At 43.2% G+C, this 144,179-nt stretch overlaps 1 protein-coding gene across 1 annotated transcript; it reads right to left on the minus strand.

The window, feature by feature from the left end:
• Positions 1 to 7,196: 7,196 nt before the first annotated feature.
• disp3 (dispatched RND transporter family member 3) lies at positions 7,197 to 73,321 on the minus strand. The gene is made up of 21 exons (XM_008123360.3): positions 73,169 to 73,321; positions 53,628 to 54,535; positions 51,119 to 51,338; positions 48,564 to 48,700; positions 47,781 to 47,915; positions 38,140 to 38,300; positions 34,420 to 34,559; positions 34,137 to 34,282; positions 25,235 to 25,396; positions 23,888 to 24,049; positions 23,617 to 23,745; positions 22,285 to 22,421; positions 21,872 to 22,053; positions 20,099 to 20,229; positions 18,427 to 18,602; positions 14,521 to 14,647; positions 14,130 to 14,275; positions 13,037 to 13,196; positions 11,141 to 11,254; positions 8,715 to 8,881; positions 7,197 to 7,695 (listed from the first exon to the last, which is right to left on the minus strand). The coding sequence occupies exons 2-21, from the start codon at positions 54,532 to 54,534 to the stop codon at positions 7,333 to 7,335; spliced, it is 4,002 nt and encodes a 1,333-aa protein (XP_008121567.1). The 5' UTR covers position 54,535; positions 73,169 to 73,321; the 3' UTR covers positions 7,197 to 7,332.
• Positions 73,322 to 144,179: the final 70,858 nt, after the last annotated feature.

Genomic DNA, 144,179 nt, shown 5'->3' on the forward strand with positions numbered 1-144,179 from the left:
AATCAAAACTGGGGTTGGGGTGGGGGAGTGGCATTTCATTTCTAAAGTTTTTCTATAATATACTTCGTGAAAAATTCATTACTATAATAAGACTAATGAAATTTTGTTACTATTTAGTTACAGTAATTGAGCATAATTAAATTACAATAATTGGGGAAACTTCAAGGGATCCTTTTTCTCTGATTTTTAAAGCTATTGGGGTGAAACTTGCTACACTGGTAGAAGGCATCCTGATGTTACAGAATCTTAACAAAAATGATTGGCATTTCGATTCTTAAATTTCCACCCCATGCACCACACCTTCCCTGCATGTTTATAATATCAATTCGTATGCACGAATTTAACAAATTTCTTAGGAAATACAAAGAGTTACAATAATTTTGCACACCCCTAATATGTATGAATGTGTATGTATATTTGTATATAGCCACGCAGACACCATTCGACCCTTCCTGACTGATGCCCATCCACTCTGTTGAAAAACCTCCATAGGAGAAGACTTTCAAGGCTCAATGATCAAATTCAGTTCTAGAAAAGCACGACGCTGGAGGACTTCGTATAGAAGAAAGGGTTTTGAGCAGTCCTCCTTCTGGTCCTCTGGTCTCTATTACTGTCTGGTTGCCAGCTGGCCACCTGTTTCTCCAGATGGATGTCTCCAGCCCTTCAATGTCCTTCTTAAAGCTGCCAAAATGAAAGCGACCCGTCTTTTTGACGAAGCCGGAGGAGGACGAGGCAGAAAACAGTATTGAGAGGGCTTCCAACGGCGGCCCCAATTAATGGTAATTAATGCGCCACTTTCCCGGTGGCACACGACGCAAAGCAGAGCCATTCGCTTATGGCTAATGAGAAGACGGCAAGCTGGCAGGATGGCGAGGATCGGGAGATGGTATTTACCCCAGACAGATCCATGGGGAAGTTCTTTCGTTCTTCTGGCCTTCAAGCTTGAGATAGCATTGACAGGGACTTCTGCATCAAATGGGGAGATTGATGGATTATTATAATAATATGGATTATTATTATAATATGGTCTCGACACTTCCAAGGTGGATGAGGAAGTTCTCCTGTTCTTCTGTCCCTCAAGCTTGAGATGACATTGACAGGGACTTCTGGTTCAAGTGGGGAGATCTTTGGATTATTATCGGGGATTATAATATGATAGATCTCAATGATGAGGAAGTTCTCCAGTTCTTCTGTCCCTCAAGCTTGAGACAGTATCGACAGGGACTTCCACATCAAATGGGGAGATTGTTGGATTATTATCGTATTATAATATGATCCATCTCAATGATGACGTTCTCCAGTTCTTCTGTCCCTCAAGCTTGAGACAGTATTGACAGGGACTTCCACATTAAATGTGGAGATTGTTGGATTATTATCGTGGATTATAATATGATCAATCTCAATGATGAGGAAGTTCTCCAGTTCCGCTGTCCCTCAAGCTTGAGACAGTATCGACAGGGACTTCCACATCAAATGGGGAGATTGTTGGATTATTATTGGGGATTATAATATGATCGATCTCAATGATGAGGAAGTTCTCCAGTTCTTCTGTCCCTCAAGCTTGAGACAACATAAACAGGGACTTCCGGTTCAAATGGGGAGTTGTTGGATTATTATCTGGGATTATAATATGATCGATCTCGATGCTTCCAAGGTGGATGGGGAAGTTCTCCAGTTCTTCTGTCCCTCAAGTTTGAGATGACATTGACAGGGACTTCCGGTTCAAGTGGGGAGATCGTTGGATTATTATCAGGGAATGTGATATGATCAATCTTGATCCTTCCAAGGTGGATGAGGAAGTTCTTCAGTTCTTCTGTCCCTCAAGCTTGACACAGCATAGACAGGGACTTCTGGTTAAAATGGGGAGATTGTTATCAGGGATTATAATATGATCAATCTTGACACTTCCAAGGTGGATGAGGAAGTTCTCGAGTTCTTCTGTCCCTCAAGCTTGAGATGGCATCGACAGGGACTTCCGGTTAAAACTGTTGTTAGATTATTATTAGGGATTATAATACGCTTCTCCAGTGGATGGGGGTGTTGTCCAATTCTTCTGTCCTCCAATCTTGAGATTTTGGGAAATTGTTTTATCATCTCTTTCTCACTCCCAAGGCTTCCCCATTGTCCCCAGACTATACAATAGCAATCTTCAAAACAGTGGGAGGTCCATCAAGAGTTGTGAGACGTCCAATGTGAAATATTTCTAGAGAGACAGAATGTTAGATAGGTAATGTACAGTTAAGATAGGAATGCATGGACTGTAACCCTGTTGTGTTAAACTGGTTGAAAATACAGTTCTAATTGACATGTTTTGAGACATCTACTAAAGGGTTTAGTGGGCGATGATGTGGAAGTGAGGGGACAGGCAGAAGAAATCGCTTTGGGTCTTGATATGGAGAGAAAAAGTGGGGTATAAATAAACATAATAATAATAATAATAATAATAATAATAATAATAATAATAATAATAATAAGTGACAGTCACGACACATATGGCATCATTCAATTTTGTTCCTGTCTGATAATGAGTGAGTAATGGGTATAAAAGAGAGCAGCAAGTGTGTGTTCTTTCTATTTTGCCACAATTCTCTTGCTTCTCACCGTACATCTGTTGCTGATATCTGCGTTGTGAGAAATATCTCTGCATATGCCATTGACTGATCAGGGGATCCTTATGTGTGTATAACTGTATATAGAGGAACTAGTCAAGATTAAACGTCTCCACTGTGAGTTTGGATGAAAACTGAGTCAAAGAGTTTCTTAAAGAGTGAGCGGCAGAAGGTCGGGCTATGCAGTAAAACTCTGCTAACAACTGATAAAGACTCTGAGATGTATAGGTTGCCTCTGAGACAATCTGGTTGGAAAAGTCCAGACTTATGGACTTTGTGAGAGAGATGAAGAGAGGTATAACCCTATTGAAGTACTCTCCTGTTTCTGGCATAAATTGAACGCATTGCTTGAAACTTCAAAGCGAGTATTTCAAGGTGAAGGGCTTATATGACAGTATGTGGATGACTTCGTCTTTGATGCGGAATAGAACATATCAAGGGGTCTTGGCCGGAGAGCACCCGAATTAATTGAGAATCTGCCTTTGCGGTGAGATTCTAGAACGATCGGGTGGTGGGAGACGCTGACCCAATTGCATTTATTACATTGCGGCATCGCTAAAACTACGGAGCGGCAAGAACTGTGTCTCCGTTGGAATCCAAGGCGAGCTTGACGGATTGTTACGGGAGATCATAAAGCGGAATAGCTGCCCCTCGGAGATCTCTGTAAACATTAAATATGGCTTCCGGGGTTCCAAGAACGAAATAATCAATTCCCTCGCTGCGCTAAACTGCTCCGAGCGGTATATCTTTTTGATGTGCTTTATATCGAGGATTACACAGGCGTCTTAAATGTCTATGTGGGTACATCTTGGTTAACAAAACAAAGTTACTTTCTAAATAGTTTCTCTATGCTTGCTTAGCGTTCCTTTTGTCCCCTAATTGTCAATGCAATTAGAAAGCTTTTCCAACAACTACAGTATCGAGAGAATAAGTCAAACAGATGTGTGCCTAGCCCCCTTTCTCTTAAAGCAGTGGTTCCCAACCTGTGGTCCATGGACCACCAGTGGTCCACAAGAACTAAGATATTGACCTCACTATTACTACAATGTTGCAACGAGAGCAACTGGTCTTGCAAAACATTCTTCTAATGTCAAGGCAACAGGGATGTCTGGAGGGGAGAGCCTGACTACCCACGATAGGTGCGACAAAAAGCCTCCTGACTTCTGCTTCTCCTCCTCCCTCCCTCCCCCTGAGTGGATCCGTTCCATGTAGCGCCTTGGTGTATTCATTTTTAGGCCTGTTCCTGGGATTATTTGGGGGTTCTGATTCAGAAAATGCAACTGGATAGACCACATCAGCTCTAGATTATTAAATATGGTTCTCTGTGGGTGAGCAGATGGCGACTACTGGATGGCATATGTTCTGGATCAGAAATAAGAGCGGATGTGGTCTATCCAATGCAATTTCCTTAATCAACATCCCAAATAAGGAATGAGCACCCCAAATAACGAATCTAAAGTGAACCAAAAACTGATTTGTAACCCTTTTGGTACTAATGTTGGAAAGTGGTCCCTGATCAAGGTGGTCCCTGGTCAAAGTGATCCCTGGTAAAAGGGGTACCTGATCAAGGTGGTCCCTGGTCAAGATAGACTCAGGACAAGGTGTTTCCTGATCAAGGTGGTCCCTGGTCAAAGTGGACTCTGGACAAGGTGTTTCCTGGTCAAGGTGGTCCCTGGTCAAAGTGTTCACTGGTCAAAGGGGTACCTGATCAAGGTGGTCCCTGTTCAAGGTGGCCCCTGGTCAAGGTGGTCCCTGTTCAAGGTGGCCCCTGGTCAAGGTGGTCCCTGGTCAAAGTGGCCTCTGGACAAGGTGTTTCCTGGTCAAGGTGTTTCCTGGTCAAAGTGTTCCCTGGTCAAAGGGGTACCTGATCAAGATGATCCCTGTTCAAGGTGGCCCCTGGTCAAGGTGGTCCCTGGCCAAAGTGGTTCTTGGTCAAGGTGGTCCCTGGTCAAAGTGGACTCTGGACAAGGTGTTTCCTGGTCAAGGTGGTCCCTGGTCAAAGTGATCCCTGGTCAAAGTGTTCCCTGGTCAAAGTGGTCCCTGGTCAAAGTGTTCCCTGTTAAAAGGGGTACCTGATCAAGGTGGTCCCTGGTCAAGGTGGTCCCTGGTCAAGGTGGTCCTTGGTCAAAGTGACCTCTGGATAAGGTGTTTCCTTGTCAAGGTGGTCCCTGGTTAAGGTGGTCCCTGGTCAAGGTGGTCCTTGGTCAAAGTGGTCCCTGGTCAAAGTGTTCCCTGGTCAAAGTGTTCCCTGGTCAAGGTGGTACCTGATCAAGGTGGTCCTTGGTCAAGGTGGCCCTTGGTCAAGGTGGCCCCTGGTCAAAGTGGACTCTGGACAAGGTGTTTCCTGGTCAAGGTGGTCCCTGGTCAAAGTGGTCCTTGGTCAAGGTGGTTCCTGGTCAAGATGGTCCCTGGTTAAGGTGTTCCTGGCCAAAGTGGTTCCTGGTCAAAAAAAGGTTGGGAACCACGGCCTTATAGCATTTGAGCCTTGGATTCTAACTCTAAAGACCTAGGTTCGTAATCCCCTCTCCACAGCCTCTCACAGCCTCACACTCTCACAGCCTCAGAGAAAGCCAAAGGCAACGATCACTGAACATTAGGGTCCAAAAAAGGGGCCAGTGTCAAAATCGTCTTTATTCTCATCAGCGTTATTTACAATCGTTTCAAAAAAAGGGAACAAAACAACCTCTTAGAAGCAGCAAAGAAGAAGAAGAAGAAGAGAGCCACCCACGCAAGTTAAGAGAAAATTGTGCTATTTTCCTCCGAGAAAGAATAACAAGGGAAAAGGCCAAGGGTGTCGATCTGCATGTAAGGACGGCCCCGATCCAATCCACTTCCAAATATCGTCCCAAATATTGTTTGCATAGTCGTATTATCGTACGTTTGTGTATGGGTTTGAGTGTTGGACCAGAAGACACCCGACGAGAAGAAATATTCATGAGCAAGCACTTGCCCCAGATATCTCGGACTACAAGTCCCATAACCACCCGCCCAGGCCTTCCAGTCAACCCCGATGGAGCAAATACACAAATCGGTTCCGAGGAGACGGAAATGTCGAACCGAATCAAGAAATCGAAAGAGGAACTTCTGAGTATCTTCCCCACCTTTCCCTCCCCTCTGAATGGCCGATTCTCCTAGTAGCCACAGTGTATATTAAGTCCTTACGCTCCGTCCTGGAAAATAAAGATAATAGTTAACACAATTCGTTAATTGAGTTTCCGAGCGGAAAAAGAGGGAGGTAGGAAGTAAAGTGCATCTGGAAATTGAGAGGAGGAAGAAGGGAAGGCGGAGGGAAAAGAAACAAAATATTTTGTGGAACGGGAGATGCAGAAATTATGGGAGCCAAGTGGAGGATAGAAAGAACTCACTGCAACCGATCAAGAAAGGATCCCAAGTCAGCCCAATGTCCAATCCAGTCCGGGTTGAGGATGACACTCTCCAAGGTGCTGAAGTCTATCAAACTCGCCTTCGAACTCATCTCCCATTGCATTAGGAAATCTTCCGTCAGGAACACCTCTCTCTCTTCCTGCATCATCTTCTATGCACATAACAGTCAAAGTATGCATATACGTTGGCCTGTCTGTTTGGATCACAAAGGGCATTGCTAGGTGGAGTGGCCCTCTGTGATGTCACTGCATTGGCTGTTGCTAGATGAAGTGGCCCTCTGTGTGGCTACCGGGAAGGAAAGGTGGTGAGTGAAGGAGAGCCATGTTGCCATTGTGAGGTAGCCTTCTTCTCAGAGCTGGAGAAGGAAGAAAGTAGACCTCAGAGATGGAGGAAGTAGGCCTTCTTTGCAGAGCTGGAGAAGGGAAAAAGTAAACCTTAGAGATGGAGGTAGGCCTTCTTCGCAGAGCTAGAGAAGGGAAAAAGTAAACCTCAGAGATGGAGGAAGTAGGCCTTCTTCGCAGAGCTGGAGAAGGGAAAAAGTAAACCTCAAAGATGGAGAAAGTAGGCCTTCTTCGCAGAGCTGGAGAAAGGAAAAAGTAGACATTCTCAGTGCTGGAGAAGGGAAAAATAGGCCTTCTTCTTAGAGCTAGAGAGGGAAAAAGTAGGCCTTCTCAGAGCTGGAGAAAGGAAAAAGTAGACCTACTCAGAGCTGGAGAAGGGAGAAAATAGGCCTTCTTTTCAGAGCTGGAGAAGGGTGAAAATAGGCCTTTTTCACAGAGATGGAGAAAGGAAAAGGTAGACCTTCTCAGAACTGGAGAAGGGAGAAAATAGGCCTTTTTCTCAGAGCTGGAGAAAGGAAAAAGTAGGCCTTCTTCCTAGAGCTGGAGAAGGGAGAAAGTAGGCCTTCTTTTCAGAGCTGGAGAAAGGAAAAAGTAGGCCTTCTCAGAGCTGGAGAAGATAGGCAAGCAGCAGTTCCAACAGCACCTGGGCAATGCCAGTCTTTGAATAACATCTGATATTTATTCCACACTCTCAGTCATGATCTCCTTATGAAGTACTGGTTGAAACTGGAATCTGCTTTTATTTTCTCATGCCAAAGAAAGGCATGCCACCCAAACTTTCTTGTTGCCATCACCTTTTGTTTCTCAGCATTAGGACCACATTCCTTGAATTGATTCAGCACCTTGGAGTTCACTAGACAAAGACCCAGAGCAGATTGGCTGACACGGGGCTATCCCAGAATGGTCCCCCAAACTCCGACTGCACTCCACTTGGGATGGGAACAGAAAGCAGGAGAGGAAGGAGGGACAGTGGGGATGGGGTGTCGGGCTCAGTGGAACTATAGGATGGTCCCATTGGGGAGCGGGATCCTGAACCCGCTCCTCAGCAACACCAGGCAAATGACCAGGCTGGCCAAGGCGGCCAGCAGGACCCCAGCAAGAGCTTTGAGAAAGGAAGTCCGGCTCCGGGTGAAGAACGGGGGGCCCATGACGCTCAGGAGTGTGGTGCTCACAGTCAAGGTGTACAGGATGGAGATGCCCGTGTTGAGGGCCACGATCTTGCCAAACTTGGCAAAGGGGGCGATGATGCAGAAGAAGAGCGGGACAGTGGCGATGATGGTGGTGACGGCACTGGAGACGATGGCCACCCCCACGTGCCGGGTGGCCTCTATGGTCCTCCATTGCCTGCTGGAAACGGGGTCCTGAACAGAGACAGAAACGTGGGAATTATATGGCATTTCGGCACCAGGAAGTCACAATCCATGAGCCCAGAGTTCTACAACCCTTAAGGACATAGGAAGCAACCTTACACGAAGTCGGACCATTGGTCTATCCAACCCAAGGGCATAAAGTGCCCCACAAAGCCCATTTCCATGTCTCCTAGAAAGTTTTCCAAGTCATTTTCAACTTCGAAACGGGCGATACCATCTCCAAAACATGTTGGAGGACCTCAAAACATCTGAAGTTTAATGACCTCCAAGTCATTTTCAACTTCAAAATGGGCCAAACCATCTCCAAAACACCTTGGAGGACCTCAAAACATCTGAAGTTTAATGGTCTTCAAGTCATTTTCAACTTCAACTTTCAAAACTCCAGAAGTTTTCCAAGTGATTTTCAGCTTCAGAATTGGCCAAATCATTCCAAGACATCTCAAGAGAGGGCCTAGAAAATGCCTGGAGAAGTCCTAGGGAGGACATATTTATGCTGGATGCCAATAAACACTCAGAAAACTTCTGGAGTTTTGAACGTTGAAGTTGAAAATGACTTGGAGACCATTTAACTTCAGATGTTTTGAGGTCCTCCAACATGTTTTGGAGATGCTTTGGCCCATTCTGAAGTTGAAAATGACTTGGAGACCATTAAACTTCAGATGTTTTGAGGTCCTCCAATGGTTTTGGAGATGATTTGGCCCATTTTGAAGTTGAAAATGACTTGAAGACCATTAAACTTCAGATGTTTTGAGGTCCTCCAACATGTTTTGGAGATGGTTTGGCCCATTTTGAAGTTGAAAATGACTTGGAAAACTTTCTAGCAGATCTCGTTTCTATGGATATGGAGACTTTTCTGTATTCGTGTCCATCGTCTGACTGACGATCTCAAGATATGTTTTCCATAAGACAAGATGATCAATTTCAAAAGAATGTCAAAAGCAGAAGACGTTTTTGAAATCGAATAAGATATTCATCCTCTGGAAGTAATATAACATTACGATGGGGCTCACCTCGGCCAAGTGAAGGGGCAAATTCTCTCCGGCTAAAAGGAAACCTTCAACCAGATGGACGCAATAGTCCACAGAGGAGCCAACGAGGATGGAGAGGGAAATGGCTTCCACGGCTCCCATCTCCCATCCAGACCAGTACATGATGGTCACCACCAGGCACACTACGCCTAGGGAACGAGCAGAGAAAGAGAGGATCATGGAAGTAGATAGGCCTCCAAAAGTCATCTAGTCCAACTAAAGCGCCCCTGAAAAAGGAGAGTCCAACCATCCATTCTGTCCTGAACCAGTACAGAAGTTCTTCCAAATACAGGCAGTCCCCAAGTTATAAACAAGATAGGTCTTGTATGGATTGTTCTTAAGTTGAATTTGTATGTAAGTCAGAACAGGTACATTTTCAAAGTGCAACTCCAGCCATACATACATATACACACATATGTATTAGGGGTGTGCATTCCTTTCGTTTGTCCTCATAATTCGGATCAAATTCATTAAATTCGTACTTATGAGACAATATCCGATATTGTTATTGTTTATGTTTTATGTATTTATTATGCTTAATTTTACTGGTTGTATTTTAATCTGTTGCCATCTGGGCTAGTCCCCATGTGAGCCGCCCCGAGTCCCCCTGGGGAGATGGTGGCAGGATACAAAAATAAAATTATTATTATTATTATTATTATTAGTAGTAGTAGTAGTATATGTGCCCCTTACTTTTTTGTTTTAGTTTTGTAAACCTTGGAAGGCTCCCAAAGTTGGTTTCATATTCAGTGCAAGGAAGCAAAGCAAAGCCAAAAAGGCTGCCTTAGTGCCCTGCCTTTCCTCTGTAAATTAATGGAGTCTCTCCATTAGGAGCGGAGAAAAGAGGGAACAGTGTTTGCTGGGAATAACAGAACTCTTGGAAATGTAGTTTGGGAAGAAAGGAAATGTTGCCTGGGAAGGGAGGAAATGCAGTTTGGGGAGGGAGGAAATGTCTGGGAAGGGAGGAAATGTAGTTTGGGAAGGGATGAAATGCAGTTTGGGAAGGGAGGAAATGCAGTTTGGGAGGGAGGAAATGTAGTTTGGGAAGGGAGGAAATGCAGTTTGGGAGGGAGGAAATGTAGTTTGGGAAGGGAGTTAATGTAGTGTGGGGAGGGAGGAAATGCAGTTTGGGGCGGGGTGAAATGTAGTTTGGGAAGAGAGGAAATGCAGTTTGGGAAGGGAGGAAATGCAGTTTGGGGAGGGAGGAAATGTAGTTTGGGAAGGGAGGAAATGCAGCATGGGAAGGAATGAAATTTAGTGTGGGAAGGGTGGTAATGCAGTTTGGGGAGGGCGGGAATGTAGTTTGGGAAGGGAGTGAACATAATGCGGGAAAGGTGGGGGTGTAGTTTGGGAAGGGAGGGAATGTAGTTTGGGAAGGGAGGAAATGTAGTTTGGGAAAGCCCTGGCCTAAACTACATTTCCCAGAGTACACTGCTCAGCATCAGAGCCAGCCAGAGTTCCAATAAATTATTTTTGTTCCTGGGTTAGAAATGCCATTTCCTAATTGGTTTTATCATCGAAAAATGGCAAAAGTTTATTAAATTTCAAAAACATTGTATTTGCATGATGCACATTTTGCTATCTAGATCACCAATTTAACATCGTCATCCACCCATTTAATAACGTCTTTGGCCAAATATGAAGTTCCCAATGTAGAACCACTACTTTCAAAGTAAGGACTATACAATGAAAAGGATATAAAACTTTCAAACTAGGAGCATATTTCCACTATTATAATAAAAATGTTGTTTATAAAAAATTTGAAAATTTCTCAAATTTCTGTGGATATGTGAAACATTCTGAAATTTGGTGGATTAAGAGTGGTAAATGTGTTCTACCATTGCACCAAATTTCACTCCAATAGCTTTAAAAATGAAGGAGAAAGGAGCCCCTGAAGTTTCCCCAATCAGAGTAATTATGTTCAATTACTATAACGAAATAGAAATGACATTTCATTACTATTTTGTTATAGTAACCAATTTTTCACTAACTATACTTTAGAAACACTTTGGAAATGAAATGCCAGCACTCCCTAGTTTTGTATTGACTTTTGAACCATTTTTTAATGAATCGCACATCCATAATAGTTTCCTGGCTTGGGAAATGGCTGGAGGGATTCTGAAAACTGGATCATAGAAAGGTGGTTACATTTTACTAAGTATCCTTTGGAAGCACTTTAGAGACAAATCGCTAGCGCCCCCAGTTTTGTAATGACTTTTGAACCATTTCTTAAATGAATTGCACATCTCTAATAGTTTCCTGGCTTGGGAAATGGCCGGAGGGATTCTGAAAACCGGTGGTTACATTTCACTAAGTATACTTAAGAAGCAAATCGCCAGCGCCCCCCAGTTTTGTAATGACTTTTAAATCATTTTTAATGGATTGCACATCCCTAGTGTCCGTCGTACCAAGGATGGTGAGGAGAACAGGAACGAGGAGTAGGACGTGAGTAGTGAAGAGGGCCACCGCAGCAACACATATGACAAGGGACAGGATGAGGCCGTAGAGAGCACTCTGGACACCTGAGAAAGACAGAAGACAGGTGTAACAAAGTGTGAATTTTTTAGTTTACAGATGTCATGTTTAATTGCGTTTTAAAAGAGTCAATATTTCAGTTACTCTGCACTCATGAGTTGGTTGCCATGGAGAAGGGGGCAGAGCCAACTGCCGTTTTGGTGAAGTGCAGGTTTGAAAAAGAAGCAGTTAGTCTGTGCCCTGATGAGGTACAGTGAAGACTGATCCTCAGTTGAATGGATCAGAGAGACTCAATGCTTATTTTTGAGTCAATTTGAAATAAGTTTGGTGACTTATTTTAAGGTAGTCTGTCTTCTGATGAGGAACAGATAATCTGTGATTGTAATTCACAGGGTGACTGCAGTTTAGAGCAGTAAAGAAGGAAGTGACATTTTAAGAAGTTTGAAACACCTCATTCTAGCCTTGCAACTGTTAACCAAAGTGCCTCTAAAGAGAAAGTTACTGTAACTATTAAGCTTTGTGCCAGAATAAACATGTTATTGTTCTTTTAAACATCTCAGCTTCTTTTTTTATATAAAGAATTTTATTAAATTTTTTATACTACATCGAAAGAGTGAGAACAACCAAGGTATAGAAAAGTAGGGAAAAGAGAGGAAGGTAAAAGTCTACAATCTACAAAAATATACCCACACACAAAAAAAAAGCAAAAAAAAAAAAAGACTTCCATTCCATCTTCTTGGATAATATTTTCTTATTTATTATTCAATAATATTTTTTCTTGCTAAGGAGAAAAAAAAAGCAAAATTGTCTTTCGTAATCTTCATTTTCTCAAATTATCCAGATAACATCTCAGCTTCTGTCATATATATTACCATCAAAAACAAACAAGAAGAAAGAAGAAAAACAAAATTTAAAAGGCCTCCTCTCTAAGTACCTAGTGGCTATATCTTCCCATAATAATAACAATAATAAAATAAAACTTTATTTATACCCCACCACCATCTCCCCGTGGGGACTCGGGGCGGCTTACATGGGGCAGAGGCCCAAACAACATAGAACAAAACATAAGCAACATAATACAAATCACACTATAAAAAGATAAAACAGTAATACAATATATCAATTAAAACAAAAATACAGGATAAAAAATTGCATTTAAAACACATAAATGGTAAAATCGTAATAAAAATGGGATAAAAACCATAGTGGTGGCAAGCCTGGATAATCCCCTTTACATCTGGTGGCCGCATTATAAACATCTTTACACTGGTGGCAGCGGTTATAATATAATAATATAATATAATAAACATCCAACATCTCTTCTCATCTCTTTGACGGTGATGATTGATGTGAGATGTTAAATTGAGACACTTACAGCTCTCTGTCTCAATTCTCCCCTCCATTCAGCAACTCAGCATCTGCTTAGACATGCATAGCTGTCTGTCAATCCCAGCAGTAATTAATGCTTTATTTACAGCTATGTACATAAGTGCAGCCGGAGCTGCTTGCACACATGTCTCTTCAACAGCAGGATTAATGGTGACAAGAAAGAACCCTTATCATTAAAGTTGTCTCCTCCCAACATTCCAAACTGGTTATTTATTTCCTGCACAAACAGAAGCTGCATTCCTGTCACTCTATGCTGTAACTCTACTTCTATGCACTTATCCATTCCCCTTCTGGAATGCTTGCCGGAACTAACACACTTATCCTAACTTCAACAATGAGATAACATTTTACTCTATTAACCATTACTCTGACAAGGTTGATATTCCCTTTATTGGAACTGGACTGCATCTTCCCGTTGCAGAGGAGCCCAGCTTGCTCACCAATGATCTCCATGAAGATCTGCTTCCAGTGTTCGCAGGTCTGGAAGCCCCGGCGTAGCGCAGACCCTTCGGGGAACTGTTGGAGCTGCCCTTGGAGGAAGGTCTCCCACTTGAGATAGTCGGAGTAGGTCTGGAAGGACGACTTGCCTTTGTAGGTTGTCTGGAAAGAGGAGACGGAGGGAGGGTCGGAAAAGAAATGGTCAATCCAGTCTGGGTAGAAGATGCCACCAAAGACATGCTCAAAGATGCTGAAGACCACCAAACTTGTCTACAGACAACCCATTGCATTGGGAAACCTTCCCTCATTAGTCCCTCTCTCGTCTTGCATCATCTTCTATTTCTATCAAAATCAAGGGAACTTCATATTTGGCCAAAATGTTGTTAAATGGGTGGATGGACCTTCTCAGAGCTGAAGAAGGGAGAATGTAGGCCTTCTCAGAGCTGGAGAAGTAAGGAAATGGACCTTCTCAGAGCTGGAGAAGGGAGAAAGCCGGCCTTCTCAGAGCTGGAGAAGTAAGGAAATGGACCTTCTCAGAGCTGGAGAAGGGAGAACGTAGGCCTTCTCAGAGCTGGAGAAGTAAGGAAATGGACCTTCTCAGAGCTGGAGAAGGGAGAACGTAGGCCTTCTCAGAGCTGGAGAAGTAAGGAAATTGACTTTCTCAGAGCTGGAGAAGGGAGAAGGTAGGCCTTCTCAGAGCTGGAAATGGACCTTCGCAGAGCTGGAGAAGGGAGAACGTAGGCCTTCTCAGTGCTGGAGAAGTAAGGAAATGGACCTTCTCAGAGCTGGAGAAGGAAGGAAATGGACCTTCTCAGAGCTGGAGAAGGAAGGAAATGGACCTTCTCAGAGCTGGAGAAGTAAGGAAATGGACCTTCTCAGAGCTGGAGAAGGAAGGACGTAAGCCTTCTTCTCAGAGCTGGAGAAAGTGCTTGAGAAGGTAACAGACCTCTTACCCTTCTCTGGCTTCAAATGAACCCTTGGAGAGACCTCAAATTAAATGAATGACTGAATCCATGCATGCTAACTCAAGACCAAACATGGTCCAGCTTCAGGTCCACAAGGCTGTAGCACCCAATGGGATGAAGGAGCCCTCACCGACTCAAAGGCCATGGAGATCCACTGGACTTTGCCATCCTTCAGCCCCACGGCCCCATGGGAAAGCTGCCCCGGAAGGAGATTCGGCTCGGGGAGATCCTTACACTCTGGATGGAGCATCTGAAGGACGGAAGAGATACTATAACCTGGAAAGAGGGAGAGCATCTTTTTCATATGATCCAGAAGGCCTGAGAAGGTGTTAGTATTGACGGGGACGGGTCTAAGGAAGGACGTTTGTTCCCCAATTTTGGACAGCCAGACTCCGATAGACTTCTCCACAAAATGGTCAACAGAGAAGTACCAGGAGATATGAGGTCATGGTTTGGTAAGGAAACGTGTTTATCTGACCTTAGAGGACATCCAAGGGTTGGAAGAAGATGGCTCAACCAACCTGAAGGCAAGCATTGGGCTCCTCCCGGCTTGACCAGCTTGGCGTTGCGGGCGATGGCCTTGCAGATCCGGCACAAGCTGCCAACCTCTTTGAAGAGGTCGAAGTCGTCGTCGTAAACGGCGCTGCCCTTTCACAAGGAGACACACAGAAGATGCGAGAAACACATGAGACAATTGGAGAAAAGGCTGGTCAAATTAGAATCAAGTAGGACTATCATTTCCCTTGATATGGACACTAGACTCCTATCGATGAAGTCTAGAATCACATTGGCTTTTTGAGCTGCTACGTCACACTGTTGACCTACGTTCAGCTTGCTTACTCCTCAATGTAGTGCCTGATAGCCAGGATGCAGCAATATACATCTTAGGGGCCTTCCATATAGACATTTAACCCAAATAGCACCTGAGTAGTGACTGTGAATGTCATGATGCCATATCTAAGGGGGTGTTGTAATGGCTGAGTCATAACTGTTGATGTAGATCAGTGATTCCCAAAGTGGGCTCTACCGCCCCCTGGTGGCACCTATTAGGACATGGGGGCGGGGCCAGGGGAGGGGCGGGGCCTCTTCCCAAGTGCCGGAGACAGGGCTGAGCACCTGAGGCGCCTGCCAGGACACAGGGGGCGGAGCTAGAGGAGTGGGCATGGCTTCTTCCCAAGACCCCAAGACAGGGCTGAGCATCAATACCTCTCCTGAGGCACTTCTTGGGACACAGAGGGCGGAGCTAAGGAAGGGGCGGGGCCTCCTTCCAAGAGCCTGAGACAGGGCTGAGCCTCTATACCTCTCTGAGAGGCCTTTTAGGACTAATGGGTGGGGCTAGGGGTGGGGGCGGGGCCTCGTTCCAAGAGCCTGAGACAGGGCTGAGCCTCTATACCTCTCTGAGAGGCCTTTTAGGACTAATGGGTGGGGCTAGGGGTGGGGGCGGGGCCTCCTTCCAAGAGCCTGAGACAGGGCTGAGCCTCTATACCTCTCTGAGAGGCCTTTTAGGACTAATGGGTGGGGCTTGGGATGGGGGCGGGGCCTCTTCCCAAGAGCGCGAGACAGGGCTGGGCCTCTATACCTCTCTGAGAGGCCTTTTAGGACTAATGGGTGGGGCTAGGGGTGGGGGCGGGGCCTCTTTCCAAGAGTGCAAGACAGGGCTGAGCCTCTATACCTCTCTGAGAGGCCTTTTAGGACTAATGGGTGGGGCTAGGGGTGGGGGCGGGGCCTCTTCCCAAGAGCGCAAGACAGGGCTGAGCCTCTATACCTCTCCTGAGACGCTTCTTGGGACACAGAGGGCGGAGCTAAGGAAGGGGCGGGGCCTCCTTCCAAGAGCCTGAGACAGGGCTGAGCCTCTATACCTCTCCCGAGAGGCCTTTTAGGACTAATGGGTGGGGCTAGGGACAGGGGCGGGGCCTCTTCCCAAAAGTCTCTATATACCTCCTCCCCTGAGGCTCTTGTTAGAACACGGGGGCACTTGGGAAGAGGCCCCGCCCCCTCCTCTAGCCCCACCCTGTGTCCTGGCGGGCACCACAGAACAGGGATAGAAGCTCAGCCCTACCTCAGAGCTCGTAACTCCGCCCATCTCAGTCCTGGCTGCCCATTTGTGGCCCCACCCACCTCCCCCTCGCAGCCCTGCATCTTGGACTAGGGGAGAGGCTCAGCCCCACCCTCTTGAGCAGGAGCCACACCCACCCCTCTAAGCCACGCCCCCCTTTCCAGGGGGCCCTGAGTCATATTTTTTCTGGAAAGGGGGCAGTAGGCCAAATAAGTTTGGGAACCACTGATGTAGATGATGGATGTGAGGTGGATAAATTGAGACACTTACAGCCATCTGTCTCAATTTCCCCTCCGTCCGACCACTCAGCATCTGCTTAGTAGCACGAACAAATCAAACTGCATAGCTGTCGGCTGATCTTGGCAGTAATGAGTTTATTTTACAAATATTTACAAAGATAAGAGGGTTATTGCAGCCAGAGTCCCTTACTGACAACCTAAATAAGGAGGATGAAAGAATCCATCTTCCTCTCTCCTATGTGACTCAGAGTGAGTATCCAGTGTGTTGTATGTGCTTTGTTGTATTATCTTTGATAGGAAATCCTTTCCAATTTCTAAACATCATGCTCCTCTCAAATTTCTCTTCTCCAGGCTAAAGATCCCCAGCTCTCCAATCCTCATTGGGATTTGTAGTTGGGATTTCGTACATTTCTCCCTCGTGAAGTTAGTTTGGTTAGCTTTGGCTCAGCCCTCTAAACTCACAAGGTCCTTTTGGATCCAGATCCTGCTCTCTGCAGGATTTATAAGGTCTCTTTGCTTAGCCACGGCCTTATGAGACCATCTAGATGGCTTTTGGAGGTCACTTTCCTTACCTATGGTCATATGAGACCATCTAGATGGCCTTTGAGGTCTCTTTCCTTATCTATGGTATTCTGATGGCCTTATGAGACCATCTAGATGGCTTTTGGTGGTCACTTTCCTTACCTATGGTTCTATGAGACTGTCTAGGTGGCCTTTGAGGGTCCCTTTCCTTACCTATGGTCTTATGAAACCATCTAGATCAAGGGTCCCCAAACTTTGTAAACAAGGGGCCAGTTCACAATCCTTTGGACCATTGGAGGGCCGGACTATAATTGGCCTCCAAGCAATAATAATAATAATTATTATAATTATTATTAATAACAACCAGTACAGGTGGTCCCGGTGGTGATCGGCACACTGGGTGCCGTGCCAAAAGATCTCAGCCGGCATTTGGAAACAACAGACATTGACAAAATTACGATCTGCCAACTGCAAAAGGCCACCCTACTGGGATCTGCGCGCATCATCTGAAAATACATCACACAGTCCTAAACACTTGGGAAGTGTTCGACTTGTGATTTTGTGATACAAAATCCAGCATATCTATCTTGTCTGCTGTGTCATACAATGTTGTTGTGTCAATAATAATAATAATAATAATAATAATAATAATAATAATAATAATAATAAAGAGGGTTGGGAGAGACCCTTTGGGCCATTGAATCCAACCCCCTTCTGCCTTTGCTCACCAAAAGCACAAGCAAAGCACCCCTGACAGATGGCCTCCCAGACTCAATGTTAATAATAATAATACAGTAGAGTCTCACTAATCCAAGCTAAACGGGCCGGCAGAAGCTTGGATAAGCGAATATCTTGGATAATAAGGAGGGATTAAGGAAAAGCCCATTAAACATCAAATTAGGTTATGATTTTACAAATTAAGCACCAAAACTTCATGTTATACAACAAATTTGACAGAAAAAGTAGTTCAGTACATAGTAATGTTATGTTGTAATTACTGTATTTACGAATTTAGCACCAAAATATCACAATATATTGAAAACATTGACAACAAAAGTGGCTTGGATTATCCAGAGGCTTGGATAAGCGAGACTCTACTGTAATAATAATAATAGAGGAGAACCCTTGGGGCATTTAGCCCAACTCCCTTCTGCTTTTGTGCCGTGGGGGCCGGATAAATGGCTTCGATGGGCCGCATGTGGCCCCCGGGCCTTAGTTTGGAGACCCCTGATCTAGATGGTCTTTGAGGTCTCTTTCCTTATCTATGGTCTTCTGATGGCCTTATGAGATCATCTAGATGGTTTTGGAGGTCACTTTCCTTACCTATGGTCCTATGAGATTGTCTAGATGGCCTTTGAGGGTCCCTTTCCTTACCTATGGTCTTATGAAACCATCTAGATGGTCTTTGAGGTCCCTTTCCTTATCTATGGCCATCTGATGGCCTTATGAGATCATCTAGACGGCTTTTGAGGGTCAGCCACGGAAATCCAACTCAGTGCCATCAATTTGACTTAGGGTGAGCATAAATCATAAAGGACATAATCAGAAAATGGCATTAGTTTCATCGCTCTGCCAATCCCTCCAAAACCCATATAAGAAAGTGCATGTACCATGTCTCCGATGACATGGTTGTCCATGCTCCGGGTGCGATTCACCCCAAGGATCCCAAACACCACGAAAACCATGGCTCCCGTATCAACCAAAGGTCGCACAGCTGGCTTCCCGCAACTCGCGTTCCCACAAGGGTTGAATCCGGATGTGACAGACAACTTGGTTTTGGGAGCAGCTTGAGAAGAGAAGAAAAGGACAAAGGTGATCATACAGTGAAATATGTATTCCTTGGCTTTGTTAAAACAGAACTGAACACAAGGTTAGTTCAAATGACCAAAGCAGAGAACAGTGTGACTATGACGTACCTCAATCTTGACACTAGACTCCAACTGAGGGTTGAATGAAAAGTAAAGTCAGACACGGAAGCCTTAGCATTGAACAGTTGTGTTGTTAAAGCTTGAAGTATGAAACCCTGCGCAGACGGGGAAGCCTTAGCATTGAACGGTTGTGTTGTTAAAGGGCGAAGTATGGAACCCTGCGCAGACGGGGAAGCCTTAGCATTGGACGGTTGTGTTATTAAAGTGCGAAGTATGGAACCCTGCGCAGATGGAGAAGCCTTAGCATTGGACGGTTGTGTTGTTAAAGTGCGAAGTATGGAACCCTGCGCAGATGGAGAAGCCTTAGCATTGGACGGTTGTGTTGTTAAAGTGGGAAGTACGGAACCCTGCGCAGACGGGGAAGCCTTAGCTTTGAACGGTTGTGTTGTTAAAGTGCGAAGTAAGGAACCCTGCACAGACGGGGAAGCCTTAGCATTGAATGGTTGTGTTGTTAAAGTGCGAAGTACGGAACCCTGCGCAGACGGGGAAGCCTTAGCATTGAACGGTTGTGTTGTTAAAGTGCGAAGTACGGAACCCTGCGCAGACGGGGAAGCCTTAGCATTGAACGGTTGTGTTGTTAAAGTGCGAAGTATGGAATCCTGCGCAGACGGGGAAGCCTTAGCATTGAACGGTTGTGTTGCTAAATTGCGAAGTATGGAACCCTGCGCAGATGGTCGGTCAACACGACTTCAGCAATGTGCAGCCATTGAATTCTTGACCGCAGAAGGTGTCACCCCAAAGGAGATTCATCAGAGGATGCAAGCTGTTTATGGTTATTGTGTTGATGTGAGTCCTGTGTGTCATTGGGCGAGTAAGTTTAAAGATGTTGAGCTGGGAACATCTGAAGAGTTGGACGTCCTGTGACAGCAACCACTGAGTTTCACAAGCAAAAGATTGAAAGATTGATTTCGGACGATCGTCGTATCACTCAGAGAGAAATTTCAAGCATAATCGGCATTTCACCAGAATGTGTGGGTCATATTATTGCTTTGCTTGTCTATCGGAAGATCTGTGCACAATGGGGATTGTGAGACGCCGGTTGCGGAAACTGAGTGTCGAGTTCTTCCGTGACGACTTCAGAAAACTTGAGCATCGTAGGCAAAAATGTATCCAATTGTCTGACGATTATGTGGAAAGGTGAATAGTGGTAGTTAAAAGGCACATTTATGCGTTTGATTTATTAAAATACTCCCATCCAAACCCAAGTAACGAAGGCGGAGGCATTACTTTTCATTCAAACCCCGTAGAAGAGCATTGGCCTTTTTATGTCCCGCATTACACAGCTGATTCACATTCAGCTCTATTCAGTCTATTTAAACTTCTAGATCCTGTTTTCTCACCCGCACCCACTCACCTCTCTCACTCGGCACGTATAGGAAGCCTTTGTTGGGCCCATCTGGACTGGAGCTGAGGAAGCAGCCGGGAGGTGCCAAGCAAACCCTGCCATGATAAGGAGGCTTGTGCGATTGGGCAAAATACAGCTTCCTACAAGTAGAAAGACACGTAAATAATCCTGAGAGACAGAGATGTGCAAATGCCTGGCCCTATATCTACTACTCGCTGGATTTCTACTACTACTCTATTGACTACTTGTATAGTGTTGGGACCAGAAAATGTAAAATGAATTTTGTAAGGAAGAAGTAGCAGCATGCGGAAAGGAATGAGGAAGTACTCCATCAAGGACTCAGTGTCACAAGTAGACGATGAAGCGGCAGCTCCCCCTGTGGCTGGAATTGAGAATACCTACATGAAGCTGGACAATGTTAAATTGCCTCTGTGTCTGTCTATATATGTCGTATGTTTAATGTCATTGAATGTTTGCCATGTATATGTGTGTTGTGATCCGCCCTGAGTCCTCTTCGAGGTGAGAAAGAAGGGCGGAATATAAATACTGTAAATAAATAAAATAAACAAATAAGTTAGAATGAAAATGACGTTAGAAAGAAAAAGTAAGAGGGAGTGAGCAGGAGTGGGAAGAGTAAAGGAATTTGGAATAGATAATTTATTTTATTTTATGGCATTTATATTCTGCCCTTCTCACCCTGAAGGGGATTCAGGGTGGATCACAGAACACACACATGGCAAACATTCAATACAAAGATGAGATGGACAACAAATAGAGGTATATAAACATTTCTCATCTTCAGCATCCTGGAGGTTGTGCTCGATTCTGTCCACGGGAGGTGCTATCGCTTCATCCTCCATGTCGAAGAGCTCTGTTCACAGACTTCCTCCTTTTTTTGTCTGGTATTTCCTTTTTATGGTGCCATTAAAATACCTCCCCACTTAAGCAGTACCTATTTATCTAACCACTGCTGTTTTCGATCTGCTAGGTGGGCAGTGAGCTGGGCTGAATGTCGGGTGCTCACCCCAACCCGGGCTTCGAATTACCAACCTTTCAATTGGTAAGATTTATTTCAGTTGTTGGTTAATCTGTTTTTGATCTGCTAGGTGGGCAGTGAGCTGGGCTGAAGGTTGAGCACTCACCCCAACCCGGGCTTCGAACAGCCAACCTTTCGATTGGTAAGATTTATTTTAGCTATTGGTTAACCTGTTTTCGATCTGCTAGGTGGGCAGTGAGCTGAGCTGAAGGTCAAGCACTCACCCTGACCCGTGCTTCGAACTGCCAACCTTTTGGTTGGCAAGATTTATTGCAGCTGGTGGTTAACCTGTTTTCGATCTGCTAGGTGGGCAGTGAGCTGGCTCAACATCAAGCACTCATCCTGACCCGTGCTTCGAACTACCAACCTTTCAGTTGGCAAGATTTATTGCAGCTGGTGGTTAACCTGTTTTCGATCTGCTAGGTGGGCAGTGAGCTGGGCTGAAGGTCGAGCACTCACACCGACCGGGGCTTTGAACTGCCAACCTTTCGACTGGTAAGATTTATTGAAGCTGGTGCTAAAGCCCAACCCTTTAGATAAGCGTTGCTGGTAAAATGTGTGACTGGTCTCGAGATCGGGATGGGAGAAGGAAAAATGGGAAGGAAAAATATTAGCAATATTGGGATGTTGTGCATCAACACCAGTAGATTGACAACAGAATTGGACTGGAGAGCCTAAAGCCTGACACTATGGCCGAGCTGACCACAGAATGGCACTGTTCTATCGCACCGCATTTGTCTCCTCACCGCGTGCGCTGCTGCTCCTTCGCAGCCACGTAGAAGCTGAAGTCGAATTTCCACCCTCTTTTGGCGTCGCAGGACAAGCTGGTCATCATCCACTTCTTGGGGCCCATCTGCTGGAGATGCCCTACTGTGGACATACAAGCGGTCAGCCTCTTGGTGAAGTTACCGTAAGGAAGTCTATACACCTAAGCAATGGATTAATGAAAACAGGTCACTCGAGATACCCGCGTCCGGAACCAGGGATAAACGGGGCATTAAACAGAGAGGTTAGTGTTGCAACATCTGGAACATAAGAACATCCCAGTGGTGATGGAAGACCCACAAACTACATGTCTCTCCCACCCCATGCCAATCCATAAATGAAGGAACTCTCTCCCATTTTCAGGGCACAATATAAGCTATTTTTGGAAACCCACCTGGAACGAAGGGATGTCTCCATCCCCGGTGGAGACCATTTGCCAAGGCGCCGGGACAGTGGAGTTGAGAGAGAACCGGTAGACCACTGGTCTGCCTTGGCCTTTGGATTTGAAGATGTAGACAGTTCCCTGGAGGTCTGGAGGAGAAGGAAAAAGAATGGGGAAAATGAAGACCCACCAACCAAGAAGAACCCACCACCTTCCACTAACAAAACATTGAGCCTATGAATGTTTCCAGGTCAACTTGGACTTATTCTCCAAAACTGGAGTCTACAAAGATGTCTGACCGACTGAGGTTCTTCCAGGCAGGGGGGAATCTTTTGAAATCCCACCGCTGCCACCAATTTGTAATGAACTCAGGCAGGGGGGAATCCTTTGAAATCCCACCGCTGCCACCAAATTATAGAGGTTTTATAATGCTGCCACCAGATGTAAAGATGGGGATTATCAACTCTTGCCATCACTATTGGATACGTAGCCACTAGCTACTTAGAGAGGAGACTTTAATTTTTCTTTCTTCTTCTTCTTCTTGTTTATTCTTGATGTGTGTGACAGAGACTGAGATGTTTGAAGGAATAATAACACATTTATTTAGGCACAAGCTTGATGGTTACAATAACTTTTCTTCTTGTTTGAGGCACGTTACTGAACAGTTGCAAAGTTATATTGGGGTGTTTCAAATTTTTAAATTCCACTTCAATCACAGAATATCTGTTCCTAGTCAGGAGACAGACTACCTTAAAATAAGTCACCAAACTTATTTTAGACTTGACTCAAAATCCAACCTTTGAGCCACCCTGATTCTCCAACTGAGAATCAGTCTTAACTGCAATTCCTCCAATTACAGACTACCTTAAAATAAGTCACCAAACTTATTTTATACCTGATCTCCTAACTTAGGATCAGCCTTCCCTGAGCTTCACCAGAGCCCAGACTAAAATCAACCTTTCCTGTGGTTCTCTGACCACAGACTGACTGACTGAGTTTCCCCCAAATTCTGCTCTCAATTCACCTAACCCAGTTGGCTCCGCCTCCTTCTCCATGGCAACCAACTCATGGTGCAGAGTAACTGAAATATTAACCCTTTTTAAAACACAGTTAAACATGGCATCTATAAATAAAAAATCACACTTCGTTGCAGGGTCCAACCACAATCTGAAAACTGAATTGTATCAAAACCATGTCCCATTGAAATGGGAATGGCTACTGTGGTCTCATCCAACTCTATGATTCTATGACCACCACAAACTATGTGTCTGCTGTGGGTTGAGGTAGATGAATATATTTGCTTTCGGTGGAGGATGACAGAGGCCTGAGACCTCCTGAACGCACCTTGTAGGGCTCCTCCGTCTCCCATGGGGCTTCCATGGCCGCCCCACGCCATCCCGGATCCCCATTTCTTCTTCTCCAAAGAGGTGCGGATGTTATTCTGCAGATTGCGGGGCTTTTCCTGAAACAAGCCTGTCCCGTAACGTTAGTCAGGGAGGAAAGGGTACCCACGATCAACAGAAGGACAAGGAAGGGGAAACATCTCTATCAATGACAACAATCGGAGACTATTAAGTGGTAACCCTGGCTGTCTCTTGGGTGTGGCCTAACTCACCTGAGCAGGTGATGCAAGAGATTCCCTCAGCACTTAGGTTGTACTTGAGGTCCAGCAAGACTTGGATGTTGGTGTCAGGACGGAAGAGAAGCGGAGCCCGGCTGGCCGGATGGAGGCGACTGGCGAAGAAGATGGAGAGGACGAGGATTGACAGGAACAGTCCTGGAAGAAGAAAAAGTGTGTTGCACCTCAGCACTGGTTCACCTTACTCTCAACACACACTCCATCACAGCAGATTTGGTTTTTAGAGTTTATTGATAAAAGATAGCAAAGTCTTAATAAAAAGCAGTAAAAGCAGTAATCCAATTGCAAAGGCAATCTGTAGAATATAGTTCAAAGTGTAGAAAATAATTCAAAGTCTCTAATATAGCAAATCAGTCCTGAAAAACAAGGTACCATGAACTCCAAAATACAATCCAAACACAGAATCTAAGCAGAAACAGATACAGGAATCTTTTTCCATGAGCAGAGACAAGGCAGGATTTAAACTTCCAAAATCAACGTTGCTCCATCTAAAACCTTTCCCTGTTTCACCCTTTTTAACTATGCTTACAAGCTAGGAAAGCATTCCTCCGACCTTGGGTTCCCACATGTTTATTAGCGATTCTCACAAAATGTCTGGGACAAACTCTTAACCTTAACTTTGTGTCTCTGTCTAAGGAAGACTCCTCTGACTCTCTGCCAGAGCCACCTGGACTTCGTTGATTTTCAAAATCTTGTGAAAGGTCACCCTTATTACTAATTTCAGCTTTTGCTTGTGAAACCCAGTGGTTGCTATCACAGGATGTCCAACTCTTTGTTTGTCATGCAAGTCAGATGTTGCCACCTCAACATCTTTAGACTTACTCGTCCAACAACACACAGGACTGACATCCACACAATCACCATAAACAGCTTGCATTCTCTAATGAATCTCCTTTGGGGTGACACCTTCTGCTGTCAAGAATTCAATGGCTGCATGTTGCTTAAGTCGCATGGACTGACCGTCTGCGCAGGGTTCTATACTTCGCACTTTAACAACACAACCGTTCAATGCTAAGGCTTCCCCGTCTGCGCAGGGTTCCATACTTTGCACTTTAACAACACAACCGTTCAATGCTAAGGCTTCCCCGTCTGCGCAGGATTCCACACTTCGCACCTTAACAACACAACCGTTCAATGCTGAGGCTTGCCGTCTGCACAGGGTTCCATACTTAACACTTTAACAACACAACCGTTCAATGCTAAGGCCAAATGGAACTGTAGAGGAGAGTCTACTGAACAAGTCAGTACTGGCATCTGTTGAGAAGTTATGAAGGTGGAGGCATTACTTTTCATTCAACCCTCGTATTTTAAAAAATGACTCACCGACGATCACCCACTTGTTCTTCACAGCCGACCAATGCACCCAACGCTGCAATAATTCTTGGAGGCGACCAATCAGATGCCCGTGGCTGCTGTCCTTTGGGTTGATTTGGGGGTTTTCCGGCGAAACCGAGACCAATGGGACGTCCCCGGTTTCGAGAGACACTGGAATAAAAAGAAAAGGAATGAAAAGCCTACTGAGATAACAAAAGCTGAGAGAAATCGAAGGCAGAACAAAGCCGGCTCATTCTGGAGACAAATCGTCCCAGCATTTGCATTTATCGATGTCTCTCCAGGCATCTCTTCACTTAGCGGATGAATGGGATCACTTGAAAAGGACGGTTTTCATTTACTTTCTGACCTCACCTCGGAACAAGGGAAAATAAAAGAAGAACGAGGCAATGTTTGCAAGACTGGTGTGGGAATTCAAACCCATCGCCATGCTGGGCAACTCATGCAAGAGATATTAATCAGGTCTTCAAAAAGCCAGAGGGATATTCAAACGGCCTTGAAAGAACCGTGTTTAGCTTCCTTTTATACATCAGTTTTAATACCGACAATGGAAACAATTCAGTTGGAGATATCCAAAGTCCTGAAACTCCAGATCGGAGGCCGTTTGGAACTATTCAAGGCCCTAAAACACTGCAATGGAAACAATTGGAGCCACAACTCACCTCAAGCCACAAGGAGAGGCGGATAAGAAATAATAATAATAATAATAATAATAATAATAATAATAATAATAATAATAATAATAATAATAATAATAATGTCGTGACCCCTTAATACAGTTCCTCATGTTGTGGTGACCCCAACCATAACATTAATTATTATTATTATTAACACAACGACGTTGTATGACACAGCAAACAAGATAGATATGCTGGATTTCGTTTCACAAAACCACAAGTCGAACACTTCCCAAGTGTCTAGGACTGTGTGATGTATTTTCGGATGATGCGTGCAGATCCCAGTAGGGTGGCCTTTTGCAATTGGCAGATCGTAATTTTGTCAATGTCTATTGTTTCCAAATGCCGGCTGAGATCTTTTGCACGGTACCCAGTGTGCCCATCACCACCGGGACCACCTTCCTTGCACAGTCTGCATTTCGGGTCATCAGCTGATTTTTCGATCTTGGCCTTAATTGCATTTGTCCTGATGTCTTGCTCCTGGGCTGCAAGGATCGGGCCTTCTGTCTCCTTCTTCAGGGTCCCATTCGTGAGCCAGAGCCAGGTCTTCTCCTTATCAGCTTTTCCTTCAATTTTGTCAAGGAACTTTCCATGCAGTGTTTTGTTGTGCCAGCTGTCAGCTCTAGTTTGTAGTGCAGTTTTCTTGTACTGGTTTTTTGTCTGTTGTGTTTTGAGGAGTTTCTGATTTTTGACTTCAATCAAAGCAGGTTCATCACTTTGCTTTACATATTCTGCCAGGGCATGTTCTTCTTCTTTGACTGCTTGTTTTACTTGTAAGAGCCCTCTGCCCCCTGATCTTCTAGGCAGATATAGCCGGTCAACATCACTGCGAGGGTGCAGTGAATGATGAATGGTCATGAGTTTTCTTGTTTTTCTGTCCAAATTGTCCAGTTCCGCCTGTGTCCAATTTATAATGCCAGCAGTATATCTTATGACAGGTATGGCCCAGGTTTTTATGGCCTTGATGGTGTTGCCTCCATTGAGCTTGCTTTTGAGAATTTTTCTGACCCTTTGTGTGTATTCTTTGCTGACCACAGTTTTCACATGTTCATGCTTGATGTTGTCCAGCTGTAATATGCCCAGATATTTATAGGCCTCTAGCTGGTGACACTTTATTGTTTGGCCATTGGGCATATTTATGCCATCATTTTCAATTATTTTTCCCTTCTTCAATGCCACTGTCGAACATTTGTCCAAACCAAACTCCATGTTGATATCAGTGCTAAAAATTCGGACAGTGTTGGTCAGAGACTGGATTTCAGTTTGCGTTTTCCCATATAGCTTCAGGTCATCCATGTACATCAAATGTGAAATTTTGTGAGAATTCTTAGATGTTTGGTAGCCGAGATTTGTTTTTTGTAAGATTGTTGACAGAGAGATCATGGCAATAATGAAAAGCAGAGGGGACAATGAATCTCCCTGGAAAATTCCTCTTCTGATGTTGACAAGTCCATAGCTTTCATTTCCAACAAACAGTTCAGTTTTCCAGTGCTCCATCATGTTTTCAATGAAGGTGCCAACTTTTTTACTAATCCCGATGGCGTCCAGGCACTTGATGATCCAGCTGTGTGGGAGTGAGTCAAAGGCCTTTTGGTAGTCAAACCACGCCATGTGAAGATTAGCTTTTCGGCTCTTACAGTTCTCCAGAATCATTTTGTCAATCAATAACTGGTCTTTTGTGCCCCTGCTTTTCCGTTTGTTGCCTTTCTGTTCATCTGGCAAGATGTTTTTTTTCTTCAAGATAGTCTTGAATTCTGTCAGCTATGATGCCAGTCAGTAGTTTAAACATTATTATTATTATTATTATTATTATTATTATTATTATTATCTGAGGGGCAAAACAATGGTTATTAACCTTCCTAATGCCGTGACCCCTTAATACAGTTCCTCATGTTTTGGTGACCCCCAACCATAACATTTATTATTATTATTATTATTATTATTATTATTATTATTATTATTATTATTATTATTATTTGAGGTCCAAAACAATGGTTCTCAACCTTCCTAATGCCGTGACCCCTTCATACAGTTCCTCATGTTTTGGTGACCCCCAACCATAACATTTATTATTATTATTATTATTATTATTATTATTATTATTATTATTAATAATAATAATAATATCTGAGGTCCTAAAAACAGTGGTTCTCAACCTTCTTTATGCCGTGACCCCTTCATACAGTTCCTCATGTTGTGGTGACCCCCAACCATAACATTAATAATAATAGTAATAATAATAATCGTCATCATCATCATCATCATCATCATCATCATTATTATGATCTGAGGTCCTAAAAACAGTGGTTCTCAACCTTGCTAATGCTGTGACCCCTTCATACAGTTCCTCATGTTGCGGTGACCCCCAACCATAACATTAATAATACTCATCATCATCATCATCATCATAATTATTATTATGATCTGAGGTCCAAAAACAGTGGTTCTCAACCTTCCTCATGTCGTGTCCCCTTAATACAGTTCTGCATGTTGTAGTGACCCCCAACCATAACATTATTATTATTATTATTATTATTATTATTATTATTATTATTATTAATCTGAGGTCCAAAAACAGTGGTTCTCAACCTTCCTCATGTCGTGACCCCTTAATACAGTTCTTCATGTTTTGGTGACCCCCAACCATAACATTTACTATTATTATTATTATTATTATTATTATTATTATTATTATTATTATTATTATTATTATCATCATCATCTGAGGTCCTAAAAACAATGGTTATTGACCTTCCTAATGCCATGACTCCTTAATACAGTTCCTCATGTTGTTGTGACCCCCAACCATAACATTAATAATAATAATAATAACCATTATTATTATTGTTATTATTATTATTATTTTATTATGACACAGCAAACAAGATAGATATGCTGGATTTCATATCACAAAATCACAAGTCGAACACTTCCCATTAATAATAATAATAATAATAATAATAATAATAATTTATTTATATACCGCCCTATCTTCTCAGGGGACTCGGGGCGATTTCCAACATAACAAGAAAACCATACAATGGCTTAAAACCATACAACTAAACATAATTACAATAATAAACATAAGTACACAAAACATACAATTAATCAATTAACACCCATGTTAACTCCCATGTACAGCAGAAAATACTGGAAGGGTTTGGTGGGTATTGAGCTTGAGTTGGGAGTTGTAGTTCTCCTACATCCAGAGAGCACTACGGACTCTAAACAATGATGGATCTAGACCACAAATATTCAATATGCCCAAATTTGAACACTGGTCGAGTTTAGGGAAAACAGACCTTGACATTTGGGAGTTGTAGTTGATGGGATTTATAGTTCACCTACAATCAAAGAGCCCTTTGACCCCACTAACAATAGAATTGGGCCAAACCTCCCATATAGAACCTCCATGACCAGGAAAAACACTGGAGGAATTTGGGAGGAATTGACAGTGATTTAAGGGAGATGTAGTTCATCTCTATCCAGAGAGCACTGTGAACCCAAACGGCGATGAATCTGGACCAAATTTGGCAGAAATACCTGATATGCCAAAATTTGAATACTAGTGGAGTTGTGGGGAGGAGGGTTGATTTTGTCATTTGGGAGTTGTAGTTGCTTTTTTTCCCTCTCGTGTCAGGAGCAACTAGAGTTGCTTCTGGAGTGAGAAAATTGGCCATCTGCAAGGACGTTGCCCAGGGGACAACCATCCTTTTTACCATCCTTGTGGGAGGCTTCTCTCATGTCCATGCATGGAGCTGGAGCTGATAGAGGGAGCTCATCCGCGCTCTCCCCGGGTGGGATTCGAACCTGGCAGCCTTCAGGTCAGCAACCCAACCTTCAAGTCACAAGGCTTTTATCCCCTAGGCCACCAGAGGCTCCATTGGATATGCTGGTTAAGACTGCTGGGAGTCATAGGCCAAAATGTCTGCAGCGCTAGCCCTGTTGGCCTTTCCTTAGAGTTAACCTCACCAATCTTCCCACTAAAATGAACCAAGGGGACCAGTTGTAAAACGGGTCGTGCCCATTGTTGAAGAGTTGCTGGGATTTATACAATAAAAGAGCACTCTGAACCCACAATGGATCTGCACCAAACTTGACCAACATTGAATACTGGTGGGATTGACTGTTTTTGAATTCTGAGAGTTGTAGTTCACCAACACTCCATACCAAACTGGTGATGGAACTAGTTTTTTTTTCCGTGTCAGGAGCAACTTGAGTTGTTCCAGAAGCAATGGAACTAGTAAACTTGCCACACACTGGTGACTACGTGAAAACCCCCTCGTGACCCACCCCGAGGTCCCGACCCCCAGGCTGAGAAACGCTGTCCTCAAAGGTCCAAATGCTCTTCGAGTAAATAGGCCACCCCGTGAATGAAAACAGGACCCCCATTATAGTACTGGGAATCCTTTTCGGCTTCACCGGCACGGCGTGCATGAGCTCGCAAGCAAATGGAGCTACCTTCCCTGCCCTGTTGACCCGCGGGCATCCCAGAGGAAATTGTCATCCTATTATTCCGGCAAAGCAGGAGAACGGAGACATTTCCATAAATTACCATGCGAGGCAGGGAAGGCATGTCAATGAGGAGAGGTGCCCACGGCAGGAGCTTCAAGCACCTCGGGGCGTCTGTGGAGAGGCCCTGACTGCGGGAGGGATTTGGATAGAAGACCAGAAAGTTGAAGAGTCATTTTTGGAGACAACTTTCCAACCATTGCCCATCCAACATGGACAACAATCATGCTAATGGAAGGATTCTGGGATTTGCAGTCTGAGAGGGGATCTCAGAGAGATGAGTATCACATTCCGTGCTTACCTGGCCAACCCTAAGTCAATGGTCAAAGTTTACCTGCCCAAAGGTTCTCAGCCAACTGGGAAATACCTCTTTTGGACCAGCTTCAAAGACCAAAGGCAAAGATATTTTGGATGACACCTCTAACAATCCTTTCCCATTGAACATGAATCCCATGCGAGTTGTAGGCCAACCAACACGGATAGACCAAAGGGCCTTCAAAGCCTACACAATCCTTTCCCATTGGCCATGAAGACCATGGGAGTTGTAGGCCAACCAAGACAAGTAGACCAAAGGGCCCTCAAAGCCTACACAATCCTTTCCCATTGACCATGAAGACCATGAGAGTTGTAGGCCAACCAACACGAGTAGACCAAAGAGCCTTCAAAGCCTACACAGTCCTGTTCCATTGGCCATGAAGACCATGGGAACTGTAGGCCAACCAACACGGGTAGACTAAAGGGCCTTCAAAGCCCACACAACCTTTCCCATTGGCCATGAAGACCATAGGAGTTGTAGACCAACCAAGACGGGTAGATCAAAGGGCCTTCAAAGCCTACACAACACTTTCCCCATTGGCCATGAAGACCATGGGAGTTGTAGGCCAAACAACACGGGTAGACCAAAGGGCCTTCAGAGCCTACACAACCCTTTCCCATTGGCCATGAAGACCATGGGAGTTATAAGCCAAACAACACGGGTAGACCAAAGGGCCTTCAGAGCCTACACAATCCTTTCCCATTGGCCATGAAGACCACGGGAGTTGTAAGCCAACCAACATGAGTAGACCAAAGGGCCTTCAAAGACTACACAATCCTGTCCCATTGGCCATGAAGACCATGGGAGTTGTAGGCCAGGCAACACAGGTAGACCAAAGCGCCTTCAAAGCCTACACAACACTTTCCCATTGGCCATGAAGACCATGGGAGTTGTAGGCCAACCAACACGGATAGACCAAAAGGCCTTCAGAGCCTACACACTTCTTTCACATTGGCCATGAAGACCATGGGAGTTGTAGGCCAACCAACACTGGTAGACTAAAGGGCCTTCAAAGCCTAGGAAACCATGGATGGTGACTATAGTTTGTACCAGGTAATAATATAGACAGGTTGGATTGAAACCCATGGGAGTTGTAGTCCAACCAACACTGGTATACCAAAGGAAAGCATGGATGGTGACTATAGTTCATGCCAGGTAATAATATAGACAGGCTGGATTGAAGCCCATGGAGTTGTAGGACAACCAACACTGGTAGACCAAAGGGCCTTCAAAGCCTAGGAAACCATGGATGGTCACTATAGTTCATGCCAAGTAATAATATAGACAGGTTGGATTGAAGCCCAGGGACTTGTAGGACAATCAACAATGGTAGACCAAGGGGCCTTCAAAGCCTAGGAAACCATGGATGGTGACTATAGTTCATGCCAGATAATAATATAGACAGGCTGGATTGAAGCCCATGGGAGTTGTAGGCCAACCAACAATGGTAGACCAAAGGGCATTCAAAGCCTAGGAAACCATGGATGGTGACTATAGTTCATGCCAGGGAATAATATAGGCATGTTGGATTGAAGCTCATGGGAGTTGTAGGCCAACCAAAACTGGTAGACCAAAGGAAACCATGGATGGTGACTATAATTCATACCAGGGAATAATATAGTCAGGTTGGATTAAAGCCCATAGGAGTTGTAGGCCAACCAACAATGGTAGACCAAGGGGCCTTCAAAGCCTAGGAAACTATGGATGGTGATTGTAGTTCATGCCAGGGAATAATATAGACAGGCTGGATTGAAGCCCATGGAGTTGTGGGCCCACTAACATTGGTAGACCGAAGGGCCTTCAAAGCCTAGGAACCATGGATGGTGACTATAGTTCATGCCAGGGAATAATACAGACAGGTTGGAATGAAGCCCATGGGAGTTGTAGCACAACCAACACTGGTAGACCAAAGGGCCATCAAAGCCTAGGAAACCATGGATGGTCACTATAGTTCATGCCAAGTAATAATATAGACAGGTTGGATTGAAGCCCAGGGAGTTGTAGGACAACCAACAATGGTAGACCAAGGGGCCTTCAAAGCCAAGGAAACTACGGATGGTGACTATAGTTCATGCCAGATAATAATATAGACAGGCTGGATTGAAGCCCATGGAGTTGTAGGACAACCAACACTGATAGACCAAAGGGCCTTCAAAGCCTAGGAAACCATGGATGGTCACTATAGTTCATGCCAAGTAATAATATAGACAGGCTGGATTGAAGCCCATGGAGTTGTAGGCCAACCAACAATGGTAGACCAAAGGGCCTTCAAAGCCTAGGAAACTACGGATGGTGACTATAGTTCATGCCAGATAATAATATAGACAGGCTGGATTGAAGCCCATGGAGTTGTAGGCCAACCAACAATGGTAGACCAAAGGGCCTTCAAAGCCTAGGAAACTATGGATGGTGACTGTAGTTCATGCCAGGGAATAGTATAGACAGGTTGGATTGAAGCCCATGGAGTTGTAGGCCAACCAACAATGGTAGAACAAGAGGCCTTCAAAGCCTAGGAAACTATGGATGGTGACTGTAGTCCATGCCAGGGAATAATATAGACAGGTTGGATTGAAGCCCATGGAGTTGCAGGCCAACCAACAATGGTAGAACAAGGGGCCTTCAAAGCCTAGGAAACTATGGATGGTGACTGTAGTCCATGCCAGGGAATAATATAGACAGGTTGTATTGAAGCCCATGGAGTTGTAGGCCAACCAACAATGGTAGACCAAAGGGCCTTCAAAGCCTAGGAAACTATGGATGGTGACTGTAGTTCATGCCAGGGAATAATATAGACAGGTTGGATTGAAGCCCATGGAGTTGTAGGCCAACCAACAATGGTAGACCAAAGGGCCTTCAAAGCCTAGGAAACTATGGATGGTGACCATAGTTCATGCCAGGGAATAATATAGACAGGTTGGATTGAAGCCCTTGGAGTTGTAGGCCAACCAACAATGGTAGACCAAGGGGCCTTCAAAGCCTAGGAAACTATGAATGGTGACTATAGTTCATGCCAAGTAATAATATAGACAGGCTGGATTGAAGCCCATGGAGTTGTAGGCCAACCAACAATGGTAGACCAAGGGGCCTTCAAAACCTAGGAAACCATGGATGGTCACTATAGTTCATGCCAAGTAATAATATAGACAGGCTGGATTGAAGCCCATGGAGTTGTAGGACAACCAACAATGGTAGACCAAGGGGCCTTCAAAGCCTAGGAAACCATGGATGGTGACTATAGTTCATGCCAGGGAATAATATAGACAGGTTGGATTGAAGATGGACGCACACCTTTGGCCTCCCCAGGAGACTTCATTCTGGGTGCTTTCCAAAGCTAAGTCAACAGCAAAGTCCACCAGAGAAATGGTGAAGAAGAGTGCTTCCAACCAACCTGGATCCTCTTCCACATCCAACAAGGGGATGTCGTCGTCCAGATAAGGAAGAGTCCTCTGTCCTGGTCCATCACCTTCTTCTGTGGAGATCAACAGACCATCGGAGATGTGCAAGGTGTCCTCCTTGGTGCATTTCTGGCTGCAGCTGGAACAAGAAGAAGAACAGATGCTGAGGGATCCAAGCCATTTGTTGTGGACATTTGGTCAACACAAATCAAACTTTGGTGGTGTATGGATATAGACCGTATATAGAGCGCTGAGGACACCTCTTGGAGGCCTCACCTTGCCTGGCAGGCGTTCTCCATTGGAGACAGATACAGAGACCAAATCCCGAGGGCTGCTGGCATGGTGAAGAGGACGGCCACCCAACAGCAGGAAACGATCAGCGACATGAAAAGACCGAAGTCGTGGACGGCCGGAATCTGTACAAAACGCAGGGAATAGATAGATATACTTAAAGCACAAAGCAGTTCAGACATTTTTGTGGGCTTTCTCGCCAGCGTTAGCCAACAAACCAAAAACTCAGAGTAATGGTTTATATAGTGTGTGAAATGTTCACTCATTGTTCAAGTAAGTGTGTGGTGCTTCGGTAAACATTCTAGCAGAGGAATGGTTAAGTGCATATGTAGAGATGTGGCAGGGAGGAATCTTTATATCCCACCGCTGCCACCAATTGTGGTGATGTGGGGAGGGAAGGATCTTTTGATTAATCATATTATTATATATTTAACTATATCCGCTGACACAAATATAAATATGTTTTATTTAACCGCGGCCACCAATTGTGGAGAACTCAGGCAGAGGGGAATTTCTTTATCTTTTCTTATTCACTTTAGATGGTATCGTAACTTAGTTTTGAATATATGTGACAGAGACTTGGATATGGAAGAACAAAAAAATAAGTTTATTTCAGGCACAGAGCTTAGTGGTTACAATTTGTTTCTCAGAGTTAAACTTTCTTAATCTGTTGCAAATATAACTTATGATGAATCCTCTTTCAAATACTTTCTCCTTTCCTTTCCCAACCAAAACTATTAACTGATCACTTTGGATCTAACTGGGATTACTTCCCCTTATTACTCAGACTACAAATAAACCTAAACAAGTCACCTAACTTGCTTAATTCAACACCACTAGAGATCTGAGTTTCCCTAACCTGTCTTCCCTGTGACTAAAAAATCACAGACTAAACTGTTTTTTTAAAACATTCCCTCCTTTTTCCGTCAAACGGCGGTTGGCTCCGCCCTCGTTACTATGGTAACCTGCCTCAGAATGCTGAGCTGGTTACCATCCCCCATGCACTGGTAACTAATACTTACCCTTTTAAACATAGTCAAACATGACTTTTTAAAATGAAATTAAACATGACATCTATAAATCAAAATAAAAACACACTTCTTTACAGCATAGAATTAGATTTACTGCCTAGAGTGACATTATTCAGCTTCCGCTTACATAGGGGACATAAGTCACTGGGAATGGAATGCGGGAGGTGACAAGTTTTACTGATAAGCTTCTTCGCAGTTCATCAATTCTGCCTGACATGTGTGTTAGCTGTGCTTATGTACAGAGCTGTAAATAACTTCAATAAAAGCTCTGAACTGCCCGGATCGGCAGACAGCTATGTGTGCAGATGCTAGATTGGCGATGGAGGGGAAAATTGAGACAGAGAGCTGTATGTGTCTCAATTCAACTCTCACTTTGATAAGATCTTCCCAATTTCTCCCTCGATCTTGACCTCTCACAGCAATGTCTTTCTCCCTTCCGTATCCACTCATTACCCAAGCCATGAAGCCTCATCCCTGCTGTTTAGCATATCCCATCATCCAGAGTTACAAAGCATTGTGCGGGCTTTCTTGAAATTCATTCGCCACCCTAAACATCCTGTCTCCCCAAACGTGGCTCTTCTTTCTCTCTCGATCCCAGCATCTCAAGGCTATGTTTTTCCTCTGCGGTGTAACACATCCCATCATCCAGTGTGGCAAAGGATATTGCCGGCATTCTATTGCAGAACTAGCCTCTCCCCTTTCCAAAACGATCCCTCCTTCTCTATCATACAAGTTTTCTTAGAGGAGGGTTGTTGTATGTCTTTCGGGCTGTGTGGCCATGTTCCAGAAGTATTCTCTCCTGATGTTTTGCCCACATCTATGGCAGGCATCCTCAGAAGCTGTGTGGCATGGATAAACTAGAGGAACGTGTTAGATAGAAATGGCACAGCATTTCTAGTCATATAAAAACACTGTTTGATGAACATGTGGAATATTGATAGCATCTGGATAAGGACTGTGAATGTCATAAAGCAATACATAAGGGGTTTGTGGTAATGTCATAACCACATGAGGGCTATTGCAAAGGGGTTGCAATGATCTATATAAGGAGGATGAAAAAATCCACCTTTCTCTCTCCTGTGTGACTCAGTGTGAGTATTTGCCTATTCTGTATGTGACTCTCTGATGATCTGATCGTTTGTAAGGCTGCGTATCCTGATTGTACATTCGTAGATATTGCAACGGTGAAGATTAAAGTCTTTGGATATTTTGGATGAAAACCTGAGTTTACTAATCAGTGTGTATAATTAAGGTGCCTACGCAGCCTAGGGGTGCAATATAACCCAACCTTGCGAGATGTCATAGTCCAATGATGGGCAACGTTTTGCGCTTGGTGTGTCAAAATTCACCAAAAAACCTAGCATGACTTGAGTGGTGTGTCACTTCGAGAGAAAAACCATAATTTCATAATATATATAGTTTAAATAACAAAGATATATAATTGTAATATATAACTGTACTAGCTATGCCTAGCCACATGTTGCTGTGGCGTTGTCTGGTGGTGTTGGTAAAATTGTTGAGGTAGTGATGGTATTGAATGTATGTTGTATGGTTGTCTTTATGTTTAGTATGCATTTGGTTGTTTGTGTACTGTGAAAGTGGTGAAGGTAGAGGGGGTCTATGTCCCTGTGTAGTATTGTATAGTATTTATTAGACATGTCCAAAAAATCGTTTTGAATCGTATATCGGAATTATTTCGGATTGTTCTCACTTTTTGATACGCATTCCGAGACATTGTCTCACAGCGCAACCCGTAATGTAATTCGAACCATTGTTGGACCATTCTCTAATTGTCTCTTAATGTTTCGTTAATTCCCCCCCCCCCCCCAATTTTTTAAAATATATTTTTAAAAATATTTTTTAAAAAATTGTTTGTTCAACCTACCTTGAATGGGAGCTTAGCACAGCCTATCGTGGCTGCCGCTCCCCGGCCAATCAGAAGCCTCCACGATGGACGCAAAGGTGGAAGATTGCCATACAAGCCCAGTGTGTAGCGATTGCGCATGCACGTCCGCCATTTTAGAAACATTTAGAATCATTACGAATTTTTGAAAATATCTGAAATTTTTGGGTGAAAAAATTGGAAATACTTTCTATATCGAAGCGCTAGCACCCCCTACTTTAGAAACGAGAATTAAAACATTTTTTTCATCGATTGGACATGCCACACACACACACACACATATATATATATATATATATGCAATGTGCATAATTCCCATGGAGTAAACAACAAAACCACTGAACCAAATCACACCAAATTTGGCCACAAAAGACATAATCATCCAATCAATCTGCATGCGGCAGCGTGTCAGCAAAAATGGCTAGACGTGTCAATGCTGACACGCGTGTCATAGGTTGGCCATCACTGTCATAGTCATTTATTCAACCAAATGTCAACAATGTCAAGGGACAATGTCAGGGGGAAAACAATTTCAGGGAAAATATTCTTTTAAGGGATCAAAATTTTTCCAACAAAACGCAGCTCCTCACATAACAAGCTAGGGTGGAAGGATCTATGAACCTGACATAGATATGGCTCCTCCATGTTTGGAGGCACATACGAATAACTGTTGGTCAACAATGAAGAGAGCCATCCTTGCTGACCCTTACTTTCCGCTTACTATCGGGATGCAGTTGTCCCTCACTCAGTAAGTAAAGGGGAAGGGCTCACCTGGGAGAAGATGTTGGCCGCGTAGGCTGCCGCGGTGGTCAAGGAGGTGAAGAAGGTGGCCTTCCCTGCGGTCTGGATGGTGTGGATCATGCGGAGGTTCAGGTCTTTCAAGTGCGTGGCCTGCCGATACGTATTGATGAAGACAAAGACGTCGTCCACACCTGAAAAGTGTCAGAGTATTTGCAGCGCAGCAGTAGTTGGATGGAAGGAGTGGAACACAGAACGAAGAGACACTCAGAGACATTGGTAAAACTATTTACAAAGTTTTACTGTATGCAGCAATAACCAACACAAACAGACTTGCAGACGACAGACGAACACAGGACTGCTCTGTTCTCCAACAGAACTTGACTCAAACTCTAGGCAGACAGAACTCAACTGAACTGAATGGATGCAATTGTTTTGCACAAACACTTGTGTCTGGATACTCCCTAGTTCCATCAAGGTCATCATAGCTTCTAGGCAATTAACTCTTTCCATAATTATGGTACATTCTGGATGATGCAATCAGTTGCAATACAAGCATGGCACAAATTGCATTTAAACACTATCAATACACAAATCAATACACATTAACAATACACTATCAATACACATTAACAATTAGACACTGAAAAAGGGGATATAAAATCCTTAAAAAATTCGAAGGGAACTCAAGAGCCATCCAGTCACAATCCAAGCCCTCCCGACAGATGGCCATCTAGCCTTGGCTTTCAAAAGCTCCGGAGAAGGAGGCTCCAAGGCAGACTATTCCACCTTCTTCCTAACATTTAAACGGAATAGCATCTCCTGCCATTTGTTTCCAATGCAAACTTAATTATCTCAAGAGAGTTTCTGCCGCCCTCCCTCCTCAGATATATAACCCAGTTGGATCCGGAAAAAACAACAACAACCGCAATGAAATTACCCGAAAACCATTACAAAGAGTCGTAAACGCAGTGAATTAAAAAGCACGTCCTGAGTTACGGGGCAAGGCTACCGATGTTTATAATGGAGGTGAAAGTAATTATAAAAGCACAAAGCAATTAAAAGGAAAGGGGTTTCGGGTTTGCGGTTTGGAAAGCAGCACCACTATGCCTCACGGGGCCCTGGATCTATACCTGAAAGCACTATGCCTCCCAGAGCCTTGGATCTATATCCTAGAGCACTATGTCTCCCAGGACGTTGAATCTATATGATAGGAAACTTTGTCTCCCACAGCCTTGAATCTGTATCCTAGAGCACTATATCTTCCAAGGATGTGGATATATATTCTAGTGTACTACATCTCCCAGAGTCTTGAATCTATGTCCTAGAGCACTATGTCTCCCAGGGCCTTGAATCTATGTCCTAGAGCACTATGTCTCCCAGGGCCTTGAATCTATGTCCTAGAGCACTATGTCTCCCAGGGCTTGAATCTATGTCCTAGAGCACTATGTCTCCCAGGGCCTTGAATCTATGTCCTCGAGCACTATGTCTCCCAGGGCCTTGAATCTATGTCCTAGAGCACTATGTCTCCCAGGGTCTTGAATCTATGTCCTAGAGCACTATGTCTCCCAGGGTCTTGAATCTATGTCCTAGAGCACTATGTCTCCCAGGGCCTTGAATCAATGTCCTAGAGCACTATGTCTCCAAGGGCCTTGAATCTATGTCCTAGAGCACTATGTCTCCCAGGGCCTTGAATCTATGTCCTAGAGCACTATGTCTCCCAGGGTCTTGAATCTATGTCCTAGAGCACTATGCCTCCCAGGGCCTTGAATCTATGTCCTAGAGCACTATGCCTCCCAGGGCCTTGAATCTATGTCCTCGAGCACTATGTCTCCCAGGGCCTTGAATCTATGTCCTAGAGCACTATGTCTCCCAGGGCCTTGAATCTATGTCCTAGAGCACTATGCCTCCCAGGGCCTTGAATCTATGTCCTCGAGCACTATGCCTCCCAGGGCCTTGAATCTATGTCCTCGAGCACTATGTCTCCCAGGGTCTTGAATCTATGTCCTAGAGCACTATGTCTCCCAGGGCCTTGAATCTATGTCCTAGAGCACTATGTCTCCCAGGGCCTTGAATCTATGTCCTAGAGCACTATGTCTCCCAGGGCCTTGAACCTATGTCCTAGAGCACTATGTCTCCCAGGGCCTTGAATCTATGTCCTAGAGTACTATGTCTCCCAGGGCCTTGAATCTATGTCCTAGAGTACTATGTCTCCCAGGGTCTTGAATCTATGTCCTAGAGCACTATGTCTCCCAGGGCCTTGAATCTATGTCCTAGAGCACTATGCCTCCCAGGGACTTGAATCTATGTCCTCGAGCACTATGTCTCCCAGGGCCTTGAATCTATGTCCTAGAGCACTATGTCTCCCAGGGCCTTGAATCTATGTCCTCGAGCACTATGTCTCCCAGGGTCTTGAATCTATGTCCTAGAGCACTATGTCTCCCAGGGTCTTGAATCTATGTCCTAGAGCACTATGTCTCCCAGGGCTTGAATCTATGTCCTAGAGCACTATGTCTCCCAGGGTCTTGAATCTATGTCCTAGAGCACTATGTCTCCCAGGGCCTTGAATCTATGTCCTAGAGCACTATGTCTCCCAGGGTCTTGAATCTATGTCCTAGAGCACTATGTCTCCCAGGGTCTTGAATCTATGTCCTAGAGCACTATGCCTCCCAGGGCCTTGAATCTATGTCCTAGAGCACTATGTCTCCCAGGGTCTTGAATCTATGTCCTAGAGCACTATGTCTCCCAGGGCCTTGAATCTATGTCCTAGAGCACTATGTCTCCCAGGGCCTTGAATCTATGTCCTAGAGCACTATGCCTCCCAGGGCTTGAATCTATGTCCTAGAGCACTATGTCTCCCAGGGTCTTGAATCTATGTCCTAGAGCACTATGTCTCCCAGGGTCTTGAATCTATGTCCTAGAGCATTATGTCTCCCAGGGTCTTGAATCTATGTCCTAGAGCACTATGTCTCCCAGGGCCTTGAATCTATGTCCTAGAGCACTATGTCTCCCAGGGTCTTGAATCTATGTCCTAGAGCACTATGTCTCCCAGGGTCTTGAATCTATGTCCTAGAGCATTATGTCTCCCAGGGTTTTGAATCTATGTCCTAGAGCACTATGTCTCCCAGGGTCTTGAATCTATGTCCTAGAGCACTATGTCTCCCAGGGTCTTGAATCTATGTCCTAGAGCACTATGTCTCCCAGGGCCTTGAATCTCTGTCCTAGAGCACTATGTCTCCCAGGGCCTTGAATCTATGTCCTAGAGCACTATGTCTCCCAGGGCCTTGAATCTATGTCCTAGAGCACTATGTCTCTCAGGGTCTTGAATCTATGTCCTAGAGCACTATGTCTCCAAGGGCTTGAATCTATGTCCTAGAGCACTATGTCTCCCATGGCCTTGAATCTATGTCCTCGAGCACTATGTCTCCCAGGGCCTTGAATCTATGTCCTAGAGCACTATGTCTCCCAGGGTCTTGAATCTATGTCCTAGAGCACTATGTCTCCCAGGGCCTTGAATCTATGTCCTAGAGCACTATGCCTCCCAGGGCCTTGAATCTATGTCCTAGAGCACTATGCCTCCCAGGGCCTTGAATCTATGTCCTCGAGCACTATGTCTCCCAGGGCCTTGAATCTATGTCCTAGAGCACTATGTCTCCCAGGGCCTTGAATCTATGTCCTAGAGCACTATGTCTCCCAGGGCCTTGAATCTATGTCCTCGAGCACTATGTCTCCCAGGGCCTTGAATCTATGTCCTAGAGCACTATGTCTCCCAGGGCCTTGAATCTATGTCCTAGAGCACTATGTCTCCCAGGGCTTGAATCTATGTCCTAGAGCACTATGTCTCCCAGGGCCTTGAATCTATGTCCTAGAGCACTATGTCTCCCAGGGCCCTGAATCTATGTCCTATAGCACTATGTCTCCCAGGGTCTTGAATCTATGTCCTAGAGCACTATGTCTCCCAGGGTCTTGAATCTATGTCCTAGAGCACTATGTCTCCCAGGGTCTTGAATCTATGTCCTAGAGCACTATGCCTCCCAGGGCCTTGAATCTATGTCCTAGAGCACTATGTCTCCCAGGGCCTTGAATCTATGTCCTAGAGCACTATGTCTCTCAGGGTCTTGAATCTATGTCCTAGAGCACTATGTCTCCCAGGGCTTGAATCTATGTCCTAGAGCACTATGTCTCCCAGGGCCTTGAATCTATGTCCTAGAGCACTATGTCTCCCAGGGCTTGAATCTATGTCCTAGAGCACTATGTCTCCCAGGGTCTTGAATCTATGTCCTAGAGCACTATGTTTCCCAGGGCTTGAATCTATGTCCTAGAGCACTATGTCTCCCAGGGTCTTGAATCTATGTCCTAGAGCACTATGTCTCCAAGGGCTTGAATCTATGTCCTAGAGCACTATGTCTCCCATGGCCTTGAATCTATGTCCTAGAGCACTATGTCTCCCATGGCCTTGAATCTATGTCCTAGAGCACTATGTCTCCCAGGGCTTGAATCTATGTCCTAGAGCACTATGTCTCCCAGGGTCTTGAATCTATGTCCTAGAGCACTATGTTTCCCAGGGTCTTGAATCTATGTCCTAGAGCACTATGTCTCCCAGGGCCTTGAATCTATGTCCTAGAGCACTATGCCTCCCAGGGTCTTGAATCTATGTCCTAGAGCACTATGTCTCCCAGGGCCTTGAATCTATGTCCTAGAGCACTATGTCTCCCAGGGCCTTGAATCTATGTCCTAGAGCACTATGTCTCCCAGGGCCTTGAATCTATGTCCTAGAGCACTATGTCTCCCAGGGCCTTGAATCTATGTCCTAGAGCACTATGTCTCCCAGGGCCTTGAATCTATGTCATAGAGCACTATGTCTCCCAGGGTCTTGAATCTATGTCCTAGAGCACTATGTCTCCCAGGGCCTTGAATCTATGTCCTAGAGCACTATGTCTCCCAGGGCCTTGAATCTATGTCCTAGAGCACTATGTCTCCCAGGGCCTTGAATCTATGTCCTAGAGCACTATGCCTCCCAGGGCCTTGAATCTATGTCCTAGAGCACTATGTCTCCCAGGGCCTTGAATCTATGTCCTAGAGCACCATGCCTCCCAGGGCCTTGAATCTCTGTCCTAGAGCACTATGTCTCCCAGGGCCTTGAATCTATGTCCTAGAGCACTATGTCTCCCAGGGCCTTGAATCTATGTCCTAGAGCACTATGTCTCCCAGGGTCTTGAATCTATGTCCTAGAGCACTATGTCTCCCAGGGCCTTGAATCTATGTCCTAGGGCATTATGTCTCCCAGGGCCCTGAATCTATGTCCTATAGCACTATGTCTCCCAGGGCCTTGAATCTATGTCCTAGAGCACTATGTCTCTCAGGGTCTTGAATCTATGTCCTAGAGCACTATGTCTCCCAGGGTCTTGAATCTATGTCCTAGAGCACTATGTCTCCCAGGGCCTTGAATCTATGTCCTAGAGCACTATGTCTCCCAGGGCCTTGAATCTATGTCCTAGAGCACTATGTCTCCCAGGGCCTTGAATCTATGTCCTAGAGCACTATGCCTCCCAGGGCCTTGAATCTATGTCCTAGAGCACTATGTCTCCCAGGGCCTTGAATCTATGTCCTAGAGCACTATGTCTCCCAGGGTCTTGAATCTATGTCCTAGAGCACTATGTCTCCCAGGGTCTTGAATCTATGTCCTAGAGCACTATGCCTCCCAGGGCCTTGAATCTATGTCCTAGAGCACTATGTCTCCCAGGGTCTTGAATCTATGTCCTAGAGCACTATGTCTCCCAGGGTCTTGAATCTATGTCCTAGAGCACTATGCCTCCCAGGGCCTTGAATCTATGTCCTAGAGCACTATGTCTCCCAGGGCCTTTAATCTATGTCCTAGAGCACTATGTCTCCCAGGGCCTTGAATCTATGTCCTCGAGCACTATGTCTCCCAGGGCCTTGAATCTATGTCCTAGAGCACTATGTCTCCCAGGGCCTTGAATCTATGTCCTAGAGCCCTATGTCTCCCAGGGTCTTGAATCTATGTCCTAGAGCACTATGTCTCCCAGGGCCTTGAATCTATGTCCTAGAGCCCTATGTCTCCCAGGGTCTTGAATCTATGTCCTAGAGCACTATGTCTCCCAGGGCCTTGAATCTATGTCCTCGAGCACTATGTCTCCCAGGGCCTTGAATCTATGTCCTAGAGCACTATGTCTCCCAGGGCCTTGAATCTATGTCCTAGAGCCCTATGTCTCCCAGGGTCTTGAATCTATGTCCTAGAGCACTATGTCTCCCAGGGTCTTGAATCTATGTCCTAGAGCACTATGTCTCCCAGGGTCTTGAATCTATGTCCTAGAGCACTATGTCTCCCAGGGCCTTGAATCTATGTCCTAGAGCACTATGTCTCCCAGGGCTTGAATCTATGTCCTAGAGCACTATGTCTCCCAGGGTCTTGAATCTATGTCCTAGAGCACTATGTCTCCAAGGGCTTGAATCTATGTCCTAGAGCACTATGTCTCCCATGGCCTTGAATCTATGTCCTAGAGCACTATGTCTCCCATGGCCTTGAATCTATGTCCTAGAGCACTATGTCTCCCAGGGCTTGAATCTATGTCCTAGAGCACTATGTCTCCCAGGGTCTTGAATCTATGTCCTAGAGCACTATGTTTCCCAGGGTCTTGAATCTATGTCCTAGAGCACTATGTCTCCCAGGGCCTTGAATCTATGTCCTAGAGCACTATGCCTCCCAGGGTCTTGAATCTATGTCCTAGAGCACTATGTCTCCCAGGGCCTTGAATCTATGTCCTAGAGCACTATGTCTCCCAGGGCCTTGAATCTATGTCCTAGAGCACTATGTCTCCCAGGGTCTTGAATCTATGTCCTAGAGCACTATGTCTCCCAGGGCCTTGAATCTATGTCCTAGAGCACTATGTCTCCCAGGGCCTTGAATCTATGTCATAGAGCACTATGTCTCCCAGGGTCTTGAATCTATGTCCTAGAGCACTATGTCTCCCAGGGCCTTGAATCTATGTCCTAGAGCACTATGTCTCCCAGGGCCTTGAATCTATGTCCTAGAGCACTATGTCTCCCAGGGCCTTGAATCTATGTCCTAGAGCACTATGCCTCCCAGGGCCTTGAATCTATGTCCTAGAGCACTATGTCTCCCAGGGCCTTGAATCTATGTCCTAGAGCACTATGTCTCCCAGGGCCTTGAATCTCTGTCCTAGAGCACTATGTCTCCCAGGGCCTTGAATCTATGTCCTAGAGCACTATGTCTCCCAGGGCCTTGAATCTATGTCCTAGAGCACTATGTCTCCCAGGGCCTTGAATCTCTGTCCTAGAGCACTATGTCTCCCAGGGCCTTGAATCTATGTCCTAGAGCACTATGTCTCCCAGGGCCTTGAATCTATGTCCTAGAGCACTATGTCTCCCAGGGCCTTGAATCTCTGTCCTAGAGCACTATGTCTCCCAGGGCCTTGAATCTATGTCCTAGAGCACTATGTCTCCCAGGGCCTTGAATCTATGTCCTAGAGCACTATGCCTCCCAGGGCCTTGAATCTCTGTCCTAGAGCACTATGTCTCCCAGGGCCTTGAATCTATGTCCTAGAGCACTATGTCTCCCAGGGCCTTGAATCTATGTCCTAGAGCACTATGTCTCCCAGGGTCTTGAATCTATGTCCTAGAGCACTATGTCTCCCAGGGCCTTGAATCTATGTCCTAGGGCATTATGTCTCCCAGGGCCCTGAATCTATGTCCTATAGCACTATGTCTCCCAGGGCCTTGAATCTATGTCCTAGAGCACTATGTCTCTCAGGGTCTTGAATCTATGTCCTAGAGCACTATGTCTCCCAGGGTCTTGAATCTATGTCCTAGAGCACTATGTCTCCCAGGGCCTTGAATCTATGTCCTCGAGCACTATGTCTCCCAGGGCCTTGAATCTATGTCCTAGAGCACTATGTCTCCCAGGGCCTTGAATCTATGTCCTAGAGCACTATGCCTCCCAGGGCCTTGAATCTATGTCCTAGAGCACTATGTCTCCCAGGGCCTTGAATCTATGTCCTAGAGCACTATGTCTCCCAGGGTCTTGAATCTATGTCCTAGAGCACTATGTCTCCCAGGGTCTTGAATCTATGTCCTAGAGCACTATGCCTCCCAGGGCCTTGAATCTATGTCCTAGAGCACTATGTCTCCCAGGGTCTTGAATCTATGTCCTAGAGCACTATGTCTCCCAGGGTCTTGAATCTATGTCCTAGAGCACTATGTCTCCCAGGGTCTTGAATCTATGTCCTAGAGCACTATGTCTCCCAGGGTCTTGAATCTATGTCCTAGAGCACTATGCCTCCCAGGGCCTTGAATCTATGTCCTAGAGCACTATGTCTCCCAGGGCCTTGAATCTATGTCCTAGAGCACTATGTCTCCCAGGGTCTTGAATCTATGTCCTAGAGCACTATGTCTCCCAGGGCCTTGAATCTATGTCCTAGAGCACTATGTCTCCCAGGGTCTTGAATCTATGTCCTAGAGCACTATGCCTCTCAGGGCCTTTAATCTATGTCCTAGAGCACTATGTCTCCCAGGGCCTTGAATCTATGTCCTCGAGCACTATGTCTCCCAGGGCCTTGAATCTATGTCCTAGAGCACTATGTCTCCCAGGGCCTTGAATCTATGTCCTAGAGCCCTATGTCTCCCAGGGTCTTGAATCTATGTCCTAGAGCACTATGTCTCCCAGGGTCTTGAATCTATGTCCTAGAGCACTATGTCTCCCAGGGTCTTGAATCTATGTCCTAGAGCACTATGTCTCCCAGGGCCTTGAATCTATGTCCTAGAGCACTATGTCTCCCAGGGCTTGAATCTATGTCCTAGAGCACTATGTCTCCCAGGGCCTTGAATCTATGTCCTAGAGCACTATGTCTCCCAGGGCCTTGAATCTATGTCCTAGAGCACTATGTCTCCCAGGGCCTTGAATCTATGTCCTAGAGCACTATGTCTCCCAGGGCCTTGAATCTATGTCCTCGAGCACTATGTCTCCCAGGGCCTTGAATCTATGTCCTAGAGCACTATGTCTCCCAGGGCTTGAATCTATGTCCTCGAGCACTATGTCTCCCAGGGCCTTGAATCTATGTCCTAGAGCACTATGTCTCCCAGGGCCTTGAATCTATGTCCTCGAGCACTATGTCTCCCAGGGCCTTGAATCTATGTCCTAGAGCACTATGTCTCCCAGGGCTTGAATCTATGTCCTCGAGCACTATGTCTCCCAGGGCCTTGAATCTATGTCCTAGAGCACTATGTCTCCCAGGGCTTGAATCTATGTCCTCGAGCACTATGTCTCCCAGGGCCTTGAATCTATGTCCTAGAGCACTATGTCTCCCAGGGCCTTGAATCTATGTCCTAGAGCACTATGTCTCCCAGGGCCTTGAATCTATGTCCTAGAGCACTATGTCTCCCAGGGTCTTGAATCTATGTCCTATAGCACTATGTCTCCCAGGACCTGGAATATATATCTTAGGGCAGTATATCTCTCAGGGTTTTGAATCTATATCTTAGCGAACTATGTCTCCCAGGGACTTGGATCTATATCCTAGAGCACTATGTCTCCCAGGACCTTGAATCTATATCTTAGAGCAAAGAAACTGTACTCAGCATCCATAATCCCCAGAAAGATTTGCTGGGTGATTACTAGGAAGGGTAACTCAACTTACCGATCCCGACAATCACAAAAGCCGCCACTCCGTTCAGGATTCCCAAATATTGGATCCCAAAGACCACATGGTAGAGGAAAAGGGCCACCAGGCAGCTGAGTCCGATACTAGCAATCCCAAAGAACGAGAGGAAGACTGGAAGAGAGAGAAAGAGCAAGAACGAATGTGCAAAGAAAGGATGCTTCCTACTTAGAGCAACTGGCAAGTTGAACCTATTGTTGAATGAATGCGATTTTATTTACATTTACTGGAGGAGTTTGGGTGGAAGTTGTAGTTCACCCTGCATCAAGTCAGAGCACTGTGACGACTACTGGGGAATTTAGAGGAGTTGTAATTCACCTACACCTAGAAAGCTATCAACCCAAACAATGATGAGTCTGGGCCAAACTTGCCATGCAGACCCGATATGCCCAGATTTGAATACTGGTGGGTTTTGAGAGGAATTGGCCTGGACATTTGGGAGTAGTAGGTACTGGGATTTATAGTTCACCTGCAATCGAACCCCACCGATGATGGACCAGGACCAAACTTGGCACACAGAGCCCCCATAACCAATAGAAAATCTTGGACAAGTTTGGAGACTGAACATATTGCAGGGGTTAGTGGGAATGTACCTTGATTTTGGGAGTTATAGTTCACCTGCATCCAGAGAAACAGTGACCCCCACCAACAATGGACCGGGACCAAACTTTGCACAGAGAAGCCTCAAGACCAACTGAACATACTGCAGGGGTTTGTGGGAATGGGCCTTGATTTTGGGAGTTGTAGTTCATGTCAACTCACCGGAGCAAGAAGCGAGGATATAGACCAGGACAGCGATGCAACTGCTGCTGATGAAGGCCAGCAACATGTCGTTGTTGAAGGTCTTCCGGACCTCGTAGTCGAACAAATCTGTCCCGCCGTAAAGAACTTGGACTTTGCTATGGGAGACATAGAGCAAAAAGTAAGAGATTTGTAGTATAGATCCTCTCGGGGGTCCCCAAACTTTTTAGACTGGGGGGGCCGTTCACGATCTCTCAGACCATTGGGGGCTGGACTATAGTTGGCCACCAAACAACAATTACAACTACAATAATAATTGGGCCATTTAGTCAATACTCCTACTCCTACTACTACTACTACTACTAATAACAATAATAATAATAACAAAGAGGGTTGGAAGAGACCCCTTGGGCCATTTAGTCAATAATAATAATAATAATAATAATAATAATAATAATAATAATAATAAGGGTTGGAAGGGCCATTTAGTCTAACCCCCTTCTGCCTTTGTGCACCAAAAGCACAAGCAAAGCATCCCTGATAGATGGGCTCCCAGCCTCAATGTTAATAATAATAATAATATGCACTGAGAAAGCTCTCCAAGGTGCTGAATCTGGGCTGGGAGTTGATTTCAGCACTCCGGAGAGCTCTTTTTAAGCACCTCTTGAAGTTCAGAATTTCGGAAAGTTTCTTTACGGCTCTCCAAAACCTGGAGTGGATTTATCAGGACTTGCGAGTGCCGACGGCCAAGAAGGAGCCGAGGAGATTGGCAGGATCTGCCGTGCCTACAACCCGCTCCATTGTCGTCCTCCTTGTAATTATCTTGGATTAGCTTTGCTCGGAGCGTCTCGTTCTCGCCTTTACGTCTCGCTAAAGAGCCAGGGTAGATCTCTCTTCCTTGTTCTTCTAACCCCCACTTTTATATCATTAAAAGGCGATTAGGGTTTCAGGTGGGATTGCCGTCTTTCCGCAGCCGGGAAGCTAAGCTCTTGGGGAACGTTGCGTGGCTCTCGCTCTTTTTTTGTCTTATACCTTTCACGGAATCTAATCCATCCGCTCTCGGTTGGAATTTTCTGGCGCTTAAAGAGATTTCTTTCTGAGAGCGAGACAGAAATGGGAATCTGCTGTTGCGAACAACAAAAACGAGGGACTTCTATTCTAACCTAAGGGCGGGATTTGATTTCAGAGAGGTTTCTGAGGGCTCTAATCCAGTGGTGGAAAACAAATGAATGGAAATAAGAGATGTCACACTCTGGTGAAGTGCTGCAAAAATGGCATTTTCCAAAAGAGCAGTAGAAAAGGAGCTATAAAATAGCAGTAGTCCATATGTAAAAGAACCGTAGTCCAAAAATGGCAAGGTACATGACATCAAGGAAGTCAAGATTACAGGCATAAATCCATAAGCATGGAAGCAGGAGCAAGGCAAAACTCTCTCAGGAACATAAACAAACACAGGAAACTTGAATCATGAACTTGAGAGCTGAAACAGGAACCTTTTGGCAACACCAAGTAAACATCACTTAATTTAAGCCCAAGCCTGACCAAGAAGCCATGAAATCGTGCTTCACACACTTGGATTTCAAGGACTTTTTGGCAACACCAAGTAAACATCACTTAATTTAAGAACAAGCCCGACCAAGAAGCCATGAAATCGTGCTTCACACACTTGGATTCCAAGGACTTTTTGGCAACACCACGTAAACACCACTTAATTTAAGCCCAAGCCCGACCAAGATGCCATGAAATTGTACTTCATACACTTGGATTTCAAGGACTTTTTGGCAACACCAAGTAAACATCACTTAATTTAAGAACAAGCCCGACCAAGAAGCCATGAAATCGTGCTTCACACACTTGGATTCCAAGGACTTTTTGGCAACACCACGTAAACACCACTTAATTTAAGCCCAAGCCCGACCAAGATGCCATGAAATCGTGCTTCATACACTTGGATTTCAAGGACTTTTTGGCAACACCAAGTAAACATCACTTAATTTAAGAACAAGCCCGACCAAGAAGCCATGAAATCGTGCTTCACACACTTGGATTTCAAGGACTTTTTGGCAACACCAAGTAAACATCACTTAATTTAAGAACAAGCCTGACCAAGAAGCCATGAAATCGTGCTTCATACACTTGGGTTTCAAGGACTTCTCACAGTCTCTCTGAATGCCTAATTAATCTATCCTTCACTCCCTCCTTACGGAGACCTAATCTGATATCTCAGGAAAACTCCCCATCATCTGAAGGCCAGATTCCCAAGAGAAATATACCTCACAACCTCTGAGGATGCCTGCCATAAATGTGGGTGAAACGTCAGGAGAGAATACTTCTGGAACATGGCCATGAAAGCCTTCGACAACACATTTTCCCCTGTTGCTAAGGAACCAACACTGGAAACCAAAACATCTTTTGTCTCATCTTCAACTGCCTGCACTTCTCTCTGATCTAAGGCTTGCATTTCACCCTGATCACACACAGACTCCTTAGTTGGAAACCCATAATCCCCCTCGTCCTCTGAGAAATCCCCAGCTTCTCGCTGAGCCTCAACATGAAGTAAGAGAAACACTGCTCACCTGGTCGACTGCTTGGCTAAGAGGGCCACATAGGACACCACAAAGCTTTGGAATTTCCTCCGCTGCTCCTCCCATCGGTCTTCAACAGAGTAGTAGCTGGGTAAAGGCGCTCCGAAAAGGATCTCGCTCCGCAAAAGGGAGCTCTTCATGTTTTCAGCGGAAAGACCTTCATCCACGTACCAGTAGAATTCAGGGTGGGTCATGGCCAACTCCAGGGAACCTGGAAACGGGTGGAAAACCCAGTACTTTGTGAAGTAAAGCTACCAATGTTGGGGAATTCTGCCTGTCAAGTTCATCTGTTGAGACGGACAGCAGATTTGGATTTCAATACTTTACTACAGTAGAGTCTCATTTATCCAACATAAACGGGCCAGCAGAACATTGGATAAGCGAAAATGTTGGATAATAAGGAGGGATTATGGAAACGCCTACTAAACGTCAAATTACATTACTGGTACGATTTTACAAATTAAGCACCAAAACATCAGTCGACAGAAAAAGCCATTCAATACATGGTAACGTTATGTAGTAATTATTGTATTTACGAATTTAGCACCAAAACATTGTAATGTATTGAAAACATTGACTAAAAAAACCCATTGGCTACTAACAAATTGACTACAAATAAAGATAGCATTGCATAAAACAAACTTACAGTAACAACACTGTCAGAAATTAAATCCATAAAAATTCAATCCTTGCTGCCTAGGGAAACGGCTGTGGATCCAGGAGGGAGGCAACTTTGTTGGACAATCCAGAACGTTGGATAAGTGAATGTTGGATAAGTGAGACTACTGTATTTGCAAAATAGTGGTGACGGTATCGGCTCATGCTGAGAATTAGAACTGCCACACTCCCTGCTGGGGTGAACTTCCAATTATAGCATTTTACAAGCATGTGCAGAAGGCTAACAATGGAATTTTACTGAATAATAATAATAATAATAATAATAATAATAATAATAATAATAATAATTTAATAATAATAATAATAATTAAAGTAATGTAATCTTTAGGCATGAGCAGTTGCCTCCAACTTATATAAACCATTAATTACTAAATCAGGTAAACATCCACACCATGTAAATACTAGCCATCTTATATTAATCATTAAATCAAGTAAACAGTCCACATCATGAAAGGACCATATACCTTGATTTGTCCCAATTGAGTGATGTCTCCTTGAAGATGTCTTAGTTCAAATGGCGGTGTGCCATACATGAGCTCAAAGGGTAAGAAACCCAAAATCTTAATGGGGGTGCACCTGATCTGCAATACCAGATCTACAAGAACTACAAGAACACCAATAATATCCAGTATTGACATCTCTTGTCTTCATCCCTTGATCTTCTGCCCTCTTCGTCCCCTTTTCATCCAAATAAAGTTTCGACCAAATTCCTCCAATGGAGAAGAAAGCCAAACAATAAGATTTAAGAACTATCTGAGCCAGTTTACTAATCCATAATGACGACTATCCCAGACTTCAGGATTTCCAGGCTCAAAAGATGAAAGTGAGTCATGGTCCCTGTCAAGTTAAAAAGTCGATCCTTCTGTTAATACAGTACAGTCTCACTTATCCAGCGTAAATGGGTCGGCAGAACGTTGGATAAGCGAATATGTTGGATAATAAGGAGGGATTAAGGAAAAGCCTATTAAACATCAACCTAGGTTATGATTTTACAAATTTAAGCACCAAAACATCATGTTATACAACAAATTTGATAGAAAAAGTAGTTCAATATGCAGTAATGTTATGTTGTAATTACTGTATTTACGAATTTAGCACCAAAATATCACGATATATTGGAAACATTGACTACAAAAATGGCTTGGATTATCCAGAGGCTTGGATAAGTGAGGCTTGGATTAGTGAGACTCTACTGTAGTTCAATACGCAGTAAGGTTATGTTGTAATTATTGTATTTACGAATTTAGTACCAAAATATCATGATATATTGAAAACATTGACTACAAAAATGGCTTGGATAATCCAGAATGTTGGATAAGCGAGTGTTGGATAAGTGAGACTCTACTGTACTAAGGGCCCTTCCACACACAATAATAAGGCTAAAAATCCCATAATATCTGCCTTGAACTGGGTTATGTGAGTCCACACTACCATATATTCCAGTTCTAAAATATGGGATTTTACTCAGCTGTGTGGAAGGAGCCTAAGTTGTCCAAGCTCTGCATTGAACAGGGAGGAGAAAACCCACAGCAAGTGCAAAACAAAACAGAGACAATAAACAGTCAGTAAAGAACAAACAAACAACTAATGCTGAGAAGGAACTGCCCATCCCCTATTGGAGTGGATTTCGAGTTATAGCATTTTACAGACATGCGCAGGAGGCTAACAAACAATGGAACAAACAAAGAGAGTCAGGTTGTGGTGCAGCTGGTTAGTAGCCAGCTGCAATAAATCACTACTGAGTGAGCTCATGATGGTTAGACAGACCTAGAATAAATTTCACCCTATGTGAAATGGGAGAAATGGGGGAGGCCCCACTCACCTCGTATGTCGGCCAGGTCCTGCCCCAACCCGTCGTAGTAGATCTTTCCTCCTCTCTCTGTGGGGAAGAAATACGTCATGAGGGAACTCGGCGGAGAGCAATAGGAATACGAGCCCAGTGGGAGGTCTTTGAGGACTTCGTGGGGCTTCCAGCAAAACTCCCGGAAGTGCGGGTGGTCCATGATGCGGCGCTCGATCTCGTGGATGGTGACCAGGCGCTCGGAGGTGAAGATGTTGTTCTCGGTGTCGCCCCGAGCGAGGAAGATGAGCTCGATGCGCCAATGGGCATGGGTCTGAGTGTTGGCGCTCGCCATGGCATTGGGGTACTCCCAGTGGGACGGAGCACTCCGGGATTGGCGAGAAGTCCGGCTGGACGACTGGAGCAGAGGCTGGCTAGTCCTGTTCTGTTCCGGGACGCTACGTTTCCGCCGAACCGGCTGCGAAGCGTTGTGCCGGAGATGCTGCAAGTGCTCAAAGATCAGTCTCTGCAAGGCCTCCAAGTTGAGGTCCGACAAGTCACGACGGCTGCGGCCCCAGGAGCCGAACTGGGCCTTGAGGGCCAAAGCGAGAGCGTCGAAACGGAGCGAGGACTCGTGGTTGCGGATCTCAAAGGCATTGTAAGAGATATCGATGTCCAGAGCGGGGTAGTACAAGAACATGGTCAAGGCCAGCGCGGTGGGAATGGCGCAACCCAAGAAGAGAATGATTCCGGCTGAGTAAGGGTTGGTGAAGACCCAAGCCACCACGGCCCAAAAGCTGGAGGCAAGGGCATCTGTCGCTGGTGGGGTCCGTGGTGGAGGCGTCCACTGGCATTTGCCACACAACTGGGCCCCCGGGCTCTTCTTGCAGGCCTCCTCGTCCTCGTTGGGCCAAACTTCCTGCAACAAAGGGTCGTCCTCGGTGTCCATCCTGAAGAAAGAGAGAAGAACATCAACCATCATAATGTCGCCATTGTCCCCATCACAGTGTGGCCATATCCACATCTCGGATTTCACATCCCATGGCTGATATAGCAGATGCCAAAGTTTGGAAGAATAATCCTCAAAACTGAAGCCATTCCAAAAACGTGCTCCAAACTCAACCAAAGATTGGATGCAAACTCAGCCAAAGAACCAATTCAAACTCAAAGAGTCAATTGAAACTCTGTCAAAGACTTAATTCAAATTCAACCCAAGACTTAATTCAAACTAAGTCAAAGATATGCTCCAAACTCAACCAAAAATTTGATGTAAATTCAGTCAAAGACTTGATTCAAATTCATCCAAAGACCTGATTCAAACTCAAATACTGAAGTCAAACTCAGTCAAAGACTTATTTCAAACCCAGCCAAAGATCTGATGAAAACTCAAAGACTTGATCCAAACTCATCCAAAGACTTAATTCAAAGTCAGCTAAAGATGTGATTCAAGCTCAGCCTTAGGCTTGATCCAAATAGCCAAAGACATAATCCAAACACAGACACTTGATTCAAATTCATCAAAAGACTTGATTCAAACTCAACCAAATACTTGATCCAAACTCAACCAAAGACTTTATCCAAACTCAGCTGAAAATGTGATATAAACTCAGGCAAAAACTTGAGTAAAACTTATCCAAAGACCTGATTCAAATTCAACCAAAAACTTAATTCAAACTCAGCCAAAGGCATGATTCAAGCTCAGCCTAAGACTTGATCCAAATTCAGCCAAAGACATGATTCAAACTCAACCAAAGACTTTATCCAAACTCAGCTGAAAATGTGATATAAACTCAGGCAAAGACTTGAGTAAAACTCATCCAAAGACATGATTCAAACTCAACCAAAAACTTAATTCAAACTCAGCCAAAGACATGATTCAAGCTCAGCCTAAGACTTGATCCAAATTCAGCCAAAGACATGATTCAAACTCAACCAAAGACTTGATTCAAACTCAGCTGGATGTGATATAAACTCAGCCAAAGATATGACTCAAACTCAGTCAAAGACTTAATTCAAACTCAACCAAAGACTTGATTCAAACTCAACCATAGACTTGATCCAAACTCAACCAAAGGCTCCAAACTCAGCCAAAGATGTGATTCAAACTGTCAAAGACTTAATTCAAACTCAACCAGACTTGATTCAAACTCAGCCAAAGACTTGATTCAAACTCAACCAAAGACTTGATTCAAACTCAACCAAAGACTTCAGCCAAACTCAGCCAAACCCAACCAAAGATTTGATGTAAACTCAGCCAAAGATGTGATTCAAGTTCAGCCAAAGACTTGATCCAAACTCAACCAAATATTTGATATAAACTCAGCCAAAGACTTACTCCAAACCCAACTAGATCCTTGCTCCAACTCAACCAAGCTTAGCCACAAGCTGGGAACCCCTTTTCGCTGTGCTTCTAAGCAGACACATGGAGATCTCTCCCTTTCTCCACAATCTCTCTCCTCTCCCTGGTAATGCGAGCTTATCAGCACATTAACATCTCTCTCTCTCTCTTGTGTGCATATTCTCCTCTAATAGAAAACGCTCCGATATCCCACCGAGGGCGAGCCCTGAACAAGGCCGATTACATCTCTAAGAGCTTCGGGAAGAGTAATTGTCTCCCCTCAGAGCTAATGATCTTTATTAATAAGAGGCCGGATAGAAAGATAGCAGCTGGGGGTCGTGTCAGAAGTGGCATCTGAGGCGTAAATATCCTTACGAATTACGAAGCGTGTTTGAATCACAACTGGCACGACTCCCAGAACCAAAGAAGATCCGTGATTGGTTCTCTTGCTCTTTTCAAATAGCAAGGAAAGACTATGCTCCCCTTTGAGAAACTCCAAACAATGGTTACAGGGTGGATGATGGTTTGGGTGATACATCTGTAAAACACAAGGGTCTGGGTGCATCTAAATTTTGACTCCCATGACTCCATCGCATTGAACCATGGCAGTTAAAACAGGGTCAAATGGCAGATGATGATGATGATGATGATGATGATGATGATGATGATGATGATAATAATATCTCCCCCAGGAGACTCAAAGACTTTGTGAAACTACAACTCCCATGATTCCATCGCATTGAACCAATTCAAGGTGCAATCATCTGCCACCTACATTTTGACCCTGCTTTAAAAGCCATGGTTCAATGCTATGGAATCATGGGAGTTGTAGTTTCACAAAGTCTTTGAGTCTCCTGGGGGAGTTATCATCATCATCATCATCATCATCATCATCATCATCATCATCTGCCATCTAAATTTTGACCCTGCTTTAACTGCCATGGTTCAAATGCGATGGAATCATGGGAGTTATAGTTTCACAAAGTCTTTGAGTCTCCTGGGGGAGCTATTATTATCATCATCATCATCATCATCATCATCATCATCATCTGCCATCTACATTTTGACCCTGCTTTAACTGCCATGGTTCAATGCGATGGAATCATGGGAGTTATAGTTTCACAAAGTCTTTGAATCTTCTGGGGGAGACATTATTATTATTATTATTATTATTATTATTATTATTATTATTATTATTATTATTTTCTGCCATAGAGTGCTGGAACCTCACCAAACAACTATTCCTAGGGTTCCATAGCATCAATATATATATATATATATATATATATATATATATATATATATATATATATGTGTGTGTGTGTGTGTGTGTGTGTGTGTGTGTGTATAATGTTGTAATATAATATTTTATATATATATATATATCTCCCCCTCGATGGATTGTCACCTTGCCGTGGTGAGGGGGCTTGCGTGTTCCGATGAACCTGTGGGCACAGCCGCTGGAGTGATGCACTCCCAGGAGTGGCCGCAGGGGAAGATCCAGACCAAGCACAATCCGAAGACCCAAAGACCTCAACGACGGAGCAGGCGGAGGATAACAGGGTACATGTTACAACGGCTGTGAAGGCGGAAGAAGGCTGCAACAGACTGAGAAGCCACTCTCGTTGTGTTAACCACACCACTGCTGGAACCTCACTCTGTGAAGACTGTGTGTTGACCGGCCGTGCACCGATCTCCACACATTAAAAAAAATCACGCACAGGCGTCTTCCAACAAAAATAAAAACAAACCTACAAAAGTCCCATGGCGATCAGCGAGTGGCGACGGGGGCAGGACTGTGAAATCTGGAAGCCCCTAGTCACAGACTGGCACATGGGCGGTGGATATGGACTCAGTCGTTCTACCTCAAGGACCGAGGCAGTTGAGGAGTCCGGCAGCTGTATCCATGACTGAGCAGCCCTTTTTAGGATCCTCTCTGCTCACCCCACACGGGGAAGGGGCTAGAAAAGGTGCCCTAAACATAGTCTGCCTCTCCTACCCTGATTGGACTGCCGCGTCCAGAGGGGTCACCACTCTGCGGCCAAAAAAGAAAAATGAACTTTGGAACATGGAACGTACGGACATTGTTAGATAACACTGACAGCGAACGCCCTGAACACAGGACTGCTATCATAGCAAGGGAGCTGGGACGCTTTAAGATTGACACAGCAGCCCTTCAGGAGACCCGGAGAGCAGGAGAGGGACAGCTGAAGGAAGAAAAGGGAGGCTACACCTTCTTCTGGAAGGGACTGCCTGAAGAAGAGCAAAGAATACACGGAGTTGGCTTTGCGATCAGAAACGACCTGGTGAAGCACCTGACTGAAGCACCCCCTGGCATCAACGAATGACTTTCAACCCTCCGAATTAACCTTGCCAAAAACCAACAGGCAACCATCATATGCGCCTATGCACCAACTCTAGACGCTGACGAAGACATCAAGGAAAATTTTTACTGTCAGCTGGACACCATCCTATCGGAGATACCTAAGGAGGACAAAATCATCCTCCTGGGGGACTTTAATGCCAGAGTCGGAAGGGACTCCGACCTGTGGCCAGGGATCATAGGAAAAGACGGGGTCGGAAGCAGCAACTCGAATGGCATCTTGCTTCTCACCAAATGCGGAGAGCACAACCTTGTCATCACCAACACGCTCTTCCGCCAGAAAAACAAGCTCAAGACATCATGGAAGCACCCTCGGTCAAAGCATTGGCACCTCCTGGACTATGTTATCACACGTGCCAGAGACTGCCGTGATGTGCTTCTCACAAGAGCCATGACAGGTACTGATGACTGCTGGACAGACCACAGGTTAATCTGATCCATGATGGCTATCAAGATCATCCCCAAACGCAGACTCCAAGGAAGGAAAACAAGGCGCAAAATGAACACCCAAGCCCTCCAGGAGCCCTCCAAACGAGCCCTTCTCCAAACAACACTCAAGGATCATCTACCCACACAACACCCCGAAAATGTTGAGGAACATTGGAACAAACTGAAGACCTCCATCTTCACAGCCTGTGAAGAAACCATTGGATACCAAACTAAGAAACATCAAGACTGGTTTGATGATAACGACAAAGAGATCCAACAGCTGATTGATAACAAAAGGAAAGCCTTCCAAACATGGCAGAGAGACACCAACTGTGCTGCCAAGAAAAAGATCTATGCCAGTGCAAAAGCTGAGGTCCAAAGAAGGACCAGAGAACCCAAGAACATCTGGTGGACAAAGAAGGCTGAAGAAATCCAACACCTTGCAGATACCCATGACGCTCAGGGATTTTTCAAAGCCACAAAGATCATTTATGGACCAAGAAACCATGGCATACAGACCCTACGCTCATCAGATGGAACCAAAATTCTGAAGGACAAAACGTCAATTGCACTACGTTGGAAAGAGCACTACCAGAACCTGCTGAATTGCAGCTCCAATGTGGCCGAAGAGACCCTCTCACAAATCCCGCAACAACAAACCAGGGATGAGCTTGCAGCACTGCCTAGTTTGGAAAGTCAGCAATGCCATCAGCCAACAAAAAAACAACAAAGCCAGCGGACCTGATGGGATTCCTGCTGAAATCTTCAAAGAGGGTGGACCTGAGCTGATACAACAACTCCACCAGCTCATTGAAAAGGTGTGGATGACCGAGAAAATCCCAGCAGACTTCAAGGATGCCACCATCATCACCCTTTTCAAGAAAGGGGACAGAACAGACTGCGGGAACTATCGTGGTATCTCCCTTCTAACCTCCGCCGGGAAAATCCTCGCAAGGATCCTTGCAAACCGCCTTCTCCCTGTCTCAGAAGACACCCTCCCAGAATCCCAGAATGGCTTCCGTCCCTCCAGAGGAACAGTGGACATGATCTTCACTGCACGACAGCTCCAAGAAAAATGCAGGGAGCAAAACCAACCTCTGTCCATGGCATTCATTGACCTTGCAAAGGCATTCGACACAGTGAATCGCAGCGCTCTCTGGACCATCCTCCAAAAAATCGGGTGCCCTGACAAATTTGTGAACAGCCTGCGGCTTCTCCATGATGACATGATGGCAACAGTCTTGGACAGCAACGGCTCCCAAAGTGGCCCATTTAAGGTGGAATCAGGTGTCAAGCAGGGATGTGTTATTGCCCCCACCTTATTTTCCATCTTCATCGCTATGATACTTCACCTTGTTGATGGGAAGCTTCCTACCGGAGTGGAAATCATCTATCGGACAGATGGCAAGCTATTTAACTTCAGCAGACTGAAAGCCAAAACCAAGGTCACCACAACATCTGTTATAGAACTCCAATATGCTGATGACAACGTAGTCTGTGCGCATTCAGAAGAAGACCTACAAGCCACTCTAAACACCTTCGCAGAAGCAGACGAGAAGCTCGGCCTATCACTGAACATCGAGAAAACCAAAGTGCTCTTCCAACAGGCACCAGCTACTCCCTCTGCAAAGCCAGGAATACAGCTTAACGGTGTCACATTAGAAAACGTTGACCATTTCCGCTACATTGGCAGCCATCTCTCCACAAAAGTCAACATCGACACTGAAATACAACACCGCCTGAGCTCTGTGAGTGCAGCATTTTTCCGTATGAAGCAGAGAGTGTTTGATGACTGGGACATCCGTAGAGAGACCAAGGTGCTTGTTTACAAAGCCATTCCCCTCCCAACCCTGCTCTACGTCTGCGAAACGTGGACTGTCTACAGACGTCACACCAAACTCCTGGAGCATTTCCATCAGCGTTGCCTCAGGAAAATCCTGCAAATCTCTTGGGAAGACAGGCGGACAAATGTCAGCGTGCTTGAGGAAGCAAAGACCACCAGCACTGAAGCCATGCTCTACGCCATCAACTCCGCTGGACTGGCCACGTTGTCCGAATACCCGATCACCGTCTCCCAAAGCAGTTACTCTACTCCGAACTCAAGAATGGGAAACGGAACGTTGGTGGGCAGGAAAAGAGATTGAAAGATGGGCTTAAAGCCAACCTTAAAAACTGTGGCATAGACACTGAGAACTGGGAAGCCCTGGCCCTTGAGCGCTCCAATTGGAGGTCAGCTGTGACCAGCAGTGCTGCGGAGTTCGAAGAGGCACGAACGGAGGGCTTAAGGGAGAAACGTGCAAAGAGGAAGGAGCGTCAAGCCAACCCCGACCGGGACCGCCTTCCACCTGGAAACCGATGTCCTCACTGCGGGAGAATATGCGGGTCAAGAATCGGTCTCTTCAGCCACCTAAGAACACACACCCAAGATACCAAGGATGGAAGACTATCGTCCTCGAACGACGAGGGATCGCCTAAGTAAGTAAAAGTATATCCTATAATATAGTACAATATAGTACTCTCTCTCTCTCTCTCTCTCTCTCTCTCTATATATATATATATATATATATATATATATATATATATATATATATATTAGGCATGAATATACGATTCAAAACGATTTTTGGACATGTCATATATACACACACACATACATACAAACACACATATATAGACACACCATACTACCCACCACTCAAGTGACAGGGGAGAATTTCATCTGTTTCTGGCTCTCTCCATTGGTGTGGAATTTGCATGACTCCGCCCACTGCCTCTCCCTTAACCCTTTCCTATTATTTTCTATGGCACATAGGAATTGATCAGCAACTGAACACACTAGAGAGGTTTGGGGAGAATTCACCATGATTTATAGGAGTTGTAGGGACTGGGATGTATAGTTCACCTGCAATCTAAGAGCACTCTGAACTCCACCAACGATGGATCTGGAACTCACTTGGCACACAGAACTTTCATGACCAAGAAAAAAATATTAGAGGTCTTTGGAGGGATTTAGAGGAGTTGTAGTTCACCTACATCCATGAACCCAAACATTGATGGATCTGGACCAATTTTGGCATGCAGACCCGATATGCCCAAAATTGAATACTGGTGGGTTTTGAGGGGATTTGGCCTGGACATTTTGGAATTGTAAGTTCTGGGATGTATAGTTCACCTGCAATCTAAGAGCACTCTGAACTTCACCAAAGATGGAATTGGACCAAACTTGGGACACAGAGCCTTCATGAACAGCAAAAAATACTTGAGGTCTTTCGGGAAAATTCACCTTGATTTGGGGAAGTTGTAGTTCACCTACATCCAGAAAGCATTGTGAAGCCAAACACAGATGGATCTGGACCAAACTTGGCACACATATTTGATGTAATGAACTATATAACACAATAGTGGTTCCACACATAAGTAGTACACAATATGTATATTAGAGCATCATATACATATAACATACACAGAAACAATACTCAGTCCTAAGGTATATAACTCAAAAGTATCTAACTCAGTATTATAAATCAAACAAAATGATATAAGTCTCTGCAGTCCTAAAAGGTTTGGATTGGCTTAAAGGCAAACTGATTCAGAGTCTCTGGAGTTCTGGAGGGATTCCTCAGGACTCCACAGGTTTTGGATCAATAGTGAAGCCAAGTAGACAGAGTCAATGCTGATGTAACTCCTGAGTAGGTGGTAATATATCAGTTCACACCGTTTGCACGCCGTTTACAACTGGTTCCCGGGTTTTATCCCAGTTTCGGTAACCCTTCTTCTGGTAAGCGGCAGAAGCTTTATTATTTCTTTATTGATGGCTCTGCATCAGGTATTCTTAATTCTTAACAGAAATAAAAATAAAAGGAAATTTGTCTAATGTTGTGCTCTTTATAACATATAAATCATCAATTGTATAGACCTTGTGAAAATAGACATGTCAAAGCACCCCAAGATATGCGGTATTCTAAGTTACAAACAAGGAATTATCTTTTTTCCCAGATATAGTAGTAATATTTGGATCATTTCCTTCAACCCTTTGTTTTGAAAACTCAATCATACATTAAAGATACCACTCATTTCATAAACATTATTGAATCATTACACATCCCTAGAAATTCTACTCTAATGAGTCTAGATATTACTTCTCTGTATACCAATATCCCCTTAAATGAGGTAAGAACCATCATTAAAGATCTTTTTGACTCTAGAGAATCCCAAACACCACCTACACACTCATGGATTTACTTGATATAGTCTTAGAAAACAATTATTTTAAATTTGGTACGCAATTTTATTTACAAATATGGGGTGTAGCCATGGGGAGCGCAGTCGCCCCCTGTCTGGCTAATCTTTTTGTTTCCCAACTAGAAACCAACCATATTTATGATCAAGAGCAGAACCCATATTTCAAAGATATGATCTATTATGGGAGATACATAGATGATGTATTTACGATTTTTACATCACACAATATGGCTGAACAATTCAGTAATTGGATTAACACCATCCACCCCAATATTAAATTCACTAAAACCATCAAATTGACAGATATACATTTCCTAGATGTTTCTATACACCAAGATGAAAGGGGCTTATATGTTACTAATTACTCCAAACCTACTGACAAAAACTCCATTCTTAACTTTAATAGCTTCCATCATTACTCACTTAAATTCAATTTGCCATATTCCCAACTACTTAGAATTAAGAAGAATAATAGTAAACCAGATCATTATTTTGCAGCAGCCCATTCCCTTAACAACAAGCTTAAAGCTAGAGGCTATCCAGCTAAGATACTGAAACAGGCTTTTCAGAAGTCACAACAGATAGATAGGAGTACCTTATTGAAATACAAACCCAAACAGCAACTAAACAGGATTATCTGTCCACTAACACTTACCTCACAGACCCCACATATCCGCAGAATTATCAATAAGCATTGGCATCTTGTACAGGAGATCCCAGGGTGCAAAGATGCACCTATTATAGCACACAAAAGATCTAAAAATTTAAAAGATATTCTCATTCATTCTGATTTCAAAATATCCAATTCAGAACCCAGGAATATTATCACAGGGAATTTTAAGTGTGGACTTGTGACGTTTGTGGTCTCACGTCCAATATTAGGCAATTTCAACATCCATCATTGCTCATCAAGATCAATTTGAAAAACTACATGACTTGTTCATCAGAAAACGTAATCTATGTTATTAGATGCCCTTGTGATTTATTATACATAGGTATGACCAGCAGACCCCTGAAAATCAGAATACAAGAGCATCGATCAAAAATTAAAAGAGGAAGTTTAGACTCCACCCTGTACACTCATTTCCAACAAAAATCTCACCCATATAACAGTTTTAAATTTCTTGCTCTAGAGAAGGTTGTGCTGCTGGCTACACAGACATCAAAACTAGTCTCCTCAGAAGGGAAGCCTTCTGGATTTACAAACTGAGGACCATTACCCCTCATGGTCTAAATGACAAATTGGACCTCACCTGCTTCCTGTAATCAGGTATTTAAATCACTAGGGGACCATGAATGGCTGCTCGCACCACAAAATCCACAGCAGCATATTGATACTGCGAACATGTGAGTAGATATGTTTACTACTATATCTGGGGAAAAAGATAATTCCTTGTTTGTAACTTAGAATACCGCATATCTTGGGGTGCTTTGACATGTCTATTTTCACAAGGTCTATACAATTGATGATTTATATGTTATAAAGAGCACAACATTAGACAAATTTCCTTTTATTTTTATTTCTGTTAAAAATTAAGAATACCTGATGCAGAGCCACCAATAAATAAATAATAAAGCTTCTGCTGCTTACCAGAAGAAGGGTTACCGAAACTGGGATAAAACCCGGGAACCAGTTGTAAACGGCATGCAAACGGTGTGAACTGATATATTACCACCTACTCAGGAGTTACATCAGCATTGACTCTGTCTACTTGGCTTCACTATTGATCCAAAACCTGTGGAGTCCTGAGGAATCTTTCCAGAACTGCAGAGACTCTGAATCAGTTTGCCTTTAAGCCAATCCAAACCTTTTAGGACTGCAGAGACTTATATCATTTTGTTTGATTTATAATACTGAGTTAGATACTTTTGAGTTATATACCTTAGGACTGAGTATTGTTTCTGTGTATGTTATATGTATATGATGCTCTAATATACATATTGTGTACTACTTATGTGTGGAACCACTATTGTGTTATATAGTTCATTACATTGTTTATAATAGACATCTGTGTTTACTCAATAACACATATTTGATGTGCCAAAATTTGATAACTGGAGGAGTTTGGGGGAACTGACCTTCCTTTCTGGGAGTTGTAGTTCACCCACAATCAGGGAAACTGTGATCTCCATCAATGATGGACCTGGACCAAACTTGGCACACAGAACCCACATGACTAACTCCACCTACTGTAGGGGTTTGAGGGGACTGACCATAGTGGGAGTTGTAGTTCATAGTGGGAGTTGTAGCATGCTGAAACCCACTGATGATCCATCCTGAGCAAACATACACAACATAACAAACTTTAAGGACAGATGGAGTTTTTCGGGGTTCACCTGGCATGATGGGAGTTGTAGTTCACCCACAACCTTATGCATTTGGTACAATTTAAAATAATGCCAAGCTAGTAAATACCGTATATACTCAAGTATAAGCCGACCCGAATATAAGCTGAGGCACCTAATTTTACCACAAAAAACTGGGAAAACATTGACTCCAGTAAAAGCCGAGAGTGGTAATTTCAGAAATAAAAATAGATACCAATAAAATCGCATTAATTGAGGCATCCGTAGGTTAAATGTTTTTGAATATTTACATAAAGCTCAAATTTAAGATAAGACTGTCCGACTCTGATTAAATCATGATTCTCATCTTCTTCAATGTAAATGTGCTTATGTATCCTTTTAATAATAATAGAGTAAAATAATACATGTAATAATAATAATAATAATAATAATAATACAGGAAAATAATACATGTAATAATAAATCTTCTTCAATGTAAATGTGCTTATGTATCCTTTTAATAATAATAGAGGAAAATAATACATGTAATAATAAATCTTCTTCAATGTAAATGTGCTTATGTATCCTTTTAATAATAATAGAGTAAAATAATACATGTAATAATAATAATAATAATAAATACAGGAAAATAATACATGTAATAACAAATAGAGTAAAATAATAAATGTAATATTAATAATAATAATAATAATAAATACAGGAAAATAATACATGTAATTATAAATATAGTAAATTAATAAATGCAATAATAATAATAAGATCAGAGTGAAATAATAAATGCAATAATAATAATAATAATAATAATAATAATAATAATAATAAATACAGGAAAATTATACATGTAATAACAAATAGAGTAAAATAATAAATGTAATAATAATAACAATAATAAATACAGGAAAATAACACATGTAATAACATAGAGTAAAATAATACATGTAATAATAATAATAATAATAAATACAGGAAAATAATACATATAATTATAAATATAGTAAATTAATAAATGCAATAATAATAATAATAAGATCAGAGTGAAATAATAAATGCAATAATAATAATAATAATAATAATAATAATAATAATAATAATAAATACAGGAAAATTATACATGTAATAACAAATAGAGTAAAATAATAAATGTAATAATAATAACAATAATAAATACAGGAAAATAACACATGTAATAACAAATAGAGTAAAATAATACATGTAATAATAATAATAATAATAATAATAAATACAGGAAAACAATACATGTAATAATAAATAGAGTAAAATAATAAATGCAACAACAACAACAATAATAATAATATCAGAGTGAAATAATAAATGTATTATTAATAATAAAAAATAGAGTAAAATAAATGTATTAGTAGCAACAATAATAGAGAAAAATAATAAATGTAATAATACCAATAATAATAGAGAAAAATAATAAATGTACCATATATTCTTGAGTATAAGCTGACCCAAATATAAGCCAACCAGGACCCTCACTCAAGTATAAGCTGAGGGGAGCTTTTTCAGTCTTAAAAAAAGGGCTGAAAAACTAGGCTTATACTCAAGTATATACAGTAAGTAAAAATCAAGCCATGCCGGTTCAATGAGTGCCAAACTACATTAAGTTGACAGTGCAGATGCACAGCAGGAATCTTGACAACTTATTTAATACTGTTTTAACATTTGTGTTTTGTCGGTTTTCAATGGCATCGTTGTATTATGCCAACCCCAATTCTTTTTCATTTCCAGGCGCTAATGAATGCCTCGGATGAAGCGTCCAAATTTGGAGCGAAGTCTTCTTCCGCCAAGACGGATCCGTCGTGCCAGCCCCGGTTTTTAATTTACTGGCCTGTCTGGCTTGCAGCGCTTCCGAAATGAAATATGCCAGGACTTCGTCCTCCCTCTTCTCATTAAGTCGGCTCTCTCTGTATTTTATAACCTCCTTATTTATTCCTTGCTGGAACAAATACACAAGGAGGGCGGAAAAACGTGCCCTTTCCCTTCCCTGGCGATTCCGAAACCCTCTCGGCTGCAAGTGAGTGAGACTCCATCCAAGCGAACTCTCCAAGGTGCTGAAATCCATTAAAGAGCTGAAATTCAGCACCTTGGAGAGCTACATTGTGGTCCATATACAAACCTGAACAGCATTGGATTGCTGTGAGTTTTTTGGGCAGAACAAACACAGCAGAACTGAGCAGAAACTAAACTTACTGGAGGAGGTTGGGGGATTGATTCCACATGGTGGAAGTTGTAGTTCACCCTGCATCAAGTCAAAGCACTGTGATTCCTACTGGGAAATGTAGAGGAGTTGTAGTTCACCTACTACACTTGCACTGCACACCCGATATGTCCAGATTTGAATACTGGTGGGTTTGGAGGAGAATTGACCTGGACATTTGGGAGTAGTAGGTAAGGTACTGGGATTTATAGTTCACCTGCAATTGAACCCCACCGATGATGGACCCGGACCACATTTGGCACACTGAGTCCCAACCAATAGAACCTATTGGTCTATAACCAATAGAACATATTGGACAAGTTTGGGGAAAAGGGAGTTATAGTTCACCTGCATCCAGAGAAACAGTGACCCCCACCGACAATGGACTAGGACCAAACTTCACACAGAGAAGCCTCATGACCAACTGAACATACTGCAGGGGTTTGTGTTAATGGGCCTTGATTTTGGGAGTTGTAGTTCACCTGCATCCAAAGAGCACTGAACTCAGCTAACGACGGATCTGGACCACACTGGGCACACAGACTAAACACTGCCTGCTGTGGATACTGGGAGATGTTTCAGGACAACTGCCCTGGGATTCTGGGAGTTGTAGTACCCCCACCCAGAGAGCACTGCAGCCAGGCGATGACCAGCCAACGACAGATCTGGACCATGCTTGATACACAGACCCAAAATTGCCAACTTTGAATACAGACAGGGTTTGGGGAGGATTGACCCACGATTTTGGGAATTGTAGTTCACCCACTCCAAACTGAAAATACATAACGTTCAAAGACAACTAATGGCTTTTTCAAATAATCCGGGCATCGCCAGGTCCCCAAGCTAGTGTGTGTGTGCATATATATATATATATATATATATATATATATATATATATATATACTAGCTGTGCCCTGCCACGCGTTGCTGTGGCCCATTGGAATTGCACTGAATAGCTCCGGTTTTTGGGTTTTTTTAGGCCCTGTGGAGGTTTGTGACGTGATATTTTGTGGTTTCAACCTCGAGGCGTGGATGATGGATTGTGAAATTTTGAGGTTGGGGGGTGTTTAGTTTTATTGTTTTGCTCGGTGCCAGGATTCCATCACTCTTTTATCTATATATATAAAAGAGTGGTGGCATCACGGCGACCCACAAAACAACAAAACTACAGGCCCCCCAACCTCAAAATTTGACAACACAACCCATCACCCACAGCTCTAGGTTGATACAACAAAAAGAAAAGAAAAATAAAGTCCTAATTAGAGAGAGAGGAATAATTGCTTTTATCCAATTGCTGCCAGTTAGAAGGCTAAGCTCCTCCAACTTGGTCTCCTAGCAACCCAATAAAAAATAATTTAAAACACTGAAAATTAATACAATAAAATACTATAATAACAGAAAATAACTAAAAATGTTACAAGAAAATAATAAAATATAATAAATAAAAAGATAACTTACAATAAAATTAATTTAAAAAATACAAATAACGTCAAATAAAAATTACACAACATTTTTTAACCAATACCACCACCACTTTGCCACAGCAATGCATGGCCGGGCACAGCTAGTATATATAGATATGTGGAATAATGTCCAGGGTGGGAGAAAGAACTCTTGTCTGTTGGAAGCACACTGAGTGGAGTTCATCCTCCTCCTCAACCACATGGATGGGATTTGTAGTGGCTGCCAGGAAATGGGATTTGTAGTAGCTGGATGGAAATGGAAATTATAGTACCCAGCGTTGCTCTATTTCATTGGCAGTTGGGCCAAAGAATAGTCAAAGAGTTGACAATGCTTCTACACTCTGGATATAAACCTCTCCCTGATTTTCCTTGAGAAAGAATTGACTCAGCCATCATCCCTTTTTGCAGCCTCTTTGACGTTGCCAAGCCTGATTGGAATAATTGCTTCATTAGTTTGTTTCAAGGTTCAGCGAGAAGCCGAGAGATGAAGAAAACACACAAAAACTCAGGGGAGATTGACATTCACAGCCCTGGAACACAGCTGGGATGCAACAACTGGTTCGAATTTGAATTAAGTAATAGTATAAATCTGTGCTAGGTTGAAGTTATGTGGTTGTGCGGCATTCAAGGGGATTGCTGTTGTCGTTTTTGTTTTTGTCTAATTTTTTTTAAAATCCCAAAGATGTCTGAATCTTTCTGAAACTTCTGGGGATTGATGCCCTGCTTATCTTGTGCATTGTACAAAAAATTCAAGTAGATAGCTCTTGTAGATATTTTTTAAATGTTTATAAAAGTTTTGAAAATTCACCAAAAATCCGTGGATAAGGGAAACGTTCTGAAATTTGGTGGAATAACAGTGGACAATTTGTTCTACCTTTGTAGCAAGTTTCTCCCCAACAGCTTTAAAAATGAAGGAGATAGGAGCCCCTGAAGTTTCTCCAATTAGCGTAATTATGCGCAATTACTGTAACAGAATAGTAACAAAACTTCATTACTCTTGTTACAGTAACAAATAGTTCACTAACTATACTTTAGAAACACTTTAGAAACAAAACACCAGTGTCTCCTAGTCTTGTAATGACTTTTGAATCATTTTTAATGGATCTGACATCTGTAATGGTTACCTGGCTTGGGAAATGGCTGGAGGGATTCTGCAAACCGGGTCATAGAGAGGTGGTTCATTTCACTAACTATACTTTAGAAACACTTTAGAAACAAAACACCAGCACTTCCCAGTCCTGTAATAATTTTTGAATCATTTTTAATGGATCTCACATCCCTTTTAGTTTCCTGGCTTGGGAAATGGCTGGAGGGATTCTGTAAACCGGGTCACAGAGAGGTGGTTACATTTCACTAACTATACTTTAGAAACACTTTAGAAACAAAACACCAGTGCCTCCCAGTCTTGTAATGACTTTTGAACCATTTTTAATGGATCACACATCCCTAATGGTTACCTGGCTTGGGAAATGGTTGGAGGGATTCTGCAAACCGGGTCATAGAGAGGTGGTTACATTTCACTAACTATACTTTAGAAACACTTTAGAAACAAAACACCAGTGCCTCCCAATCTTGTAATGACTTTTGAACCATTTTTTTCAATCCCTAATAAGCAACCCGGCCGGCAGCTTTCTCCTTTTCACCCCCAAAGAAGTCTATTTGTTTCCCCTTTTCCTTTGCTTTGCCACTTGAAGGAAACAAAGGCAAATCTAATGGGAAGTCTCCCGGCCTGATAAAAAGGACCGAGAGGGAGGGAGACACAGAGAAAAATCAATCTCGCTCTTCTTTTCTCTTTTCAAGGCAAGTGTTGGCTCAGTTGCTAGGTTTCCAACCCGAGCGGCACAATGGCTCTCTCATCGCTCTCATCTCTGGAATGGGGTATCTACACTGTCGATTTGATGCATTTTGATGCCAGCTTATCCTTCAATCAGCAACTAATTTGACTATAAAGAACTAATTAGGGGTTAAATGAGTATAAAGAACTAACTAGAAGCTAAGTCACATGGAAAGGAGAGTAATTAATATTATTATTGGGTTGCTGTGAGTTTTCCCAGGATGCATGGCCATGTTCCCGAAGCATTCTCTCCTGACGTTTCACCCACATCTATGGCAGGCATCCTCAGAGGTTGTGAGGTCTGTTGGAAACGAGGCAAGTGGGGTTTATACATATCTGTGGAATGATGTCCAGGGTGGGAGAAAGAAATAACTCTTGTCTGTTGGAGGCAAGTGTGGATGTTGCAATTTGGCCAGCTTGATTAGCATTGAATGGCCTTGCAGCTTCAAGGCCTAGCTGCCTCCTGCCCAGGGGAATCCCCCAAGACACATCCCAAGAAAGGATTCCCCCAGGCAGGAAGCAGCCAGGCTTTCAAGCCGCTATTCAGTGCTCATCGAGGGGACCAGTTGTTTGACATAAAAACATATTGTATTAAAAATACAATATCATTAGAGCATGCAAACCATCAACATTGCAATAGGATATTATTATTATTATTATTATTATTATTATTATTATTATTATTATTATTATTAGTCTCCCTTGGGAGAGATAAAGTGGGCTATGAATAATAATAATAATAATAATAATAATAATAATAATAATAATAACTACAGTAGAGTCTCACTTATCCAACATAAATGGCAGAACGTTGGATAAGCGAATATGTTGGATAATAAGCAGGGATTAAGGAAAAGCCTATTAAACATCAAATTAGGTTATGATTTTACAAATTAAGCACCAAAACATCATGTTACACAACAAATTTGACAGAAAAAGTAGTTCAATATGCAGTATTGCTATGTAGTAATTACTGTATTTACGAATTTAGCACCAAAAAATCACGATGTATTGAAAACATTGACTACAAAAATGCATTGGATAATCCAGAACGTTGGATAAGCGAGTGTTGGATAAGTGAGACTCTACTGTACTACTACAACAACAAATACAATATCATTAGAGCATGCAAACCATCAACATTGCAATAAGATATTTATTATTATTATTATTATTATTATTATTACTAAGAGTCTGCTTTGGGAGAGATAAAGTGGGGTATAATAATAATAATAATAATAATAATAATAATAATAATAATAATAATAGAGCATGCAAACCATCAACATTGCGAGAGATTATTATTATTATTATGATTATTAATTATTAATATGAGTCTCCTTCAGGGGGATAAAGTTGGGTATGAATAAATAGAAGAAGAAGAAAAAGGCGGCTGGAAGGGTCACCCAAAGGCCATCTAGTCCAGCCCCATTCTGCCAATGCAAGACGATATAGAACTCAATCAACAATCATCATAATAGTGAATCTAAGCTCTATTTTAAGACCTCTAAGGAGTCCATGGATTTCATGGTAAGACTGGAAGGGGCACCCAAAGGCCATCTAGTCCAACCCCATTCGGCCAACACAAGATTATAGAACTCAATCACAAAAATAATAATTATTATTATAGTGAATCTAAGCTCAATCATCATCATCATCACAGTGATCCCAATAATCATCATGATCATAATAGTGAATCTAAGCTCTGTTTTAAGACCTCTAAGGAAGGAGAGTCCATGGACTTCATAGTAAGGCTGGAAGGGGCACCCAAAGGCCATCTAGTCCAGCCCCATTCAGCCAACACAAGATGATAGAACTCAATCATCATCATCATCATCATCATCACAGTGATCCCAATAATCATTATGATAATAATAGTGAATCTAAGCTCTGTTTTAAGACCTCTAAGGAAGGAGAGTCCATGGACATAATGTTAAGGCTGGAAGGGGCAACCAAAGGCCATCTAGTCCAACCCCATTCAGCCATTGCAAGACAACTCAATCACAATAATCACAATCATAATCATAATAGTGAATCTAAGCCCTGTTTTAAGACCTTTAAGGAAGAATCCATGGACATAATATTAAGGCTGGAAGGGGCAACCAAAGGCCATCTAGTCCAGCCCCATTGCTTGCTGCTTGCCTGGAACCTTCTTTCCCGAAACAACTCCTTGGAGACTTTGAAGAGGCCTTTTCAGAGTCTATTTTTCCTTGCAAAAGACCTAGAAGGTCTTTTAATTCCTTTCCAAAGCTAAAGAAACGTTTGTCTTTCCCGAAAGGTGTACCAAGGAAGCATCCACCTTGGGCCCGATGTTCAAAGCAACCCTCAAATAATAATAATAATAAGGAGATAATAAATTGTCTTACTTTGGACTCCGAAAGGCCAAACCGGTGGGAAGATGGGCTCAAAGGTGGGCTAAGAAAGAAAGAAAGAAGCGGCTTTCAATTCCGTTTGCTAAAGAGATCACAGCGCTTGCACAAGACCCCTCCGCGCTATTAAGCGCCAGCCTTCCCTTGCCGCAGTCTTTTATATTCCTGGGATCCAACCATCCTTTGCAAGGAACAAGGGGGGAATATATAATGTGACCCCATTGCATGCTACGCATCATCTCTCTGCATAAACAGATGAGTCGAAAACCCCAAAAGCATTCAGTTCCAAAGCTCTGTTCGACTCTGAGAGCTTCGGCAAAGCTGGATATGGAGATTTCTCCCTCTCCATACAGGGAGGATTTAGTTGGTACAGTCCACTTTGATATAAAAGGCATAGAGAGGAGAGAAGACTGGAAAGAATATAATGGATCAAGAAAGATCTGGGGATAAGAGAGCAATAGATACGATGTCATGGGATGGTGGCCAAGGGGGTGGTTGAGAGGTTCGAACCAACCCCAAAATTTGTCAGATAAAAACAAAGATCTAGGAGTAAGAGAGCAATGGATATGATATCATGGGATGGCTCCAAGCCCGTAGCCAAGGGGGGGTCAAGCAGTTCAAACCAACCCCGAAATTTGTCCGGCCAAAACAAAGATCTGGGAGTAAGAGAGCAACAGATACAATGTCATGGGATGGTGGCCAAGGGGGTGGTCGAGGGGTTCAAACCAGCCCCGAAATTTGTCAGGACAAAACAGAAAAATCCTGGTTTACTCATGGATTTTAGCTGGTTAACCACAATCAATCAATCAATCAATCAATCAATCAAATCATTTATTTCAGTCATAGACAAGCAGAGGAAATAAAGGTCACAATTACATACAAACTTGGCTGGCTAACCATATCCCCATGCTAATCGTATTTAATATTTATTATTTTTGTGCAGAACCGGCCCTAGGTATTTTTCAAGTGTAGGTGAGCAGAATTTTGGTGCCCCCCCCCCCCCAAACCAATCACTGAAAAATAAAAGCATTGGATAAGCGAAAATGTTGGATAATAAGGAGGGATTAAGGAAAAGCCTATTAAACATCACATTACATTAAGATTTTACAAAAGTCTCAACTGCGCCCCATATGTTCTGCGCCCGAAGTGACCGCTTTTACCTTCTCTCCCAAAGGAGGCTCTAACTAAAGCATATTTGGTTTGAAGGAGGGAAAATTGAGTGAATAGATCACTTTACTGATGCAGAAGACACCACTGTGCACCAAAACCAAACGACTTCACCACACTAGATCCCAATATAATAATAATAATAATAATAATAATAATAATAATAATAATAATAATAATAATAAGAAGAAGAAGAAGAAGAAGAAGAAGTCAAAAATCACAGCAGACAAAAAACAGTACAATAAAACCGCACTACAAACTAGAGCCGACAGCTGGCACAACAAAACATTGCATGGAAAGTTCCTTGACAAAATTGAAGGAAAAGCTGATAAGGAGAAGACCTGGCTCTGGCTCACAAATGGGACCCTGAAGAAGGAGACAGAAGGCTTGATCCTTGCAGCCCAGGAGCAAGCCATCAGAACAAAGGCCATTAAGACCAAGATCGAACAATCAGCTGATGACCCAAAATGCAGACTGTGCAAGGAAACCGACGAAACCATGGATCATATCCTCAGCTGCTGTAAGAAAATTGCACAGACAGACTACAAACAGAGGCACAACTGTGTGGCCCAAATGATCCATTGGAACTTATGCCTCAAGTACCACCTCCCAGCAGCAAAGAACTGGTGGGATCACAAACCAGCAAAGATCGTGGAAAATGAACACGCAAAGATACTGTGGGACTTCCGAATCCAGACTGACAAAGTTCTGGAACACAACACACCAGACATCACAGTTGTGGAAAAGAAAAAGGTTTGGATCATTAATGTTGCCATCCTAGGTGACAGTCGCATTGATGAAAAACAACAGGAAAAACTCAGCCGCTATCAGGACCTCAAGATTGAACTTCAAAGACTCTGGAAGAAACCAGTGCAGGTGGTCCCGGTGGTGATGGGCACACTGGGTGCCGTGCCAAAAGATCTCAGCCAGCATTTGGAAACAATAGACATTGACAAAATTACGATCTGCCAACTGCAAAAGGCCACCCGACTGGGATCTGCACGCATCATCCGAAAATACATCACACAGTCCTAGACACTTGGGAAGTGTTCGACTTGTGATTTTGTGATATGAAATCCAGCATATCTATCTTGTTTGCTGTGTCATAATAAAATAATAACTTTATTTTTGTATGCCACCACCACCTCCCCGAAGGGACTCGAACACAACATTTTGCACAAGTACGGTTGGATTTGTGGGCCTCCCACATTATACTCCTTCGTGCCTTCTTGCTCGAACCCACACATTTCACCGACGGTGACTCAAGATCCGCGTGATTCCAGCCGCGAAGCAAGCGACACCTGAGTCACTGCACAGACAGGAGAGCGTGCGAGATGGTTCCCCGGGAGAGTGGCATTCTCTCCCTCCCTTTCCCACCGTGTGTGTGTGTTTCACACACGCTTCTCCTCCGCAGCTTAGAAACCCATCCTCGGCTCATCTCTCTTCATTAAATTTCTCATTACTCAGCATTTGACACCGCGGCAGCCCCGATACATCAGCCAGTTATAGACTGCGGAGTGTCGCTTCCGCTGACAGAACGTATTCCTCGGATGGAAAGAGAAGGCAAGTTTTTGTTGTGGGGAGTATGGTTGGCCAGGCATCAGCTCCTTGGATTAGTCAGAACTCAACGGCTTGTTGCTCCAATTCCAACAATGTTCGGAGACGAAGAGAACCGAGAAATAGCCGATTTTGTCCGTTCTGTCTTATTGGATTTCGTTTGGCTTTTTTCTTAGTTATTCCTGGAATGGACTAAACCAGCCATGTTTACCCCATCTTGAACTTCCCAAATGTGGACTCTGCCTAGCAATACTCTCTAGGAGTATTGTATTAAATCAAATGCAGAAATAACCTTTAGAATGTGCTCTTTAACTACCATTATTCACTTTTCCACACAATCACCAGACAATTGGATACATTTCTGCCAACAATGAACAAGTTTTCTGAAGACGTCGATACTCGGTTTCCGCAACCAGCGTCTCACAGGACCCATCGTGCACAGATCTTCCAAGAGCCAAGCAAAGCAATAATGTGACCCACACGTTCTTGTGAAATGTCAAATATGCTTGAAATTTCTCTCTGAGTGAAACAACAATCGTCCTGAATCAACCTGTCAACCTTTTGCTTGTGAAACTCGGTGTTTGCTGTCACAAGATGTCCAACTCTTTGTTTGTCATGCAAGGCAGATGTTCCCACCTCAACATCTTTAAACTTATTGCCCAACGACGCACAGGACTCACATCAACACAATCCCCATAAACAGCTTGCATTCTCGGATGGATCTCCTTTGGGAATCTCCAGTTAATCTCCAATGACTGCACGTTGCTTAAGTCACATTGACTGACCGTCTGCGCAGGGTTCCATACTTCACATTTTAACAACACAACCGTTCAATGCTAAGGCTTCCCCGTCTGCGCAGGATTCCATACTTCGCCCTTTAACAACACAACCGTTCAATGCTAAGGCTTCCCCGTCTGCGCAGGGTTCCATACTTCGCCCTTTAACAACACAACCGTTCAATGCTAAGGCTTCCCATCTGTGCAGGATTCCATACTTCGCACGTTAACAACACAACCGTTCAATGCTAAGGCTTCCCCGTCTGCGCAGGATTCCATACTTTGCCCTTTAACAACACAACCGTTCAATGCTAAGGCTTCCCCGTCTGCGCAGGGTTCCATACTTCGTAATTTAACAATACAACCATTCAATGCTAAGGCTTTCCTCCAAATGGAAATGTAGAGGAGAGTCTCCTGAACAAAGCATTTCCTGCCGAAGACCAGGACTCCCACCTGTTGAGGAGTTACGAAGGTGGAGGCAATACTTTTCATTCAACTCTCGTACTATTTCTATAGACTAAAAAGTCTCCTAGCCATGAAAACTCTATTGAAAGCATATTGTCACGTGCAAAGGAATAATAATTATTATTATGATAGAAATTGATAGAAAAGATAGACCGTGTTTTTAAAAGCACGTTTTCCGTCCAGCCTGCTGAGCCCACGCCGATGTGAGAGACGACGATCAATCCATCCATCTATCAATCAATCAATCAAAGAGGGCAGTAAACAATGGGAAATTAACATGCGTCCCTAGGCAGCGTCTTGACAAGGAGTCCAGCACAACTTGGTTCAAATAGAAGATGGAAAGGAGAGGCACCAATCTTCAAACTTAATAATAATAATAATAATAATAATAATAATAATAATAATAATAATAATAATACATCACAAAGTCCTAGACACTTGGGAAGTGTTCGACTTGTGATTTTGTGAAACGAAATCCAGCATATCTATCTTGTTTGCTGTGTCATAATAAAATAATAATAATAATAATAATAATAATAATAATAAAACAACAGGAAAAACTCAGCCGCTATCAGGACCTCAAGATTGAACTTCAAAGACTATGGCAGAAACCAGTGCAGGTGGTCCCAGTGGTGATGGGCACACTGGGTGCTGTGCCAAAAGATCTCAGCCAGCATTTGGAAACAATAGACATTGACAAAATTACAATCTGCCAACTGCAAAAGGCCACCCTACAGGGATCTGCACACATCATCCAAAAATACATCACACAGTCCTAGACACTTGGGAAGTGTTCGACTTGTGATTTTGTGATATGAAATCCAGCATACCTATCTTGTTTGCTGTGTCATAAAATAATAATAATAATAATAATAATAATAATAATAATAATAGCAATGATCTGTCAACTGCAAAAGGCCACCTTACTGCATCCGAAAATACATCACACAGTCCTAGACACTTGGGAAGTGTTCGACTTGTGATTTTGTGATATGAAATCCAGCATATCTATCTTGTTTGCTGTGTCATAATAAAATAATAATAATAATAATAATAATAATAATAATAATAATAATAATAGCAACGATCTGTCAACTGCAAAAGGCCACCTTACTGCATCCGAAAATACATCACACAGTCCTAGACACTTGGGAAGTGTTCGACTTGTGATTTTGTGATATGAAATCCAGTATATCTATCTCGTTTGCTGTGTCATAATAAAATAATAATAATAATAATAATAATAATAATAATAATAATAATAATAATAATAATAATAGCAACGATCTGTCAACTGCAAAAGGCCACCTTACTGCATCCGAAAATACATCACACAGTCCTAGACACTTGGGAAGTGTTCGACTTGTGATTTTGTGATATGAAATCCAGTATATCTATCTCGTTTGCTGTGTCATAATAAAATAATAATAATAATTTTATTTTTATACCCCGCCCCATCTCCCCAAAGGGACTCGGCTTACATGGGGCCAAGCCCAGGTCACAAATAATATAAAAACATAAAATCAATCAACAATAAAACAAGTCATAGATCAAGATACAGTAAATCTATATATATAAAAGAGTGATGGCATCACGGCGACCCACAAAACAACAAAACTACAGGCCCCCCAACCTCGAAATTTGACAACACAACCCATCATCCACGCCTCTAGGTTGATACAACAAAAAGAAAAGAAAAATCCTAATTAGAGAGAGAGGAATAATTGCTTTTATCCAATTGCTGCCAGTTAGAAGGCTAAGCTCCTCCAACTTTGTCTCCTAGCAACCCAGTAAAAAATAATAAAAAACACTAATAAATTAATACAATAAAATACTATAATAACAGAAAATAACTAAAAATAATACAAGAAAATAATAAAATATAATAAATAAAAATATAACTTACAATAAAATTAATAAAAAATGCAAATAAAGTCAAATAAAAATTACACAACAATTTTTAACCAATACCACCACCACTTTGCCACAGCAACGCATGGTTGGGCACAGCTAGTATACTATGATAAAAACTTGCAGGAAACGCTAAGGAGGACCATTTTGGAGAAGACTCATTCAGGAGCCACTCTGCTTCCAAGGAGGTCTCCAAGGTGCTGAAACTCATCCTCAAAACCAAATTCAGGACCATGGAAAGCTGTGAATAGGAGAGTTGTTTGAGCGTTGGACTTTCAGGACTAGGTTTGAGGCAACCTTGGGCAAGGCACATTCTCTCAGCCCCCGAAAACCCCACGATAGGTTCACCTGAGGTTCGCCGTATGTCTTGAAAGCACACGACAAGAACCGGTTATGAATCTGCAACGGCCATACAGGTTGGGTTCGGATGAAGGCCGCTTGGCGGCTCTTATTTACGGCCCCCTCGGAGGATTTGTCCAAGGCCAGCGCCTCCGCCTGAGCGATCTTCTACATTCAGGTGCTCATTACCCGAGCGTTAAATAACGCCAGGCGGATCCTCGCGGGCCCCGTAAATTCCGCTCGGGGGACAGCCAACCTCTATTACCGCCTGATTGCCTGGAAGGCTTTGTGGTGCGCTTCGGCCCTTTCCATCACCAAGCAGCAGAGCGGAACGGGGAAAGCCAGGCGAACGAGCGCATTAAATTATGTCTCCTATCCGAGGCTGAGCGATGCTGTTGTACAACCAGGTGTCCCTTGAGAACATGCCAGGAAAACGGCGAGAAGCATTTTCAAGAAGGAAACGGATTTGACTGGACTGGATCAGGTTCCTGTTGCTTCTAGCCCTGAAACACCTTTTCACCCAGCACCACACCAGTAGAACTATCTACAACTGTTTATTAAAGAAAGCATGTATAAAGGGGGAAAGGGGCATTTCCCAAAAAATACAGAATAGAAGCAATCCAGAAATGTCCAAGTACATAAAGTCAAGAGAGCCAAAATCCACAGCAGTCATTCAAATGTAAATCCTGTCCGATCGATGAAAAAAATGTTTCAATTCTCGTTTCTAAAGTAGGGGGCGCTGGCGCTTCGATATAGAAAGTATTTCCTATTTTTTTAAAATATTTTTTATTGTTATTATTGAGAAAAAGTTACAATTATATAAACATATTCTATACATTTCCCCCTCTTTTATTTACATTCACCCCTGTGATCCCCTTCCCCAGAGCCATCTCTTCTTCTGTAGTCCCACCAAAAATTCAATTCTTCATTTGGAGGTAAATTCCCATCTTCTTTTTCCAATAATTTTTTCTAGAAATTTTCTCCAAATACTTTCAAAATCATTTTTTTCCATAATCCCTTCTTTACTTTTAAATTTGATGTTAGCTTGTCATTCAGTGCCATTCGCCAAACTTCTTTATACCATTCATTAATTTGTATTTTCATTTATCCTTTCCAATAGTTTGCAATTAATAATCTAGCTGCTGTTAATAGCATGTCTATTAAATTTTTTTCCCTCTTATCATTCTCATCCTCTTTTTTAATTAAAAGTAATATTTCCACTGGATTCCTTCTAATTTTTATATTCATAATATTTTCTATTTCCCTTATGACCAATTCCCAAAAACCTTTTACATGTTTACAATCCCACCACATATGCATGTAGGTTCCAATTTCCTGGCACCCTCGCCAGCATTTTTCATTATTATTCTTATTCATAATATTTAACCTTCTTGGTGTTAAATACCACTTCCAAATTAGTTTGTAATAATTTTCTTTTATTCTAATTGACATGTTTTTTAATTGTCTTGTTTTCCATATCTCCTCCCATTCTTTTTCCGTTATCTTTGTTCCTAATTCCTCCTCCCATGATTCTCTTAATGTTGGTCTTTTCTTTTTTTCTATGTCTTTAATTAGTATTTTATATATTTTACTTGTTGTTCCTTTTAATGGCTCACTATTTCCTCTTTTTAATGCTTTTATTATTAATTCCTCAAATTGCGTTATTTGTTTTCCAGTTTTATTTCGGGCCCACCAGTTTTCATTCCATTTTTCTAATTGAATCCAATGAATCCAAGAAATATTTATTCCTCTCAATTCTTCTCTCATTTTTACCTTTTCCATTTTTTGTTCTATCCAATTTCCTACCCTTTTTAGTTCCCTTTTTTCTAATTCTTTATCTAGCGTTCCTTTTAGTTCCTTTGGGAAATCTTTTTCCATTATTATTGGCGTTAAAACTGAATTCTTATTAATTAATTGTCCTTTATATTTATTCCATATTTCCATTATATTTCTTAATGATATATTTCCAATTTGTTTTATCTCTTTCTTTGAGATTTCCTTAAAGAATATGTTATCCTTCCTCCACTCAATTGCCTTATTCCCTGATTCCATCCATTTCAAACCTTCTCCATCCATCATCTTCTCTACTACATATCTTAATTGGTTTGCCTCATAATATTTTTTTATATTTGGAAGGCCCAATCCTCCTTCTTTTTGGGGCTTGTACCAAATTTGTTTGTTTTATCTGTTCTTTTTACCATTATTGCAATATTTGTTTATCATTTGTTGCCAGTTATTTATTTCCTTTTCTGAAATCATTAATGGTATCATTCTGAACAAGAAATTTATTTTGGGTAAGACTTTCATTTTTACTAGGGCTATTCTGCCGAACCATGATAATCGCAGATTATTATAATCCTTTAACTTCACCTCCATATGTTTTCTTAATTCTTCTAGATTTTTCCTTTCTATGGATTTTAGATCTTTGGTTATGATTATTCCAAGGTATTTTGTATTTTCTTTTACGCTTATTCTCATGTCTTTTATATCCATCTGCTTTTTAAACTCCTCTTCCTCCTGCTTGGTATAATTAAATAACATTGCTTCTGATTTATTCCAATTTATCTTCAATCCAGTTGCCCATTCAAATTCTGTTAAATGTTTCTTAATTATTTCCATTTTCTTCATTATCTCCTTAATTGTTATCAATGTGTCGTCCGCAAATAAGCTAATTTTTCCTAACTTTGTTCCTATGCCTTCTAATTCCTTGTCTTTTCTTATTACATTAGCTAGTAATTCCATTACCATTGCAAATAGTATAGGCGACATAGGACATCCTTGCCTTGTACCTTGTGTTACTTTTATCTCTCCTGTGATTCCATCATTTAATATTATCTTTGTATAATTATCTGAATACAATTGGCTCATTATATTTTTGAACCTTTTTCCTAATCCAAATTTGTTCATTATTGTTTGAATAGTTGGCCATTCCACACTATCAAAGGCTTTAAATATATCCAGTGCTAGAATTCCCCTTCTATTGTTTGTATTTTATTTATTACTCTTCCTATCAGGTTGGACATTTGTCTCCCTTTAACAAACCTGCATTGATCTTGTTTTATATATTTATACATAAAGTTGCTCATTCTGTTGGTAATAATCGCTGTTAAATTTTTTGCATCTTGATTAATTAATGATATTGGTCTGTAAGAACCAGGGTCTGTCAAGTCTTTTTTTGGTTTGGGTAATAGTATTGTTAATGATTGTTTCCATGATCCTGGTATTCGTTCTCCATCCATTATTGCATTGAATAATTCTAATAATTTTGGAGTTATCATTGCCTCAAATGTTTTATAATATTCTGGGCCCAGCCCATCAGGTCCAGGCGCTTTCCCAATTTTTAATTTCCTAATTACTTGTTCTATTTCTTCTTTCTTAATGGGTGCTTCTAATAACTCTCTATCTGTTTCTTCTATTTTTACTGTCCAATTTGTTTCCACATATTTGTGAATTTTATCCTTTGAGCATTTCCCAGCCTGATAGAGTTCTTTATAAAATTCTTCAAATATCTTTAATTTGTATTTCCTATTTTTTCACCCAAAAATTTTGGACATTTCCGAAAATTCGTAATGATTCTAAATGTTTCTAAAATGGTGGACGCGCATGCGCAATCACCCCAAAAAAAAGGTACCCGGGGGGGGGGGTTTACAGGGCTCTCCCGCCCTCATTTCTTGAGCTATCCTCATCAACCCTAGCCCCCACCTTTGCGTCCATCGTGGAAGCTTCTGATTGGCCGGGGAGCGGCAGCCATGTTAGGCTGTGCTAAGCTCCCATTCTAGGCAGGTTGCAAAAACATTTTTTTAAAAAAATATTTTAAAAAATATATTTTAAAAATTTTGGGGGGAAAAAATTAACGAAATATTAAGAGACAATTAGAGAATGGGCCAACAATGGTTCGAATTACATTGCTGGTTGCGCTGTGAGACAATGTCTCGGAATGCGTATGAAAAAGTGAGAACAATCCGAAATAATTCTGATATACGATTCAAAACGATTTTTTGGACATGTCTAGTAAATCCATAAGCATGAAAACAAGAACTTTTTCCAAGACAATCCAAGACAGAAAACTTGAATCATGAACTTGAGAGCTGAGAGAGGAAAGCCATCCTTATGGCAGCATCCTCTGAGAGACATAAAATCAAGTAGCCATGACATCACCTGGGCTTCAAGGTCTTCTCACGGAGTCTCTCAAAATGTTTAATTAATCTATTTTTCACTCCCTCCATTCTCAAACTTAACCTGGCTTCTCGGGAAAACTCCCCATTGACTGAAAGCCATTTCCAAGCCCGACCAAGTAGCCATGACATCATGCCGAGAGCACCTGGGCTTCAAGGTCTTCTCACAGAGTCTCTCAGAATGTCTAATTAATCTATTTTTTCACTCCCTTCATTCTCAAACTTAACCTGGCTTCTCGGGAAAACTCCCCATCGGCTGAAGAGAACTGGTTTAACTTTCCCTGGTTGCTTGAGAACAATCACGGGAATGCAAAAATCATCCTTGTTGTGGTTCAGTTTGATGATGAAGGGAGATTTGGATTTATGCAGGCTGACCAAGGAAATGTTGAAGTCTCTGAATTGTCAGAGAGGCCGCAGGCTAGCAGTGAAGCAGAAGTTTGTGATAAACAGACTAGTATTGAAGCAGAAGTCAGTGATAAGGGTGACTTTTCACAGGATTCAGAACATCAACAAGTCCCAGGTGGCTCTGGCAGCGAGTCAGAGGAGTCATCCTTAGATAGGGACACAAGGTTAAAGTTAAGAGTTCATCGTCCCAGACGTTCCCTTAGAATAGCTGGGAAACGTGTGGGAACTCAAGGACCAAATCACACCAAATTTGGCCACAAAAGACATAGTCATCCAATCTATGTATTTCCATCAAAACCCCTATTGGACCTAATTTTATATATTTTATTACAGAAACCCTCCCAAAACCAAAAATTACTAACCATGCATGTGCAGAACCCCCCCGGGAAACTTGGTGATATTAGCCAGGTGGGCAGGGCTTCAATTGCCACTGCGTGCTGACAGCGAGTCATTATTATTATTATTATTATTATTATTATTATTATTATTATTATTATTATTTGGTTCCTGGGAACCATCAAAATGAACAAAATCTGGCAGTCAGCATTAAAAAAACCTCTACAATCTGGACAGTAAATAAAGAACAACACTCTGAAAATAAGGATATTCCAGACAGGAAACAACCAGAGCCAGCTAACACCTCCCAACAAAGGATTCCCCCAGGGAGAAAACAACCACGCTTTGAAGCTGCAAGCCCTTTAAATGCTAATCAAGGTGAATAATTAAAACATTCACACTTGCTTCCACAAACAAGAACACACTTAGGATGATGCCACAGCAATGCGTGGCCGGGCACAGCTAGTCTAGAATAATATATTATGTCAATTTCTGTGCAAAACAATTCATGAAGAAGATGGACAAGACGGAACGTGTCCAAAGGATTCACTGTCCTATTGACATAACATCCAACATGACTACAACTCCCAGGACATTCCCTTGACAGTAGGAATAGTGAGAGTTGCAATGTAGAAAAGGTCTTTCCCCTCACTGCTATTGGGAATGACGCATCTCAATGCTCTTTTCCTTTAAGGCGAAACAAGCGGAATGAGCCGCAGAAACTCCTTCCCGGAGACGTGTGATTATGAACGTCGTTGCGGCCGTATAATTTCTATGCTAATGCAGTCCACCTCTTTCAAAAGAAATCCTTCCAGAAGTCATTGAGGATGATGCGAGAAAAGCACACTAAGCGTCGAGAATCCCAACCGAAGAAGGTTGGCTCAACGGATTTCATAGCCAGCGTTATATAGGAGCTTGGGAGAGAAAAGACACAAGATAGAATCAGAGAATCGTAGAATTGCAAGAGACCTGGTGGGCCATCCAGTCCAACCCCATGATGCCAAGAAGTAAGAAAATCACATTCAAAGCAGCCCTGACAGATGGCCATCCAGTTTAAAAGCTTTCAAAGGAGCATCCACCACACTCTGAGGCAGAGTTCCACTGCTAAACGACTCTCTCTCTCTCTCTCTCTCTCAGTGATGAAGTTCTTCCTCATGTTCAGGTGAAAGTTTGAAGCCATTGCTCCATTGCGACCTAGTCTTCAGGGCAGCAGAAAACAGCAGCTCCCTCCTCCCTCTGACTTCCCCTCCCATCTTGATCCATAGCCCTCATCATGTCTCCTCTCTGCCTTCTTTCTGCAGTCTAAATATACACAGCTCTTTAAGCCACTCCTCATAGGGCTTGTTCTCCAGACCCTTGTTGGTAGAAGGCTCTCATAGCAAAGCAGAGCGGAGCCTTGTGTTGCACTGAAGACATCAGGGTTGTATTTTGCATTGTACTGCATCACAAAGGACGACCACCTCACCCGCTTCATAGGAAATCTGCTACAAAGCAGGAGCATTTTTGTTGAGTTCCAGGGTCAGAGAAGCAGAAGAACAGCCTGCCTCAGGGGAGCACGCTTGTTCCATCAATTAAACATTTACACAAATGATCAGCCACTGCTAGAAGGGATAGAAAGTTTCATCTATGCTAACGATCATGCCATTACCACTCAAGCAGGGAGCTTTGAAATGGTTGAACAGAAGCTCTCTGAAACTTGAGATTCTCTTACTGCCTATTACAGGGGAAACCAGCTAATCCCTAATCCATCTAAAACACAGATGTGTGCTTTTCTTAAGAACAGACAAGCATCTCAAGCTCTGAGGATGACCTGGGAAGGAATCCCAATGGAGCATTGTAGCTGTTGTGGCTCAGCCATCATGGCCCATGTTTCATCAGGGAATGGACTCAGATGAGGCAGAAGAATTCGGAGACATTTCTGCTCCGGACCCAGTATATATATATATATATACTCTGCTTCAATAAACGGCTTGTGTGTTATATTGGCTCCAGTCTGATTTTCAGGTGCTCGTGCTGCCTTGGGGTGCAACAGCAGCACACCAACACACCTGGGAGTCAGTCTGGGCCATGCTCTGACTTACAAGAAGCACTGCTTGACTATCAAACTAAACGTGGGCGCTAGAAATAATATATACTAAAGTTGACTGGCACAACCTGTAGATCGCAACCAGACATAGTGAAGAATCTACCCTTGAGCTTTGCTCCTCTTAATACGCATGCCCAATGTGGAATACATCTCATCACGTTAAAACAGTGGATGTGGCTCTTAATGAGACATTTCGCATTATCACAGGATGTCTATGCCCTACACCAGTGGAGGAACTATAGTGTTTAGCTGGTATTGCACCACCTGGAATCTGTCGGGAAGTGGCAGCCAAAAATGAAATGACCAAGGCATTGACATCTCCGCCCATCCTCTGTTCAGATATCAGCCAGCATGCCAATGCCTTAAATCAGTGGTTCCCAAACTTATTTGGCCTGTCACCCCCTTTCCAGAAAAAATATTACTCAGCACCACCTGGAAAGGGGGCGTGGCTCAGAGGGGTGAGTGTGGCTCCTGCTCAAGAGGGCGGGGCTGATGCAGGGCTGGGAGGGGGAGGGGGGCGGAGCCACAAATGGGCAGCCAGGACTGGGATGGGCAGAGCTCTTAGGCAGGGCTGAGCTTCTATCCCTGTCCTGGACACAGGGGATGGGGCTAGAGGAGGGGGCGGGGCCTCTTCCCAAGTGCCTGACGGGGCTGAACCTCTATACCCCACCCCCGTATTCTAACAAACGCCTCAGGGGAGGTATATAGAGGCTCAGCCCTGTCTTGTGTCTTGGGAAGAGGCCCCGCCCTTTAGTTCTAAAAGGCCTCTCAGGAGAGATATAGAAGCTCAGCCCTGTCTTGCGCTCTTGGGAAGAGGCCCTGCCCCCACCCCTAGCCCCGCCCTTTAGTCCCAGTTTTGTAATTATTTTTTAACCATTTTTAATGGTTCTGACATTTCTAACGTTTACCTGGCTTGGGAAATGGCTGGAGGGATTCTGCAAACCAGGTCATAGAGAGGTGGCTACATTTCACTAACTATACTTTAGAAACACTTTAGAAACAAAACACCAGTGCCTCCCAATCTTGGAATGACTTTTGAACCATTTTTAATGGATTGCACATCCCTAATAGTTACATGGCTTGGGAAATGGCTGGAGGGATTCTGCAAACAAAGAGAGGTGGTTACATTTCACTAACTATACTTTAGAAACACTTTAGAAACAAAACATCAACACTTCCCAGTGTTGGCCTCTCAGGAGAGATATAGAGGCTCAACCCTGTCTCGTGCTCTTGGGAAGAGGCCCCGCCTCTGCGCCTAGCCCCGCCCTTTAAAGGAGAGGTATAGAGGCTCAGCCCTGTCTTGGGCTCTTGGAAGGCGGCCCTGCCCCCTTCCCTAGCTCTGCCCTCTGTGTCCTAACAGGTGCCTCAGGAGAGGTATAGATTCTCAGCCCTGTCTCTGGCACTTGGAAAGAGGCCCCGCCCCTCCCCTGGCCCTGCCCCATCTCCTAATAGGTGCCATCATCGCCCCCCTGGATTGCTGCAGCGCCCACGAGGGGGCAGTAGCACCCACTTTGGGAATCACTGCCTTCAATCAAGAAATAGTTTTCTAAGATCTACAGAGAAACTCACAGGAACACCTCAGCAAGTGAGAGTCCAAAAATGGCAGCCTAAAGCCCGGAACCTCAAACCATGGCTCATACTGGACTCCCTCCTGGGCACACAGGAGACTGGGCGACTTGGAAGGCGCTGAAGAGACTGCACTCTGGCACCACCTTAAGAAATAGGGCCACAAAGTGGTCCTTTGGCATGCATATCCTGGAAGAGCCCCCAAGAAAAAGAGTATGGAGAAGAGCAAACCACAGACCACTTACTACCAATGCAACCTGAGCCCTGCCATATGCACAATTATTTGTAAGAAGATTCTTACAGCAACACCAAGTGGTCAGATTCTGGTCAAAGGACATTTAGTAATGCCAAGTTTTTAACTTTAATAATAATAATAATAATAATAATAATAATAATAATAATAATAAATAAATCTTTGATTGAAGTCAAAAATCAGAAACTTCTCAAAGCACAGCAGACAAAAAATCAGTACAAGAAAACTGCACTACAAACTAGAGCTGACAGCTGACAGAACAAAACATTGCATGGAAAGTTCCTTGACAAATTGAAGGAAAAGCTGATAAGGAGAAGACCTGGCTCTGGCTCACGAATGGGACCCTGAAGAAGGAGACAGAAGGCCTGATCCTTGCAGCCCAGGAGTAAGCCATCAGGACAAAGGCAATTCAGGCCAAGATCGAAAAATCAGCTGATGACCCAAAATGCAGACTGTGCAAGGAAACCGACCAAACCATGGATCATATCCTCAGCTGCTGTAAGAAAATCGCACAGACAGACTACAAACAGAGACACGACTATGTGGCCCAAATGATTCATTGGAACTTATGCCTCAGCAGCAAAGAACTGGTGGGATCACAAACCTGCAAACGTATTGGAAAATGAGCACGCAAAGATACTGTGGGACTTCCGAATCCAGACTGACAAAGTTCTGGAACACAACACACCAGACCTCACAGTTGTGGAAAAGAAAAAGGTTTGGATCATTGATGTTGCCATCCCAGGTGACAGTCGCATTGACGAAAAACAATAGGAAAACTATGGTCCGTGCCACGCGAGACGGAGGCAAGACGTGACAACGGAGCCTCCTTCCCTCTTTCTCTTTCTCTCCTGCAATATTTAAGCCCCAACTCAGGGTTTTCTGTAAGTCAGCAAAACAAATGGAATGTTTGTCAAGAGGCGAGAGATGTTTCTTTCATGTACTTGCATGTATAAATAATGCAGCTGTCATTCATTGTTAATAATAGACCATGCTCTGTGCCAGCTTTCTCTCTCTGCCTCCGTTTTCTCTCCATTCTCTCCTTCCTTCCTTTCCTTATCTCCATCCTTTCCTTCTCTTCTTTCACTCTTTTTTCCCCGTCCTTCCAAATTCAGGGAATATGTGGGTATTTCGTCTTTCATATCCCAGTCCTCTCCAAACTATCCAATTCTCCTGTTTTATTAATTCCCCGTGAAGGTTTATTCATCACCTTGCGCCTAATTGCTCTCAGGGCTACGTTGGATTAAAAACCCACAGAGATCTAATCCGTATCAATCAAAACAAAACAACCCAACAAAACAATCAGTTTGAGGCAACTCGCTGAAAAAAAAAGGCAATCAATTAAAACCAGAAAAAGGAAAACGAGAAGAAATACATAGCTGGAAAAAATATCTAGATATATTATGGAGATAACACCACCTAATAATATAAGGTATTATTAAAATGTGATTAGTTGAAACCCAGTTAACTTGACTACTTACCTAGTTGACATTTTGGAAGGCAATTGGAGGACGTAGATGGTGATGAGTCAAGACTCAAGAAGATGTTGATGGATTGTCCATCTTTGGAGGGTGGTGGATTGTCCATCTTTCAGCAAACTCAGATGGTGATGGGTTGTCCATCCTTGGGTCAACTCAGAGGATGGTGAAATGTCCATCTTTGGGTAGAATCAAAAGGTTGTGGACCATCTATCTTTGGAGGGACTTAGAAGTTGGTGATTCTCCATCTTTAGTGGGATTTAAAGGGTGATGGATTCTCCATCTTTTGGCAAACTCAGATGGTGATGGGTTGTCCATCCTTGGGCGATTCTCCATCTTTGGGTGGACTCAGTGGGTGGTGGACTGTCCATCTTTGTTTAGAATCAAAGGGCTGTGGACCATCTATCTTTCAGGGACTTAGAAGTTGGTGATTCTCCATCTTTGGTGGGATTTAGAGGGTGATGGATTGTCCATCTTGGGTTCGAATCAAAGGGCTGTGGACTGTCCATCTTTGGAGGGACTTAGAAAGTGGTGAACTCTCCATCTTTGGCAGGATTTAGATGGTGATGGATTGTCCATCTTTGTCAGTGGTGGATTGTCCATCTTTCAGCAAATTCAGATGGTGATGGGTTGTCCATCTTTGGAGGATTTAGGGGGTGATGGATTGTCCATCTTTGGAGGATTTAGGGGGTGATGGATTGTCCATCTTTGGAAGGTGGTGGATTGTCCATCTTTTGGCAAACTCATAGGGTGGTGGACTGTCCATCATTGGGTAGAATTAAAGGGCTGTGGACCATCTATCTTTGAGGGACTTAGAAGTTGGTGATTCTCCATCTTTGGTGGGATTTAAAGGGTGATGGATTGTCCATCTTGAGGTCAAATCAAAGGGCTGTGAACCATCAATCTTCAGAGGGACTTAGAAGGTGGGGAACTCTCCATCCTTGGGTGGACTCAGAGGGTGGTGGACTGTCCATCTTTGGGTAGAATCAAAGGGCTGTGGACCATCTATTTTTGGAGGGACTTAGAAGTTGGTGATTCTCCATCTGGTGGGATGTAGAAGGTGACGGATCTTGAGGTCGAATGAAAGGGCTATGGACCGTCAGTCTTTGGGGGGACTTAGAAGGTGGTGAACTGTTTTTAGCAGGATTTAGAGGGTGATGGATTGTCCATCTTTTGGCAAACTCAGATGGTGATGGGTTGTCCATCCCTGGGCAGACTCAGAGGGTGGTAGACTGTCCCTCTTTGGGTAGAATCCAAGGGCTGTGGACCATCCATCTTTGGAGGAACTTAGAAGTTGGTGATTCTCCATCTTTAGTGGGATTTAGAGGATGATTGACTGCCCATTTTGGGGTAGAATCAAAGGGATGTGGACTGTCCATCTTTGGCAGGATTTAGATGGCGATGGATTGTCCATCTTTGGAAGGTAGTGGATTGTCCATCTTTTGGCAAATTCAGGTGGTGATGGGTTATCCATCCTTGGGTGGACTCAGAAGGTGGTGAACTGTCCATCTTTGGGTAGAATCAAAGGGCTGTGTGCTGTCCATCTTTGGAGGGACTTCGTAGGTGGTGAACTCTCCATCTTTGAGTGAACTCAGAGGGTGATGGATTGTCCATCCTTCCTTGGGTAGATCCAGAAAAGGGATGACTCAAAGAATCATAGAATAATAGAGTTGGAAGAGACCTCATGGGCCGTCCAGTCCAACTCCCTGCAAGAAGCAGGAAATCGCATTCAAAGCACCCCCGACAGATGGCCATCCAGCCTCTGCTTAAGATCCATGGAGGGTGGTGGATCTTTCATCAGATGGTGATGGGTTGTCCATTCTGGGATAGATTCAGAGAATGGTGGACAGTTCATCTTTGGAGGGTGGTGGATTGTCCATCTTTCCACAAACTCAGTGACAATGGGTTGTCCATCGTTGGGTAGATTCAGAGAATGATGGACTATCGTTGGAAGGTGGTGGATTGTCCATCTTTCATCAAACTCAGATGGTGGTGGGTTGTCCATCCTTGGGTAGATTCAGAGAATTGTGTACTGTCCATCTTTGGAGGGTAGTGGATTGTCCATCTTTCCACAAACTCAGGTGACAACGGGTTGTTCATCCTTGAGAAGATTCAGAGAATGATGGACTATCTTTGGAGGGTGGTGGATTGTCCATCTTTCAGCAAACTCAGATGGTGATGGGTTATCCATCCTTGGGTAGACTCAGAGGATGGTGGACTGTCCATTTCTGGAGGGTGGAGGGTTGTCCAACATTTGGCAGACAGATGGTGATGGGTTGTTCATTCTTGGGTTGTGGTGGACTGTCCATCTTTGGGTGGTGAACTCAGAGGGCGGTTGATATGTCCATCAAACAGAGATTGCATGAGTATCTTCCGTGAGTGTTTAATGCATGACAGGATGGGGCAGGACCAGATGGCCCTTGTGCTCCAACTCTATCAATCTGTATGTCAGCCCACCATGGCACATCTCTCGCCAAGCCTGAGCACAGAAGTCACATTTCCTAGTGTTTCCATTGCCTGAGATGTTTCCCAGGTCTACAGATCGGTGCTTAGATGTGACCTTTGAGCCCAATCCGCTTCCCAGAAATGAAAGCGGGATGGCGGTTGTGAGTCTCAGAAGCAGACGGAACCTCTCTCTCGGAAGAGCCTTCCTTCCTTGCTTTTCTAATGAGCTGCAGAGTGCAATATGGAATTAAGATGATCCAAGTTATTAATTGTCTACCACAATTAAGCCTCGATGCCGAGGCCCTCAGGCACCTTTGGCTACACGCAGGAGCCAATTAGAACCTCATGCATATTCATGTGGCTGGATCCGCACGCTGTGAGCATCCGGCACGTCTCTCTCCAAGTCTACCCTCTTCCCCGTTCTTCTGTCATGGTTTGCAAGAGGCCTCTCTCTTGTTTCTCTTTAAGCTGACTTGAAAGCAAATATTTGATGTGGTCTTGATTATGGGGTTGATGGCGAGATCAATCATCTAGTGATGTCTAGTTGCTTCCATGTCAGCAGGACTCCGCGCCTGCTGCAGGCTTTCATCCAAACTTGAAGAGGATTGTCCAAGGCTGGATCTACACTGCCCTGTATCCCAGGACCAAATCCCAGATAATCCGCTTATCTAAAATTATTTGGCAGTGTAGACTCATATAATCCAGTTCAAAGCAAATATTGGAAACAGATCTTGAGACATAGGGCAGTGTAGATGCAGCCCAAGATGTTGGAACTACTTGAGAAGCATGGTCATCACTTTCAATCACTCCTTTACTGCTCTAGACAATGAGATTTCGCCATCAACATCTTCATTACCACCATAATCTTCCTCACCGTTATCATAGACTTCATCGCTCACAGCAGTACCACCATCATCTGTATCAACACTACAATTTTCAAGATGATGCTGATGCAGGTGATGGTCATGATTATGATGATGATGGAGATGGTGGTGGCCATGAAGAGGATGCTGATGAAGGTGGTGGTTATGATGATGTTGATGATGGAGATGGTGGTGGCCATGAAGAGGATGCTGATGAAGGTGGTGGTTATGATGATGTTGATGATGGAGATGGTGATGGCCATGAAGAGGATGCTGAAGAGGATGCATGAAGGTGGTGCTCATGATGATGTTGATGATGATCGTGGTTGCCACCGTCATAATCTTCCTCCCCGTTCTCATAGTCTTCATCACTCACAGCAGTACCACCATCATCTGTATCAACACTACAATTTTCAAGATGATGCTGATGAAGGTGATGGTCATGATGATGATCATGATGATGTTGATGATGGAGATGGTGGTGGCCATGAAGAGGATGCTGATGAAGGTGGTGCTCATGATGATATTGATGATGGATATGGTGGTTGCCACCGCCATAATCTTCCTCCCCGTTCTCATAGTCTTCATCACTCACAGCAGTACCACTACCATCTGCATCAACACTACAATTTTCAAGATGATGCTGACGAAGGTGGTGGTCATGATGATGATGATGATGATGATGATGGAGATGGTGGTGGCCATGAAGAGGATGCTGATGAAGGTAGTGGTCATGATGATGGTGGTGGTGATGATAGAGATGGTGGTGGCCACCGCTATAATCTTCCTTCCTGTTCTCATAGTCTTCATTACTCACAGCAGTACCATCCCCATCTGCATTAACACTACAATTTTCATCGCTACCACCACCATCATCACCTCCATTTTACTCACCACAACATCATAACTACACTCCCCTTCATTACTATTACTATTATCTTTACCTTCACTATCACCTTCATCACCACCATCATCACAATATCAGTTCCATCATCTTCATCACTACCACCATCAATACCATCATCATCACCTCCATTTTACTCACCACAACATCATAATTATACTCCCCTTCATTACTATTACTACCATCTTCATTATCACTATCACTTTCATCACAGCCATCTTCATCACAATCTTCAGTTCTGTAATCTTCATCACTCGCTTCCTGACCACAATCACCTTCATGATCAGCACCATCTTCATTATCAGCATGAGCATCATCATCTTCATCACTATCATCTTCATGACTACCACAATTTTCATGACCATCACCATCTCCATCATGATCACCACCATCAGCATAATTTTCATGGCCACCACCATCTCCATCATCATCATCATCATCATGACCACCACCTTCATCAGCATTATCTTCATGGCCACCACCATCTCCATCATCATCATCATCATCATCATCATCATCATCATGACCACCACCTTCATCAGCATTATCTTCATGGCCACCACCATCTCCACCATCATCATAATCATCATGACTACCATCTTCATCAGCATCATTTTCATGGCCACCACCATCTCCATCATCATCATCATCATGACCACCACCTTCATCAGCATCCTCTTCATGGCCACCTCCATCTCCATCATCATCATCATCATCATCATGACCACCACCTTCATCAGCATCATCTTCATGGCCATCACCATCTCCATCATCATCATCATTGCCTCACTCTCTTCATTTTTTAGAAAATGTGAGTTGAGCTGGTTGTTTACTGAAACTTGAATTTGACTTCCTCTGAGATCTGGGGGAAAATGCTATTTTTCCCCCTTCTGTCTTCTCCTCTCCTTCTCCGCCCCTTGTCCTGTGCCAAGATTTTGCAATTAAAACCGTGAGGAAGAAGCAGAAGCAAGGAAGAAAAAAAGAAACTTTAATTGGAGTTAAGTGGGGAGAGCATTGCAGAAACGGAGCCAGCGATTCATATTTCATGATGAACAAAACCTGCCAAATGGCGAGTACTTGACCCTGGAGGTTGTCTTAATTATTCCCCGGGATGGGTTTAAATGTTTGTGGGCTTTTGAAAGGGAAAAGGATACGTTGTGGATTCTGCATCATCTTCTATTTCAAGCATTTGTGTTGGCATTTAATGTGGAGAGAAGAGAACTCTCTGGAGAATAAGAAAAGAAAGACACTTCTCCAGCATTTCTAGGCCTCCAGCCTGACTCGATGGCCAACGTTTGATGGAAATGTTCTGGAGAACCTAGCAAATATATCCAGAGAACATTTCACCACCATTTCTAGGTCCTTCAGCATGACTAGATGGCCAACGTTTGATGGAAATGTTCTGGAGAACATAGCAAATATCTCCAGAGAACACTTCTCCAGCATTTCTAGGTCCTTCAGCATGACTTGATGGCCAACGTTTGATGGAAATGTTCTGGAGAACCTAGCAAATATCTCCAGAGAACATTTCACCAGCATTTCTAGGTCCTTCAGCATGACTCGATGGCCAACGTTTGATGGAAATGTTCTGGAGAACCTAGCAAATATCTCCAGAGAACGCTTCACCAGCATTTCTAGGTCCTTCAGCATGACTAGATGGCCAATGTTTGAAAGAAATGTTCTGGAGAACCTAGCAAATATCTCCAGAGAACACTTCACCACCATTTCTAGGTCCTTCAGCATTGTTCTGTGGTTCTTCGGCATGACTCGATGGTCAACATTGGATGGAAATGTTCTGGAGAACCTAGCAAATATATCCAGAGAACATTTCACCAGCATTTCTAGGTCCTTCAGTGTCATGGGGCCAATTCCCAGAGCTGAGTCTGCAAGCCCTGGAATTGGAGCCATAACATCAACACTCCTGGATGTCTCATGAAAACACCTGGCAGCAGAGCATGGGAACTTGGGGATGAAAATCAAAACAATTATAATGAGTAGTTTGTGTGGGAATAGTAGAAATGTGATACAGGGGGTGGGGTTTGGTGATGATATTTACGTGTGATGTGACGTTGCAACAAAGGTGATAAAATTGATTGTATGTAAACATTATGTCATTCTCGACTTTTTCCAAGTCGTGTGTTCTTCAATAAAGATTGGTTTTGATAGCAGCTGTCTTTGATCAGCGTTCATGCTGATCGTTTGAAGTGAGTGTGACACTTCAGCATGACTAGATGGCCAACGTTTGATGGAAATGTTCTGGAGAACATAGCAAATATCTCCAGAGAACACTTCAGCAGCATTTCTAGGTCCTTCAGCATGACTAGATGGCCAACGTTTGATGGAAATGTTCTGGAGAACATAGCAAATATCTCCAGAGAACACTTCACCAGCATTTCTAGGTCCTTCAGCATTGTTCTGTGGTTCTTCGGCATGACTCGATGGTCAACGTTGGATGGAAATGTTCTGGAGAACCTAGCAAATATCTCCAGAGAATACTTCACCAGCATTTCTAGGTCCTTCAGCATGACTACATGGCCAACGTTGATGGAAATGTTCTGGAGAACCTAGCAAATATCTCCAGAGAACACTTCACCAGCATTTCTAGGTCCTTCAGCATGACTAGATGGCCAACGTTTGATGGAAATGTTCTGGAGAACCTAGCAAATATCTCCAGAGAACATTTCACCAGCATTTCTAGGTCCTTCAGCATTGTTCTGTGGTACTTCAGCATGACTCGATGGCCAACGTTTGATGGAAATGTTCTGGAGAACCTAGAAAATATCTCCAGAGAACATTTCACCAGCATTTCTAGTTCCTTCAGCATTGTTCTGTGGTTCTTCAGCATGACTCGATGGTCAACGTTGGATGGAAATGTTCTAGAGAACCTAGCAAATATCTCCAGAGAACACTTATCCAGCATTTCTAGATCCTTCAGCATGGTTCTATGGTTAATGTTTGAAGGAATATCTAACAAATATCAATAGAGAACACTTCTCCAGCATTTCTAGGTCCTTCAGCATGACTAGATGGCCAACGTTTGATGGAAATGTTCTGGAGAACCTAGCAAATATCTCCAGAGAACATTTCACCAGCATTTCTAGGGCCTTCAGCATTGTTCTGTGGTTCTTCAGCATGACTCGATGGTCAGCGTTGGATGGAAATGTTCTAGAGAACCTAGCAAATATCTCCAGAGAACACTTATCCAGCATTTCTAGATCCTTCAGCATGGTTCTATGGTTAATGTTTGAAGGAATATCTAACAAATATCAATAGAGAACACTTCTCCAGCATTTCTAGGTCCTTCAGCATGACTAGATGGCCAACGTTTGATGGAAATGTTCTGGAGAACCTAGCAAATATCTCCAGAGAACATTTCACCAGCATTTCTAGGTCCTTCAGCATTGTTCTGTGGTTCTTCAGCATGACTCAATGTCAATGTTGGATGAAAATGTTCTGGAGAACCTTGCAAATATCTCCAGAGAAGACTTCACCGGCATTTCTAGGTCCTTAAGCATTGTTCTGTGGTTCTTCAGCATGATTCGATGGTCAACGTTGGATGGAATTGTTCTGGAGAGCCTAGCAAATATCTCCAGAGAACACCACCAGCATTTCTAGGTCCTTCAGCATTGTTCTGTGGTTCTTCAGCATGACTCGATGGTCAACGTTGGATGGAAATGTTCTGGAGAACCTAGCAAATATCTCCAGAGAACATTTCACCAGCATTTCTAGGTCCTTCAGCATGACTCTATGGCCAATGTTTGATTGAAATGTTCTGGAGAATCTAACAAATAGCTATAGAAAACACTTCTCCAGCAGGTCCTCAAGCATGACTCAATGGTCAACCATAAAAACCTAGAAAATACCTAGAAAGAACTACTGCTTTTCTAACATTTGAATTTTTGGACATTTCTTCTTAGCAGAAGAAACACTGTCAAACACAGAGAAAAATCACTTCTCCGTTGTAACTTCTACTTCTGTAGTCCCTGGGACATCAGTTTTGACACGTAGATTGGTAAGCGAAGAGGTATCTATGTCTTCGTTCTTCCTGGGTTTTGTGTCATTTCTTTCTTTCTTTTTAATCAGGAAATTTCAGAATTACGGTTCCCATGGCAACGGTAAATCACTCCTCTTCCCCGCACAATGCCATCAAGCTCCTTAATCTGTTAGTCTAATGGAGAAGAGAAGCAAGGAGAGGGGCCTTTTTCTAGCTGAAAGCACGACATAACCTTGAAATCCCCAGGGGCTGATCGAATGGAAATCCTAGAGCATAATTCTCCATGAGAATGGTTTAATGTGCTAGAGAGAGAGAGAGAGAGAGAGAGAGAGAGAGAGAGAGAGATCCCATGACTGGAAAGATGACGGAGCAAGTCAGAAAGGCGGCCAGAAGTATTTCAGAGCAACCATAGGCATGTGGTAAAGCCACGTGAGAAAAGAACAGAAGTGAAATGTCTCCAAAAAGTGCTTCAGCATCATCATCTTCATCACTACTATCAACTTTATCCCCACCACTGGCTTCATCACTACCAATGTCCCCATCATCACCATCATTTCCACCTTCACCACCATCTCCTTCATCAACACTACCATCTTCAATACTATTGACATCTCCGTCACCATCATCTTCATAAGCATCACCATATTTATCACCACCACCATCTTCAATACTATCGACTTCTCCATCACCATCATCTTCAATACTATTGACATCTCCATATTATGCACCACCATATTCATCACCACCACCATCTTCAATATTATTGACATCTCCATCACCATCATGTTCATAAGCATCACCATATTCATCACCACCACCATCTTCAATACTATTGACATCTTCATCACCATCATCTTCATAACCATCACCATATTCATCACCACCACCATTTTCAATACTATCAACATCTCCATCATCTTCATAAATATCACCATATTCATCACCACCACCATCTTCAATACTATCAAGATATATATTACCATCATCTTCATGAGCATCAACATCTACATCACCACCACCATCACTGTTATCAACATTTCCATCACCATCATCTTCATAAACATCACCATATTCATCACAACCACCATCTTCAATACTATTGACATCTTCATCACCATCATCTTCATAAGCATCACCATATTCATCACCACCACCATCTTCAATACTATTGACATCTCCATCATCTTCATAAGCATCACCATATTCATCACCACCACCATCTTCAATACTATTGACATCTCCATCATCTTCATGAGCATCACCATATTCATCACCACTATCATCTTCAATACTATCAAGATATCCATTACCATCATCTTCATGAGCATCACCATCTATATCACCACCACCATCACTACTATCAACATGTCCATTACCATTGTCATTACCACCACTGTTTTCATCACTACCACCACTTTTGATATATGAAGGTTGAATGAAAAGTAATGCCTCCACCTTCGTAACTCCTCAACAGATGGCAGTCCTGGTCTGCGGCAGGTACTGGCTTGTTCAGTAGACTCTCCTCTACAATTTCATTTGGTGGGAAGCCTTAGCATTGAACGGTTGTGTTGTTAAAGTGCGAAGTATGGAACCCTGAGCAGATGGTCGGTCAGTGCAACTTAAGCAACGTGGAGTCATTGAATTCTTGATAGCAGAAAGTGTCACCCCAAAGGAGATTGATCAGAGAATGCAAGCTGTTTATGGGGATTGTGTTGATGTGAGTCCTGTGCGTCGTTGAGCAAGTAAGTTTAAAGATATTGAGGTGAGAATATCTGACTTGTGTGACAAACAAAGAGTTGGACGTCCTGTGACAGCAACCACTGAGTTTCACAAGCAAAAGGTTGACAGATTGATTCATATCACTCAGAGAGAAATGTCAAGCATCATCAGCATTTCACAAGAACGTATGGGTCACATTATTGCTTTGCTTGGCTATCGGAAGATCTGTGCACGATGAGGACCCAGGACTTCAGAGACTGGATCTCACCACCGTACGGCATTCTCCATAAAGTCCAGATTTAGCACTGTCTGACTTCCATCTGTTCCCAATAATGGAAGAAGATCTGCAGGGACATCATTATGCTTCTGATGAAGACGTTGAGAGAACTGTGAGACGCCGGTTGCGGAAACCGAGTGTCAACTTCTACTGTGACGGCTTCAGAAAACTTGTTCATCGTTGGCAAAAATATACCTAATTGTCTGGCGATTATGTGGAAAAGTGAATAGTGGTAGTTAAAGAGCACGTTCTGAGGATTATTTCTACGTTTGATTTATTAAAATATTGAGAGAACTGTGAGACGCTGGTTGCGGAAACCGAGTGTCGACTTCTTCCATGACGGCTTCAGAAAACTTGTTCATCATTGGCAGAAATGTATCCAATTGTCTGGCGATTATGTGGAAAGGTGAATAGTGGTAGTTAAAGAGCACGTTCTGAGGATTATTTCTACGTTTGATTTATTAAAATATTGAGAGAACTGTGAGACGCTGGTTGTGGAAACCGAGTGTCGACTTCTTCTATGACGGCTTCAGAAAACTTGTTCATCGTTGGCAGAAATGTATCCAATTGTCTGGCGATTATGTGGAAAAGTGAATAGTGGTAGTTAAAGAGCACATTCTAAAGATTATTTCTGCCTTTGATTTATTGAAATATTCCCATCCAAACCCAGGTAACGAAGAGGCATAACTTTTTATTCAACCTTCGTATTTTTCATAACTGATGGCCCACGACAGCTGATAAGACTCTGAGAATGAGTTAGTTACAGAAACAAAGGATATGAAACTTATAGGGATACGATTTTTGCAAAATTCTGAAATGGCCGGTGTTGGAAACGGGTCGAGAAAAGTTGATTTGGAGAGCCAACATTCGGAAAGGGACGGGGAGAGGAAACCCAGGGCCTGGCTAATAGACATGTCCAAAAAATCGTTTTGAATCGTATATTGGAATTATTTCGGATTGTTCTCGCTTTTTGATACGCATTCCGAGACATTGTCTCACAGCACAACCAGCAATGTAATTTGAACCATTGTTGGACCATTCTCTAATTGTCTCTTAATGTTTCGTTAATTTCCCCCCCCCCCCCAATTTTTTAAAATATATTTTTAAAAATATTTTTAATTTTTTTTTTGTTTCTGCAACCTGCCTTGAATGGGAGCTTAGCGCAGCCTAACATGGCTGCCGCTCCCCGGCCAATCAGAAGCTTCTACGATGGACGCAAAGGTGGGGGCTAACGTCCTCTGGAAGATTGCCATACAAGCCCGGTGTGTAGCCCGGGCGAGCCATTCTGGGCTGGGCTTTGCGCGGAGAGGGTGGTGGTCTGGTCTCCGTTGCTGCGGAGAGCAAGCAAGCCTCGTGTCTGGAGGGAGAGAGAGGGTGAAGGGGCCCAGTCTGGCTGTTCCCACAGAGGGGTTTGGAGAAAGGGTCAGGGTTTTGTTGCTGGTTCTTTCTCTTAGCAAGGGAATTTCTAGTTTTCAAAGTATCTTTGCACTCCTTGCCAGGGCATTGCTTGGCGTGGTGGTCACTGGTCCATTTCTAATTGAAGGCATTGGGTTGAGGCTTGTGGGATCACATAGCCAGAGACACCATTGATTTCCAGTGTCCTTCTTGCTTACAAATATAGCAAGGGAATTTCTAGTTTTCAAAGTATCTTTGCACAACTTGCAAGGGCATTGCAAATTTGATGAGGATACCTCAAGAAATGAGGGTGGGAGAGCCCTGTAAAAGTCTCCCCCCTCGGGTTCCCCCCCTTTTTTTGGCGATTGCGTATGTGGGTCAGCCATTTTAGAAACATTTAGAATAATTACGAATTTTCGGAAATATCCGAAATTTTTGGGTGAAAAAATCAGAAATACTTTCTATATCGAAGCGCCAGCGCCCCCTACTTTAGAAACGAGAATTGAAACATTTTTTTCACCGATCAGACAAGCCTACTGGCTAATGAACCAAGCTGCACATTTCAGTTGCAAAGAATTTTCTCGGCAAAGACCTTCTCCTTCCTCATAAAGACCTAATTACATCCCATTTGTGGATATCTCCTCACCGCCATGGGTCTCGTCAGAGCCCACTCCCCTCCAAGAGAATGGCCTTGGGCACAACCCTACATGGTTTCAGCAGATGGCATTTGTCACCAAGGAGACACAAAGAAGCGAGCGAGAACAAAGGTGGGAGGAGGGGAGAAGAGGGGGAAAAAACCAGAAAGGAGAAATTAAATAGAAAAAAGAGGGAGGTGGTATGGGGAGAGCCATTAATTTCCCCGTGTTTGCTCTGGGATTTGAACAACAAGCCACCCTGTCGAGGGTTTATCTGAGCTCCTCAGCTGTGAAACTTGCGCCTTGAGCTTTAGAGATTGCCAAGGAGCCGAGGAGGGAGCAAACAGAGATAGCGGCCGCCGGCATCGTACATCACCCGCCGGGGAAATGCATCCCTTTCAGGATTGCCCATGGGTGAAATTACATTATATTCCGTCTGGATAATTGGATGTCATCGAGCCTCCCCTCCCAATGGGCGAGGAGACGTTGCCGGGGCTTCGGCCCCGTTCTGTGGCAGGATGAAAGCGATAGGATGAAAGGCCATGGCAAACACTAGGCCCAATGCGGGACGGAGCTCAAGCTGCATTGTTGTTCCATATTGCATCATAGATTCATAGAGTTGGAAGAGATTCCAAAGACCATCCAGTCCAGGCAGAAAAACACGATCCAAATCCTCTCAACCTCAGCTGTTGCACCTGAGCGCTGGTTCACCTTGCTCTTAACACACACTGCGGCACAGCAGACTTGGTTTTTCAGCTTATTGATGAAAGGGAGCAAAATCTTAATAAAAAGCAGTAAAGAAGAATAAGAAATTAAAATATACACATTCTACAGAACTCCAGGAGAACTGGATGAAAATGTTCCACCGTTGGTATATTACGCCAAAAAAATCGGAATAATGTACAAAAATGCCCAAAATATATGTTGGAAATGCAAAAAATAAGAACTTTTTACCATGCTTGGTGGACCTGTCTGGAAATGTCAAAATATTGGAGGCAAATACACGAGGAAATGCAAAAAATATTAAACAGGACATTCCCAATGAAACCAAGTATTACCTTTTAGGACTAACGGAAAGTATAAAAGATTTGAATAAGAATGATGACATTTTATTAACTTGTATTACGACAGCTGCAAGAATGACCTATGCAAAATATTGCAAATTGAAAGAATGGTTAGAAAAAAATGATGAAATTTACGACATGGACAGACTGACCTTTCTGCTAAAAGAAGGTAAAGGGAAAATATTTTTTTAAAAAACAACAGATTGGAAGGGCTATGTAGAATATAGGAAAAAAGCAAATGTCTAGAAAATAACTAAGAGTTCCCGCAAACTAGAACATGAATGAGTCCAGAATATATGGAAAAGAATGAATGTAACAGAATAAGAATAACGTGAAGAACAAAGAATGGACGACGAAAATACTCTATACCCTGAGACCTCCCCCCCATATCTTCCTTAGAATTTAGAATTCAGAAATCCAGAATCCATTTACCTTAGTCCCTTCCTATCCTCAGATTTCCCCCCGTTTTTATGTACCACAAATGAAAACTGAATAAAAATGTAAATAAATAAATAAATAAATATATAAGCAGTAAAGAAAGCAGTAATCCAATTGCTAAGGCAATCTGGAGAATAAGTTCAAAGTCTCTGTAGAAAATAGTTCAGTCTCTAATATAGCAAATCAGTCCTGAAAAACATGGTAGCATGAACTCCAAAATACAATCCAAACACAGAATCTAGGCAGGACCAAAAGCAACAATCTTTTTCCATGAGCAGAGACAAGGCAGGAATTAAGCTTCCAAAATCAACTTTGTTTCGCCTGAAATCTTTCCCTGTTTCTCCCTATTTAACCATGCTTACAAGCTAAGAAAGCATTCCTCTGACCTTGGGTTCCCACATGTTTATTAGCTATTCTCACAGAACACCTGGGACGATGATCTCTTAACCTTGTATCTCTATCTAAGGAAGACTCCTCTGACTCGCTGCCCGAGCCACCTGGACTTTGTTGATGTTCTAAATCTTGTGAAAGGTCACCCTTATCACTAACTTCAGCTTCCCTGCTAGCCTGCGGCCTCTCCGACAATTCAGAGCCTTCAACATTTCCTTGGTCAACCTGCATAAACCCAAATCCCCCTTCGTCATCAGACTGAACCACAGCATCAGTTTAGAAAACTTCAGAGAAGACTCCACTGTGCTCTTAATTGCAGGAAGCTCTTCCTAAAGTTTAGGTGGAGTCACCTCTTCATCTTGGAGAAAATATCACGGGGTGTGCTGGTACGTGTCATGATTTATATGAGGGTTGAATAAAAAGTAATGCCTTGGTGTTTCTGTCTCTAAAATGATGGGTGCATTCCCTCTTTGGAAAAGTTTTCAAAGATCCATTTCCCCATCTTCTCTGTCCTCTTAGCATCTGGGAAATTAACCATCTCGTCTGTTAAATTAAAAATTAAATATTAATCCTAGAAGAGGGAGAGCTCCGGCGACTCCATCAATGGAGACACCCAGATTCTTCCCTTCTGTGACGAGCAACGGAGCAGGCCATTCCAAATAGAGAGAAAAAGATACCATTCCTGCAACTCCGCCCCAGGATTCCATAGCATTGAGACATCGCAGTTAAAATGGCCTCAAAGTGAATTAATTCTACCGTGTGGATTCACCCTACGTCTCTCGGTTAATTTCTCCTCTTCGCCTAATTGTCTGTGACTTGAAATCCTGGCTCGATGGAAAACTCCCTTCCATTGAAAAGATAATATTGAGCAAAGCCACTGAGCTAAGACGGCTCAATAACCGACTGGACTGAACAAAGATTATTCCGGCAAAGACAAATACTTCCTCTTAGGCGAAATGAGGGAAAGCGTCCATCCTTTGGGTTACGGATATCGACGGTGTTGTTCAAAGGGCGGTTTTTTGTGGACTTGGGAAGATTTCTTTATTGTGCTCGTCCTCTGAGAGTGTGTGACTCACCGGAGTTGTAAAACCTTAAATACTACACTTTCAAAGTCATGGATTGAGTAACTCGAGAAACTGCAAGTCTGCTGTGGCGAAGTCTGGTGGTATGGGAAATAAAGTATTGAGGAATTGGTGGTAGTTAAGGTAAAGGGTAAAGGTTTTCCCCTGACATTAAGTCCATTATAAAAGGGTAATATAGCTGTGTGGAAGGGCCTTGAGTCTACACTGCCATATAATCCAGTTAAAATCTGATAATCTGTATTTTATAGGCAGTGTGGAAGAGGCCTAAGTGAGGCCTAACTCTGCCTGTCCCCTAGGCTCAGTGGGTTGCTAGGAGACCAAGTGGGCGGAGCTTAGCCTTTTAACTGGCAGCAATTGAATAAAAACAATTATTCCTCTCCCTCTAATTAGGACTTTATTTTTCTTTTCTTTTTGTTGTATGAACGTAGAGGCACGGATGAGGAGTTGTGCTGCCAAGTTTAGTGTTTCTAGGATGTGTAGTTTTGCTGTTTTGTCCTAGGCCGAAATTTCATTACCCTTATATATATATATATATAGATTAACGTCATATGTATCCATTCATAGGACTATTTACTTATCTCTCTCTCTCTCTCTCTTTCTTTTTTTTTCTTTCTCTCTTATGACTATTATTATCATTTTTATTATGATTATTTTTCCTTATAATATTACTTTCCTCTCCCCTCTCTCTTCCCCTTTCCTTTTATTGTTTTTTATTTATTTATTTATTATTTTTATTCTATTTTATATCGTCATACAACATATATCATCTTGTCTGTCTCATTGTCACTACATCTATATTTTCACAATGGTAGAAGAACAGTAATTTAAAAAATTGAGGAAAAAAAGCTCAGCAGTCCTGCTGACACACTGCACCACCAGGGGCTCATGAAAACAATAAAAGTGTTTATCTTCTGTCCACAAAAGGGCAAGTCTTTGTATCCGACGCTCCACAACCTGTATCCATATCCATATCTATATCGGGAGAAATTTGGAGATTGCATTTCCAAGTAATGCTTATTCTCATGGAGAATTACGCTCCAGGATTTCCATTCAATCCACATATAGACAGTTTAAGGCAGGGGTCTCCAAACTAAGGCCTGGGGGCCCGGGCTGTGGCGCAGGCGGGAGAGCAAGCCAGCTGCAACCAGCTGCAATGAATCACTCTGACCAGGAGGTCATGAGTTCGAGGCCCGCTCGGAGCCTATGTTTGTCTTGTCTTTGTTCTATGTTAAAAGGCATTGAATGTTTGCCTATATGTGTAATGTGATCCGCCCTGAGTCCCCTTTGGGGTGAGAAGTGCGGAATATAAATGCTGTAAATAAATAATAAATAAATTTACCTGGCCCCCGTCCTCATTTATAATATAATATTTTTATATCAGTTTTAATAATATATTGTATATAATATAATATATTATAATATATTAGTATATAATACTAATAATAATACCATATAATAATATTAATTATATGTTATATATTACATATAATATTACAGTGTAGTGGTATAGTTCAATATAGTAATATATAATGCTAATATTGTGCTATGCTAATAATATAATATATTGTATGTACATACAGCTGCTGAGTCCCCTTCGGGGTGAGAAGGGTGGGATATAAATGTAATAAATAAATGTAGTAAATGAATAAATAAATAATTTTAGACTTAGAGTCTGAAAAGACTTAAAGGCACACAACAACAACCAACATCATCATCAACAACAACAACAACAACAACAACAACAATAATAATAACTTTATTTTTATACCCCGCTCCATCTCCCCAAAGGGACTTGGGGTGGCTTACATGGGGCCTAGCCCGATAAAACAATCAAATATCAATGATGCAACAATAAAACATCCATAGTAAGACAATTGATAAAATCTACATAAAACATACATCATTAAAACAGGAGACCAGCTCACAAACAACAACAACAGTCTATTTTTACAACCTCTCCATTTTAATCCATGTTTTTATTAGTTCTTGTCATTTGTTTTTATTGGCTAATGTTTAAATTTGTATAATTGTGCATGTTTTTTTGTCTATTGTTGTGTTTTATATTGCTATTGTTTTTATTCGGGCTTGGCCCCATGTGAGCCGCCCTGAGTCCCCTTTGGGGAGATAGAGGCGGGGTATAAAAATAAAGTTATTATTATTATTATTATTATTATTATTATTATTATTATTATTATTATTATTATTATTATTATCCTTATTCACCTGACTATCTCATTGGCCAGAGTCAGGCCCACACTTCCTATTGATAGGTTTATGTTGGTTAAAATTGTTTTCATTTTTTAAATATTGTATTGTTCTTTCATTGTTATTGTTGTTTTGCACTACAAATATGACATGTGCAGTGTGCATAGGAATTTCGTTTTTCCAAATGATAATTCGGCCCCTCAACGGTCTGAAGGATTGTGGACCGGCCCTCTGCTTTAAAAGTTTGAGGACCCTGCTTTAAGGGATCCCCAGCTCTCCAATCCTCACTGGGATTCGTAGTTGGGATTTGTGAAGTTTGTTTGGTTAGCTTTGGCCCAGTTCTATAATCTCATAAGGTTCGTAAGGACTACATATAAGGAGGATGAAAGAATCCATCTTTCTCTCTCCTCTGTGACTCAGTGTGCGTGTGAGCATCTGCCTGTGTTGTACGTAACTATCTGATGACTCTGATGGTTCGCAAATTCAAGGAATGAGGATCTGCAAATCCTGATTGTATATTTGTATATATTGCAACAGTGAAGCCTTTGGATATTTTGGACTCCGTGACTTGACTATACAGTCTGTGTAAATAAGGTCAATGATGGCAGTTGGACACTGCTGGTAGATGGTCTGAAGCATGGTTTTGCTGTGAAAAAAACTTTGCTGTATTTTCCTTGCTTCTGGGACCCTTGTGATCAAGCTTGCAACAGTTCAGGGAGGTTGTGATTTGGAAACTACGAGGATTGAATGAAAAGTAATGCCTCCGCCTTCGTAACTCCTCAACAGGTGGCAGTCCTGGTATGTGGCAGGTACTGGTTTGTACAGTAGACTCTCCTCTACAGTTCCATTTGGCGGGAAGCCTTAGCATTGAACGGTTGTGTTGTTAGTGCAAAGTATGGAACCCTGCACAGACAGGGAAGCCTTAGCATTGAATGGTTGTGTTGTTAAAGCACGAAGTATGGAACCCTGCACAAACGGAGAAGCCTTAGCATTGAACGGTTGTGTTGTTAAAGTGCCAAGTATGGAACCCTGCACAAACGGGGAAGCCTTAGCATTGAATGGTTGTGTTGTTAAAGTACGAAGTATGGAACCCTGCGCAGACGGGGAAGCCTTAGCATTGAACGGTTGTGTTGTTAAAGTGTGAAGTATGGAACCCTACACAGATGGGGAAGCCTTAGCATTGAACAGTTGTGTTGTTAAAGTGCGAAGTATGGAACCCTGCGCAGACAGGGAAGCCTTAGCATTGAACGGTTGTGTTGTTAAAGTGTGAAGTATGGAACCCTGCACAGATGGGGTAGCCTTAGCATTGAACGGTTGTGTTGTTAAAGCGCGAAGTATGGAACCCTGCGCAGACGGGGAAGCCTTAGCATTGAACGGTTGTGTTGTTAAAGTGTGAAGTTTGGAACCCTGCACAGATGGGGAAGCCTTAGAATTGAACGGTTGTGTTGTTAAAGTGCGAAGTATGGAACCCTGCGCAGACGGGGAAGCCTTAGCATTGAACGGTTGTGTTGTTAAAGCGCGAAGTATGGAACCCTGCGCAGACGGGGAAGCCTTAGCATTGAACGTTTGTGTTGTTAAAGTGTGAAGTATGGAACCCTGCACAGATGGGGAAGCCTTAGCATTGAACGGTTGTGTTGTTAAAGCGCGAAGTATGGAACCCTGCACAGATGGGGAAGCCTTAGCATTGAACGGTTGTGTTGTTAAAGTGCGAAGTATGGAACCCTGAGCAGACGGTCAGTCAATACGACTCAAGCAACGTGTAGTCACTGAATTCTTGACAGCAGAAGGTGTCACCCCAAAGGAGATTCATCAGAGAATGCAAGCTGTTTATGGTTATTGTGTTGATGTGAGTCCTGTGCGTCGTTGGGCGAGTAAGTTTAAAGATGTTGAGGTGGGAACATCTGACTTGCGTGACAAACAAAGAGTTGGACATCCTGTGACAGCAGCCACCGAGTTTCACAAGCAAAAGGTTGACAGATTGATTCGGGTGATCGTCGTATCACTCAGAGAGAAATTTCAAGCATAATCGGCATTTCATATTATTGCTTTCTTTGTCTATCCTGTGAGATGGTGGTTGCGGAAACTGAGTGTCGACTCTCACCACCGTACGGCATCCTCCATACAGTCCAGATTTAGCACCGTCTGATTTCCATCTGTTCCCGATAATGGAAGAAGATCTGCAGGGACATCATTATGCTTGAGAGAACTGTGAGATGCCGGTTGCAGAAACCGAGTGTCAACTTCTTCCGTGATGGCTTTAGAAAACTTGTTCATCTTTGACAGAAATGTATACAATTGTCTGGTGATTATGTGGGAAATGAATAGTGGTAGTTAAAGAGCACATTCTGAGGATTATTTCTACGTTTGATTTATTAAAATATTGAGAGAACTGTGAGACGCAGGTTGCGGAAACCGAGTGTCGACTTCTTCTGTGACGGCTTCAGAAAACTTGCTCATCATTGGCAGAAATGTATCCAATTGTCTGGTGATGATGTGGAAAAGTGAATAGTGGTAGTTAAAGAGCACGTTCTAAGGATTATTTCTGCATTTGACTTATTAAAATACTCCTATCCAAACCTAAGTAACGAAGGTGGAGGATTACTGTTCATTCAACCCTCATACACTGCCATATAGACCAGGCTTTAACACCAGCTGCAATAAATCTTACTAACTGAAGCTTGGGTTGTTATGAGCACCTGAGCTACAGCCCAGCTCACTGCCCACCTAGCAGATCGAAAACAGCGGTGAGTAGATAAATAGGTACCGCTTTAGCGAGGAGGTATTTTAATGGCACCATAAAGGAAATACCGGAAAAATGTCGGTGATCAAAAAAAGGGGGAAGTCTGTGAACAAGGTTCTTCGACCAGATTATCAAAGCAGAAAGTCCAGATTACCTGCTTTGTACTGGGTTCTCCCTTCGCAAAATAAGGTGAGAAATAATGGCTGGAATCCCATTCTCATGTTCTGTAAATGTACTTCTTTTCCTTACCATAAGGTTGGATAAACCTGTAGTTACCTTCATGGGACTTTTCTGAAGTGTAATGTGGATCAAAACCAATTAATAAACGGATGGGGGGAAATGGGTCAAGATAACAGCGTATTTCAGTGGTTGGTTACAAAGCCTTGGAGGATCGAGACAAGAAAGGTCAAGATTACAAGAGGTTACACTATATTACTCGCCATTTAGATTTAAATTCTGCCTTATCTGGAGAGCTCAAGAGAGGATTACAATGTTCCCTTATATAGGTCATATTCACAGGCGGCATCCCATGCGTTTTTCTCTCTCTTAACAAATCCAAAAGGTCTTTTAAATCATTGGGGACAGAACGTTAGTGCAGATTTCAGGTCAATGGAGTTGTGCTGGTACAGCTGTACCAGAAGCTCTGAATTTATTTTCTTGCTGCAAATGTTTGCAATCATAGGACAGGCTGCCTGTCAATCATCATTAAGTTTGGTTCCGCCCCTTGTTCAGGGCTCTGGGAGGGAAGGAGCAATTTTTAAGTCAGTCTCACTTAGGAAGCTAAGCTATAGGATGTAGACCAGCTCGTCCCGTAGAAAAGCTTCATATCTCAAGAACATCCGGGGATATAGAACATCCGGGGAATCAGAAACAGAAATTCCAGGAGAAAGGTCTCAAAGGTTCTGGCTAAGAGCTCACAGCCTCTCAGCCTCACAGCTCCTGTGGGAAACAGCCCTAAAGTTTCCAGAGAAACTTCGGAGAGGGAACAGCACCACAGATCCACGGAACCCCAGCTGAAACATCTGCAAGCCTTGGTTGGTAGGTCCACTCGATACCCAGACGCATTTGGAGTCGGCAGTGGGTCCCACATCAGCTAAGCCCATATAATAGACAGCATGGGAGAGGTTATGAGGGTTTTCACAGTTATCCAAAGCCAATTGTCTGTCCCCTGGGGACAAGATTGAAAAGTCATCAGTTTATTAAGGAAACCTTGAAGTGTTATTTGACTCCTTGAAGATTTATTATCATCAATAAAGACTTTGTTATTTCATTAAAGACTCAAAAGGCCATCCTTTTCAGGGAAATCCTCAAGAACCTCTCTTTAGGCGCCCTGGCTTCCCACTGGGCATAAAGTATACGTCCTATACAAAAAGACAATAGTTACAGGCCCAGTGCGTGACAGAACAGGAGTAAAGAATCAATTCCAGGGTTTTTCGGCCCAGATTCTCCCTTAAAGTTAGGAGTAAAACCCAGAAGGGATTGGCAAACTCAGCTGCTGCCACAGATGGACAGATGAGGACTTTTGGGGCTCCAAACTGGGCAGCTTTGTTCCAGATCAGAACAATAAGAATTGCATTATCATAGATCAAAAGGATGCCTACCTACAAATTCCAATTTCCAAGGCCCTCAGTTACAGTAGAGTCTCACTTATCCAAGACTTGCTTATCCAAGGTTCTGGATTATCCAAGGCATTTTTGTAGTCAATGTTTTCAATACATCATGATATTTTGGTGCTAAATTCGTAAATACAGTAATTACAACATAACATTACTGCATATTGAACTACTTTTTCTGTCAAATTTGTTGTATAACATGATGATTTGGTGCTTAATTTGTAAAATCATAATTTAATGTTTAATAGACTTTTCCTTAATCTCTCCTTATTATCCAAGATATTCGCTTATCCAAGGTTCTGCAGGCCCGTTTAGCTTGGATAAGTGAGACTCTACTGTATTCAGTTTCCAAGATATGGGAAGCTCTGGGTTGGAGGATAATGGTTTACAGTGATGATAAGAAGACATTGGCACCAAACTGCAGGTAGAAGTGCTGCAGTACTGTCTGCAAACGTTAAATCCATCAACATGGAGGGCCAACCGAATATCTGTAGAAGCATTGCCCAAGAAACTATGCACCTCTATTCTCCTAAAAGAATCAGAGAGACTTTCAGTTGCGTTCTGATAGGAATTTCCTCCAAAGTGCTCATTCCACAAAGTACGAAATAGTGCCGTCTGCAGCAAAAACGGTAATGTATGCAATCAATTCCGGAGCCCCTGGGCCAGGGAAGGAGAAGACGAGGATATTAAATCCGTCCCATTCGCCCATCTGTCACCATGCTGTCAGAAACCATCGATTGTCCCAGCCCTGCCTTCATTAACGGTCTCCTCCGTGAACAATCTCTGTGTTTGTCCCACTGCTCACCTGCAATTTCCTCGCCAGCATCACAGAAACGTGGAAGAAGAGACAGATTTTGATCCACAATGACTGCTTTCCTTTGGATTGAAACTTTGAAAACTGGAAGGGATGGGTCCATCTTACTTATTATTGTCATGGCAGCAGGGCCGGCCCAAGGTAATTTTCAAGTGTAGGTGAACAGAATTTTGGCACCCCCCCCCCAACCAATCACTGAAAAATAAAAGTGTTGGATAAGCGAAAATGTTGGATCTATTTTTATTTTCAAATTTACCAGTAGCTGCTGCATTTCCCACCCTCGGCTTAAACTCAAGTCAGTAAGATTCTTCAGTTTTTTTGTGGTAAAATTAGATGCCTCGGCTTATATTCGGATTGGCTTATACTCTAGTATATACGGTATATACAAATGCAACTTGAAAACAAACTCACAGCAGAGATGAATCTTCCCCATGCACAAAAATTATGGTGAAAATAGGACCGGAGGCTGTTATCTTCTGCAAATCCCAAAGAGATCCGAAAGCCTAGATTTAGGCAATCAAAGAAATATCTCTCCACTGTTGGCGGCAGGCATTGTAAGAAATTCTTTTCAGAAAGGGGCAAAACAGGGGGGAAGTTGGCCTTGTTTGCTTCTCTTTCAATCTCTCGGTCTTGAAGCCATCACCTTCTCCTCGGTGACACATGAGATGTCAAGGAGGTGATGGATAGCCCAAGCGCTCCGGGGAATGAATTGCAGCCATTCCCTTTAAACCAGAACGAGCGAAGAGGGAGATGGGGAATTGCTCGACGAGATTGCAAAATTAACTCCAAAGCAAGAGCTGGGTTCCACCAATTGGGGTTCTTCGAAGAAAGTTGGCGATAGATAGATGCAACCTCTTTGTGTCTAGAGCAGCAGAGAATAAGGATCAGCCATCATAATAATAATAATATGGAAAATCAGAAACAGAAATCAAATCATTGATTTGATTTTCTTCAGCACTGACATCAGTATGGAGTTCTGCCTAGACAAATGCACCACAGTGGCATTAAAGAAAAGGAAAATGACTCACAGCGAGGGCATAGAGATGCTAAATGGACAAACCATAAAATTCAATCAGCCTGAAGCCTTTAAATATCTGGGCATGCTACAGTTGGACAATATCAAGCATGGGCATGTGAAAAATATAGTTAGCAAAGAATATATCCAAAGAGTCAGAAACGCTTTGAAGAACAAATTAAATGGTGGGAATACTATCAAAGCTCTCAACACCTGGGCCATCCTCGTTATTAGAGACACTGCTGGAATTGTGAACTCGACACAAGCTGAGCTGGATGATCTGGACAGAAAAACAAGAAAACTGATGACAATCCACTACTCATTACACTGATATTTCATATATTATCTCCACATCACATTGGTTGTTAGCCGGAGTAGAAGATACACACATCATAAATAAAAACTGGAGTTCGGTCTCCCTTGTGGGTTTTCTTGTTAGCAGATGCAAGAGCGTGGATCCCCCCCCTTCTTTTAATTCCCATTTCCATGCTGCCGCCAAATTCTCGATTTCCATCTTGCGGGAGAGCCGTTGATTCCCCCGGCGCGTCACCCCTCTTGGCCTACTTTCTGTCGGATTCACATCCCCCCAAGGTCTCTATTAGCCGAGAAGCGGTGACGTGTTTGGCGCCGTTCGCACCGAATTCTGATGAAGGCAGGGAACAGCCAGAGGAACAGATGCGTCTGGTGGGGAGAGCAGCTGGAGGAACGTATACAAGGCTAAGGGAGGAAGCCGGGATCGTCCACGTTCACTTCAACTTATGGAGAATCTATGGGTGGGAGACCTCCAAACCATCAACAGTTGGTCAACTTGACTTAGTGAAAGAAAACATGGTAGCCATGAGATTGCGAGATCTGAGCAGAACTGATTGATTTGGAAGTCTCCCACCCATAGGTTCTCCATAAGTTGAAGTCATCAACAGTTGTACTCAAATCTCACAACCTCATAGCTGCGATGACTTCATTAATTGAGTCAAGTTGACTTCAACTTATGGAGAACCTATAGGAGAGAGACCTCCAAACCATCACCAGTTCTGCTCAGATCTCACAACTTCATGGCTGCCATGACTTCTTTCATTGAGTCAAGTATACTTCAACTTATGGAGAACCTATGGGTGGGAGACCTCCAAACCATCAACAGTTGAAGTCAACTTGACTCAGTGAAAGAAAACATGGTAGCCATGAGGTTGCGAGATCTGAGCAGAACTGATTGATTTGGAAGTCTCCCACCCACAGGTTCTCCATAAGTTGATGTCGACTTGACTCAATGAAAGATGTCATGGTGGCCATGAGGTTGTGAGATCTGAGCAGAACTGATGATGGTTTGGAGGTCTCCCACTCACCCATAGGTTCTCCATAAGTTGAAGTTAACAGTGAAAGAAAGCATGGCTGCCATGAAGCTGCGAGTTCTGAGCAGAACTGTTTATGATTTGGAGGTCTCCCACTCTCCCATAGGTTCTCCATAAGTTGAAGTTAACTTGACTCAGTGAAAGAAAGCATGGCGGCCATGAGGTTGTGAGATCTGAGCAGAACTGTTGATGATTTGGAGGTCTCCCACCTATAGGTTCTCCATAAGTTGAAGTTAACTCAACTCAATGAATGAAGTCATGGCAGCCATGAGGTTGAGAGCAAGACTATTAAGGATACAGGGTACTTCTCTCGTTCATAAGGAATGAGGGAAGGAAGGAAGGGAAAAAAGGGAAGGTTCAAGTGGCGGGAGGGAGAAGAGAAGAAAAAGGAAAGAAGAGAGGAAGGAAGAAAAGAGGGAGGAGGGGAAGGAAGGGAGGAGGAGGAGAAGAAGAAGAAGAAGAAGAGGAGGAGGAGGAGGAGGAGGAGGAGGAGGAGGAGGAGGAGGAGAAACGAAAGAAGAACTAAATATGGAGGGAGAAGAAGGAAAGAAGGAAGGAAAGGCTGAAGGAGTGGAAGGGGGGAATAAGGATGAAGGAAAGATTCATGGTTCTTGAGATTCGGCTCCCCTGATTGCTTATGCATTGCTTCCTGCTTTCTCTGCTTGTTCAGCCATCAATCTCTTCTATCTCTCCTTCTGACGCAGGTCTCTTCCACTCGCAGCATCTCCCGCTTGCATGAAAAATAAAATAAAAATCCAAAATGTGTGTTATGGCTCCAATCTTGGGAATGAAAGTCAACACCGAGCGTCGTCGCCCTTATCTCCAGCTTTAAGAAGCCAAACAGGCAGGCGCTCAAGGGCCTTCCCTGCACTTTCTCTGGCAGAACTTGACTGACGCCGAGATCTGCCCAGATTTCAAAGCAGAGAGTCTCTGGAGCTGACATGATGCCAACCTGAAATCCCCTTCCCTGCAAGGATGTGTCTTTTAATGGCCTATTAAGGGGAGATGGAGCTCTCATCCTTTTAACTGGAGGGAAGACGAAAGAAATTGGAGCTGGGCTGACGCAAATCCGTTGCCTTCCCTTTTGCAACAGTATGGCTCAGGAAAAGGATTCATCTTCTTTTCCACTTTCTGAAACTTGGTCTATTCAGGACCTAATTACAAGCCAAAGTTCATCGTGTGTCATCCCAAAGATGTTTAGAATGTCAAATGTTCCTTGCAACAAAGGCTAGAAATATCTCTATCACAAAAGGGCTCTGTTGTGGTCTCCAAAGTTGAATCACATTCAAATCATACAATCTCCTATAACACAGGGATCTTGAAAGTCCAATTATTCTGACTTGTAGGGCAGCAGCTGCTGTGAGCGACAGGGCTCTGTATGGTCGATGGGGTTTATCAATTGACCGTCATTCCATGTGTCTGCCATATGGGTTGTTGTGAGCAAAAGGGCTCTGTTGTGGTCTACAAAGTTGAATCACACTCAAATCACACTATCTCCTATAACACAGGGATCATGAAAGTCCAATTATTCTGACTTGTAGGGCAGTAGCTGCTGTGAGCAACAGGGATCTGTATGGTCCAACACTTAAATTCTTATATCATCCCAGGGATGTTTAGAATGTCAAATGTTCCCTGCAACAAACAGGCTAGAAATAGCTCTATCTATCACTCCTGGAATGAAGCCCATCCGCCTTGAGTTGAGGAGACCCACTGAATTGATGAAATGTATCAATTGACCTGTCATTCCATGTGTCTCCCATATGGGTTGTTGTGAGCAAAAGGGCTCTGCTGTGGTCTCCAAAGTTGAATCACACTCAAATCACACTATCTCCTATATCATAGAGGTCATGAAAGTCCAATTATTCTGACTTGTAGGGCAGCAGTTGCTGTGAGCGACGGGGCTCTGTATGGTCGATAGGGTTTATCAATTGACCGTCATTCCATGTGTGCCATATGGGTTGTTGTGAGCAAAAGGGCTTTGTTGTGGTCTCAAAAGTTGAAGTCACACCCAAATCACACTATCTCCTATAATATAGGGATCATGAAAATCCCATTAATCTGACTTGTAGGGCAGCAGCTGCTGTGAGCGACTGCGCTCTGTATGGTCAATGGGGTTTATCAATTGACCGTCATTCCATGTGTCTCCCATATGGGTTGTTGTGAGCTAAAGGGTGTTGTCTACAAAGTTGAATCACACTCAAGTCACACTATTTCCTATATGTAACATAGGGATCATGAAAGTCCAATTATTCTGACTTGTAGGGCAGCAGCTGCTGTGAGTGACAGAGCTCTGCATGGTCTCCAGAGTCTTAATCCAATGCTTAAGTTCTTTGTGTGTCATCCCAAGGATGTGTAGAATGTCAAATGTTCCTTGCAACAAAGAGGCTAGAAATATCTCTTATCACTCTTAGAATGAAGCCCATTTGCCCTGAATTGAAGAGACCCACTGAATCAATGGGTTTTATCAATTGACTGTCATTCCATGTGTCTGTCATATGGGTTGCTATGAGAGAAAGGGCCCTGTTGTGGTCTCCAAAGTTGAAGTCACATCCAAATTACACTATCTCCTATAACATAGGGATAATTAAAATCCCATTATTCTGACGTAGGGCAGCAGCTGCTGTGAGCGACAGGGCTCTGTATAGTCTCCAGAATCTTAGTACAACCACTGAGGATGCCTGCCACAGATGTGGGCAAAACGTCAGGAGAGAAACCCTCTGAAACATGCCCATACAGCCCGAAAGACTCATAGCAACCCAGGCTAGAAATAGTCTATAACTCTTGGAATGAAGCCCATTCGCCCTGAGTTGTGGAGACCTACTGAATCAATGAGACTTGTCATTTCATGTGTCTCTCATATGGGTTGTTGTGAGCAAAAGGGCTCTGTTGTGGTCTCCAAAGTTGAATCACACTCAAATCACATTATCTCCTATAACATAGGGATCATGAAAGTTCCATTATTCTGACTTGTGGGGCAGCAGCTGCTGTGAGCAACAGGGCTCTGTATGGTCTTGGTCTCCAGAGTCTTAATCCAATGCCTAAGAAGAGACATGAAAATGATCATCTGGGATCGCAGAAATTCTCATTGTGAATTGGACAAGTGGATGGACGATGGGTGTTTTGGCACTCTGAGGAACCAGCTTCCAGCAAAGTAACAAGGCTGAGTGGGGATTCTGGGAATTGTAGTCCCCCAAATCTTTCTCTCTCAAGCTTCCCCCTGTGGAAACCCCACTTTCCACGCGATTCACTTCTCCCGCTTCGCCTCCTTCTGTGATCGAGACGGGTCCCATCCGCCTCTTCCCATCCAATCATCACGCCACTTCTCCGTTTCACAATATTCCGAGACTGAATTAGCTCCCTGCTGGTAGCATAATTCTAATTGTTTTCAGACACATTTCCCAATGAAGCCCTCATTAGCCCGAGCTGCTAAATCGGAAGCGAACGGAAGGAGGAAGATCGACTGTCTCTCTGACACCAGCAATGAAGAATTACACTCATCTCCCAGGCTTCCTTTGGGATACCTTCCCATTCCTCCGCCTGCTGTTCAAAAATCCTTGCCCTCCTCCTTTCCTTCTTTATTTTCCAATGGCACCAACTGCAGTTTGATTATTTGATGCAAAAAGCGAAGAGGAGCACTGCATGGACATGGGGCAACCATTCTTGCAAAGTCCAATCCACACTGGTGGCCTTACTGTCAACGAATCTGCTCTGTTTTAACTCCAAACTTTAAAGCAACTCTCAAATCTTGGAAGCTCAGCAGGATCAGGCCTGGTTAATACTCTAATAGGAGTCCATTGATGAATACCGGGTAACATGGGCTCTATTTCAGAGGAAGGAACTAGCAGATCCTCTCTCGTCCATTGCCTAAGAAAACCCTATGAACTCATTAGGGCCACCATAAGTCAACTGAAGAAACTCAGACATAGTGGTGACTCAAGTAGGTTCAACACCACGGATAATTCCATTTAGCAAGCCAGATCATGGATTCTTCCAACTTACTTTGGGGTTTCAAGCCCTATCTTTAGCTCTACTTGAAGAGACTGTTAATGTGGGATTTGTGTATTGTTATGTTTAAATGAAATTTGTGTCTTGTCTGTATTGCATACTGATTGCATCATCCAGAGTGTACTATAGTCTGGAAATAGTTAATTGCTAAGAAGCTGTGATGTCCTTGATGTGTGGCTGGAACTGGGGAGTGTCCAGACACAAGTGTGTGTGCATTGCTGATTGCATCAGTTTTGAGTTGAGTCGAATGCTGTCTGCCTAGGACTTGACTCTAAGTCCTGTGTTCGTCTGCAAGTCTGTTTGTCTTGTACAGTAAAACTTTCTATATAGTTTTAGCATCGTCTCTGATGTCTCTTCGTTCAGCGTTCCACTGACTTCATCCAACTACTGCTGTGCTGCAATTACTCTGACATTTTGGTTATGGGCCCAGTTCCTAGACTGGCCAGAGCCTAGACTGGACCAGAGCACAGACTGAACCTGTTCTGGAGCTTGGAGTGAAGAAAAAGTTGGAGCTGCGAGTGTGACCAGAAACAAGACCTGCTGTTCTGGTGAGCCTGCTTTGGTGTCTTTGGTGGAAGATAGATTCCTGGAGAAGCTGAGCTGCAAGCGGGGCATGCTGGAGCCTGACTGATTGATGGCCAGAAGTGAGAAGTGTGGAGCCATAAATCTAGAAACTTGAGGGAGACTGCCAAAAGCTGCTGAAAGTGTATGAAACCATCAGTGGCTCTCCGGAAGGTGAGAGGATGGCTGCCTCAAACTCATTAACGATGATTAAGAAGTTAAACGACCATAACTACAAAGAATGGTCTGTGTATATGCAGCATTTGCTGGTGAGAGAAGGGCTGCAAAAGACAATTTTGGGCACAGAAGCAGACAGAGAGAAAAATGAGAGAGGGCTGGCGAATTTGATCTTAAGTGTAATGCCAGATTAATTCATGTACAAAATCTCCAGATTGCCGTAGAAGTGTGGGAAGCTCTCAAGAGTGTTCACCAGAGAGAAAGCACACTAGGCAAGATGATCTGGATGAAGAGGCTGTAAAGAGCCAAACTGTTTGAAGGTGGAGATGTAAGACGCATGTGAAAAAGATGAAGGAATTGTTTCTGGAATGCCAAGCCAGAGGTGTTCAAATAAACAAAGAGCATCAAGCATACATCATGATGTCTAGCTTGACTAGTGACTGGGACCATCTTCTGTATTCATTGCAAGCCATGCCATCACAAGATCTGAGTTTAGATCTGGTGTGTGCGAGAGTACTTGAGGAATTACAATGACTCTGAGAGAGACTTGGGACCAGACCTTCTGTGCAAGAATATAGGAAAACTGCCAAACATTGACTCAGACCTAAGACATTTCTTGATCAGTCAACTCAATGGCCCATTCTTGACTGGCAGTTGAGTTTCGAGCACAGACAGCTTTCCCAGACTTATTTGGAGATGCCAACGGGAATCAAAGCATGGGATGATAGAAGGCCTCCTTAGATGTATGATCCGCTTACCAGAGATATCTATCTTGCTTGGAGGTACCATTGTGAATTGAAACATGGCATGATAGGAAGCCTCTTTAGATGTATGGTCTACCTATCACAGGTATCTTTCTTAGCCCTGCTTGGGGATATCAATGGGTATCGAAACATGGCATGATAGGAAGCCTCCTTAGATGTATGGTCCACCTAACACATATCTTTCTTAGCTCTGCTTGGGGATATCAATGAGAATAGAAACATGGCATGATAGGAAGCCTCCTTAGATGTATGGTCCACCTATCACAGGTATCTTTCTTAGCCCTGCTTGGGGATATCAATGGGAATAGAAACATGGCATGATAGGAAGCCTCCTTAGATGTGTGGTCCACCTAACACATATATCTTTCTTAGCCCTGCTTGGGGATATCAATGAGAATAGAAACATGGCATGATAGGAAGCCTCCTTAGATGTATGGTCCACCTAACAAAGATATCTTTCTTAGCCCTGCTTGGGGATATCAATGAGAATAGAAACATGGCATGATAGGAAGCCTCCTTAGATGTATGGTCCACCTAAGACAGATATCTTTCTTAGCCCTGCTTGGGGATATCAATGAGAATCGAAACATGGCATGATAGGAAGCCTCCTTAGATGTATGGTCTATTGAGCACAGATATCATTCCTAGCCTTATTTGAAGATGCCGATGGGAATCGAAGCATGGCTTGATAGGAAGCTTTCTTAGGTGTATGGTCAACCTAACAACCTTATTTGGAGATGCCAATGGGAATCAAAAAACGGCATGAGAGGAAGGCTCCTCGGATGTATGGTCTACTTAGCACACATATCCTTCTTAGCCCTGCTTGGAGGTATCAATGGGAATAGAAACATGGCATGATAGGAAGCCTCCTTAGATGTATGGTCCATCTTTCCCAGCCTTATTTAGAGATGCCAATGAGAATCAAAGCATGGGATGAATAGGAAGGTTCCTTAGATCTATTGTCCACTAAGCATATATATATTTCCTGCTTGGAGATGGCAGTGAGAATCGAAACATGGCATGATAGAAATCCTCCTTAGATGTATCATCCACCTAGCAGAGACATCTTTCCCAACCTTATTTGGAGATGCCAATGAGAATCAAAGCATGGGGTGAATCGGAAGTCTCCTTAGATCTATCATCCACCGATCACAGATATCTTTCCTAGCTTGAGATGCCAATGGAAATCACAACAAGGCATGATAAAAAGCCTCCTTAGATGTATGGTCCACCTAGCAGAGACATCCTTCCCAGCCTTATTTGGAGATGTCAATGTGAATAAAAGCATGGGATGAATAGGATGGATGGGCCACCTAACACAGATATCTTTCCTGCTTGGAGATGCCAGTGGGAATCAAAACTTTTACGGTAGGAAGCCTCCTTAGATGTATGGTCCATCTAGCAGAGACATCTTTCCCAACCTTATTTGGAGATGCCAATGAGAATCAAAGTATGGGATTAATAGGAAGTCTCCTTAGATCTATTGTCCACTGAGCACAAGCATCTTTCCTGCTTTGAGATACCATTGTGAATCAAAACATAGATTAATAAAAAGCCTCCTTAGATATATGGTCCACCTAGCGCAGATATCTTTCCCAGTCTTATTTAGAGATGCCAATGAGAATCAAACCATGGGATGAATAGGAAGGTTCCTTAGATCTGTTGTCCACTGAGCACAGGTATCTTTCCTGCTTTGAGATACCATTGTGAATCAAAACATAGGTTAATAAAAAGCCTCCTTAGATATATGGTCCACCTAGCAGAGATATATTACCAACTTTATTTGGAGTTGCCGATGAGAATAAAAGCAAGGGATGAATAGGATGGATGGGCCACCTAGCATAGATATCTTTCCTGCTTGGAGATGCCAGTGGGAATTGAAACATGCTATGATAGGAAGCCTCCTTAGATATGGCCCACCTAGCAGACATATCTTTCTCAGTTTTATTTGGAGATGCCAATGGGAACTGAAGCATAAATTATGGGAACTGTTGTATCCCAGCCACAGGCTGGCCTGATTCTAGATGAAGATGGAGGGGATTCTGGGGATTATGGATTTGGGATTCAAGATCAGCAGTCTGAGGCAGAAGCTAGCTCAGACATGCAGTTGCAGGATGAGTTGCCGATTCCAGGAGAAACAGATAACGGTCAAGCTGACATGAGAAATATTGAGGGAGAGACTTCAGCCTTGGAAAATAATGAGGATGACGGTTAAGTTTCTGACCAGGTGCAAGATAATGCGGAGCTATCTAGAGAGGACCGTTTGTCTTGGATGGGTTCCCAGGTCCGTAGAAGTGAGCGTTTGGCGCGCAAACGTGAATCTAGCTGTGGGAAGAGGAATGCATTCCTAAGTTGTTATTAAAGCATGCTTTCACATACTATTCTTTGTCAGTGCAATTTCATCGCTTCATCTGTGTGGAAGTTCTACCTAGCCAGCGTTCTTGGATTCTTGGGCCTTGTTCTTTGGACTCTTTGCCTTGTGGTTGATCTTGGATTCTTGGACCTTGTTCTTGGACTCTATGGACTAATTCTTCACCTTGTGGATTATCTTGGATTCTTGGATCTTGTGCTTTGGATTCTATGGACTAATTCTACTGTCGCACCTCAGGCTAAGTTCACCTTGCTATAGATACCCCGTCAGACACACAGGTAGTCTTTTGAAGTTTTTATTAAGCAAAGCAGAATATAAATCAAGCAAGCAATCAAAAGGTAGTTCAAAGTTGTAATGAAAGAGTCAATAGGTCCAAGAGAATCACAAAGTACATAAATGTCTATTTAATCCAAAAGGCTAGGTCCATAGGTTCAAAGAGCATAGCAGGAACAATAATCCACGAGGCAAAGAATTATCACATCTTCATCTAGAATCTGGCCAGCCTGTGGCTGGGATACAACAGGAACCTTCCATAAACCTATGGCCTACCTAGCCTAAGGTAATCCTTGGTGTTGCTCCTAGTGCTCTCCCATCCAAGCCAGACCTGACCCAGCGTAGCTTCCAAACTGAGATGATATTTGCAATTCAGTGCGGTCTGTTGAAACTATGCAGCAGCATCCCTTCTGTATCGGCTGCCTTCTGCCTCTCGTTGCTTCATACACGGCTAAGCCGGGCTCCCCAGAGACTCCTGTCTACGAATTGCAATCCGTGCTCAGATTCCCGGGGAAGCCAGGCATTCAATGGGCCCTTATGGGGTTTGCTTCCATTTGCTACAGCTCAATGACTCTCTCCGAGGGATGTAGCTGTTGACGGATAGATTTCTTTCTTTGTCTCGTTCAGAGGGGGCTTGATATGGAAGTCTGAATCAGCCTGGTTTTCACGAACACCAGCTAGGAATTTCAGATTTATATTAATCCTTATATAGTGAAGGAGGGAAAGGGGGCTAGTCCCACACTCAGAGTGTTTCTCGCCAAGGAACCCACTGTGTTTTTCCTCCAAGTTTCTCATCCGTAGGGACACTATAAATCAAAGCGCGTAACAACAAACAGCAGGCTACTGTTTTCAAAATCCCACGCAATGAGAAGGAGGGGGAAAAAAAGAGTTAGCTATAGATCCGCAACCAGCCAGAGGGGAGAAAGGGAGAGAGTTTAATTACTTATAAATCCATTGATTTGCTGCTATTTCGAGAGCATCCAACGAGACCAGATAGGAACAAAAATCGGGGAAACCCATCTCTTTATCTATCGCTAGTTGGGATAAGAGAGACATGCATACAGATGGATCAAAGTGGGAGTGAATCCCTGATCGACGTGGAGGAAATGAGCAGAAATGGATAGAAAGCGGAGATGTCCCCCTTGAGCTTAAAGTACGCCTACACCAGGGGTTTCCAAACTACGGCCCGTGGGCCACATGCGGCCCCTCAAAACCATTTATCCGGCCCCCATGGCGGCAGCTCCCTCCTCCTCCGCCGAGGAACGCGTGTTCAGCGTGAAGAAGAAGGAGGGAAAGGCACACGCCAATGCCACTGGGGAAGGGACAAACGGGGCGAGGGAGGAGAGAAAGGCATGTGTCTTTCCCGCCTCCTCACTCAACCCGCACACGCCTTCCAATGCTTTGCTTGTGCTTTTTATTTATTTTATTTATTGCAGTATTTCTACCCTGCCCTTCTCACCCAATACGACTTACAATATAAAATGTATACAAAAACAGTTACAATAACATTACATAGTGGGGAAAAGGGGGCTTGTCCCACACTCAAAGTGTTTCTCACCAAGGGACTGACTGCATTTTTCCTCCGAGTTTCTCAACCGTAGCGCTTAACAACAAACAGCAGGCCACTGTTTTATCACGTATTTTAATTTTATTACAGTATTTTATTTATTTATTTAGTCAATAATTAATTATTAAGGGGTGCTTTGATTATGTTTTGGTGCACAAAGGCAGAATAGGACTGGACTCAATGGCCCAAGGGATCTCTCCCAGCCCTGTTTATTACAGTATTATTATTATTATTATTATTATTATTATTATTATTATTATTATTATTATTGTTATTATTATTATTATTACTACTACTATTATATTATTAATACTATTATTATTACTATTATCATTATTATTGTTGGGTGGCCATCTGTCAGGGATGCTTTGATTCTGTTTTGGTGCACAAAGGCAGAAGGGGGTTGGACGAGATGGCCCAAGGGGTCTCTTCCAGCCCTGTTTATTACATTATTATTATTATTATTATTATTATTATTATTATTATTATTGTATTTGTTCCCGTTTTATTTTTTTTACTTCAAAATAAGATATGTGCAGTGTGCATAGGAATTTGTTCATAGGGTTTTTAAAATATAGATATATAGATATATAGATATAGATATATATAGTAGGGTTGTCCAAATATTCGTTATGTTTCTCATTTCGTAATTATTTCGGATTGTTCATAGAATCATAGAATCATAGAATCATAGAATAGTAGAGTTGGAAGAGACCACATGGGCCATCTAGTCCAACCCCCTGCTAAGAAGCAGGAAATCGCATTCAAAGCACCCCCGACAGATGGCCATCCAGCCTCTGCTTAAAAGCCTCCAAGGAAGGAGCGTCCACCATGGCCCCGGGGAGAGAGTTCCACTGTCGAACAGCTCTCACAGTGAGGAAGTTCTTCCTGATGTTCAAGTGGAATCTCCTTTCCTGTAGTTTGAAGCCATTGTTCCGTGTCCTAGTCTGCAGGGCAGCAGAAAACAAGCTTGCTCCCTCTTCCCTATGACTTCCCTTCACATATTTGTACATGGCTATCATATCTCCTCTCAGCCTTCTCTTCTGCAGGCTAAACATGCCCAGCTCTTTAAGCCGCTCCTCATAGGGCTTGTTCTCCAGACCCTTAATCATTTTAGTCGCCCTCCTCTGGACGCTTTCCAGCTTGTCAACATCTCCCTTCAACTGTGGTGCCCAAAATTGGACACAGTATTCCAGGTGTGGTCTGACCAAGGCAGAATAGAGGGGGAGCATAACTTCCCTGGATCTAGACGCTATTCCCCTATTGATGCAGGCCAGAATCCCATTGGCTTTTTTAGCAGCCGCATCACATTGTTGGCTCATGTTTAACTTGTTGTCCACAAGGACTCCAAGGTCTTTTTCGCACACACTGCTGTCAAGCCAGGCGTCCCCCATTCTGTATCTTTGATTTCCATTTTTTCTGCCGAAGTGAAGTATCTTGCATTTGTCCCTGTTGAACTTCATTTTGTTAGTTTTGGCCCATCTCGCTAGTCTGTCAAGATCGTTTTGAATTCTGCTCCTGTCTTCTGGAGTGTTAGCTATCCCTCCCAGTTTTGTGTCGTCTGCAAACTTGATGATCGTGCCTTCTAACCCTTCGTCTAAGTCGTTAATAAAGATGTTGAACAGAACCGGGCCCAGGACGGAGCCCTGCGGCACTCCACTTGTCACTTCTTTCCATGATGAAGACGACGCATTGGTGAGCACCCTTTGGGTTCGTTCGCTTAGCCAATTACAGATCCACCTAACCGTAGTTTTGTCTAGCCCACATTTTACTAGTTTGTTTGCCAGAAGGTCGTGGGGGACTTTGTCGAAGGCCTTACTGAAATCCAGGTACGCTACATCCACAGCATTCCCTGTATCGACCCAACTCGTAACTCTATCGAAAAAAGAGATCAGATTAGTCTGGCATGACTTGTTTTTGGTAAATCCGTGTTGACTATTAGCAATGACCGCATTTGTTTCTAAGTGTTCGCAGACCACTTCCTTAATGATCTTTTCCAGAATTTTGCCTGGTATTGATGTGAGGCTGACCGGACGGTAATTGTTTGGGTCGTTCTTTTTTCCCTTCTTGAAGATAGGGACCACATTCGCCCTCCTCCAATCTGCTGGGACTTCTCCCGTTCTCCAAGAACTCTCGAAGATAATTGCCAGTGGTTCTGAAATAACTTCTGCTAGTTCCTTCAGTACTCTTGGGTGTAGCTGATCTGGCCCTGGGGACTTGAATTCGTTTAGAGAGGCCAGGTGTTCCTGGACAACGTGTCTCCCTATTTGGGGTTGGATTTCCCCCAATCCTTCGTCCATTCCGTGTTGCTGAGGTTGAAGATGGCTTTCTTTTTCTGAGAAGACCGAGGCAAAGAAGGCATTGAGCAGTTCTGCCTTTTCCCTGTCCCCTGTCGCCATCACCCCATCTTCTCCTTGCAATGGCCCTATCGCCTCCTTTTTCTTCCTTTTTCTACCAACGTAAGCAAAAAAGCCTTTTTTGTTGTTTTTTATGTCCCTGGCAAGCCTGAGCTCATTTTGCGCTTTAGCCTTGCGAACCTTTTCCCTACAGATGTTGGCTATACGTTTGAATTCTTCTTTGGTGATTTCTCCCCTTTTCCACTTCTTGTGCATGTCACTTTTGAGCTTTAGCTCAGTTAGAAGTTCTTTGGACATCCATTCTGGCTTCTTTGCATTTGTCTTATTTTTCTTATTGTTCTCGTTTTTTGAAACGAATATTGAAACGTTTTCCCTGGGTGCAACTGGCAATGTAATTCGAACCATCATTGGCCCATTCTCTAATTGTTTCTTAAAATTTTCGTTAATTTTTTTCCTTCCAAAAATTTTTTTAAAATATTTTTTAAAAAATATTTTTATTTATTTTTTTGTTTCTGCAACCTAACATGAATGGGAGCCTAGCGCAGCCTAACATGGCCGCTCCCTGGCCAATCAGAGTCTTCCACGATGGCTGCCAAAGGTGGGGGGCTAGCGTCCTCCGTGTCCACGTGGAGGATCTCTATGAAAATCCCCAACCGCAGCCAACCCAAGCCATTCTGGGTTGGGATACCGAGGAGAGAGGGTGTTTGGCGCGCGCTGGGAAGCTGCTGCTTGCTTGTTTGGGGGAGAGAGGGCTAATTGGGGGTAGAGTGTTTCTGTTGTTGCTGGTTCGATATTGTGTTTTTTTGGGGGGAAATTGGCTGGGGGCTTGGGGCAGAGTCCTTGCTGTGGCTGGCTTTAGGGAACTTTTTTCCCCAAAGGACGTCTGCGTTCCTGCAAGTGCATTGCTTCCCTCCCGCTCCGTTTGTAATCCCAACCCCCCGGGCTAAGGGTTATTGCAGCAATCACAAAGACACACATTGTTTTCAAACCTAAAGGGTACATTGGAAGAAATAGTTTCCAAAGGACGTGGGGCACCCGCCAAGGCATTGCTTCCCTCACGCTCCATTTCTATTCCCAAGCCTTGGGCTGAGTTTTATTTCTGCAATCACAAAGTCAGACATTGATTTGATTCAATAGAGGGTCCACAGCAATTTATAGTTTCCAAAGGACGTTGCCAATCCTGTCAAGGCATTGCTTGGCGTGTGCTGCATTTCTAATCCAAAGTCCTCAGCCAGAGTTTCATTTTTGCAATCACAAGGTCAGCCAGTGGCACCATTGATCAAAAGGTTCAAAGGCAATTTATAGTTTCCAAAGGACGTTGCCAATCCTGTCAAGGCATTGCTTGGCGTGTGCTGCATTTCTAATCCAAAGTCTACACAAGCAGAAGAGGGACTTTTACAGTGATAAGAACCCAATTGAACAGGAAATAAGACTTTCAAACCAGGAACAGGTTTCTTCAAATATTGAAAATTAGTGTATTATAAAAAGTTATGAAAATTCGCCAAAAATCATAGGAAACAGGAAACATTCTGCAATTTGTTGAGCAAAGAGTGTGGAATGTGTTCTCCCACTGTACCAAATTTGATGAGAATAGCTCAAGAAATGAGGGCGGGAGACCCCCAGAAAAGTCCCCCCCCCCGGTTTCCTGGTTTTTGGCGATTGCACATGCGCGTCCGCCATTTTAGAAACATTTTAGAAACATTACGAATTTTCGGAAATATCCGAAAATTTTGGGTGAAACATTAAGAAATAATTTCTACATTGAAGAGCCGGCACCCCCTACTTTAGAAACGAGAATTGAAACATTTTTTCCATCGATCGGACAAACCTAATATATAGATATAGATATATAGTCCGACCCTCCAACGGTCTGAGGGACAGCGTAGTGGCCCCCTGGTCTACACTATAGACTTAATGCAGTTTGATGCCACTTGGAACCCCGGGAGGTGTCGTTTGGTGAGAACTCTTTGGAAGAGAAGGCTAAAGGCCTTATAAAACTACAAATCCCAAGAGTTGCCATTCAAACAGATGGCAAGTCCTAATTTTGGGGATAAAACAATTCAATACCGTCCATTAAGGGAGTCTGAAGAAGAGGTAAACTTCCTTCTGTGCGTTTCACGCTTCGTTGCTTTTTCATCTCTTTTTTTTCCCCTTCATCTCGAACACAAGGTACAAGAGGCTTTCCATTCCTCCTCCCATCTCTTTCTATGAAGCTTAATTATCCCCGGCGATTCGATGAATAATTATAAATCTTTTCAAGATGCAATCAAAAGCCCTCGCACGCTTCATTAACGCTGGAAAATCAATTGAAAATCTGTGTAATTTGTCACGTTAGTGTGCTGTTCGTTGGCTGGCGTCAGTAATAGATAGAGTTGGATGTTTTCTGGCTGATAGAGAAGATTAGAACCTATATTTCCATTTTTTTGCCAATGTGTACCTATGCATCTCGGTGGATTTAGGATCCTCGAGAATATGAGCCAACAGTGTGATGCAGCAGCGAAAAAAGCCAATGCAATTCAAGGTTTAAAACTTGGCATTATAGATTTCCTTTGACCAGAGGCTAGCCACTTGGAGTGCCTCTGGTGTCACTGTGAAAAGGTCCTCCATTGTCCATGGAGTAGGACTCGGGTTGCGTTGTAGTAAGTGATTTGTAGTTTGCTCTTCTCCGCACTTGCATGCTGTGGACTCCACTTTGTAGATCCATATCTTAAAGCAATTGCATCTTGTGGTGCCACAGTGCAGTCTGTTCAGTGTCTTCCAAGTAGCCCAGTCTTCTGTGTCTCTCATTCGATACCAGCCATGGATTGAGGTTCCCAGTTTTAGCCTGCCACTTTCGGACTCTCGCTTGCTGAGAGTATCTCTGTGGATCTTAGGAAGCTGTTTCTTGATTTAAGGCAGTGGTTCCCAAACTTATTTGGCCTGCCGCCCCCTTTCCAAAAAAAATATTACTCAGCGCCCCCTACAAAGGGGTATGTGGCTGAGAGGAGTAGACGTGGCTCCTGCTTAAGAGGGCGGGGCTGAGCTTCTCCCTTCGTCCAAGATGCAGGGCTGGGAGGGGAGGTGGGCGGGGCCACAAATGGGCGGCCAGGACTGGGATGGGCGGAGTTACGAGCTCTGAGACAGGGCTGAGCTTCTATCCCTGTCCTGGACACAGAGGGCGGGGCTAGAGGAGGGGGCGGGCTCTTGGGAAGAGGCTCTGCCCCCACCCCTAGCCCCGCCCTTTAGTCCTAAAAGGCCTCTCAGGAGAGATATAGAGGCTCAGCCCTGTCTTGGGCTCTTGTTTTTGCCGCATGCCTTTCCTTAGCACGACCTTTCTAATTGTGGCTTCCTAACCTTTCTCCTTCCATGACTGAAAAACAGGACCCACCCCTTCCTCGATCTTCCCATTTGGAAAGGTTAAAAGGCAAAGGGAGGGAGGGGTGGAAATTGGCGGAGTCAAAAGTTTGCCATTTTTGGCAGTCTCCAGAGAGCTGCGTAATGGAGGTGACATTTCCATACCACTGACATTTCCTCGGTTGAGAACAATCTGCAATTGATAGAGCAAGCAGTGGGGGAAAAATTAAAGTCAGAGGACTGCTTGCAACATCATCATCATCATTACGATGACGATGATTATGCAGTACTGGCAGTCCCCAAGTTACAAACAAGATAGGATCTGTTTAAAATCTTGGAAGGTGATGCTGTCAAGGTGATGCATGCCATATGCCAGTAAATATGGAAAACACAAGATTGGCCATCAGTTTGGAAAAAAAAAATCAATTTATATCCCCATACCCAAAAAGGCAAACGCTAAAGAATGCTCAAACTTCCGTACTGTGGCCCTTATTTCCCATGCCAGGAAGGTAATGCCCAAGATCCTGCAAGGCAGACTCCAGCAAGACATGGAATGAGAGCTGCCAGATGTCCAAGCTGGGTTCAGAAAAGGCAGAGGAACGAGAGACCAAATTGCCAATATCCCGATGCTGGATAATGGAGGATGCCAGGGAGTTCCAGAAAAACATCTACTTCTGCTTTATTGACTATTCTAAAGCCTTCGACTGTGGATCATAACAAACTGTGGCATGTACTTGGTGGTATGGGGAGACCAAGTCACCTTGTCTGTCTCCTGAGAAATCTGTATAAAGAACAAGTGAAATGGCAGACAAAGGTTTGAGGAAATGAGACAAAGAGAGTTCCGGTGGCTGTAGAAAAAAATGACATTTATTCTCAATGGCCAGAGAGAATAAGCAAAGACCTTCTCCTGTGGTCAGGAAAGCGAAGGTACTGGAACAAAGGATCACATGTTCTTATATACCCTTTTTCCTCCATCTACTATGTCATCCAGGCATTATCCATCACCAAATAATGTCAAAAAAGTCTTACTGTACACTTACTAAAAAGCTATCTTTGCATTTTCCTAAAATATAGACTACTTTCAAGACCCCTGACCCTCCGTTAGCCTTATCTCTGGAATTCTCATCTCATCCATTAGGGGTTCTCATTAATTAAGGAGTTCCCCCTTATCTTAGCTGTCAGAGACCCATTAGCACTCCCTTCATGGCGCCAGGTCTTATCTTGACATCCCAAAAAGCCTTAATTTGTCTCTTGTCCATTAGCTTATCTATTCTTGTTGACACTTAACATATATCCCTGGCACTCAGAGTGAACTTTGGTCTTGCTTTTGCTGAGCAGAGTGTATTTTTAAGGCTAGCACACAATCTGCTGGTGATTACATATTTTCCTATTTCTATTTCTTAACATGATTACATTCAATATATATTTTCCAATACAAGTATTATATTTTCCCAATACACCTTCATCACAAGTAGCCACAGTCAGAACAGACCACGGAACAGGAGACTGGTTCAAGATTGGGAAAGGAGTGCGGCAGGGCTGTATATTATCGCCCTCCCTATTCAACTTGTATGCAGAATACATCATGCGGCATGCGGGGCTTGAGGAATCCAAGGCCGGAGTTAAAATTGCTGGAAGAAACATGAACAACCTTAGGTATGCAGATGATACCACTCTGATGGCCGAAAGTGAGGAGGAGCTGAGGAGCCTGATCACGAAGGTGGAAGAAGAAAGTGCAAAAAACTGGGTTGAGGTTAAACATCAAGAAAACCAAGATCATGGCAACGACACCTATTGATAACAGGCAAATAGAAGGAGAAAACGTGGAGGCAGTGACAGACTTTATATCTCTAGGCGCGAAGATTCCTACAGCCAGGAAATCAGAAGACGTTTACTTCTTGGGAGGAGAGCAATGGCCAACCTTGATAAAATAGTGAAGAGCAGAGACATCACACTGGCAATGAAGGTCCGCATAGTCAAAGCAATGGTATTCCCCATAGTGACCTATGGATGCGAGAGCTGGACCATAAGGAAGGCTGAGCGAAGGAAGAGAGACGCTTTTGAACTCTGGTGCTGGAGGAACATCCTGAGAGTGCCTTGGACCTTGGCAAGAAGATCCAACCAGTCCATCCTCCAGGAAATAATGTCCAACTGCTCATTGGAGGGAAGGATATTAGAGGCAGAGCGGAAGTATTTTGGCCACATCATGAGGAGACAGGAAAGCTGGGAAAAGATCACGATGCTGGGGAAAATGGAAAGAAAAAGAAAGAGAGGCCGACCAAGGGCGAGATGGATGGATGGTATCCTTGAAGTGACTGGCTCGACCTTTTTTTTTTTTTTGTGATTTTAACATCTACATAAAAATTTGGGAAAAACAAACAAAAAAATGAAAAAAAAACATATAGAAAGGAAAAGAAAGAAAGAAAAATGTATATACGTTTGTATTTACCTATAAATATATTATAATAGAGCAAGAGAACAAAACAAACAAACAAAAAAAACCCTGTATCCACTTCCAGCTCCTCTGCATTGCTTTATAAAACATCCTTTCAACATTTAATATTTTTGGCAAGTCATCATATATAACCTTGAGTCTAAGAGCTCCTTTAAGCAATAATCACAAAAGTTCTATATTTCTTCTTAACAGATATTGTCTCAAATTATTCCAGTCGGTCCATTGTCTTGACGAGATGCTCTGTGATACTTTTTGTGTTAATAGATCCATGTTTTTAATGTCAATTAGCTTCAGAATCCATGTTTCTAATGTGGGAGTTTCTTGTGTTTTCCATAGTTTGGCAATACATATCTATATATATAAAAGAGTGATGGCATCACGGCGACCCACAAAACAACAAAACTACAGACCCCCCAACCTCAAAATTTGACGACACAACCCATCATCCACGGCTCTAGGTTGATGCAACAAAAAGAAAAGAAAAATAAAGTCCTAATTAGAGAGAGAGGAATAATTGCTTTTATCCAGTTGCTGCCAGTTACAAGGCTAAGCTCCTCCAACTTGATCTCCTAGCAACCCAATAAAAAATAATAAAAAGCACTAAAAAATAATTAAGAACACTAAAAAATTGATGCAATAAAATACTATAATAACAGAAAATAACTAAAAATAATACAAGAAAATAATAAAATATAATAAATAAAAAGATAACTTACAATAAAATTAATTAAAAAATACAAATATCGTCAAATAAAAATTACACAACAATTTTTAACCAATACCACTACCACTCTGCCACAGCAACGCGTGGCCGGGCACAGCTAGTCCTGTATATAAAGAGTTTTTCCCTGTTGAAGTCCATTTGGAAGTCGACCATACCTAATAAAAAATATTCTGGTTTTGTATTAAATTTGATTTGCAATATTTTCTCCATTTCTCTGTTTATTTCCTGCCAAAACTTTTTTATTTTTCTACATCCCCACCACATATGCATGAAGTCACCATTGTGTTTCTGGCATTTCCAACATTTTCCGTCACCTTCGCCTTTACTGAACTTCGCAAGCCTTTCTGGAGTAAGGTACCATCTGTAAAAGACCTTGAACCAGTTCTCCCTTAGTTCTATTGCATATATAAGCTTTTGATTCTTTTTCCATATCTTTTCCAAATCTGATAGCATGATTGTATGACCTATTTCTCTTGCCCATTTTGTCATTACCGTTTTTACCTGTACTTCTTCTGTATCCCATGACAATAATTGTTGGTATAATATTTTTATTGTTTTTATTTCTATTTTTAGTATTCTATCCCAGCATGTTTCCTTTAATTCAAAACCTATTTTCCTATCCTCTTGGAAGATTCCCCTTATTTGCCAGTAGTTTAGCCATGTCATTGTGGGATCCATTCTTTTTATCTCTTCACTAGCTGTGCCCGGCCACGTGTTGCTGTGGCGAAGTCTGGTGGTATGGGAAATAAAGTATTGAGGAATTGGTGGTAGTTAAGGTAAAGGGTAAAGGTTTTCCCCTGACATTAAGTTCAGTCGTGTCTGACTTTGGGGGTCTCCATTTCTAAGCCGAAGAGCTGGCATTGTCCGTAGACTCCTCCAAGGTCATGTGGAGAGCCGTTACCTTCCCGCCGGAGCAGTACCTATTTGCATGTTTTGAACTTTAGGGTTGGCAGAAGCTGCCTAAGTGAGGCCTAACGCTTCCTGTCCCCTGGGCTGAGTGGGTTGCTAGGAGACCACGTGGGCGGAGCTTAGCCTTCTAACTGGCAGCAATTGGATAAAAACAATTATTCCTCTCCCTCTAATTAGGACATTATTTTTCTTTTCTTTTTGTTGTATCAACCTAGAGCCATGAATGATGGGTTGTGTTGTCAAATTTCAAGGTTGGGGGGCCTGTAGTTTTGTTGTTTTGTCGGTTGCCAGGATTCCATCACTCTTAGATATGATTTAAGGCTGACCTCTTGGTTTTCCACTCTTAGTATTTGCCTATAGGTCAACCACTATTCCGTAGGTATTTCTCACATGTGCTCCGCTTCTAGAGGTGAGCACCACATGGGTATCTTTTTATAGAATCTTTTTTTGTATTTCTCCCAGGTTCCTTTGAGGCTGGACCTTGAAGGAACTGGGGGCGGTGACGGCCGACAGGGAGCTCTGGCCTGGACTGGTCCATGAGGTCACCAAGAGTCCACGACTAAACGACTGAGCAGCATCAGGTTTGTTCTTACGTTGAATTTCTTTGTAAGTCAGAATAGGTAGATTTTTAACTCTAGCCACATACACCCACACACAAGCTTTGGGTCTCACAGGGAAGGGTGAACAATACCCCTGTGGTGTTTCCTTTGCTATACCAGGTGAAGGGGAGAAAAAGAAGCACTCTTCCACGTGTGTCGTGTCAAGTTTCCGTTCGAACAAGGACTATGCTTCATCCCTACTCGCTCCCTCTTGAAAGATGACTGCATGTCACAGATCATTCCAGCTGAACTTCAACTTTGCAAGGGGTCCCTTTCATCGCCTTCTTCAAGGGACTCTGTGCCCTGATCTGATAGAAAATGGGCATCGGGAGGAGGCCGCCGGAGGCGATGCCCATGGAAACGCCTCTCTGCCCAGCATGACCCGGCAGTTGCTTCGGTTGGCTTCACAGCTGGTAGCGAGCGAGAAAGAACATGAAAAAGGCATTAAAAGCATGGCTCTTTCCGGGGAAAGAAGAAGACAGACTCCCCGCAAAGGAAGATGCTGGAAACGTAGCCTTGTTCTACTAGCTGGAAACTACTTCTTTTTTCCAAGGATCATCCAATCCTACCCCATTCTGCAATGTGTTGCAATAGTGCCCTGAGATGCCTTTGCACCACAAACCACACACTGTTTTGATAATCCAGTGGTTCCCAAACTTATTTGGCCTGCCGCCCCCTTTCCAGAAAAAATATGACTCAGTGCCCCCTGGAAAGGGGGTGTGGCTTAGAGGGGTGGGCGTGGCTCCTGCTCAAGAGGGCGGGGCTGAGCCTCTCCCCTAGTCCAAGATGCAGGGCTGGGAGGGGGAGGTGGGCGGGGCCACAAATGGGTGGCCAGTACTGGGATGGGCGGAGTACGAGCTCTGAGGCAGGGCTGAGCATCTATCCCTGTCCTGGACACAGGGGGCGGGGCTAGAGGAGGGGGCGGGGTCAATAGATCTATGTTTTTAATGTCAATTAGCTTCAGCATCCATGTTTCTAATGTGGGAATTTCTTGTGTTTTCCATAATTTGGCAATACATATCCTGGCCACTGTTACCATGTATATAAAGAGTTTTTCCTTGTTGAAGTCCATTTGGAAGTCAACCATCTATATATATAATAAAAGTGAATGTTTGTATGTTTGTGTCAGCGTTTTGATTGGTCGGGCGGTGTATGTGCTCGCGTTTTGATTGGCCTGGCGGAATATAGGTCAGCTTTCTGATTGGCCGGCCGGAATATGGCCCAGCTCTGATTGGCCACCACTTTCACAGGCCACTGGGATTGCTGAGGGAAAAACTACTACCAACTGGCTTCGTTCGGCCTACTTATCTCCTCAGAACGAAGCTAGCTTTGGGACAGGTAACAGCTTTCGGCCTACACTTTGGTAATCCAAAACACTACTGGGACCACCAGGAAGGCCGGACCTGGACCAAACTTGACACACATGACCCCTACGATCTATGAACCCACTGACAACAGATGGCCCCCTTTGGCCCCTCTGCTGACATGTTTAAGGCCTTCCAGGCTGGCCCCATGCCGCTAGGCCCAAAAGGGGTCGCCATCTTGCCTCAGCTTTCAACTTCTTTGTAAAGCCCTACTTTCCTCAAAAGACAGCAGAGAACATTGTTATTATCTTTTTAACGATATGCTTATGAACACTTCTAGCCCCCAAAGCCCCAATCCAAGCCTCCTTTGATCATTTTGCTAACACGTTTCAGGCCTTGCAGCCTGGCTCCATTGTGCTAGGCCGCAAAAGAGGCGGCCATCTTCCCTGTTCCAAACAGGGCATCTTTTGCCTGTGTCTTTTGGATACAGCACTCTCCTTCAACAAGGTCAGGAGGCAGTACGTAAATAGGTTGATCTTGGGCTGATGGAAGTAGCACCACATCAAGTAGGAAATAAGGTACCACTTATAAAGTGGGGAGGCAAATTTAACTAATTTATGACATTGGAATGAGGAAGTGCCGTCACAGTGGATGATGAAGCAGCTGTTCTCCCCTGTGGCCAGAATCGAACATCCCCTCAGGAGAAGGTTAAATTGCCTCTGCGTCTGTGTCTATCTCGGTTCTGTGTGTATATGGGCATTGAATGTTTGCCCTATATGTATATAATGTGATCTTTTTATATATACAGTAGAATCTCACTTATCCAACACTCGCTTATCCAACGTTCTGGATTATCCAATGCATTTTTGTAGTCAATGTTTTCAATATATCGTGATATTTTGGTGCTAAATTCATAAATACAGTAATAACTACATAGCATTACTGCGTATTGAACTACTTTTTCTGCCAAATTTGTTGTCTAACATGATGTTTTGGTGCTTCATTTGTAAAATCATAACCTAATTTGATGTTTAAAAGGCTTTTCCTTAATGCCTCCTTATTATCCAACATATTTGCTTATCCAACATTCTGCCGGCCCGTTTATGTTGGATAAGTGAGACTCTACTGTATATAAATGGTTCTGTTTATATGGTTATGCATTTTCTAATAGCTTTATTCTTAAAATCCAAAATCCAAAAATGCATATTTCTAATATATATCCTTACCAAATGAACCCAGGCAACATCAGGTACTTAGGCAACATTATTTATTTATTTACAGTATTTATATTCTGCCTTTCTCACCCCGAAGAGGACTCAGGGCAGATCACATTATATACATATACACATAGAACTGAGAGATCATCCACTGTGACGGCACTTCCTCATTCCAATGTCGTAAATTAGTTAAATTTGCCTCCCCATTTTATAAGTGGTACCTTATTTCCTACTTGATAGATGCAACTATCTTTCGGGTTGCTAGGTCCTTTGGCTCTGGGAGTTGTAGTTCACCCTTATATAGACAGCACTGAACCCAGCCAACTTCGGATCTGGACCAAACTTGGCACACGGCCTCATCATGCCGAACTGTGCATACAGGCATGGTTTTGGGGTGATTGATCTTTGGCTCTGGGAGTTGTAGTTCACCCTTATACAGACAGCACTGAACCCAGCTGATGACGGATCTGGACCAAACTTAAATGATATTTCCTCACATCCCCAAACAACTCAATGCCATCTACTAATAACCCGGGCACCGCCGGGACCCCAAGCTAGTACCTAATAAAAAACATTCTGGTTTTGTATTAAATTTGATTTGCAATATTTTCTCCATTTCTCTGTTTATTTCCTGCCAAAACTTTTTTATTTTTCTACATCCCCACCACATATGCATGAAGTCACCATTGTGTTTCTGGCATTTCCAACATTTTCCGTCACCTTCGCCTTTACTGAACTTCGCAAGCCTTTCTGGAGTAAGGTACCATCTGTAAAAGACCTTGAACCAGTTCTCCCTTAGTTCTATTGCATATATAAGCTTTTGATTCTTTTTCCATATCTTTTCCCAATCTGATAGCATGATTGTATGACCTATTTCTCTTGCCCATTTTGTCTCACGCTCTTGGAAGGAGTCCCTGCCCCCTTCCCTAGGGGGCAGGGCCTCCTTCCGCCCTCTGTGTTCCAACAAGCACCTCAGGAGAGGTATAGAGGCTCAGCCCTGTCTCGGGCTCTTGGGAAGAGGCCCCGCCCCCACCTCTAGCCCCGCCCTTTAGTCCTAAAAGGCCTCTCAGGAGAGGTATACCGGCTCAGCCCTGTCGGGCTCTTCGAAGAAGCCACGCCCACTCCTCTAGCTCCACCCCCTGTGTCCTAACAGGCGCCTCAGGGGCTCAGCCCTGTCTCCGGCACTTGGGAAGAGGCCCCACTCCTCCTCTGGCCCCGCCCCCAAATGCACTTGTAGCCATCACCACCCCCCTGGATCGCTGCAGCGCCCACCAGGGGGCAGTAGCACCCACTTTGGGAATTACTGCAATAAGTCAAAGTTTATTTAGAAAAGAGTATATAAAAATAAGCAAAGCTATAAAAGAGAGTCAAAGTTCCAGGTAGCCAAGAGTCCCAAAATCCTTTCAGATACAGTCCCAAGAAGTCAATCCACAGATATATCCATAAGCATGATAGCAAGAAACCAAGGCAGGGACTCTGTGCCACACATGACTAGAAACTTGAATACTTGAATTTCCAAAAATGTAGGACCAAGACCCAAAAGCTGTTCATCTTAATACAACGTTGCTGTCACAAAGGATTGTACCAGCAAGAACCACTTTTAAAAGCCTCAATCCCGCCCATAACATCATATCTCATGCACCTGCTTTTCCTCTCCTTATCTCTAATTCTCTGCGGAAAGCAAGTCTTTCTTTGTTGCATTCTCTGCCTCCACAATTCCAAGCACCTTGATCTAGACAAACAGTCATCTTCCACCTTTTTCTCAGTCTGCACTTCTGGCAGGTTCTCATGAGAATTGATATTGCTTTCTCCAGTCTCGTGGGAACTTGCAGGAGATTCCAAAACAATTCTTTCTAAGTCACTTCTATCCTGCTCTGGTTCTTCTGAATGTATCCCAGCATCCCCTTCCTCATCTTCTGAGTACTCCAAATCTGACCAGCCTGCAACACAATGAAGGAAGACACAATCCAACTACTCTCAACAGACGGTCAGAGGTCACAAACATGTTAATGTGCTGCAGAAAGAGAGTAAAGAAGGCGCCAATCTATCTTCTCCAAAAACTGAAATGTGTTGGTCCCAATAGATGTACCTTCAAGGATGATAGGAGACAGAGAACTGTTCACTCAGAATGTCTCAAAACATGGATATGAGCCATGTTTCTTGTAGGAAACTGATATCTGAATTCATTTCAATCTGGTTTCAGGCCTGGTTATGGAACAGAGATGGCACTGGTCTCCTTGATAGATGATCTACAAAGGGAGCCAGGCAGAGGAAGTGTGTCCTTGTTGGTTCTACTGGACCTCTCAGTGGCATTCGATACCATCAACCATGCCGGGCCTTCCGGCGCCCATGCTGGGCCTTCCGGCCGGCGCAGACCCGTCTTTGGGGCCTTCAGAGATTGTGTGGTCCGTGGGAACTTGGAAGCTAAGTAAGTGGGGTTTATATATCTGTAGAAGGTCCAGGGTGGGAGAAAGAACTCTTATTTGAAGCAGGTGTGAATGTTGTAATGAATCACCTTGATTAGCATTTAATGGCCCTGTGGCTTCAAGGTCTGGCTTCTTCTTGCCTGGGAGAATCTTTTTTTGGGAGGTGTTAGTTGTCCCTGATTATTTACTGTCTGGATTTCCCCTGTTTTCAGAGTGTTGTTCTTTATTTATTGTCCTGATTTTAGAATTTTATTTTAATATCAGGGGCCAGATTTCCTTTTGGTGGCCTTTTAATTATCTGCCTTGATATTCTGGGTTATATGGCTGTGTGGAAGGACCCTCAGGGCTCTTCCACACAGCCATATAACCCAGAATATCAAGGCAGAATAACCCACAATATCTGAGTCCACAATGCCCTATATCCCAGTTCAATGTTCGGTGCTAAATTCGCAAATATAGTAATTCCTACATAAAATTAATTATTAATTAAATATAGTAATTCCTACATAACAGTGCTCCATGCAGTCATGCCTATGGCCACATGACCTTGGAGGAGTCTACTGACAACGCCGGCTCTTCGGCTTAGAAATGGAGATGAGCACCAACCTCCAGAGTCGGTCACGACGGGACTTAACGTCAGGGGAAAACCTTTACTTTTTTTACATAACATTACCATGTATTGAACTGCTTTTTCTGTTGTAAAACATGATGTTTTGGTCTTAATTTGTAAAATCTTAATGTAATTTGATGTTTAATAGGCTTTTCCTTAATTCTTCCTCATTATCCAACATTTTCGCTTATCCAATGCTTTTATTTTTCAGTGATTGGTTTGGGGCGGGAGTGGTGCCAAAATTCTGTTCGCCTACACTTGAAAATTACCTAGGGCCGGCCCTGACCATAATCCACCAACCCAGGGGAAACACCACCAGTATCCACAACCAAGTATAGCAGACACCTTTCTCCCAAAGAGCAGTCTCGACTCGGTTCTTTTTATGCACCATCCCTTTCCTTATCTTCTGAGCACTCAGGATCTGACCAGGCTGCAACACATTAAGTCTGTCATATTATCAGCCATGTCGTAACTTGTTTCATTCTGGATGGCCAGTCTTCTCTTGCAACTTTAGGCATTTGGATGCTTCTGGCTCCCCGGCTGTTTATTTCAAACTCTCGGCTCTTAACAGTGATTCATGACCTCCGCTTTCAGACGGGATTGACTCACGCTTTATTCCCTCCTTTTCTCGATGCCTTGGTAGCCAACTTGGCCTCCCTCAACCTCAGCCCACACAGCCCAGACTTGGACCAGCTGGACTCCGCCAGCCTTAAAGCCAGGCGCCACAGGCGTTCCTCGGAGATCTAATCCTGTTTACCGTCACAGATCCAAACTCAGCATGCCGTCCCTGCCTTCAATGCCAAGGAAGGAGCTTTCCAAAGCATATGCTTTGATGGATTGCTAAATCCGGACACAGTTTCCATTGGCAAGAGATGAACACCCTGCCCGAAGGCAAGGGGACGGTTGAGGGGTTCAAACCACCCTCAAAATCATGGATTTTAACTGCTTAACCAAATCCCCATGCCAAGTCTATGAGATGCAAAAATTAGTCTCTCCAGAACTGCAAGCACAATCTCAACAACATTTTGATTCTTGACACTATAATTACCTACGTTTCTACCAATTTACATTGCAATAGCAGCAATAGCTGGCATAGTGGAAGCAACCAAGTTGAAGGTGCTTCAGAAGGTATAGAAGGGGTTAGTCTTCCTCCAGGTTCTAAAAGGCAGAGTAATCTGTAGGTAAGAAATTAGTAATTTCTTACTAGTAGTAATTAAGGACGGAGGCCTGCAAGAGAGAGGATGCAGCTATGATCCGAACAGAGACTCGTAAAGAGTCCTGGTCTGCAGCAGGTACTGGCTTGTTCAGTAGACTCTCCTCTACAGTTCCATTTGGCAGGAAGCCTTAGTATTGAACGGTTGTGTTGTTAAAGCGCGAAGTACGGAACCCTGCGCAGACGGGGAAGCCTTAGCATTGAACGGTTGTGTTGTTAAAGAGCGAAGTACGGAACCCTGTGCAGACGGGGAAGCCTTAGCATTGAACGGTTGTGTTGTTAAAGAGCGAAGTATGGAATCCTGCACAGATGGGGAAGCCTTAGCATTGAACGGTTGTGTTGTTAAAGAGCGAAGTATGGAACCCTGCACCGTTCAATGCGACTTAAGCAACGTGCAGTCACTGAATTCTTGACAACAGAAGGTGTCACCCCAAAGGAGATTCCTCAGAGAATGCAAGCTGTTTATGGTGATTGTGTTTATGTGAGTCCTGTGGGTTACTAAGTTTAAAGATGTTGAGGTGGGAACATCTGAAGATCTGGACGTCCTCAGACAGCAACCACCGAATTTCACAAGCAAAACGTTGACAGATTGATTCAGGACAATCGTCGTATCACTCAGAGAAAAATTTCAAGCATAATCGGCATTTCACAAGAACGTGTGGGTCACATTATTGCTTTGTTTGGCTCTTGGAAGATCTGTCCTGTGAGACGCCGGTTGCGGAAACCGAGTGTCGACTTCTTCCGTGACGTCTTCAGAAAACTTGTTCATCGTCGGCAGAAATGTATCCAATGGTCTGGTGATGATGTGGAAAAGTGAATAGTGATCTTTGGGAAGAGATTTGGAGAAAAAAAAAATACACCGCAGCAATTGATATTAGAGAAAATTGGTATAAGATGCAATTCTGCTGGTATTACACCCCGGAAAGACTAGCAAAATTTAACAAAAATTTTTCCAAAATTTGCTGGAAATGTGGGAAAAAAACAGGAACTTTCTTCCACCAATGGTGGGACTGCCCAAAAATTAAAGAATTTTGGAAGTCAGCACACAAAATGACGCAAAAAATGTTAGGAATTAAATTTAAATTAAAAGCAGAAACATATTTATTAGGATTAACAACTACAACTTTAAACAAAAGTGAAGATAGAATATTATTCCATATTAGCGCAGCAGCAAGATTGACCTTAGCAAGAATATGGAAAAAGGAAGAAGTCCCAAATGTTGAAGATTGGCTGATTAAAATAATAGATATTATGCACATGGATATACTGACACAAAAAATACGATCAGGGAAGAATAAAACAGATTGGACAAAAGTCGTAAACTTCTTAAGAGAAAGAAGAATGAACTTCATGATAGATCTGTCTTGCATATAAAAAGAAATAAAAAGATGGAGGCTAGAATAAATGAAAGAAACTGTCGAAGAAAACGAAAGGAAAGTCTTCGAAGTATGGATGGGAAGTCAAAGCACCACTCCCCCCCCTGTTATTTTTATTTTTTATATTTATATTTTTTATCCCCCCTTTTTTTTACATATATGTGTGTGTGTGGGTGGGTTTTTTTTTTTTATCCTATTGATATTTTTCTCTCTCTGTCCCTCATTCACTTACTCTCTTTTCCTACTATTCTCCACTATCTAGTATGTTCCCCCATTTTTGATGTATCCTTATCTTTAAGAAATAAATAAAAACTATATTGCAAAAAAAAGTGAATAGTGGTAGTTAAAGAGCACGTTCTAAGGATTATTTCTGTGATTGATTTATTAAAATACTCCCATCCAAACCCAAGTAACGAATGTGGAGGAATTACTTTTCAGAGAACTGTGAGACGCCGGTCGCAGAAACCGTGTCGACTTCTTCCATGACAGCTTCAGAAAACTTGTTCATCATCGGCAGAAATATATCCAATTGTCTGGTGATGATGTGGAAAAGTGAATAGTGGTAGTGAAAGTGGATAAAGTGAATAGTGGTGGTTAAAGAGCACATTCTAAGGATTATTTCTGCGTTTGATTTATTAAAATACTCCCATCCAAACCCAATAATAATAATAATAATAAAACTTTATTTATAACCCGCCACCATCTCCCCGATGGGGACTCGGGGCGGCTTACATGGGGCCATGCCCAGACACCATACAATATAACAAAATAAAACAATATATCATAACACAATATAATAGTACAAAAATAATCATATACATTACAACACAAATCAGAGCAGACAGGGCGGGCCACATGAACATTTAATTAAAAACTCGGGAGAGAGAGGCATATAAATAAAGAGAACAGGGGTATAAGATGGAACAGTCCAAACAGTCCAAAGGATAAAATCCAAGGGGAGTAATCAAAAAGGTATATAACATTTACTCCCCGAAGGCACATCGAAAAAGCCATGTTTTTAGATCTTTCTTAAAAGCCAATAAGGTGGGGGCTTGCCTGATCTCAGAGGGCAATGAATTCCACAGTCGTGGGGCCACAGCAGAAAAGGCCCTCTCTCTCGTTCCCACTAGACGGGCCTGGGATAAAGGCAGTGGCGAAAGAAGGGCCTCCCCGGATGAGCGGAGGGATCGAACAGGTTTATAATAGGAGATACGGTCACGAAGGTAGGTGGGTCCCAAACCGTTTAGGGCCTTATAAATGATGGTATTCACCTTGAATTGGGACCGGAAGGTGAACGGCAGCCAGTGGAGCTCT

The sequence above is a fragment of the Anolis carolinensis genome, unplaced genomic scaffold (genome assembly GCF_035594765.1).
Source record: "Anolis carolinensis isolate JA03-04 unplaced genomic scaffold, rAnoCar3.1.pri scaffold_15, whole genome shotgun sequence".
Taxonomy (NCBI): Eukaryota; Metazoa; Chordata; class Lepidosauria; order Squamata; family Dactyloidae; genus Anolis; species Anolis carolinensis.

Excerpts from the sequence above, each read along its gene's own strand:
- disp3 (XM_008123360.3), bottom strand. The coding sequence starts at position 54,534 with ATGGACACCGAGGACGACCCTTTGTTGCAGGAAGTTTGGCCCAACGAG. Across the intron at positions 24,050-25,234 it reads GAACAAGTGGGTGATCGTCG|GACTGTTCCTGTCAATCCTC; the intron begins GTGAGTCATTTT and ends TTCTTCTTCCAG. Across the intron at positions 11,255-13,036 it reads GATCTTCATGGAGATCATTG|GTGTCCAGAGTGCTCTCTAC; the intron begins GTGAGCAAGCTG and ends TGTCTTTCTCAG.